Below are 144,179 nucleotides of genomic sequence, written 5' to 3'. Positions count from 1 at the left end.
TTTGCCATCCTGCATAGCCAATGGCACTTTACCAACCTGCGTAATTGGGTGCGCAGTATCATCACCTGTTTCAACATAACCTGGCTTATCCAAATTTCTGACATCATGAAACCACTCACCATGACTGGTCATGTGGTTAGAGGCACCTGAATCAACATACCAAACATCATTGCAAGCTGCAGCATCTCCTGACATGGAGTTAACCATATGCTGCATCACAAAAAGGTGCTCATTTCTGTCGTCACCATGCCCACTTGATGATGCATAGTTGCTTTGCTGCAACTTCCCACTTTTGATGTCATTCTGTTTTTTATAGCATGTATTCTCCTTGTGTCCAGGCTTTCCACAATAATAGCATTCTGTGCTGCTATTTACTTGCTGGTTCCTTTGCCATGAACCACGGCCTCTTTGGCTCCCCCTGCCTCTAGAACTACCACGTCCTCCTCCATAGGACTGGTTTTCCTGTTGTTGCTGTTGGTTCTGATTTCCTGCACGGCCACCAGAACGGCCTCTTCCTCTACCCCTGCCTCTACCTGTATTCGAGTAGAAAGCAGTCTCTTGAGAAGTTGAGGTGGCTGAACCACCATTCCTTTGCTCTTCACTCAGCAAGAGAGCAATAAGTTCCTGAAAATCAGGAAATGTTTCACGGACTCCAATGGATGTCCGAAATTGTGCATAATCTTTCCCAAGACCATTCAAGGTCACGGACACTAAGTCCTCATCATCAACAGGTGCTCCAATGGAGGCAAGAGAATCTGCAAGGCCTTTCACCTTCAAGGAATACTCATTTATATTCATATTTTTCCTTTGCACATTGTGCAACTCCTGCTTTAGCTGCATCTTTCGTGCTTTGGTATTTGTGCTATACAGCTTCACCAATGTATCCCATGCCTCCTTAGGCGTCTCTAGATCCTGTATATGCACAATCATAGAATCTGAAATGCTAACGGACAGCCACTACAGGCATTTTCTGGCTTTTTCATGCCATTCTTTAAAGGCCTTCAATTCAGCAGGAGTGGGAGCAGCACCCAAAACTGGTTCTGCAGTTTCACCACTGATGTAATCCCAAACTCCCTTTCCCATAAAGAAGTTTGTCATCCTAAACTTCCATGCTTGGAAGTTGTTCTTGTCAAGCTTCTCACTGACAATGGTAGACAGATTCTCAGATATTTTACAAATCACGAATTGCAACAGCAACCTGTAAACACAGCAAATGCCTCAGAAGGGCAAATAGCAAAACTTCTGCAAAGAGCCTCACAGGGGCAGATCTGCAACACTGACGAAAGTGGTATTTCACCACACAGTCACTTCCTCGTGACGATTTTGCATCAACAGGCAACAGGCATGAATCTGCAACTCCCAATATCTCTGCACATAGGCATACGATGCAATTTCTGTGGCACCTTTCCACCGACTAGCCGCGCGGTGGTCGCACAGCAAAAACAGGGCCTTTTTCTGAGTGCCTGCGAAGAACTTCCGCCTTCAAAACGGGCCCCGAAACCGCGAAGGGCCTCTCAAAACGGGCCCCGAAACCGCACCGCGAAGGGCCTCTCAATCTAAAGCAGTGCACTCCTGCACTTCTGGCTGTGCTACCTGCAGAGATTTGCTCCCAAACTCGAAATAGGAAAGCTACACTGGTCCTCTTACCAGGACACCACAAACTTGGCTAGCTTTCTTGAGCTCCTTACCACGAACAAGGCTCTGATACCATGTAAAGAATGAGGGAGAGAGATAGGAGACTCAAGTTCAGCTTTCTTCACAACACACAAAAAGAGAGAGGACACAAGATTGGAGGGTGAAGCCTTTCTTCACTTTTGCACACAACAACAATACAATAGAAGAGGGAAATACCCTATATGTCAAAACCTAGAATACGTGGTTCATATGTGAACCCAAACCAAAAACATACGTGGTAGTCTAACTACACCACGAGTATAACTAACATAGGCAGTGACATAAATGATAGTCATCCAGGAGATATGTCGGGGATAGAGCTTGATATCTCAACACAGAGCTCCCTTGTCTTCCGCTGAGACATTGAGTTTCTTGAGAGTGTGAGAGAGATTGTGAGATTGAGAGTTCTCTTGAGTGATTGTGAGATCCTTCCCTTCACTTCCGTTGAGAGAAATTTCCGTCCAGTTGAGAGGAATTTCCGTCCACCGAGTGAGAGAGAGCTTTGAGATTTTTCCGTGAGAGAAAGCGTAAGCCCTTGCTCCATCAAGGCACAAGCCCTCTCCGTGAGGCACCTTCCTCGTTTCTCTAGCCCTCAGCGTAGAGCTCTTCTCCACCTTCGATTTGATTTAGAAAGCTCGGGAATCCGACTCCTCGAGCTTGAGATAGAGTTTCTATGAGAGATTGCAAGGTTCAATTCAGCTCGAGATTTCTTGTGTATGCTGAGAGACTAAAGCTTCAACCTTCGAGTTCAGTAGACTCCTCCACAGAGAGTTGCTGCTGCATGAGTAGTCGCCTCCAGTCCAAAGGAGACTTATCTACAAAGGCGGCTTCTTACAGCCAAAGCAGTCCAAGGCGACACATCACAACAACAACCACGGAAGCGCCAGCCAACACCTTTCATCTTGTCGCCCTGCGCAGCTGATGCCAGAATCGCTCACGGACCTTCAATGGGCAATAGCTCCAATGACTCGACATACTTAGTCTTGCTCGCCATCAACAGCCTAGCTCTTGCTTCGATCGACTACTCCAACTAGTCCTTCAACGGCCGCTTCTAGCCTTCAAAGCAACTGTCACTAAGGCCTCACAGCCTTCGCGGACTGCGGCAGCCCAGCCTTTATCGCATGCTCCAACAAACTGTATCGTCCTCTTCGTCTTAATCGTTGCAACCGCCGCATTTACATCTTTCGGCACCACATCCCCCCGGTACATCAGATAGCAGGCCATGTACTTGCCGTGCCTCGGATCGCACATGGCCATCATCGACGACGGCTCGAACGCGCTGTTGGTTATCTCCGCCACAGACAGCTGCTCGTGATATGCCTTCTCCGCAAAGATCACAGGCGCATAAGACGATCAAGACGTCTGGCCCAACCTGCAGCTTCCCAACGACCTGCGGCTCCTACCATGACCCAAAGGCCATGAACACCAATGCCTTCAGCCAAAAGCTTCGTCCAACGCGGCTCCAAGCGATTGCCGACTGATCAACGACCTTTTGTGCCTTCTCTGCCTACACCCAGCAGTCCAACGAGCTGCCTAACGACCTGCGGACGGAATCCCGAAGATTCCGTCAGAATCTCCGAAAGATTCCGGTGGCTCTCCTTGCAACACGTGGCAGATAGGACCTAACCAGGCTAAGGTTCAGTCAACCCCTAGTTAGGTGGTTTGATCACAATTGTGCCACGTGGCAACGTCATCTTATCTACCACGTCAGCTGACACATCATCGACTACCACGTCATCACCAACTGCCATGTCATCATGCCACATCATCATGCCATGTCAGCACTGCCACATCATCTACCACGTCAGCACTGCCACATCACCTGCCATGTCATTAGGCCACGTCATCAGGCCACGTCATCAGTGACACATCATCAACCACGTCACTTGCCATGTCATCAGTGACACATCATCAGTGCCACATCACCTGTGCCACGTCAGCATTGCCACATCACCCTGCTGACATCATCTGTGCCACCTCAGCAGTCCAGTCAGCACTGACCCCTGCAGGCACATTCTCTTGCCAGGCACACTGTGCACACACTGCATGTGCACACTCCTGCCACCTCAGCACAAAGCTTCACTGGCACACCTCTTGCTAAGCACAGTGCCACATCATCACTGCATGTGACTCACAGTGACACATCATCATTGAGCACCATTTGCACTCCTTTTGCCCCTCCACCTAGATCAAGTCATATCTCTTGATCCAGGAAGAATTTGAGGGTGCTCCAAAAAGGAAAGTCGCTCGATTTTTTGTGCTCTACGCGCTCGTTACATCACGTGCACATTTCGGCACAAGTTACACTCACATTTAAGCCTCGCCGACAAAACCACTTCCTTCACGCACATTTGCCTCTACATCGACGCATCTGACCCAGCACTTAAAAAGAACAAAGGAAAAGGAATTATTTGCTGCTCTTTCATCGATCGACGGTTGGTTTAGATCTAGATCAGAGTAGACTAGATCGCCATAGAGGGGACGCTTTGAATTCCCCAAGTTGCCAATCTAAGCCATGCCCGAAATTCCCGACTAGTACCTACTCGGAGTCAGTCCATACGCTCACATCCGATTTCACATCATTACATTACCTGAAACCTTACGTTCATCAGTTCAGTGAGCAGACTTCAGAGTTCAGAGGCATTGCAGTAGCTTGGTTCAGTGGGCAGATAGCACTTGATTTCACACACACATGCCACCATTGTAAAGCCTATTTGGCTATCTCACGGCATCGTGCACATCATTTTTCAGCCTTGTAAAGCCTCTTGGCTATTCCCGGCATCATTGCCACAAGCCTTGTAACACAGGTCAGATCTTATTTACTGCAGTTCTATCTTCATCGACGGTACAGAGATTTCACTTGGCATCTTCAGTGTATTTGCAGTTGATTCATACAGAGTTTTTCAGGACACTTTTGAGTACATTGTTTGCACCATGTCGACTAGCAACCTCAATCTGGAGGCATCTGCTAAGTTAGACAACTCCAATTATGGTACATGGAAATACCAAATGGAGACCATTCTTGTGCTTCAGGACAAATGGGAGTATGTCGATGGATCCATACCTAGACCATTGGCCGATACAGCCACCAGTAGCTCTACTCCATCTGTTGTCACAACACCAGCAACGGGATCTACATCGGGATCTACATCTACACAAACAGTTTCCGCACCAGTAGCAGATCCTGCCATTGCCCGAGCTCAAGCAGAATGGGATAAGAAAGACAAGTATGCCTATCACTTGATCAAGCAGAATGTGCAAGATGTCATGCTAGGACAGCTCAACACAGTCAAGACATCAAAAGAAGCATGGGATATGTTCGCAGCTCTCTACGAGTCCAAGAACACATCCAGGATTCTCACCCTGAGAAACCAGATCAACCAGAGTTTCCGCAACAGCAGTGAAACCGGTCATGCTTATGTACTCCGCATCAAAGACTACAACAATCAACTTGCAGCAGCAGGAGAGACTATGAATCCCGCAGAAATGGTTCAAGTAATCCTGAATGGACTAGGGGAAGGATATGAGAATCTAGTCCAGAGTATTGCCATCCAACGGCAAATTCCAACACTGGAAGAACTTCAGTCAGTTCTACTTGGTGAAGAACTCAGGACTCAGGCCATTCAAGCACGTAAAGGTCATTCTAATGATCAGGCATTCACAACTTCAGACAGAAGCAGAGGCAAAGGCAGAAACAGAGGTAGATCATATCAGAAAAGTGGTCATCATCAACAAAATCAAAGTCAGAATCAGCATCAGCATCAGCATCATCCTCAGCAACATCAAAATCAGCAAAGAGGAAATCATTCCAACCGAGGAAGATTCCAAGGACTAGGGAATGCATCCACCAATGTGTCAAACATTCAATGCAACTATTGTCACAAGTTTGGACACTATGAAAGAGATTGCCGCAAGAAGCAGTATGACCAAGGCGGTCAATCCAACAATAATCGAGGGAATTCCCGAGGAAGAGGAAATCATCGTGGTGGACATTCTAGTCACAGTCATTTTGCAAATGAACATGGCAATATGTTTCTTGCAAGTGAGGAATTGCATCAGACTGATACAATGCACCTAGACACTGATTTCAATCCCAAAGAGGATTTCAGCTATCAAGTCGACCAAGTGGAACAGGATCCTTGGTACATCGACAGCGGTGCATCATCTCATATGACAAATCATCAGGAATGGTTCACAGAAATGAAGCCATTAGAAGGTCAAAAGAATGTCATCTACACAGCAGACAATACACCAAATCCGGTTCAAGAGACAGGTGTTATCCCTATGAACAATTTCACTGGTACAAAAGGATTAGTCAAAGATGTGCTCTATGTTCCGAAGCTCAGCAAGAACCTTTTGTCAGTAGGTCAAATGACGGAACACAACTACAAAGTCATCTTCGACGGTGATGAATGCACTATCAGAGACAAATCCAAAAGAGGTCAGGTAGTAGCAAAAGGTGTCAAGGAAGGACGCTTATACAGGATGCTAGCTACAGTACCAGATAAGCATGCCATGTCAGCTCAAATGCAACAGATGCCACTATCCGCAAAATGGCACAAGAGATATGGTCATGTCAACTTCAAGTACTTGTTAGATCTCCGGAATCAAAATATGGCAATTGGGATTCCGAAGCTACAGTTTCTTGGAAAAGTTTGTGAAGCATGCTGCTTCGGCAAACAAAAGCGAACCAACTTTGTCAGAAGTACCTCTCGTGCACGAGGTATTCTTGATTTGATTCATACAGATGTATGGGGTTATGCCCAGACCCACAGCATCAATGGTTCACTTTATTACTTGACCTTCATCGACGACTACAGTAGATATTGTTGGGTTTACTTTCTGAAAGAGAAATCTGAAGTGTTTGCCAGATTTCAAGAATTCAAAGCCATGGTAGAAAACCAGACAGGCAGAAAGATCAAGGTCATGAGATCAGACAGAGGAGGTGAATACATGTCTTCAGCATTCATGAACTTTTGTAAAAATCACGGCATTCGAAGACAATTCACATGTGCAGATACTCCTCAGCAAAATGCAAGAGCTGAAAGGAAGAATGGGACTTTAGCAGACAGTGCTAGAGCAATGCTTAGTGAAAAGCATCTTCCGAATCAGTATTGGGCAGAAGCAATAGCTACAGCTAACTATTTGCTTAATCGGCTTCCTTAATCGGCTTCCTACCGAACCGATACAAGGTATGACTCCTTATGAAGCATTCACTGGACACAAGCCATGCATTGGGCATCTCCGCATATTTGGTTGCATAGCATATGCTCACATACATGATGATCAACGTAGGAAATTGGATGCGAAGTCACGCAAATGCATCATGGTTGGCTACAGTGAAGAAAGCAAAGCATACAAATTGTATGATCCCATCAACCGCAAAGTCATTATCTCCAGAGATGTAATCTTCGATGAGGAATTAGAATGGAAAACCTCACCTACACAGGAGATAGAAGCATCGACTTCACAGTCATCTATAGAACAGGTTGATGAAGAAGAGCAAGAATTGCCAGCAACACCCCAAGCAGTGCCACAGCAGCTCAGACGGTCTACTAGGGAAAGCAAACCACCAGCCAGATTGACATATGCTCCGAAAGGCAAAGCAATTCAGGTGGAAACCACCAACTATGCTCTTATGACTACCATCATGGCTACAGAAGAGCCAGTGTACTTCGAAGACGCAGTAGATAAGCTAGAATGGCAAACTGCTATGAATGAGGAAATGGATGCTTTGTATAAAAATAACACTTGGGAATTATGCGAGCTTCCACCAGGAAAGAAGGCCATAGCCAACAAATGGGTATACAAAGTGAACTACAATCCAGATGGCAGTATTCAGAGATACAAAGCCAGATTAGTTGCAAAAGGATTTGCACAACAATATGGCCACGATTATGATGAGACTTATGCTCCAGTAGCAAAGATGGATTCCATACGGTTCTTGATATCACTAGCGACACTCAGTAAATGGAATGTGTATCAGCTTGATGTCAAGAATGCATTTCTCAATGGTTATCTAGACGAGGAAGTCTACATGCAACAACCAGCCGGTTATGTTGAACCAGGACAAGAGAACAAGGTTTGCCATCTCAAGAAAAGTCTCTACGGCTTAAAGCAAGCACCCAGAAGTTGGTACAGTAGAATTGACAAGTATTTTGCTGATCTAGGATACATGAAGTCCAATGCAGATCATACTCTCTACTACAAAGTTCAAGGGGAAGATATTACTATTGCACTTTTGTACGTAGATGATCTCATTGTGACAGGAAGCAAGGATAGCTTCATCAGAAAGCTAAAACAAGACTTATTTGCAGAGTTCGACATGAAAGATCTTGGACTTATGCACTATTGTCTTGGAATTGAGTTCTGGAGAGATTCAGATAGCACATTCATGAGTCAGCTCAAGTATGTTGACAGTCTCCTGAAGAAGTTTCATATGGCAGATTGCAAGATTGCAGCCACTCCCATGGAACAGAGTTTGAAACTTACTAAAGACTCAGAAAAGCCTACAGTCAATGACAGATACTACAAGCAACTCATTGGATCTCTTATATATCTAACAATCACACGGCCAGATATTTGTTATGCAGTAAGCTCACTAGCACAGTTTATGGCAAATCCAAAACAGTCTCAGTGGAATGCAGCCAAAAGAGTCTTGAGATACATCAGAGGTACAAGACAATTTGGGATAGAATACAGAGGAAGTCATCCACGGTTGCATGGATACTGTGACAGTGACTATGCTGGAGATCATGAGACCAGGAGATCGACACAGGGATATGCATTTTTCCTTGGTCAAGGTGCTATATCATGGTTGTCAAACAAACAGCCAACTGTTTCTTTGTCTTCAACTGAAGTAGAATATAGGGCACTCACTACCGGTGCATGTGAAGCTATATGGCTCAGAAGACTATTGTCAGAAACAGATTACTTTGATGAATCAAAGCCAACAACAATATACTGTGATAATCAATCGGCTCAAGCATTGGCCAAAAATCCAGTATATCACTCCAGAACAAAGCACATTGATGTCAGAGAGCACTTCATCAGAGAAAGAGTGTTACTTGTGACATCACACTGCAGCATTGTGATAGCAAAGAAAATGTTGCAGACATCTTTACCAAACCACTCAGTAAAGAGCTATTCGAGAAACACCGACTAGCTTTTGGTTTGATGCAGAGGAAGGACATTCCCATTAAAGGGGTGTGATGGAATGTAATGCTCAGTCCTTCTTCGATTCCCCAGAATCATCATCTTGAGGGAAGGCCTACTTCATGATGTTGATCTTGAGGGAAGGTGTTGAGAGTTCACGCTCAACATCATGTGATCATGTGTGCATAGCACCATCACGTGATCATATGTGCATAGCACTAACCTTATAGAGTGCTATAAAGAAAAGGGTTAGATCCCCTAACCCTAACCCTAAAAGGGTTTGTATATATTCTATTTTTTCAACTAATTCTAGTGTACAGTTAGTCATTTGTGGTGTGCTCTCTAGCTGTGCCCTCTCTCCTCATCTCCACTCTTCTCCTCTCCCCTCTTCATATTTTGTCAGCACTACGGTAGTATCTCCAAAATTTCTCCAACTTCAAGAAAGGGAGTCACCATTGTGGCTATAGAGTGGCATCTGCATCGGTTGTTGGGACTAGAGCATCGGGGGCGAGGCTGTATCCTCCTCTTGTGCGCTTTGGGTGTGCACGTCGTCAGTCATCGAAAGACTACGTGATGAATTGTGTGAGGGGGTGCACCTCTATGATGTTGTAGAGATGGAGGTGGGAGCCCTCAAGTTGGCGCTTCCAATGATGCATAAGCGCACTATCTGGCAGCTCTTGAAATGGCTGCAAGTCAGGGTGCCATTGGACATCTTCAGGGAGGGAAGCTGGAGGAGCTGGCAGAGCTTCGTCATTTGCAAGGGGCATGGGCTCCGGCTTTGTAGTGCCTGTTGGCATTGTCTCTTCGGCTGCTTGTACAAAATGGACTGCCTTGAGCAGCATGTTGAAGGCCTCGTCAAGAAGGTCGACCAGAGCTATAGAGGAGATGGACGGGGAGGTCTCGTGCTGTGCGATGGTGGTGTTAGAGGTCTTAGAAGAATACTCAGGCAGTGTTGTCCAAGGGAGGGGAGGTTTGGTGGCTTGTTGGGTGGGTTGGGCAGATCTAAAGGAGGTGGTGAAATTTTGGCAGGAGGGGCGGTAGAATTAAAGAGGGTGATGGCTTCTTGGCCTTCTTCCTCGGTTAATTCCTCGGAGTATGCTATGTGAATCGTTTCAAAATTGCTCTGTTGGAGGTGCAAATCTCTCATGGAAAAAGGGGATAAGAAGAAGGAGAAAGGGTTGAATTATCCCACATACAAAGGTGTGTGGAAGATGAAGGGACATAAATAGTCCAAGTTACCCCTCCTATCTTCAATTCCCCCAAGCTTGCCTTTTGTGGAGGTTGGAGGGCTGGCTAGGCAAGGGTGCCTTATGGCAGGGGTGGGGACCTGCCATACACACATGCCAGAGCCTCCGTAGTGGCCATGAAGGTTGTGCACTTCCGTGAGGTGCTAGCGGTCTTGGCGGGGGGGCACGCTAGGCACATGCTCTTGGATTCTAACATGGTATCAGAGCCCGGGTCTGATCCCCGGCCACCTCTCTCCATGATCGATTGGAGGGGGGTGTTGGAGGTGCAAATCTCTCATGGACAAAGGGGATAAGAAGAAGGAGAAAGGGTTGAATTATCCCACATACAAAGGTGTGTGGAAGATGAAGGGACATAAATAGTCCAAGTTACCCCTCCTATCTTCAATTCCCCCAAGCTTGCCTTTTGTGGAGGTTGGAGGGCTGGCTAGGCAAGGGTGCCTTATGGCAGGGGTGGGGACCTACCATACACACATGCCAGAGCCTCCGTAGTGGCCATGAAGGTTGTGCACTTCCGTGAGGTGCTAGCGGTCTTGGCGGGGGGCACGCTAGGCACATGCTCTTGGATTCTAACATGCTCACCAAGGACTCAAGTGACTCTTGGAGAGCTTGTAGCACCCCGTTGAAGAGGATTATTATGCCAAGGAGGTTGTAGGTGGTGGACTCGAATGCCACAAGGTGCCCTTGAGATTGGATTGCAGAGGCTCGGTCATAGGTATGTATCCAATTAATGTCTACTTGCAGACTTTTGGGTGTGCAAACCCACGGCGTGACTCGGGCTTTGCGATTGGCATCACTTCATCGTCCATAGGATAATTAAGGGACTACTTGATGATGCGGCACCAAGCTTGAAAATTGAGGAGGATGGGATGGGTGGCTAGAGTCTGGAGGTCAGAGGGGCGGGAGAGAGAGAGAGAAGTGGGTGGAGATTTAAGAAGTATGACATGGCTAGGATGGGGCGGCAATGGTTGGGGTTATGGCGGAGGATGGATTGGAGGGCATTAGGAGGAAGTGGAGCTGTGAGGTCTAAGTGGAAGATGAGGTTTTGTGTGTGGAGTGCGTCGAAGTGCATTTGTAGGGTTTGGCGAATTGTGTGTGGTGCAAGTGTGTATGTGGCGAACTGTGCGGAGACCTCCGTGTATATTCGAAACTCTTGTTGCTTCTGGTCTTCCAATCTTGACTCCTTTGATTGGTCGAGGGCGCGTTGTCATTCGTTCTCTGCTTGGAGGGACACCGTGAGTTCCCTTTCTTGTGCCAGGAGATCCTGTAGAGTTTGGATTTGTCGTTCCTGGTGCTCCTATGTTTTGGCGTACCTGCGCCTCTGCCTGTGCCTTTTGCTCGAGTGTTGTTCATAGGTCAATTGTTCACCTGATCCATTAGAGTTTGGACCAAGGATTCGCTTGTGGCGAGGTCATCTTTGAGCTTCATAAGGGCTAGCTCGAACTCTTCAACTTTGGCACGGTACTCCTCTGCTCTTTGTACGGCTTCTTGACCTATGGCTTGGGTTGCAACCATTATGGATTGGCTATCGTGTGCAGAGAGTTGTGCCTAAAGGAGACTAGCTGAGAGCTGTGAGGCTTGTTCCTGCCTCCTTTGCAAAATTGTGCATGCAACCTATGGAAGCTGTGCCATGGCGTCAAATAGGCGTTGTTCCATCAGGTCCGCACTTGATAATTGCTCGGTCGACATGTGGCTATAGCCACCTGGTGCCCTATATTGGGGCACGTTGCAAAATTATAGGGCCTTTGCTAGGCCTGCCCATGGAGAGGAAGAGGTGCTAGTGGCAAAGGATGTGGTCTCCTAGGGGGTTGTGGAGACCGAGACATAGGGCACAGTGGGAGAGGTTGGCATGGCTTTGGCTCCTGGATGGAGGCCAATGGTGATTGTTTTGTCACCTTGGAGGTCTTCGATGAGGATGGGCTCCTCCTTAACCCGTTTGCCCTTGTTTTGAGAATCCGCTGCTCGAGTCACAGTTGTTGGCTCATGAATTCTTGCATTTGGTGGTCCTCATATTGTGCGAGCAACTGACTCTGGTTTGGTTGTAGATGATTGGTCGGAGTAGCTCTGGGCGTCGTCGGTCGCTTGGGTTTGACCTCTGGGCTTGACCTCTGTCTCTTCAATCTTTTTCTGTGTTGGCTCTGTGGCAGATTTTTTTACCAACCCAAAGCCGACTGGTGGATGCTGCTGCAGCAAGTAGTAGAGAACCGGCATGTACAGCATGGGGTTGCCGATTACTTCCCCGTGCGTCTTGAGGCCGTCCCTCATCTGGGTGCAGAAATAGTCTGCCCAATTTGTAAGCTGGGGCTCCACCAAGCTCAGCAAGATATTGGGCACGATGGATTGATGGTGGTCCGTGTGCTTGACTTGCGTGAGCCATTGCATGACTCTTGCTAGTTTTTCTAGCTTGGGCTTGTGAATAGCGGCGAACTAGATTCGACCCTTGCTCTTCTGTCGGTCACAGTGGCAGACCTTGCTGAGGGCGTCCAACTTCTTCTTCGTGGAGTACTTCTCGTTGACGATCGAAAGGCCGAAGGCTGCATGTAATACATCCTGATTGTAGGTGGCATAGGAGACGCTCTACGACTCTGATCAGCCCAGCAACTCTGAGTGCATCCTACACCTCTGGCTCCTTTAGTGCCACCGGTAGCGACGGGGTACCGCATCAAATGTGGGATGCATGCGAAAGGAAGATGGAGCTTGTATGTATTTAAGGAGGTAATTTTCATTGAGCAGCTTTGGTCTACACCAAGTAGGCTGTGGCTCCAATTTCATGCTGATGTCTAGAGTGATTTGTACTTGGCGGATACTCATTGAATTTCCGGAGAGGTCCCATCCTCTTGTCTACATGTTTGGGTATTGCCTCCAAAAATCACGAATGGGATTACCGGGCATGGAAATCCTATCTGTATCTTGTTGGAACTCCCGTGTGGGTGTGCAAATTGGATTATCCAATTCTTGAAGCTCATTGATGGAATCATTAATGGTGTCTTCCATTGAAAACTCAGGGATATTGGAGGAACATGTGGTCTTGGGGGGAGAGGAAGAGGTTATGGGGGAAAAGCTTGGGAAAAGCTTGAGGTCAAAGCAAGTAGTGAATTTGAGAATATAGAAGTAGGGATGTTGGTGGAAAGTGGAGGGAGAGCATGGTAAATTGATTTAGCAATTTGATAATCCTCAAGGGATGGATTGTCAAGTGTTGGAAAAACATTAGGTGTAACTGGATGATAGGAGTTAGATTCTTGGATTAGGCGATAGTGTTGAGAGGCATGGGCAAAGAGGCATGGCAAGGAATAAGAGTTAGCATGGATTTTTGGAAAGGTATGGAGGATAGTACTGGAGTTAGGGAGGGATGGCTCTCTTGCAAAGTCACTATGTGGCATGGTATCCTCTTGAATTTCCACGCTCGAGTCCTTCTATTGTGGGAGCAAGACTGAACTGAGTTGCAGTATTCTTTAGCAGAGTTCCACATTGTCATTCTCTAGAATCTGTTTGGATATTGTTGCCCATCCATGTTATCCCACATTGAGAGTAGGTGGAAGGTCTAATTTCCATTCTAGCGATAATATCAATGTTTCAAAGTCCTCTATATCTTGTGTTGAGAGGGGTATAGATTCATCCTCTTGCTCTATTGCAAACCCAATTATTATGGCCAATAGATGGGCAATGTAGCTTTTCCCATTATGTGTAGTGGATACATAATTGGTTAGCAGCAAGGATATGTGTTGAGCCTAGTCTTGTAGTTTTGCTCTACCAATGAGTGTAAGAGTTTTTACTGACATATAGTTTTTTCTCACTCCTGTATGATTGAAAATGTCAACTAAAAACTTAGCTGCCTCTTTGCCTATGGGATCCAGAATCATATCATGGCGTATTCCCCCGCTTTGTGACTTTGTGTTAGGTGGGAATAAATGTTGAATTTTAGAGAATCTTGCATCCAAATGTTTCTTTGGGTATTCTTCTTGTGCCTTTGGAAATGAGAAAGCGTCCTGCATAATGGATCTACTGAGCTAGATCTGTAAGGGCTTTTCTTTATATGTTACTGTGCCATACTTATCTTTCTCCAACTCTCGGCTTTTATATGATGTTATGAAGTAACAAATGTATTATGTCATATAGCAGGTGTTGGTAAGAAGGATTTTAGCTTCTCAAAAAGTCTAATTAGTCCCTTTGACTGCAAGAAGTTGTAAGCATCGGGTGACATGGTGAACGTTGAGACTTGTGGCCATACAAGCTGTATTGTTCCATCTGTTGCTAGCTCTTTGTTGGTATGGTCATCAAGGTGTTCTCTGCACATGCATCCTGCATAGTCAATTGCTCTGTCTCAATTTCTCCTGCCTCTAGGATCCTTTGGTTCTGTGGCATTTGCATTTATTTGCTCATTAGTATCACTGTCCAGAACCACTAGCCGTGGTCGCTTTGGTGTTGACCTCTGGGTTGGTGATTCTGGACGTGTCCTTCAGGTTGGTGATTTGAGGAGGGCTATTGAGGTTGAGGCTTGTCTTGTTTGGTATGGTGTCGCTTTGTCGATGGCATTGTAGGCATTTGTCCCATCTTATTGGACTGTCTTCACCCTGGCATTGCACACATGAATCCAAGGAAGCATACCCCAATGCTGAAACTAAAAAGATGCGTTACTAAGCCTTGAAGCAATGGGTACAACAAGAACAAGAAAATTTTGAGGTAGACAAGATGGCAGCAGCAGAGGTCAGAGCACCATCAGCACCTAGCATTGACACAATGATTGATCCCAACAACTTCCAAGAGGTAATAGAGCAACATGCAAAACATCCCCAATTGGATGGCACCGCACTAGCAAGCTTGATAAGTTGCCCCGTCATCACAATGCCAATTGAGACCTTACTAAGAAATTGCCCTACAATGTTGGAGAGTTTCAAAGGATGGATTGAATCTTCACAATACTCCCCCCCACCTGAAAAAGAGAAAAAGGTAATTTTAGTAAAATTTGGTGCTAGGGATGACATAAAAAATATAACCATCCTACAGGAGAATAAAGCCTTTGGTCAATACCCGGCAATAGTGGATGGCAGAGTCGGAGTAAACATTATGGCAAGAGAGCTTTATGAAGAATGGGGCCTACCTCCAATGCAGAAGGCCACATTTAACATCCGCCTAGTTGATCACACGAAAATGAAGCCATTGGGTATCGTTGACAATGTGTCAACAAAAAATACTAGAGTAAGGTTCACGCTCCAGTTTACTATCTTGGATCTTCCCAAGGGGGCCACAACATACCAGATATTGTTGGGAAGATCATGGCTTTGGGAACCATCGGTACTCCATGATTGGGGCACCGATAGAATCACTATCCAAATTAGAGAAACCGCTGTTAAGATAAATCTAGAAACAGGGGAAATCAAACCCACTATTCCTAGAAATGTTGAAGACACTTCTTCCACTACAGCCATGCATCCCCTGTACCTACCAATGTACTAAAGCCCATAGAAGGAGATAAACAAAGTGACATCAATAATTGGATACAAATGTTGGCTACAATAGATAATTGTAAAACAACACATCTAATGTTACCAGATGTGGATGCCCAAATGATACAACTAGAAGCACCAATATGGGACGATGAATCAGAAGTAGTGGAAATGCCAGTCTTCATCATAGGAGTCGAATGGGATAGTGACCCTGAAGAGTCCATAATAGAAGGCTACGATATCGACATAGATTGGGATATGGAAACAGAAGCTGATAATGCAACTTTGGAGGGCCAAGTATTTGATAATGACTTGGCAATCCTACAGGCACTCATGGCCATAGAATACCCCAAGATCGACCCTCCAGCACTATCCAATAGCAACCGGTCCAGGAAAAAGGAGGGTGTACACCGCCAAAAGGCCAAAATAGGGCACTTCAACCAATTCGACAGAATGCAGACCAGAGTGGTAGAATTGTATTTAACTAAGCCCACAAAAGCACCTAAGTCCCCAAATTTTAAATGGGATCCTAAAGGGCTTGAAGGTGTTTGTATGGCCGAAGAAACACTCCTTGCGAGTGCGACTCCTATTGAAAATCCATCACTGGTCTCACAAAGAATAAAGCTTAGAAAGTTCAAGCCCAATGTGAGAATGAAGAGTGAAATGGTGGATAGTAACAAAAAAAAGAACTGGGGAACACAGGTGAACTGGACCAAATATCTTCCAGTGGAGCTAGCAGCCAAGCAAGCACCTCAAAGTGCCATGAAGGCCTAAGGGAAGTTCCCAATTACTTCAAAAACTACACTAGAGGAGAAGCAACAATAGCAATGCCTAGGCTAGTTAGGGAATCAGAGCTCAAAGCAACAAAGAATATTGAGGATACCCCAGTTTATGAAGGACCAGCAACCAAGACAAGGAAACTCAATCTTGCCTTAGACGGAGAAGAAGAAAAGCCTGTATACATCGGTGAACAGCTCACTCTAGAAGAAGAAAAAGAATTAAAGGCATTGCTGATGGAATATAGAGATTGCATGGCTTGGTCCTACAAAGAAATAAAAGAGATTACCCCTGAAGTTGTAGTACATACCATATCAATAATGGAAGGATCCAAACCAAAGGTATGTGGGCCTTATAGGACAAATACCAAGTATGGCACCCATGTCTATGAAGAACTAGAAAAATTACTGGATGGTGGTTTCATTTATGAGATCTAGCATACCGATTGCATGTCACCAATTGTGATTGTTCCTAAGAAAAACAAGAAGATCAGAATATGTGTGAATCTCAAGAACGTCAATGTAGCAACAATCAGAGATCATTATTCCCTACCATTGACTGAAATAGTTTTAGAAAGGGTAGTGGGATCTAAAGTGTAAAGCTTCTTGGATGGGTTCAACCGGTACAACCAAGTATAAATTGCACCTCAAGATCAAACAAAGATAGTGTTTGCCATAGAATGGGGCATTTTTGCATACAGAGTCATGCCATTTGGCTTATGCAATGCCCCATCTACTTTTCAAAGGGTAATGTACACCGCCTTCAAGGAATTTCTCAACAAGTTCCTACAAGTCTTCCTCGACGACTTGTGCATATACTCTGGAAAAAAGGATCGCTTGAAATGCCTTAAAGAAGTCCTTAAAAAATGCAGGGAGTATGGAATCTCTTTGAATCCTCTAAAATGCCAATTCTTGGTCACACATGGAGTAGTCTTGGGACACATAGTCTCTCAACATGGGATTGCAACTGACATGGATAAAATAAAGATCATCATGGAGCTTCCCCCCCCACTAAAGGCCAAGGAAATCCAAGTCTTCATGGGACATGCCGGATACCATAAAAGATTCATACTGAGGTATGCCATGATTGCAAGACCCCTATATAAGGTCCTACTAGCATATGTACACCTTCGTACATATAGGCAGTTTCAATCGATTTTAACCTAGGGCTCAGAGGTGATGACTGAGTCCTAGCTACCCTATGATTCCCTTAGCAAATTAAGCATATAGGAGGAACACCTACCTCACTAGACATGCATAGTGTACCCACATGTTTTGAGCACCACAAATAAATTGCACAAATAAAAGCCCCAAGAGATACTTGTTTTGAACCACACACACGGCACCCTCATCACAAAAAGAGTAAAATGCATTAGCCACTCATAAAAGAAACAGGAACTCTTGGCACATGGCACTATATTGGCACTGTCAAATTGGCTCCTTGGGTGGCACTTTCCATGGATGTTATAGGCATGGTCTCACTATGTTGTGGGATTGGCATGGCTTGTTTTGCCAGAGGGCTCTTTGCTTTTTGAGAAGAAAGGAGTTTTTGTTGTGCCGTTTCTTTCTGCTGTCTTGTAATGATCAAGACTGGCTGTGATGACACACTTTATGTTGCCACACTGTGACTTTCCACACTTATCATCCCCAGGGGTACATTAGGTTTTACTTTCATGGTTAATTGAGGCTTTGTTCTTAGCACGCAATCCATGCAAGCATGCCCAACTCCGCATTCCTTGCACATAGATTGGAATGTAATGGGGTTACCCTTTTGTGGGCATTTTGCTATGCAGTGATTTTCTCCACAACCAAAACACTTGATGGGTGTTTGATATGTGGTCGGTCTTACTTGATTAGCATACATTGAGATGAGTCCTTTGGCACCATACATGTAGTACATAGGGTATTTTATTTCATACTCATAATGAGGTTCTAGCTCTTCAGGTTGGAGTTGTTGCACCGGAACTACTAAAGCAAGATTGGGAGCCCATGGGTATTGCGGAGGATTGGGATTCCTCATTAGTTGAGGCACTTGTGTTCTCACCGGGAGTGGGTTGAGATGTGGTCGGTGCCGATTGTCTGTACACTGGGATTGGTGGCTATTGGTATTGTTGGGGCCGGGGTTATGCTACCCTCATATTATAGAAACACGTATTTACATCATGCCCTGCAACATTACAAATGGGACATGGGGCTGAGCCACTTCTGGTGGGTTTAGTCTGTTCCTTAAGATTGGGCATTCAGTGGCTGTATGGTTGGCCATACAATGTGGGCATCAAACATTTTCTCTCCGTGGGTATTGTGGTGGCTGAGAGACACGCAACTTTTACTCGATGGCCTGCATCATTTCATCTTTTACTTTTAGGGCCATGGCTTCCACTCTATCCTCTGTGATGCGATCTTTGTTTGGAAGTGCTTCCCTTCTTCGAAGATTTCTTATCACATTGACTTGATTTATAGACATCATTGTCGCTGTTAGAATCTGTCATGCTATCCTCAATGTCAATTGCAGCTTCATGAGCATCACTGAAATGTGCATAGCTACTGACTTTCTTCATGTCCTTTCAAATGGATTTTTTCAGGGACTATGCTATGAGGTACTTGTCGTCCGAACGAGGATCACACTTTGCTATTAATCTTTTCATTCTTTCTAAGTATGTTTTGACCTTTTCTTTCTTGTGCATATCTATATTGCCTAGTTGTAATGTGGGGTGATCTTGCAGCCTTTTTGTTTGGAATCTTCTTTTGAACTACTCAGATAGTAGTGCCCATGTGTCTCTTTCCTCTATGAGAAGGTCAAGGTACCATTTCGAAGCCTCACCTGTTAGGGCCATCGGAAACTAATCGGCTTTGGTTTCATTTGACTGGTCGCCTTCAGCACAACATGCTGCATTGAAGAGTTGAAGGAACCTGGCAGGGTCCCCTTGTCCAGTGTACTTTGGCATTTCTAATTTATCAAAGTGTAATCTACCATTGTTGTTGTGGTTGTGCTTGTGTTCTTCTCTAAGGTGATATGAAGGATTCAAATCGTCGCTACTTATTTCTTCTTCAATTATTAGGTCCTCCATGCTGCTTGTCGATGGTGAGAGGTTGAATTCTTGAAGAATATTGAGGGCCAAAGAAAGCTCACAAAAGTATGCAAGTGCTAGTCTTCATCCAGATCTGAGGTGCATATACAATGCTTAAGTGTATCCTTTAAGTGAGTGCCTTTGACTTTGAAATTCACATTTAATTTCGATCTTCATAGCCCAACAATGGCAAAAAGTATGCAATCGATGAGTCGAAATCTGTGCGTAATGGCGACTACCGAGATTGAAAACAATGGTAAAAAGACTTGAAAATTATTGTTTGAGATTGGATGTTACGTGAATGAATCTTGGCATCAACTGGGTGCGATTTGGTCTTCAAACGACCATGATACGGGCTCCCAAAGGAGTAAAATTTGTTAAGGGAGTTAGAGATGTCTTAGTGTAGTAGGGACTGTCGTGTTAAAAATGTGCTTAGGATTGTTCCATGTGAGAGGAAAAATATGCCGGTGCAGACAGATTGTCAATCGGGGGTCACAGTGGAATCTTATTAGTGAAATAGTATGAAAAAGGAGCCCACACGGGGGCACAATTTGATGAGTGTTATGGATGCCTAAATGGTGTGGGATTGGTTGAAAAAAGTTCCCGTAGCTTAATAGTTTTGTGTCTGAATTTGTGATTCAATCTAGGTCCAATTCCGATCCCAAATAAGCAAGTCATGGACCCTCGAAGTAAGGGGAATTTCGGGTCCCTTTGGTCTTTAGGTCCAAGTGTGAATGGACCTAGACCTTTGGCCTAACTAGGGTTGTGAGCTAACTTCTAGTTAGTCAGGACTCAATTACTGTAGCTGGTCATTAACCTAACCTAGTTAATCTAACTATCTAGTTGGTGTGACTATAGTTAGTCCAAATAACTATAGTTAGTTACTAAATTGATCCACAGTTATCTTTAATCTAACCTCAAGCTAACCTAATCTATGGTCAACTAACCTAACCTAGGTTCAACTAACCTAATCTATGGTCAACTAACCTAACTAAGGTTAGTTTTTTTAAAGGGTTAGTTTGCCTTTTTTTTTTTTGGAACTTAAGGGGGGGGCAGCAGCGAGGGTGGTGGCTGAGCTGGGGCGAGGAGTGGTGGCGATGTAGGAGGGGGGGGGGGAGGGTTGCGAAAGGTGAGGAGGAAAGGGGCTTTGATGGAGAGGCCTAAGAGTGGTAGAGATAGGCTAGGCTGGCGATTTCCGCGCCGCTTGGCTGGCACGCAGGCAACCAAGCCCCAAGGCCTCTAAGGGCCTTATAGTTACAGAGAAGGGGGGGGGGGAAGGGAAAGAAGAAAGAAAAAACAGGGTGGGAGGAAAAAGAGCGGGGGGGTTGGAAGTGGAGGGGGGGGGGAAGGGTGGTGGTGGTGGAGGGAGGGAGGAGATGGGGGGTGGAGGTGGAGGGGAGGGGGGGGTGGAGGGGGGGAGGAGATGGAGGGTGGAGGAGAAAAAGGGGAGATAGGGTGTAGAGAGAGATAGAGAGATGGTGGAGTGGAGGGTGATGGGTGTGTAGAGAGAGATAGAGAGATGGTGGAGGGGAAAAGGATGGTTACATTGAGTGGGGGAGATGGGGGATGGATGGAAAAAGTAGAGGTGATGGTGGGATGGGGAGGAAGATGATGGGAGGTGAAGATGGAGATGGAAGGGGGGGTGACGAAAAAAGTGGTGGTGGAGGAGGGTTTGACGAAAAAAGTGGTGGTGGTGGTGGTGGAAATGGTGGACGGAAGTTGGAGGACAAAAAATAGAGATAGACGGAAAATATGCAGAATTAACGGAATTTGGAGAAGGAAGTGGCTAGCAAAAGTGTGGGGAAAGAAGTGAGGAGGGTTGGTGTTGCTTTTATAGGATGTGGGGGATTAAGGGTTAATTTTGGGTGTCTAGTGTATTAATGTGATTTTGTTAAGTAAACATTATCCTTTTGCATCATTTGGAAGCATTTTTTCACTCCTTTGTCTTGAGGGATGTATCTTGAATGGTTTTTCAAAGGGGGTTCTTTTTCACACATGCAAGCACATGCTCCGCTTTCGCTTAAGGCGCTAACCTCCTCAACAGCGACACCAAATGTTGTCTCTGTTTCTCCCAAGTGCAGGTTTGGAGAGTGTTGGTCACCTACATTCGTGTCGTTGATGTTTGTAGCATAGGTCCTCGGGTCATGCTCTAGTGAGAGGTGTAGGCTAAAGCATGGAAAGCAGATCTCATGCATGCGTGAGTGAGAAAGAGCACTTGATTATAACGATTGATGAAGGCTCTCGCCTCCATGGGAGTTCAAGGGTTTAGAAGGGGATTTCAAGGTTCGAAAGGGGAAAAAGGTTGAGAGAGCTAACTAGGAGTTCCAGGGTTCAGAGGGGGTTACAGGGTTTAGGAGGAGTCCAAGGTTGATAAGAGGAGAGCTAGTATCCTTTGTGGACTCGAGGGAGAAGGGTGGAGGAGGAGAGAGGAGGAGGGAGGAGGAGGACGAGGGAGGAAGAAGGAGAAGAAGGAGGGAGGAAGGAGCAAGCGGGAGCTAAAGTGCCAAACAGACCTCCATAAAAACAAGTACATATGGTGCAAGTGTTGCCACTTAATGGTAGTGAAAAGTACACTGAGGTAGAGGTCTATCATGACGATAGTACCCACATGTGTTGTCTATCATTGGCAATATGGCAGCCCACATTTGGTCCTCATGATTTAATGAGGATGCATGGAAAAGCAAAGGGAAAAAGGGTAAGAGTGATGGTCGATGATAGTGCAACACATAATTTCTTGAACTACTCATTAGTTAAGAAATTAAAGTTTCTTAAGAGTCCAAGTGCCCATAAATCTCTGGTCTCTTTGGCAAAGAGGAGTGATAAAAAGGTTTGGGACACCATGATACATGGTGTAGAGGTGGATATTCAAGGCTATCAGGATGCCTTGGATTTCCAAATCATGCATCTCGATCAAACTGATGTTGTTCTTAATCGAGAGTGGTTGTATAGTCTTGTGCATAGCTTACAGCAAAGTTATCTTAAGGAATCATATGCTATATTTTATGCTTTGAAGAAGTGGAGGAACTATTTATATGGTGCCAAATTCAAGATCCATCTTTGATCAAGAGAGCATTAAGTGGATTTGCAATCAGCCATACCTTAAAGGTAGAAAAGATAGATGGACTGAATTAATGCAAGAGTTTGATATACAATTGACATATCGGAAGGGGAAGTTCAATGTGGTAGCAGACTCTCTTAGCCAAATGCCAATAACAAATGAATTGAGTGTTACTCAATTTCAGAATGATTCCCTAGAGTTCTTAAAAGGGAAATGTGAGCTTGATCCATACTTCTATGAAATATGGAAAGCAATTAGAAATAGGGATCCAACTAATTGAGAGGCTTTCACTGAGGAGTCACATGGAAATGGTGACACACCACAAGTTGGTATAAAGGACTCAAGTGGAAAAAATTTGGTATTGAGGATGGCTACCTACTCTACAAGGGTAGAGTATGTGTCTCGGATAATAATGACATTAGGCACCAAATTCTTTTTGAATGTCATGATAGTCCGAGTGCTAGACACCTGGGAATTTAGAAGACATATGTGCTTCTTTAAAAGCAATTCTTTTGGCCTAGAATAGGTAAGGACATCCAAGATTATGTATTGAAGTGCCAAAAATGCCAAGTCATTAAGGTTGAACACCTTAAGGTAGGAGGTCTCCTACACCCATTGGAGATTCCATCTAGCAAATGGGAAAGTATCTCCATGGATTTTATTATGGGACTACCTAGGACACAAAGGGGGCACAACTTTGTGTAGGTAATTGTTGATCGGTTGACCAAGATGGGTCATTTTATTCTTGTCAATGAAGATGTTAAAACTCCAGAATTAGCTAGGCTATTTGTGGAGCATATTAATAGATTGTATGGGCTACCTGCCGGTATTGTTAGTGAATGGGATAACAAATTTAATAGCCATTTTTGGAAGGTTGTGTTTATGAGTTTGAAAACTTCATTGAATATGAGCACCGTGGATCATCCATAGAGTGGTGGTCAAACTGAAAGGATCAATCAGATCATTGAAGATATGCTTCGAGCATAGTACATCCAGTTTTTCATGTTTATGCTAAAACAAAAATTAGGAGATGATGATAATCTCATTTGAAATGAAGTCCTAGTTGAACTCATTGAACCTACATCTTTACCACACAAACCAGAAAAAATTTTAGATAGACAAGAAAAAAGAACATGACATACACTATGGCAAGAATGTTTGGTTAAGTGGAGTGTTTTCGAGGATGTTAAGGGGAAGGGAATGTAATGTCAGCCCCATAATCTCGAAACCGTGTGGTGTGATTATGATTAGGCAAACGAGAGGGCTTGACGATGCTTTGCATACTATGAGACCTAGAGGGCTTGGGTCTAGGGTTATGCCTAGGCCTAGACATTAATGAAGAGGTGCAAATGGGGCTCTATGAGAGGGCTAGAATGCTAAGGTACCTTATGGGACACATGGCACCAAGGCATGAGGCCACTTGGCAAAGCATTGGGCTAAGGGGAGGCTTCTAGAGGAGAGTGCTCATCTAGGAAAGAGGAGAAGAGAGAAGGAACACGCAAGTTTATGTGGAGAAGCTCCAACGAAGCCATGTGGCTAGGTGGAAAACAGTTTCAGAGCCCTTTTGTTTAGAGGTCATCTCTCTCTCTCTCTCTCTCTCTCTCTCTCTCTTAAATAATACCGTGTGACCACGGTATAAGGTGGGAAGCTAGAGGGCTTGGTAGCACTTGCATTAATAGGGCCTAAAGGGCTTGGGTCTAGGGTCATGCCTAGGCCTAGGCATTTATGAGGTGGTGCATAAGGAGTCCTAGAGAGGGCTATAAAGAGAGGAGTCCCTTGTGGGACATGTGGCACCAAAGCTAGAGGCCAAGTGGCAAGTGCTAAGCAAGGGGGAGGATTCTGGAAGGACAGCTCCACATGGAAAGTGAATGAGGAAAGGAACTGAAGGTAGTTCATGAGAGGTATCAGAGGAGCTCAAGGAATCTGTGGTTGGGAGGTAATTGCGGAAGAAACCATCTATGTTTGAGGTCCCCTATCATTAGTATTAGAGCCACGTGAGTCTTCACTATCTTGGTTGTTAATTGGATTCAATTCCAAGGAAATGAAAGTTCTACTGTGACGGTCATGATGCCATAGTTGTGTAGTGGACATGAAATTAGAGCGATGTGTCAAAGCTTCCACTAGAGGATGATAGTCTGTGTCGATAGGATGAAGAACTTATCAAGCAATAAGTCACGGAGCAACTCATAACCTTACATGGATGTCAGTTTGCTGCCAAATTCCAGCACATTCGATAATCTAAAGGATCAAGAACTTCTAAATGGGTTGCCACAGTCACAGGCGCAATCCATGAAGTAGTTAGCAGGACTGCAAGGAAGTGGAGTAGAGGCACGTTTGACTTCAGAATATCTGCAATCATTGTGCTCTCAAAGCCATGGTCCTCTAGACGCTCAGGTTGACTCAAGAATTCTTGAGTCCCGACTCCGAACTTTGGAAAAGAACCGGTCGAGCAGAGGGTACGGCGATGCACAAGTGTTGCATAACTCCTTCCACGAGGATCTTTCCATCAATTCCATGCATAGCAAAAATCCTTCCAATGCCTAGCATTTTGACGGATTACTGAAACCTTGATTTAAGGGAAGAAATAGCAGCTTGATAGAGGCTTAAAGGCTTTCAACTCCCGTGCACATCGATTTATGTACACAGAGACAGAAAGGAGGCCTCCGCCATATCATCCCAAGGTTTAAAAACCTTTGGGAAAAAAGCCATTTCATCGCATACATTTCTACCCCTCTAAAATCTTAAGTCTAAAAGCCTTTTCTTTTTTCTTCCCCCCCACTTGCCTCTTTACTCTTCAAGGCACTCCAAGTCATTTTAGCCTCTCCAAATTTAAAGACAAGGATCGAAGATCAAGTGGAGAAGGTTGAGAGTGGGATTGGAGAATTATAACTTACGTGGTGCAATGAGAGCGGGTTCGAATTCAAAAGACATAATCAAAACTTTGAACAAATATCAGGGAAGTGGGCATCATATTTTTCTCTTTGACATAAAGCGCTTTGCCTTATAATTTCTAGAAAATACACATCTTGAAAATGACAACTCCAAAAAGGGATGATATGGTTAGAGAGGCCAAGGAAAGGGCTAGAAAAGGAAAAGCAATAGTTGGAGAGGAAACACATGAGGAGGTACAAATTGAAACTCAAGAGGATAATATGGAAATGGAGGACATAGACTACGATGATTATGGAATTTTGTATACAGAATTCACTAAACTTGAAACTAGAATGCAAAATATAGAAACACGGCTAAGAGTTATCAGTGATACATTGAAAACCCTAGCTGAAGGCATAACTAAGTTAGCCGATTCTCAATCGGTAACTATTACTGAAAAATCACCAATTCCTCCTAATCAAGTTAAGAGGTCCACCTCTCAACTTAGAGTAACCTCTAATATCCTTAAGTACCTGAAACTCCCAATTTTCAATGGGGAAGAAAAGGAGTGTAATAAAGATGCAATTAATATGTTCTTGCAAAAGTGGCAAGACTTCCATCGACTCAGGAACACTCCTCCTAAAAATCAAGTCATGGAAGCAAGTCTTTCCCTTGGAAATAAAGCCTATAAATGGTGGATGAGCCTCAAGGAAAATGATAGAATTCCTAGGTATTGGACTAAGTTTGAACAAGCCTTCCTAAAAGAGTTTTTACTAGAAAATGAATTAGAAAGAGCATGGGAGGCTTGGGATAATTGCACTATGGATAAAAACACTCTAGTCCAGTACATAGCGAATTATAGGGTGGCAGTCCTTAAGGTTAAGGGAATTGATGAATTCCAAATGTCAATCTTAAAGGTAGCCATGAGAGGGTCTTACCTTTATCAGGCAGTGTCTACTCTCTTACAAAATGACTAATATTGTTGAACAAAAAAATCTCCCTCACCATATAAATGTAGATTGCTAGAGAGAAACTCAAAAAATCCTAGTTGTTTAGCATAGGCATGCACAGTTGGCTTCCCCCAAAGCTTCTTAGTCGGGGTCTTCTTTACCTTGTACTTTGTCCTTCTTATAGTCTTCTTCAAGTGCTTAGCATTGGAAGAGCATTGAGAGCTTGGAATTTTGACAAGATATCAATGCCAAACTGAACTTCAAACTGAAAGAGCATTCCCTAAACTGTAGTTTAGCACCACTTCATACCTCAAGCATTAACTTAGCATTTACTTTAGCATCAAACTTTAAGAACTATAAGTTGCCAGAGGAAATCGCCATCTACGAGGAGTTGACGGGCGCTGCCAGGGACCTGCAAGAGGAATTCAAACAATCGCGGAGGACAGAGAGTGTTGATACGCACAGCAGAGACCATATCTCGGGGAATGCTTTGAGCTAGAGGTGTGCCCCAAGGGGAAGAAACTTTAGGTTAGAGGGTTTGGAAAATGGCACAATGGATGAAGAGAATGGAGCTTAGCAAAATCTAAAGATAAAGGAAGAGGGAGCTTCAAAAATGGAGGTGGTGGAGAAGATGATGAGGTGGCACTTTTAAAGTGGATTCACTAGAACCTATAAGCTCTGATACCAAATGAAGAGGTGAGTGGGATAGAAGAGGTGTATAATGACACAAAGGAAGAGCACAAGTGAAGGAAAAATCAAGTGTATTGGAATGAAGGGAGAACCTCCCTTATACACAGTGGAGAGGAAGGTGTCCTAGATCATAGGCATCTCCCCTACATCAGTGGCAATCAGCCCCTACATCATAGGAACTGGCTAAATCCAAGGAACCTCCCATGTGGGGGCCTTTGCACTTACATCATCACTTATGTCATGTTCTAGACACCTCATAGCACTAGGTGTGCTTCTACTACACACACACACACACACACACACATGCACACACACATGTGACTCCCCTAGATGAACACATGCACCTTAGAGCAAGCCCTTGATCACATTTATCCCAACATGTATTTCCTCTCCAGCTATAGCTTTTCCTTTTCTAGCCCTTTCCTCTCTCTCCCTAACCATTTCATCCTTTTTTGGACTTGACATTTTCAAATGTGGTCAAATGGTGCTTCCTCTCAATTTAAATTAGCCTGTGTATTTTACATTATTGCAATGTTTAAATCCCTCTGATCTAAACATGCTATGGAATTTCTTTAAATTCATCCATGGCAAGGGGAAACATGATGGATATGGCTCCCTTATTAAGTGAGATCTTTATTGACATCAATTAGCATGCCTTCAAGATAAGTTGCAAAATGCCCAGGTTGGAGAAAAATGACTTGTATCTAAGTGGTCCATAGTGGCATAGTTGACATACAGTAAATAGAGCCTCAATAATAGCTTAGAAGGTAGTGTGTTCCATGAGGTGAAGGTGGATGAAGTAAGAAGATAAATAGATATGACTGTGAACCATTGATGGGACACAAAGTTTGCATGTCATATGGGGATTTTTGGACAACCACCTTTGTCTCAAAACACAATGAGTTTCTTGCTTTTGCTATGCATGAATCATGGGAAATTATGAGGACATTGCAACTATGAAACAATGGAAGTTACACCAAATTTATCATCTACATGATGATTGCATCAAAGAGACAAATAGTGGAACATAGTTTGGGATTTGATGACCTCACCGATGTACTAGAAGAGTGGGATAACTTTGTAGTTCTCTCTACAGCTGAGGAGAACAAGGAAGATGACCCATAGTTTGTGTTAGAGTGTACGAAACCCAAACATAATATGAAGCAAACATTTTAGAATCATTGGGAACCAACCTATGAGAAGTGGGACACTTGTTGGAGGTACTTGGTACTAGAAGGCACCCAACAAAGGCCACAGATACAAACTCTTAGATAAAAAGCCACATACATTTTTCTACTCTCATCTAGCTAGGGCTATTAAGTTCCAAATGCCAGTAGTACCTGGAAGAAAGAAGGGTAAAAGGGTCTTCAAAATGGAAGTAGACACTCACGAGCACATCATGGGGTGTCTTGCAAGCATCGGTGACTAAGCTAGCCAGTTGTTAAATGCCTAAAAATAGATATGTTGGGTGCCATGTAACAAGCCCATAGGAAGCTGCAAAATAGTCATGGAAGCTACCTCATGCTCTTTTGTGAAAGTGCCAAACGCATTCAATGTCCTAGGCTATAAGTAAGAAGACGGTCTCCAATCCTCTTATCGAGTAGTTGTAGCACCCCTAGCTATAGAGGTAAAAACTACGGATAAGCATCTAAGATATCATATCAAAATATGCACATAGACACTCATGTGGAATGGAAATACATAGTGTAGACAAAGAACATAGAGATTGCAATTGGGATGCCCATCTATTTTGAAATCCACGATGAATGTATGAATGAACACGAGAGTCCAAAGACTAGTGTAAGAACACTTCAAGAGTCATTGGCAACAACTGACTACCAGACAGGTAGTTGTCACACCCGCACCACTTGGTATCCTTGCCTAACCCCTCACAATGGACTATGTGGATCCACAATGCTGGATCAACTCTTGATAGAAGTCAAATGCGTGAAAAGTGCATACAATCATTTTTGGCCAAGCCAAGGTAGAGAACCCATGCATGTAGATGTAATCTCTAAGAATTCCTCAATACAACAATACTTTCATAATAATTTCTCAATAGGAATCATCTGCTTTATTTCTTTGGGATTCTTATTGTTTGCAACAGTGAAATCACATAGCCTCTGTCACCTAGTTGGAACTAGGGCCACCCACCTCATTGGTGCTTGACCCCTTTGCTCTGCATGGCAAACATCATTGCTGGTGCTCCTCAACTTGTTGTTCATGTCAGCAAATTCATTGCTCCAAGCACCGAGTCATTTCCACGTCCATCAGCCAATTACATTGGGTGTGGCTAGTTGTAATCCACATATGCCAGTTTTGGCCACTATTCCCTCTCCATCCACTCTCAGATCATCACCCCCCAAGGTAGCTCAAGTTCGATGCGCTCTCATTGAGTGGATACATGCTAATATACTTGTGCAAACAGAGATGGGAAATCTGCCAATGGTGCAAAAGGAGTGTGGTTCTTAAGGTAGTTTCAGCTCAAAAATTAGTTTCTATCATGCCACCAAGGTGGGGGAGGTGGCAGACACAATGCCAAGAATGTGCATTATAAGCTCCAACCAAAAACACACTTGATGTAAATCCCACCACAGTTGCCAAATTTGATTAGTCTGGGTAGTGATCATGTCTTCAAAAGTGGGGGCAAGATCATTATACTTCACCTCCCTCTTCTCTCTATTAGCTACCATCCTGCCTTTGCCTTTATCTTTGTCTGCCGCACCTCATTCGTTTGCCACCTATTGCCGCAAACTAGGACCTTGGACCCCCTATTTTTGGAAGCGCTACTAACTGTCCTCCAGAGCCCCGCCACTCGCCACACTTCCCATATCACCCTCTTCATTTGGATCGCACTTTCTTGCATTGAGATGATGGTAATTTGCCAGAATAATGACATGGCACCAACTTTGAAATGTGGGTCCCCCACTCTTGATGCATTTCCGCCTAAAGGGTGCTCATGAGGTCATCCAACTACTCCATATTGAGTGTGTAGTCTCAACGATGACTCATATGGTGTGGGGATCTTGAAGGAATGCCATCAGAGCCTCCACTCCAAGCTACTCCTTGTGAGAGCAATGCAAGGCACGAGCCATCCGCAAGTGTCAATCAAGCGGCTCCTAGATTGTTGCAATGTGTTTCCATGAGAGAAAGATGAAAGGAGGAGAAGGGAGAAGAGAGGGAGGAGGGAAGGTGGGAGAATAGAGGAAGAGGGAGAGGGGAAGGGAAGAATGAAGGGGGATGGAGTGGCAAACACAAAGGCACTACAAGGGAAACAAGAGAATACCCAAAGACACTCTTGAAAGAGAACAAGGAGCTTGTATTACAAACTTGTGCATACAACAATGAAGACCAAAGTCAACCATTTGGCCTTTTATACAAATCACCTTTTAAAGGGAGGGCCAACCCTTTTTCCTTATACCACTCTCTCTTGTCTCTCTTTTGTTACAACCACTTGGGCCCATATGACGCCAAGGCATTCTCTCAACCTTCTCTCATCTTCAAATGGCTCTTGTGTTATCTATATATAGGATCCCAATGGCTCTTGTGTTATCCTTACCAACCTCTGTCTTAAGCCATTTGAGGCTAAAAACCCATAGGACTAGGTTGATGTTGAGCCATTTGTAGCTCAAACCCCATCGGGCCAGCTTGATGTTGGGCCATTTGCAACTCAAAATCCATATGGCCAAATTTGTCACTGTGCTCCATGGTTGTGGCTGTTAACATGCCCCCCCTTTGTGTTGTTGAGTTGCCCTTGGATCAACCACACTAGAGTAGATGGGTGGAGAGGAGTGTTTGGAGGACTGCATAGTGGTCCGGGGTGATCCATGTGAAGTATGAGAAAAACTTCCAAAAGTGGGTGGCATGCATGTTCTCAAAGGTGCAAATGTGATGGCCAAGGAGGTTGCAGACTCAAAGCCTAGAGGTGGAGGACCTGGAACTTAGAGGGGCCAATGTCGGGGTTGAAGACAATCTGGTTGTTGAGATTATGGAGCTTGTCATCATCAATGGGTCGATTGTGGGCAGGGAGATCACAGAGGAGCAAGAGGATGAGGCAATTGAAGTGGACCACTACAACCATCGCGGGGTCTAAAATAGAGCCATAGGTGTTATTGAATGACTAGAGGCAGAAGCAAAATCCCTCTTGAGTCATTTCCTTGGGAAAATTGTACTTTCAGAAGTTGTAAAGAATATTTGGATCCTTTTGTTGGAGCTTGCAGAAGTAAGCCCAAGTCCATTGTCGTTCCATGGGCATGTAAAGTGGATGGATCTGCCGCATGAAGTGTGCATTGCAGTAGTAGTGCCAAAATTGCTCCTTCTTCAGAAAGGGGATGCGCCAATGGGGTTGAAGGTTGGTGTCCACATCGGTGAGGGGAACGAGCATGTAGGGGGCTAGGTGGTAACCGCCATGTTTGCACTTTGGATTGGTTTACCACTAGTCATTGAAGGACTGGGTAATGAAGTGAGTGAGGGGACAAACTTCCATGATTTTGTAGAGATGGATGCGAGAGCCTTTGAGTTGAGCCTTCCAATAATGCATTAAGGCATTGTTTGGGAGGTCTTAGAAGGACTGTAGATTGGGTCGCCATTGGACATCTTAGGGTGGGGATGAGGGGGAGCTAGAGGGACATTATCATCATCATTTGGCATTGGTTCCTCCTTAGTAGTCCCTGCAGGCAACAGATCGATGGGCGTAGGTGCAAAATTTGCCAACTTCAGAAGCGTGTTGAGCGTCTCATCGGGAAGGTCGATAGGAGCATTGGAAGAAATAGACTGGGAGCTCTCGTGATGTGTAGAGCTTGTGTTGGAGGCATTAGAGGAGGAGTATTCTGAGAGGTTGGTGTGGGGGAGAGGGGGTAGGACAGGATTGTTGAGATATCGAGCTTCACTCGCGATATGCCAGGGTGACCGTTGTGTATTTATGTCACCGACTTGTTAGCTAGAGATGCGGTTGGTACACCGCCCATGAATAATAGCTGGATGACAGCTATCCTTATCTACACTAGTTCATGGCTCAGTTAGTATGCCACCTTAGTTAGTTGAGTTTGGTTTGAGACCCACATGTAGGGTTCTTCTATTTCTTTGTACTTGAGTTCTTCTGGCTTTCACAACTAAGAAGAGGAAAACTGTTTTCAGCCTCCACCTTTGTGTGTATTCCCCCATTGTGTATGTGAGAAAGCTGCAAGTGAGACTCCTTCCCTCTCTCCCACTATCTTCACATGATATCAGTGCCTTGTTCGTGGTAAGGAGCTCAAGAAAGCAAACCAAGTTCGCAGTGTCCTGGTAAGAGGACTAGTGTTGCTTTCCTTTTTCGAGTTTTGGAGCAAATCTCTACAGGTAGCATAGCCGGAAGTGCAAGAGTGCACTGTCTCAGATTGAGACGCCCTTCGTGGTGTGGCGAGAGGGCATTATATGCTGCGGGAAAAGGGCAAAGCCCTAGGTGACTTTATTTTTCTAATTCGAGGTCATTTTGGGGCTCGTTTTGGAGGCGGAAATACTCCGCAAGCACTTAGAAAAAGGCCCTGTTTTTGCTGTGCGACCACTGTTCTGCAGGTCGGTGAAAAGTTGCCGCAGAAATTGCATTGTATGCCTGTGCACAGAGACATTGGGAGTTGTAGATTCATGCTTGTTGCCTGTTGATGCAAAATCGTCACTAGGAAGTGACTGTGTAGTGAAATACCACTTTCGTCAGTTTTGTAGATCTGCCCGTGTGAGGCAAAAGCTATGTTTTTTGCAGTGACAGAATATTTTGCAGTGTTTTGTAATGGCATTTGATTCTCTTTCATAGATTGTCACTGAAAAGCTTGACAAGAACAACTTCCAGGCATGGAAGTTTAGAATGACGAATTTCTTGATGGGAAAAGGCTATTGGGAGTTCATTACAGGAAATGAAGAAGAACCTGTTCTTCCTAATGTTCCCAATCAACAAGAAATGCAGGCATTCAAAGGATGGCATGAGAGAGCCAGGAAAGTTATGTACTGGCTGTCTATCAGTATTTCGGACTCCATGATTGTGCATATTCAGGATGCAAGTATGCCAAAGGTAGCATGGGATACTTTGGCTGAAATGTACAGCACAAATACGTAGCCCAGGAAAATGCAGCTCAAGCAGGAGTTGCACAATGTGCAGAGAGAAAATATGAGCATCAATGACTACCACATAAAGGTGAAGAAAATTGCGGATGCACTTGCTTCCATTGGGTCGCCAGTGGATGATGACGATTTAGTTTCTATGACCTTGAATGGTCTAGGAAAGGATTATGCACAGTTCCGGACATCCATTGCCATCCATAAAAAATTTCCTGATTTTGAGGAGTTGATTGCTCTTCTAATTTCTGAAGAGCAGAGAAATGGTGGTGCATCTTCTTCAGGAGGAACCTCAAAAGAAGCTGTCTTCTACTCAAATGCTGGAAGGGGTAGAGGCAGAGGTAGAGGAGGCCGATCTGGAGGCCGTGGTAGAAATCAAAATATGCAGCAAACTCAAGAAAACCAGTCCTATGCAGGAGGATGTGGTAACTCTAGAGGCAGGGGGAGCCAAAGAGGTCGTGGTGGATGGCAGAGAGGCCAAAATGCAAACAACAATGTTGAATGCTACTACTGTGGTAAAATGGGGCATATGGCTAAAGACTGCTACAAAAAGCAGAATGACATTATGAATGGAAAATTGCAGCAAGGCAATTATGCATCCTCTAGTAGACAGGGTGATGACAGAAATGAGCATTTGTTTATGGTGCAGCATATGACAAATTCTGTGACAAGTGCAGAAGAAAGCAATGATGTGTGGTATGTTGACTCAGGTGCATCAAACCACATGACAGGTCATGCTGAATGGATGCAGGATGCAAGGAAAATGGAAAAACCAGGATTTGTGGAGACTGGTGATGATACTGCACATCCTATTGTGCAGATTGGCAAAATTCCTTTGTCTATGTAGGATGGGAAAAAGAAATACTTGTCTGATGTATTTCATGTCCCGAACATCACCAAGAACCTAGTTTCTATTGGTCAGATGGTTGAGCAGGGCTTGCAGGTCAGATTTAATCCTCATGGATGCTTTGTTGAGGATATGAAAAATAATGGTCGCTTGATAGCAAAAGGAAAGAAGAAGGGCAGGATGTTTACGTTGGACGCGGACATGACTGAATTGAGTGCAGCAATGTTTGCACATGGGACCGGTGTAGTTGCAGATATTGATTGCAGATATTGATATCTGGCACAAACGCATTGGTCATGTTAATATACAGCGACTTAAATCAATGCAAGCCCAAAATATTATTGCAGGATTGCCTAAATTCAAGGTTGCAGAAATGCACAAGGTTTGTGAAGCCTGTCAATTTGGGAAACAGGCAAGGAAACCTTTTCCTAGGCATGTTCAAGAGAGTAAAAAGCCATTGGAATTAATCCACTCTGATGTGTGGACTACTAAAGCTGCATCTATTGGTGGCTGTCACTATTTTGTCACATTTATTGATGACTTCAGCAGAAAACTTTGGGTGTATTTTATGAAAAAGAAAAGTGAAGTGTTTGGGCACTTCAAAGCTTTCAAAGCTATGGTTGAAAAAGAAACAGGCTTGCAAATAAAATGCCTAAGGTCAGATGGAGGGGGAGAGTACCTCTCAAATGAGTTTGCAAGGTTCTTGCAGGAGCATGGTATAAAGCAGCAATATTCATGCAGTCATACCCCACAGCAAAATGGAATTGCAGAAAGGAAAAACAGGCATATTGGAGAGGTATCTCGGGCTATGCTAAATGAAAAAAATCTACCAGATTATTATTGGGCTGAAGCAGTTGCTACAGTAGTTTATATAATGAACAGGACTCCCACTGCAACAATACATGGCATGACACCAGAGGAGATGTATACCGGTAGGAAACCAGATATTTCCCATTTGAAAATTTTTGGTTGCATTGCCTATGTCCATGTGCCAGATGAGTTGAGGTCCAAGTTGGATCCAAAAGCTGAGAAGTGCATCTTTATTGGTTATTCTCTACAGCAGAAAGGGTATAGATGCTATAACCCTTCTACTCGTAAGTTTACAATGAGCAAAGATGTTGTTTTTGATGAGATGAGCAGCTGGTATAAACCAGTAAATGTGATGATAGATGTAGACGCACAAAATGGTAATGCTGCACAGAATTCACAACAGCAATCACAAAATATTAGTGGACCTACAATGTCGTCTAGCAGTGGTTCACATACTTCGCCATGGACAGGCAGATTAATATCAGGAGAATCTCCTCAAAGCAATGCAGAGAGTGGTATGTAGGTATCACGAAAAGGAAAAGAGAAGGTAGATCAGCCCATGTTTGATGTGAATGCAGGTCACTCTTGTGTGGATGGTGAATCCAGTGGCTCAAAACAGAGCATTGATGATGAGTTGGGTATTCCTTCCGTTGTTACACTTGGAGTAAGGAAGACCAGGGATGTTTTGAGAGCACCTGGAAGTGAGCCTATTTTGCGCAAGTCTACTAGGGTTAGGTATCCTGTGGATAGGCTGAAATATGATGGATTTACAGCCATTCACTATGCCTATATGGTCAAAGTGATACAGGAACTAGAACCCACTTCTTTTGAGCAAGCCATGGGAAATGAAAAATGGGAGAAAGCCATGGATGAAGAAATGGATGCCTTGGATGCAAATGCTACATGGAAATTGGTGCCTTTGCCTAAAGACAAGAATGCAATTGGCTGTAAGTGGGTTTATAAGATCAACCACAATGCAGATGGTTCTGTGAATAGATATAAGGCAAGATTAGTTGTCAAGGGGTATGCACAGACATATGGCATTGATTATGAAGAAACTTTCAGCCCGGTTGCAAGGATGGCAACCGTAAGAGCAGCCATTGCTATGGCTGCATCAAAGGGATGGTCTTTACATCAGATGGATGTAAAGAATGCCTTCTTGCATGGTGATTTGCAAGAAGAGGTCTTTATGGAGCAGCTAGCAGGTTATGTTCATGCTATTCATCCTGAGTTTGTTTGCAGGTTGAAGAAAGCCTTGTATGGCTTGAAGCAAGCACCTAGAGCATGGTCTGACAAGATAGGACAGTATCTTGTCACTATTGGCTTTCAGATTTCCAAGGCAGATTTCTCACTCTATGTGAGAAAAACAGAGAAAGGGATTATGCTGCTTGTCATTTATGTTGATGATTTGATCATCACAGGTGATAGTGATGAAGATATTCTTCATGTGAAAATGCTATTGAGGCAAAAGTTTGAGATGAAGGATTTGGGAGAGCTGCATTATTTCTTGGGCATTGAGGTGATTAGATCACCAAGTGGGATACAGCTATTGCAGAGGCAGTATGGACTAGACATGTTGTCCAAATATGGGATGACAGGTTGTAAGCCTATTTCAGTTCCTTTGGAGCAAAATGTGAAGCTGAGCGCAGATGCAGGTGAGCTTCTGGAAGACCCTACTATGTACAGACGCATAGTAGGAAGTTTGATTTACATGACTATTACCAGGCCAGATTTGAGCTATGTTGTTGGGTTGGTAAGTCAGTTTATGCAGGCTCCAAGGAAACCGCATTTGGATGCGGCTAGACGCATACTCAGGTATGTGAAGTCCACATTGCAGTATGGACTATTTTATGAGGCTGGGTTCAAATATAGTTGCATGGATACACTGATGCTGATTGGGCTGGTAGTATTTCTGATAGACGATCTACCAGTGGATATGTGTTCTCTTTTGGGAGTGCTGCAGTCACTTGGAGCAGCAAGAAACAGCCTACAGTTGCCTTGTCGAGCACAGAGGCTGAGTACAGAGGTGCAGCAATGGCTGCATGTGAGGTAGCTTGGTTGCATAAGCTACTCTATGATATGCATAAGTCAGTTGTCATTTATTGTGACAACATGAGCAGCATACACTTGGCAAAGAACCCAGTCTTTCATGCTAGAACAAAGCACATTGAGGTGCATTATCACTATGTGTGGGAGAAGGTTTTACTAGGTCTTATTGATCTAGTTTATGTCAGCACAGAGGATCAGGTAGCTGACATATTCACGAAAGCATTGGGCGCAGAGAAGTTGCACAAGTTCAGAGACCTGCTTGGTGTGCAGGAATTGGGATTGAGCTCGAGGGGGAGTGTTGAGATATTGAGCTCCACTCGCAATATGCCAGGGTGACCGTTGTGTATTTATGTCACCGACTTGTTAGCTGGAGATGCGGTTGGTACACTGCCCACGAATAATAGCTGGATGACAGCTATCCTTATCTACACTAGTTCATGGCTCAGTTAGTATGCCACCTTAGCTAGTTGAGTTTGGTTTGAGACCCACATATAGGGTTCTTCTATTTCTTTGTACTTGAGTTCTTTTGGCTTTCACAACTAAGAAGAGGAAAACTGTTTTCAGCCTCCACCTTTGTGTGTATTCCCCCATTGTGTATGTGAGAAAGCTGCAAGTGAGACTCCTTCCCTCTCTCCCACTATCTTCACAGGGATTGGTGGGTTGCTGGGGGGTTGGGTGGGATCTATAGGAGGTGGCTGCAAACTTTTAGCGAGGGGGTGGTAGAGTTCAAGATAGCTATGGCTTCCCGTCCTTCCTCCTTGGTGATATCTTTGGGGTAGGCTACATGAATAGTTTCAAAATTGCTGTGACCAGGGACTCGAGGGAGTCCTGGAGAGCTTGTAGCACTCGGTTATACAAAATGATGATTCAAAGGGGATGTTAGGTGGTGGAGCTGTATGCAACTAGGTGCCCTTGTGTTTGGACAACAGAGGCCCGCCAGCCATAGGTCTGCATCCTTAGCTTGGAGGCTGTCAGGAGTGCAAACCCTTGGACTAAGTTCGTCGGGCTTTGCTAGTTGCATCACTTCATCGTCCTATGGATAGTTTGTGGACTCCATGATTACCCGACACCACGCTTGGAAGTTTCGTAGGATGGGGTGGGCATAAAGGGTCTAAAGATCATAAGGATGAAGGAGTGAGAGACTCTGGTGGGCTGAAGGTCAAGCGAGACATAAGACATGGTGAGGACGGGGTGGTAGTGGTCGATGGGATTGCGGTGGAGGATGGTTTGGAGTGCGTTGGGCAGAAGAGGGGTGGTGAGGTCTATGTGGAAGATTAGGTTCTATGTGCGAAGTGTATCGAAGTGCATTTAGAGTGTTTGGGCTATGCTATGTGGGGCAAGAGTGTAAGTGGCGAGTTTTTGGAGACCTCCCAGTACATTGAGAACTCTTGCTACTCTTTCTCTTCCAATGTCGATTCTTCTGGGTGGCCAGAGGTGTAAGTGGCGAGTTGTCTGGAGACCTCCAAGTACATTGAGAAATCATCTTGCTCTTTGTCTTCCAGTGTCAATTCTTCTGGGTGGCCAGAGGAGATGTGCAGGCTCTTGTTCTCTACTTGCATGTCCATTGTGAGGGTGCGCTCCTATGCTAGCAGATCCTGGAGGGTGTGGATCAGTCTGTCGGATCCCTCCTTGAGACTAGCATGCTATTCCTTGGCTTGGGTCCTTCGTTCTTCCATGCACAAAGGTTGGATTTTGTGTTATCCAACTGGTCCATGAAAGTTTGGATCAAGGATTCACTGGAAGAAAGCTCATCCTCGAGCTTGGTGAGGGAGACTTCCAGCTCTTTGTTGGCCTTGGACTGATATCCCTCTACTCTATCGAGGGTGATTTGTTTGGTAGCTTGTGTGGCAACCATAAGTGTGTGGCTGTCACGCGTGCTGAGTTGTGCTTGGAGGAGAGAGGATGATAGCTGGGAGGTGTGCACTTGCCTCATTTGCAAAATTGTTCGCGCCACCTCTGGGAGCTGGGCCATCGCATCCAACAACTAGAGCTCCATCTGATCGGCTTGTGAGGTGATCCACTGACATGATGCGCTCGGGGTCTAGTACTAGGGTGAGCTACAAAATTAGAGGGCTTCTGTAAGCTCGGCCCATGGGGACAAAGAGGATCTGATGATGAAGGAGGCGGTCTCATAGGGTTGGGTGGAAGCTGAGTTCATGACTTGGGGAGCAGAGGGGGTGGCTTGAGTGCCTTGGACTCCAAGGTGGAGGTCGATCTGTACAATATCATCCCCTAGGAAATCTTTGACATTGACGGGGTCTTGGCTGGTGGCCTTGCCCTTAGCGTGCGGAGCAGAGTGCTCAAGATGATGCTGCCTTCAGAGTAAATTCTCGCACCTGGCAGTCTTCATATTGGGCGCACAACTGGCTGTCAGCTGGACGGCTAGAGGTGGTGGGGCTTGACTCTATTCTTGGTCATTTGGTACGACCACCATCCCCTCTTCTTCTGCTAGAATAGGTCGTGTGGCTGCTTTGTTAGCCAGCCCATATCCAATTAGTAACGGCTATTGTTGAGCATGTGGTAGAGCACGAGCATATATAGCATGGGGTTGCCTAGGACCTCACCATGCATCTTGAGGTCTTCCCGCATCTGGGTATGAAAGTAGTCCCCCCAGTTGGTGACGTGTGGTGTTGCCAACCTAGCAAGGATGTTGGGCATGATTGATTGGTGGCGGTCTGTGTGTTTGACCTGGCTCAGCCATTAGAGCACGCATGCCAATTTCTCCAACTTTGGCTTTGTGATTTCGGAGAAGTAGATGTGGCCCTTGCTCTTCTTTCAGTCATAGTTTCCAATCCTGGCTGAGGGCTTTGTGCAATTTCTTCTTTTGGGAGTACTTTTCTGCAATGACGGGGAGGCCGAAGGCAGCACGTACCACATCCACATTGAGGTGGTAGAAGTGGGGGGTGGCTATTGCATTACAGAGGATGCTGATATTGGTGTTCAAGTGTAGGCCTGGAGGAATTCCCCAAGCAGCTTCATGTCGAGATGACAAGGAAGGCGGTCCACAACGGGCCCAAGGCCTGTCAGAGCTAGGGAGTCTTGTACCTCTGGTTCCTTGAGGGATTGGTATGTGGCCGCATTGTGGTAGTGGATGGTGTAATCATGCCCCTCGTAGGCATATATAGAGTGTATTGCATAGCCATTGAGTTCTTGCAACTAGGCTTCTTCGAGTGGCAAGTGCATTAGGGACCTCACAATCTTGTACTCCCCCTGTGTTTGCAGCTGGGGTACGCTTCCTAGATGTCTTTGAGGGGGTGGTTACAGCCACTATTGATGGTTCCTTGGAGGCCTATTGCATGGATATTTCTTCCTCTGTTTGCAGTTCCTCTTCTAGAATGTCAGAGGGCATTCGGACCTATCCTTGAGGGTGTACTTTAGGATTCAGAGGGGCTGGTGGGCAGTGGATATGGGGGGGGAGGCTAAGTTCTATCTCAAATTTGAAGAATTTGTTGTCAGGATCCATGGGGAACAAGGAGGGCAATTGTGTGAGAAGAGAGTGGGTGCAGGAGGATGAGGCTGAAGACATTCAAGGGTGGCTGGAATGCAAGCTGGAAGGGGATAGAGGGCTGAGGAAGATATGGCAGAATTTTGACAAAGTTTTGTTCTTTTTGCTAAGGCGATGACCGGGGGTTAGGGTGGCCTTTTATAGTTTTTGGTATCCATATGGTTGGGGGGATAGCATAAGGTGATTGGTCGTTGGGATAGGAGCTATGGCAATGATGGGTCGGTAGGATGGGAGCTATGGAGACAGGTCGGTGAGATGGAAGCTATGGCAACATATTGACAGGTTAGCAGAAAGGCAACGGTTGTGGGGATAGTAGAAAGGTGATGGCCGTGGGGATAGTAGAAAGGTGACGGCTGTGGGGATAGCAAAAAGGTGACAGTCGTGGGGATAGCAAAAGGTGATGTGGGGATAGCAGTTGTTAAAATTTTTGAGAGAGAGGGGGGGAAGAGCAGGAGAGAGGGGGGGGGGAAGGCAAAGAGGGAAAGAAGAAAAAAAGGAAAAAAGGAAAAAGAGGGGGCTATTGATGCTGAGGGTGTTATGCAAAGGGAAAAATGGGGTGAACAGACTAGGTGATGCATAGACTTGTGAGGTCAGCATACAAGGATGCAAAACTTGAAGAAAATGCATAAGAAATGTAATGGCCATATTCACCTAATGCTGACTGTGAATGTTAGGGGGTGCCTAGGATTACCAAGGACATGTGAGCTATTGGTGCACGTTGCTGATATGACTACCGTACAGACTCACCTAGACTTGGACTTGATGATTATGTGGAATGCAATGGAGATGAATGCCGAGCAGCAGCATATTGCATCATCAACCAAGTAGAGCATGTGTTGAGTTTGTGCATCATCCTGGTTGTCAGGGGTGTATCAGCATTGCATTGTTCACTTTGATGGACCTCCCTTGGCCTACGGCTCTCGGGTTCTTATGTGGCTATAACCATGGAGCAAAAACATATTGTTGTGGTATTGTGACCCTTGATGTGATAGGTGGGTGCTTGGGTAACACCACTGGTGCTCTATTGAGTAAAGTGTCCTTTGATGGCAAACGCATGGGCCTAGAGGAAGGTTCTTATGTACCTACCCCGATTTTAGGGGTTGGTTCTTGTGTTGCTTCCTCAATGACTTGGGCGACCTTCTCATTGAGGTGCACTATTTGTGGAATGATGATACTCCTTGGACTTGGGGGCTTGTTCATCGCACTGGTCTCGAGGGTAGGTTCTTGTGGGACTGCATCCAGAGTTGACACAGGTACTTGTCTTAACCTTTTGAACCCAAGCGAGTTGGGACCGCATATTCAGTGTCATCAAAAGATTCTAGACCCAAGCAGCTTGTTTGCCTTGGTAGTAGCCCTGGTCTTCCAAGAGCTTTGTCACAACTCAATGCTTGTGAGGCTGCTGCTATGCATGGAGTGCTGAAATTAGCCCTAGGCATCGAGCTCTTCTCTTGGATGGGATTGCCCGTGTTGGTGTAGGCCGCCATGAAGGGATCGAAGACCCTTCCCCTGCTTTGGTCTTCCAAGGCTGTTGACTTTTGTTGAAGTGGCATGCACAGAGAATGGCTTCATGTATCTGTTGTTCGCGGCATTTCTGGGGGGGCACGTTGGGTGTGGAGGTAAGGGTGGAAGAGTAGCTTGCGGCATGGCCTTGTTGTCACTGAGTTTAGAACTTCGTGTTGTCTTTGCCTAGACTTCCTTCTAAGGGTCGGTTAGAGCCAGGAGCACTGGAGGCTATTGGGGCCTTGGAATTGCCTTCGTTTAAAATTTCCTTGCCTTTGGAGGACTATGGGGGAGGTGGAATGAATGTCACAAAGCGAGATTTCCCCCATTCATGAGAGTTGTTGTTCTAGCCTTCCAGTCAATTTGGCAATTCATGGTGTAGCGCTAGGTCCTTCCCAAAATCATTTGTTCATTGGTCTCTGTGGGGAGAACATAAAAATGAATCTCTACTTCCTGACAAACAACCATTAGTTTAAAGTTGACATACCCCAATGTACTTAAGAGTTGACCCTTGATTATGCAAACTAAGGCCACAATAAGGGTTAGGGGTACCTACAGTGCTTCCCATACTTTGCAGGAGATGAAGTTATGGCTCGTCCACGAGTGCCTAGATGCATAAGCTTGACGAGCCCTGCAATTGGACATTCAACCTAGTTGGATCTATCGTTAGTTCATCAAGTCGGCGGTCCTGGATGTTCGAGTGTTGCCTTAAACACAACCATTTGCTTATGTTGTCTGATTTTGGCATTACGTGCCTTGGCTTCTTCGATAGCCTAGCATTTTATGCGGGCTACCTTGGCCTTGAGCTCCTTTTCCCTATGGATGGTTTGGAGGGTCTACAAGGTGAGGAGGGCATAGTATCTTTTCAATTTGCTCGTGTTCAGGTAGCCATCCATCTCCACTCCATCCATGGTATCTATTCGACATGTGCCTTGCAGAGTAATCTCCACTATGCGGTAGGGACCCATGCCCCCATATTTAAGTTTATGTTTGGTGTTGCGGATGCTATAGAGGAGTGCAAGATCTCCTTCCTTGAGGTCCTTGTCTTTGAGGTTATAGCGAACCATTTTTTATGCCATGCCTTCTCCACTCAGAGGCAATATGCTACACATAATATTGTTTCATCTAGCCATTCAAGATTGATTAAGTGCTCCATGAAGGCATTTTTTGTGAGCCTTTCCTTGATTGTGATGCGAAGGCTAGGCACTACATATTCCATTGGCATAGCTGCCTCCACCCCAAAGGCTACATTGAAGGGGGTGTAGTTCATGGCCACTTTATAAGACGTTCAGTAGGCCCATAATGTTGTAATGAGATTGTGCTCATAGTCAGTACAACTTGCTTTGATGGTGCAAGTTATAATCTTGTAGCATGTTTTGTTCAATCTCTCAGCCACAATAGACCGTTTGCCCTAGGGTAGTATGGCGTTGACTTCCTATGTATGATCATGAACTCACTAGTCAGGATCGCTATAGTTTCATTGAGGAAATGAGTTCCTCAATCATTAACCAATTCTAAGGGGCACCCAAACTGGCCAAAGTTGCTCAAAGAAATGTACCTCCTTGAGTACTTACTAGCACCATCATCCTTTCAAGTACATCCCACATTCGAAGCGGTACCCCCTCACTATAAATGACATTCCAATCGACATGATCTAGATAATGAAGATGCACCTTGCAAATGGCCCCTCATAAATAGATACTCCAAGGTCCAATGGACAAGCCAAGAAACACTAATCAGAGCTTTGAACAAACATGCATCAGAGATGCGAGGAAGTTATGAAAAAACACTCAAGGAAAGTAACAAATACAATGATGCTCTCGCAGTCATATTGGGGGTGGTGCTCACAATTGATGACCATTCACCCATGCTTAGTTTCAATCCAAATACACTAATAGATGCTCAAACAACCAGTTGCCTCTTTCAACGAGCTATATCTCTTGAGGGATGGTATGTTTGTCTATCTGAAAAATGATTGATACTAGCTTCCTACAAACTAAGTAGAGACACTATGAAGTTCGTGCACTACAAGGGAAGGATGGCTAAGAAGTTTGCAAAATACATCATCGACGATGGATCTACCACAATAAATGGGTTACCACAATCACATCACAGTGATGAACTGAGGACGAGTAATCAAATTGGTCTGGGGGAAGATAGCTTTACTTTTGGATTTTTCTGGGAGTTATATCCCATGGAAGTTGCTGGTGATTGTTACAGTAAAGGTAGGAGTCTAGCTACTACCCGAAGAGGGGGGCTTCCCATTAAGCATTCATATAGTAGTATTGCATCAGCTTTTAACCGTAGGAGATTTGCATGCACTGAGAGACAGAACACATTCTTCTCGTCTTCATCCATATGTTGTTAAATTACACGGCACAGCAGAATGGAAACTTAATAAAGAATAGAGAATACACAGCAAACTAGAGAGGAACAAACTTTTCCTTCGATACTGATGTAGTACAGATGATGGCTCCATCCAACCGTGTGCTCCCAAAGTGGAGCTTAGATGGCAATCTAGATAGATACTAGGTGAAGAGCTACTAGCTGGAAGATCTGTGATTTGAACTGATCTGATGCAATGGACTGGGAAGCTCGCCTCTTTATAGCTATGAGGGCAGTAGTTGGATCAATGTAGTCGGTGGAGTCGTCCATGGAATATTCAGGGAATATTCCCTATACCGTCGCCTCAGGGGCTCTCGCCCTCGAACGCCCACCAGGGGGGCTAGCTGGCCCCTAGGCCCTAGCAAGAATAAGGGGCTCCCACACAATCACCTTTCTACCATCAACAGTCTCATCGATAGACCTCATCTGACATGCAAGTCAGGATATCCATCCAATGTCCCAAGCTCACACATGGCTCCTCCTCATATGGGGACCTTACAACTTGAGCACCTTGGACCACTGGTGGTTACCAGGAGGGTGGGGCATTAAGCATATCTAACACCCCCCCTCAATGTCCACCTGTAGGTGAATTACCTTCTCGGCCCAATGCTGAGTCTCTGAAGATGACCTTGAAGCTGATCCTTCCTGAGTGCCTTGGTGAAGATATTTGTTCCATTTTGCTCTGTTGGACAGTAGACCAATTCCACTATCCTTGTCCTAATCGTGCACATAGTGATACTGAATCTCTATATGTTTTGTGTGCACATGAAACAGTGGATTTTTAGCAATGGCCATGCAACTTTGATTGTCGCACCTTAGCACAGTTGCCTAATCCTCCTGCACTCCCATGTGCCATAAGATCCTCCTCAGCCACACTGCTTCACATGCAGCAAACCATGCTGCCTCTTGTACTCAGCCTCTGTAGAAGACAATGCCACTGTTGGTTGTTTCTTACTGATCCAAGAGAAGATACCTGAACCTAAAGAGAAACATTATCCAAAAATTGATTTCCTGGAATCAAGATCTCCAGCCCCAATCTGATTCACAATGACCAGCCAAGGAAGTGCCTGTACCATAGGTGAGCCATAATCAAGAGTGCCCTTCACATACATGAGCACCCGCATCCCTGTGTTCTAATGATTCTCTCGAGGCTTATTGGAGAACCTGCTCAAAACGCCAACAGCAAAACTGATGTCTGGTCTAGTGTTGCACATATAGATGAGACTACCGACCAACTTCTTGTACCTCCCGATGTCTGCTGGTGGTGAGGCATCCTCCATAGACAACCTTGCATTTACCTCCATAGGTGTAGCTATCTCCTTGCACTCGAACATACCAAATGCCTTCAAGATCTCCCTTGCATTTTTTTGTTGAGAGATGAAGATCTTGCCTGGCTCTTGCTAGACTTCAATCCCCAAATAGTAGTGCATCAAGCCTGTCATCTCAAACTCAGTGCTCAACACCTTTCTTGTCTGCTAGATCATGTCTTCATAGTCACCTATAATAAGGAGATCATCCACATATAGAACAATAATAGCATATTTTCCACCTTTCCTATACACATACAAGTTAGCATATGAGGCACATCTTTTGAAGTTTAATTTATGAAAGAATTTGTCTATCCATTGGTACCATGCTCTTGGGGCCTATTTTAGCCCATATAGAGCCTTCTTCAGCTTACATACCTTGTTCTCAGAATGGGGGGCCTCAAACACAGGTTGCTGAGCCATGTACACCTCCTCCTTGAGGTCACCATTCAAGAATGCTGATTTAACATCCATTTGATAAATTGGCCACTTTTTATAAGTAGCCACCAATAGTACTGTGCAAATAGTGGTCATTCTAGCAGTCGAAGCAAAAGATTCCTGAAAATCAAACCCTTCAACCTGCAAAAATCCTTGTGCAACCAATCTGGCTTTGTACTTTTCCAAAGTCCCATCGGCCTTGTACTTTACCTTCCAAACCCACTTGGTGCCAATAACCTTTCTGTTAGGTGGTCGATCTACCAGCTCCCAAGTTTCATTCTTCATGATGCTGTCATATTCTACTTGCATAGCATTTTTCCAATCTCAGTCTGCAAGTGCTTCCTCCAAACTCGCAGGCTCCTTTACTTCTGTAGTAATCTCAGCCATCAAGGCCATATTGACTATGTGAGCAGAAGCCCTCCTTTGCTCCTCGATCCTCTGAGACTGCCTTGGTCCATCTGCATACTGCTCCACAGACATAGGCATCTGGTTATCGTGGTCGTAGAGCTGCTTTACCCATCACGACAATGGCTTTTCCAGTGGTGTAACAAGAAGTTGGTGACTTATACCTTCATCATTTGATATTTCCTCCTCCTTTATAGGTCTTGGGATAGGTCCATAGTGAATTACCTGTTCGCTTGATGATAAAGTGGAAGAGTTCGTCTCTGCCTCCACTGCATGTGGCTGCTCCCTGAACACCACATCGCGGCTCGCTATGATCTTCTTTGCCTCTTGGTCATACAACTTATAGGATTTCTTCTCATCACAATAGCCTAAGAAGATACATTTGGTGCTTTTTGGTTGTAGCTTGTTTCTCTCTTTATCTGGTACATGCGTATAGCATTCACACCTAAAGGTTTTGAAGTGGGAGACAGATGGTTTCTTGCCGCTATAAGCCTCATGTGGTGTTTTACCTTTGAGTGCCTTTGCATAGCTGTGATTAAGGATGTAAATTGTAGTATTGATAGCCTTAGCCCAAAAGTGGTTTGGTAGTCCCACACCTTTCAATATACACCTCCCCATCTCCATGGTGGTCTGCATTCGATGTTCAACAACCGAATTTTGCTGAGGCATATGTGGTGTCGTCGTTTGTCACTTGATCCCTTTGCTCTTGTAAAAATCTCCAAACTCTATAGAAACAAACTCACCACCACCATCCGATCTGATTTTCTTCACTTTTCTCCCTGTTTCATTTTCAACAAGCTGTATCCATTCTTTAAATTTACCAAAAGCTTGAGCCTTTTTGCGAAGAAGGTACACCCACATCTTCCTACTACAGTCATCAACAATCAATAAAAAATAGGAAGATCCCCCCAAGGCCTATGTAGGCATCTTACTGCACAAGTCAACATGCACCAACTCTAGAGGAGTGTTTGCTCTATTCTTGCTTTCTTGTGGGAATGCCTTTCTCTGTTCCTTGCCCATCATGCAAGCTTCACACGGTTCTTTGATTTTTGCGACTGCAGGTAAGTGAACAACCATACCTTGCTTCTGCATATCCTTCAGCACTGCAAATCTGATGTGGTTGAATCTTTCATGCCAAAGTCTGCTTGTGCCCACTCCAGTGGTGGCTGTAAGAGCACTTAGCTCATACATGTTGTTCCTCCTTACTCTTGTGCCAACAAGATTGCCTGCACTATCCAGAATTTTTGCTCCTGTCTTGTTGAACCTCACCTCATGGTCAAGGTCAGTTATGGAAGCCACTGATAGCAAATTTCTCTTAATTTGTGGAACATATGGTACATTAGATAGTTTCTTAACATCTCCATTTATAGAAATAAATGAAACCGTACCTGTACCCTCAACAAGGCATTTTGCGTTATTACCAACCGTCATGGTGATGGGTTCCTATAGAGGCTACATGGAACAATATAGACCCTTCTTACAAGTCATGTGACGGGAGGCACCACTATCCAACACCCATGAATCAGTGGTTGAAGCTTCTTGAATTGAGGAACACTCTTCCTCAATGGCCAAAAATAGATCCAACTCTGCTTCTGCTATGTTAGCTGTCTCTTTCCCTTTATCTGTCTTCTTCAAGGTACCATTCTTTTCATCTGCTTTCTTAACCCGACAATCTGTAATCATATGGCCCTTCTTCTTGCAGTAGAAGCATTCTCCCTGAAACTTCTTCTTGCCGCCCTTCTTCTTTTTGTCACCACTAGTGGAGGACTCACCTTTGGTGGAGGAACCACCTTTGCCTTTTGCAGTGGCAGAGAACACAGCATCCCCATTGCTGCCTCCATCTCGAGCTTTAAGCCTCAATTCCTACTCCATAAGTAAAGCATAGAACTCCTCAAATGACAATGGTTGGGGTCTCACCTGAGTGTTGAGCACTGTTACCAGTCCATAAACCTTAGTGGACATATCCGGAGACACTGCCGAGCTAGCTCTTCGCTAGTCTTTTGTATCCCAGCACCAGCCATCTGGTCATGTAGATTTTTGATTTGGGTTATGAACGCCTCCACTGTCTCTCCTTCATTAAACTTCTCAGCCGATTCTCCAGGTTCTAGATCCTTGTCTGATTCCGTGTCTCATACTAACTCTTCCATATGTTCCAGGCCACAGTTGCCTTAGATGTATGCTGAATCAAGGTCAAAACACTATCAGTAGTACTTGTAACCAGGGCACACAGAGCATCTACGTTCCTGCATTTCCAAGCTTGTAGAAGGTCAGCATTAGGAGGTATCATACTCCTCGAATTTGCTGGGTCGGGGGTTCCTTGTGGTTCTGGGTCAGTCTCCAGTACTGTCTCCAAAAGCTCATATGAATCCAAAATATCAGTAATTTTAAACTTCCATAGAGTGTAGTTCGTACCATCTAGCTTGCCTTCAGTGAAGGCTGGTGGGCGAATCCTCGACGCCTGGATTGTTGGTGCAGCAGCAATTGCTAAACTCGAGCTGCTTCCTGTTGAGCCGCTTCCTGTTGCCATCACTCCGTATGCTGTTGAAGCCCTCACCTCTCTTCTATTCTTTGATCCTTAGAACCACCTCGGCTCTGATACCATGTTAAATTACACGGCGCAGTGGAACAGAAACTGAATAAAGAATAGAGAGTACACAGCAAACTGGAGAGGAACAAACTTTTCCTTCAATACTGATGTAGTATAGATGATGGCTCCATCCACCCATGTGCTCCCACAGTGGAGCTTAGATGGCGATCTAGACAGATACTAGGTGAAGAGCTACTAGCTGGAAGATTTGATCTGCTCTGAACTAATCTAATGCAATGGACTGGGGAGGTCGCCTCTTTATAGCTATGAGGGCGATAGTCAGTTCAACATAGTCGGTGGAGTCGACCAGTCGACCTAGTCAGTGGAGCCGACCAGTCAACCTAGTCGGTGGAACTGACTAGTCGTCTATGGAATATTCCCTATACCATCGCCTCGGGGGCTCTCACCCCCGAACCCCCACCAGGGGGGCTGCTGGCCCCTAGGCCCCACCAAGAATAAGGGGCTCCCACACAATCACCTTTCTACCATCAACGGTCTCATTGATAGACCTCATCTGACATGCAAGTTAGGATCCATCTAGTGTCTCAGGCTCACACATGGCTTCTCCTCATATGGGGGCCTTACAACTTGAGCACCTTGGACCACTGGTGGTTACCAGGAGGGTGGGGCATTGAGCATATCTAACATATGCTGGCATAGATCGTGGAGAGTCTTGGTGTTTATTGGTATGGTCCAATCAAGACACTGCATGTAACATTTTGACTTGCAAGTGCTTCCAGAGTATGCATATTCTTCCTTCAAGGTGATCCTCTTGCTGGAGGATTGCAATAAGTTCTTGGTATAATGTAGTGATGCATTGTAGCAGAAGATCTTGTGGTGACCCTCTGCATCATCATTGGCTTGACCTAGTAGTTGAATTTCTAAATTGGAAATTATTGCCTTTTGATTTTGCCACTCCATGCACTTGTCTTTATACTTACCCAATGCGGAGGTGCATGCAAGCTTTAGACTATTGACTACTGAGTTGCTTTTGTATGCCCTGGAAATTGATCATTAAGCACACGGAGTTGGAGTATCTCTTGCTCTTGAGCATCCAATTCTACTTTGGTGTGCACAAGTATCTCTCTTAATGCCATGCATTCCTTCTCTAGTGCTTGAATTTGACGTTTACTCTCTTTGAGGCTATTCTGCAACTCATTGTTTGTGTCTAATGTGGCATGGAGCTGATTCTCTTTAAGTAGTAATCTTTCATTTAAGTCCACCAATTCCTTCTTGATATCATCACAAGTGGCTTGCATATGGGAGAGGGATAACTCGACCTTTTCCTTTTGGTTCAAGGCATCAGATAGCTATAGGTGTTTTTCTTGGAGAGAAACCGTGGCTTGTAGGACATTCTCTCTACTTTTTGCTAAAGCATTTTGTGCAAGGAGCTATTGCTGCATTTGTTCTGCCATGCTTTCCTTGAGCTTCATAATTTCAGTCTCGGCACTTTGTAACTTGGATTGGAGTGCTGGGAGCATCTATCTTTCCATTTCTCTTTCCTGCTCATCTGACGCCATGGTAGCAAATAATTGAGACCATTGTTGTAATTGTTGGCTATGATGTTGTATGATTTGGAATGTGCTATGTGTTGGAGATTCACTCTTCACATATAGATTTAACTTAGATAATTCAAAGATTGCGAATAGTTTATCTACACAGGAAATGACTCGGGATTTTATTCTAAATGCATCAACAAGACACTTGGGATTGTGCCACACCTGTACTTGGTTTATTGGCAGTACATAGAATCAAAAGACACACTACTATGAAGCATATAGCTTCGACTACTATAGGCGCAAATGCCTCAACAAAGAGAGTGAGATCAATGTCAATTTTGAAGCTTTATGGTGGAGAAGGAGGTCACCGCCATGACCACCACCAATGTATGAGGGCTGCCAAGAGTCGCCATGCAACATCTCCAAAACCTCCACCGAAGATCCTCCTATCAATATCCACCAAGAGTCCATCATGCATGGACCAATAGTAATCACGTGCTCTAGGTCTCTCATGAGGGCGTGTGTATCCAACATGCCCTCCCTCGACCAAAATGAGAGAAACATAAAAATAGGACATCATAGTCCAAGTAAAAAGGTCAGGCATTAAAGCCTTGCACAAAATTTTGGCGTGCATTGTAGCTCGACAGTGGCATGGAAGCCAATAACCACAACCACATACTATCACTCAAACAATAAACTCGAACTCAGAACACCCAATCTTGGTTAGGGAATTGTCTGAAACAAAACCTGCTATTTCATTCTGTCCCAGTAATTCTTCAACTGCACAAGTACTAGCCTTTCCTCGTTTGATCTCTTCATCTTTCTGTTTCTTATTATAGAACCTCTCTATATGCCTAGGCTTTCCACAGTAATAGCAAGTACGTTGATCTTTTCTTGAAAATCTCTTATCCTTTGCTGCATACATAGTATTGCCACCAGTGAATGTATTTTCTTCATGCTTTTCCTTTGCAATGAGAAGTCCTACACAGTCAATGAAATCTACCTCATCATCTAGGCGTAGGATGCATGCTATCTTGAAATATTTTGAAGGAAGACTTTTCAAAACAATTGCCTTCTAATCCTCATCTTCTATCTTTGACCCAAGCTCCTGAAGCCTACAACTCCATATGCCACATGCGCTCCGGATTTCTCTTGGTCAACTCCATGTCTCCTCACATTGACTGCGTATTAAGAGTGGACGAGCAGAGGTCATACCACAAGAGGGCCACATCTGCACTCTCTGTGATTTACAGTAGCTTGAGTCAAAGGAGCACTTTGCCATTAGATGCCCCATCTATTATGCTATATGAGGCCAATATCATTGCCTCTTCAACGACGGATTTGGCCCCCTCACATGGCTTCTTCACTATCCACATCAGTGGTGCCTTGCAGTTTTTTGCACAAGCTGACTTGACACCGGGACACATCACTCCGATCACAGCGGTGTGACCAGGCAGCAACACCAAATGTCAATGATAGAGCTATCACCAACTTCTTCCAGATTGCAGATCGAGCACCACAGTCTACCAGGCATCTGGACGAGTTGGAGAGCCAGAGCCTCGACAGACATGGCAACAAACTGACTTATACTTTCAAGTTCGGGACTTACCGTCTCTATTTACCCACTCCAATACCAATCCGATTGGGGACACCATAGCACTTATCCGACGGCAAGTCACCTCCCGACGACCTAAACAAAAGATCGATAGAGGATAGTCTTCCATTATTGGTTTTCTTTATCCTTGTCTGGCCCTGGATATTGAGAACTTAAGCTAACGATTTGATGACAGCTGATACATGGATGCATATGGATGTATATGTATATACTTAGATTTGAGCGATGTCAGCATGACCAATCACTCTTGACAAAGCCTTGCACTTCAAGAGGTCATTAATGCCATGTGGAGAAAACTTTTTGTGGATAACCACAAAGTGCCCTTTTGCTTGGCCTAGGTAATGTGCCAATGAGCGATCTCGACCGAAGCTACTACGAATAAGGCATTGCCGAGATGAGAATAGGTCGACCTCAAATGCCTCCTGCAACAGTCCAACATTACATTAGAATTCCATTAAAGAAAAAGTATACCAAGAGAGAAGAAATTCAAAGCTCATAGTTTCTTACCACTATGGAGTCATCATGCCCAATCCCTTCCTCTTTGTCAATGAGGATGGATCCAGAGGCCTCCTGCTGTCTAGAGTGAGATGTGGAGGCTTCTTCTGGAACATCAGGTAGGTCAGAGTAGATTGATGTCTCTGCATCTTTGATTTGGGCTAGTGTTAAAGCAAGAACCTCTTCTATTGAATCACTTGCTCCCAAAAACCCAAGTTCTTGCATAGTCGTGTCCACCTCGTATCCACATAGGATACCAAGAGATTCATCCTCCTAGAGACCAAACATAACCTCTATGTCATGGAGAAAGAGGTATTGTTCTCCATCGACAAGAAGGGGAGCAAGAAACCATATCATTGTTGCGGGGTCAATAGAGACATATACACATATACATCCACACACAAACACACACACACACACACCCCATATATACAAGTACACATATGCATGTGTACATATAAGCACAGGGTTCTCACACATACACACAAATGTGCATAAGCACGGACACACACACACACATGTACATGTATAATATATACACAACACACACATAGGTAGGAGGTGAACACATATGCATGTATACACATGCAAGCACACACTCACTCATAAATATATATACACACATGAAACTTTGTGCATAAAAACACACACTGTCATACATGTAGATAGATGCACACACATAAACACATATGCAAGCATGCACAGGTGCACGTTCGCACACACACATATATACGTGCATATGCACATACACATGCAAATGCACATACACACATACACATACGTATACACTACACACATACACATATGCATGCATGTATACAACACACATACACATGCGTATATAGGCACACAAAAATACACATGTTTGTTTTTCACACACACACACATGCATGCACAAATGGGCACACATAGACACACATAGATGAAGTACACCTATATATGTGAGTTTGCATGCAAAGAACTTCTAGTTCTCTCTCCCTAACCGTCTCTCTAAATATGTGTAGTATGTTGCAAACAACATCCTATATACTATATTATTGTATTAAACAATCTTTCAGTCTCGATATAATGCTACAACAGCATGTGGGTTCCTTAGTTACCTATTAACCACCAAGGATGGGTTTTTGCTAGGTGGCTACTTGGAGGAGAAGACTTTAGAAAATGCTGCCACATGCCATCCTTGGACTCTTGGACTATCACTAGCTTTTGGATTACTGCCCTTAACTTTTGGACTTTTATGGACTCATATAACTACCACAAGCCTTGGACTATCACCCTTGGACTCTTGGACTACCATGGATGGTTGGACTACCATCAACTCTTGGACGACCGTAGCATATTGCAGGTCCCCCACTAGTTCATCCCAAACATTATATACTAGACACTCTTTTTCATATGGCTAATTGAATTAGCATGCCTAAAACTATGGCATGGGGGTGTTCCATTAGCTCTTTCTTAAAACTATGACATAGTTACCAAGTGATCTATTTTTTCAGTCCAAACAATCTTTCCATTCCTTAGCATGCTATTTGAAGTAAACTCCTAATAATAATAATAAGCTATTGGACCAAAAACTCTTGTAGTTCGTCTTTTTGTTGATCACCAAGCAATACTGTATGTGGTTAACAAGCCCGGCATGACGAGACGCATCACAAGGTGGATGCTAATCCTTCTGGAGTTCGACTTCATAGTTGCAGTGTGTAAAGGGAAGACCCACGTCCTAGCCAACCACCTCTTAAGGATTCCCAATGGGGAAGCTCTAATAGGAGTTGAGGATGACTCCCAAATGCTCCCCTATTCCTCATTGACATAATTCCAGAATGGGCAGCCAAAATAGGCCCCTACTTGGCAAATGGGTTGCCTCTGGACAAATCCCTCAAGAGGGACAGAGCCTGCAAACTCATTAAGGACACAACACCATATCAGCTAATTGCAAGACAACTATATCGCATGGGCAAGGATGGCATCATGCGCAAGTGTGTGTGCGAACACAAATATATTGACTTGCTCAAAGAAGCCCATTCTGGGATAGCAAGCAATCACTGATGACCATACCTTTGGTGCCACACATTTGAACATTAGTATGTGCAATCATGCATGCTCTTTGTGTAGGGGTGTGCCAGCCAACTTGTAAAAGATGCCATCTCTCAATCCATGTCCAATAGTCTCTTCCTGCATGAACAAGAGCACAATCTTGTCATCAAAGAGTTGATCATCACACTCTATAAGTGGCAATAGGTTCATGGCAAGTTGCAACTTAATGAACATTGCAAATTGATTTGATTTTACTAGTTGAGAGCTGAAGTAGTCTATCATCAATTCCTTTGACTAAAAGAAGATGATTGTCTCCAAGACGAACATCTGGAGCTCCCTTACTAGATCAAGTGTCTTGAACCAATCACATTTACAACGCGTGTTGTAATGCACCTTAGTCCATTGTCCACATAGTCTCTCTCACACAAATTTCAAAAATCTGACACACTCCTCTCTTGCGCACACTTAGCAGGGACACACAATCCAAGAAAAATGAGGTAACCCACACAGGCAGACTGACACATAGTCAAGAAAGGTATGGAACTGATATATAATCAATAAATTTGAGAGTTGACACAAAACACATGATTCTCAACCTTCCACCTTCATGCTGAACCATAGACTTCGTGATACTCACATACCAAGCTAAACCATAGAGCTTTGATACCATGTTAAAAGTGACCACACAACTCACGTACTCAAAATGCACAATGCTGAGGAGGAGAGAAGACACCAGCTTGTTAACTATATAAAATTTGAACATGATACAATATATACATATCCTGAATGTGGGTTACCCTAAGTACATATAAACTATTCACACTTGTCACCTAGTACCCCTTCTAGGATTTCTAAACTCCTATCCATCTACCCATTGATAATGACCAACCTAATGGCCCATATTTTAAACAATCCCATGTAGATATAGACCTTGCTACTCCTACTTCTACTTCGATCAAGACAACTAGACATACGAAGGGAAAGATTCTCTTAGGACAGCAGTGAGGTATGTTCGTTAACTTATTTGCCAATGGATTGAGTTTGTCAAAAGTTAAAAGCAAGGTCAAAAAGTATTCTTCCATATACTTTTTTTAAATAAATTCCTTCGTAAGCCTTTCCATTGAGCAACATTTTATAAATGCACTTGAGCTTTGTGAGGATGATTTCCTTTGGTTGGACATTTACAAAGAGCTCGAAAGAAATCTTTTATAACCCCAAAGGGAATTTTTATAATTTTTGTCTTCTTTACATAAATGCCGCCAAGTCCTATGTTTGAGTATTTTCACTCATTGACTCCAAATGGTAACACATGATTTGTATTGATTTAGGATGCGTCAAAGGCTATAGCTTGAAAACACTGAAAGGTTGAGTCACACTTTAAAATCCATTAATGAGGTTCCAAACATATGGATCACCTTTAATCCCACTTTTTTTAAGAACTGAATTTTAGGAACATTTTATTACCTAAATATTATCTAAATGTGAGGAATATATGGATATATCACCATCTTGACCCTCCCTCCACCAATTGGGACCAGCACATAGCCACAAGTTTTAGCCGCTTGGTCTAAACTCTCTTGGCAAAATTGTTAGGGAGATCTTGCACCTCCATTTCTACTCTTTTCAAGTAGTCTCTGTAAATTTTGCATGGGTTCTCTTGGTTTTGTAAAAAAACTTCCCTGAATGATGCTTGAAGCATGCCTGCTTCCATGGCTGCCTTGTCATGGCGTCATGCTTCTGCTTGTTACAAATCTTTCATTGCACTCGATGTTTCAGAGCGCTCTCTATTTCTTGGCACTCGATTAGGCTCTCATCGGATCACCCTGCCCACTTTTCTTCAGGTTATTAATCTTCTTACTCTTTTCCCGCCTTGCGTTTCAGCAGCTTAGCCTATCATGGTCGTGCATTTACGTGATGCAGGGTGGCTTGGTGAATGGATTGGCTCCAATCACGTCTTCTGCTGCGCAACAGCTCTCTACAGTTACACCTGACAAGGCGCGTGGTGGCCTTCCCCGTTTCTTTGTTGATGAACTTCCTCGTTCTGAGGTACTGATAAATCTTCAGATTGGGTAACACATAGACGTGGATTAATATGGCAAACGCTTGCTAAACAGAACAGGCTACAGGGCCAGTGCATATACGTACGGTCTATTATAGTGGAAGTAGCGCAAACTCAAATGCATTTGCGCATGAACTTTGAATGTGGACATACCTTAGTCCGATTCTCCGTGGCTCCTAGCTGCTTTCTTCAATTTTCTTACGATTCCACATAAAAGCCTGGCCTATAGGACGATCAGTTGAGTAAATGGCTGCATGATAGGGCAGCTCTGCTGAACTTGGCTAACATGCAGTAGTCTTGATCCCTTTTTCAGTGCAGAAGCGTACATCTGAGAGAGAGAGAGAGAGAGAGAGAGAGAGAGAGAGAGAGAGAGACGTGCTCGGGAGGCCTCGTGGGCCTATGGGACAAAGTACATAAAGCAAAAAGTAACTCATACAAGCCTCAAAAGGCTGAAGCAAAGGGCGCGCTAGGGCCCTTGTTGAGAACTATACTAGGCTAAAGAGCTCAAAGAGCTCGAACCATAGTCACAAGAAACGTTTCGTCTGTTTCGCCGTTTCGCTGTTTCGACAGGTTTTGTTTCGTTTCGTTTCGTGTTGTCAGACGAAACGGATAGGTTTCGAATTGATACTTAATATATACCCTTATAGGTACAAAAAGATATGTTATATTTAAGTTAGAGTGAACAAAGAGAAATATAAAGTCAAGATACTAAAAGGAAATTCAAAACATAAACACCTTGGATTCTAGAAAAAACGGGGCAAAAACGTTTCTTTTGATTTGGGCAAAACAAAGGTTTCGTTGAGAGCGTTTCGTCCTATTTCGAAACGTTTCGTCTGTTTCGCGTTTCGAAGTTTCGAAGAGGACGAAACGGGTTTTCATGTGACTATGGCTCGAACAAAACTCAAAATAGAAAGTCAAGCTCAAAGCTGACACTGAGAAACTGAAACCCGGCATTGTAGTGTGGCTCTCCAATAGGCTACGGGGAGAATATCTCGGATCTGTGTATGTCGAGCTGTCTTGTGCTGTGGCATGGAAGTGGTCGCCTCAATCTCTGGATCCGATGGGCTATATTGAGAGTGATGCCTTGTCTAGTGGCGGTCCCTTTTGAAGAGAGCGGAGATAGGCTTGACCTCTATCGTGTGTGCTCTGGTCCCTCTCCGTATCAGGTGTGGTCTGTGTGCCTCTCTCTTGGGAGCATCGTGTCGGCTCTCTTTGTGGATCCATGCTGCCCTCATATCAACTAGCTCCTCCTCCTCCACACTGCTGTGCCCTGGAACTGAGTCAAATGCATAGTAGTCTGTGACATGCCTTTGTGCTTGGTTTGCCTCAGTAGCCTATGGCACGGCCCCCTCCTGCTACTCTCTAATCTGTTGTAGTAGTGTCTCTCTGTGCTGTTGTATCTCTATCAGATAGAGTCCAATGCAAACATGGTCATGGAAGTGCATCAACCGTGAGAGTGGGCCAAAGCCGTGTCGCTCTTGAAAGAGACACTGGTATCGTCTCTGGATCTCATAGTAGGCTGGACAGGTGCATAGAAATTTGAAAATGCTCCTTTGTCTCGACCTCATCCAACTTGCATAGCCTGCAAAGCCGTTGCTCCTTGGATATCCCTATCGCAATCCCTACCTCAATCCTCAACTGGTGTGACGAGATCCGTATCTGCTCAATGGCAATCCTTAGTGCATGTGAGACTTCTCTGTCCTCGAGGTCCTGGGGTCTGATGATGAGTCCATCCTTTGATACTCTCAAAGAGTGGTCGCGGTAGAATTGGATCTTGGTGGGGAACTCCTAGTCTTCCTCCCCCCAAAGTTCAAAGACATATGGAGCTGCAGTAGATCTAATCATATGGTACGATTAATCTCATCTCGTGGGCTTGACTCTATTGGTGCATCCATGTTGTACTGAAAGGAAGGAAGTCGGTCCATTTGGATACCGTGTCTGGCAAACCAAGTGGATATGCGTGCATATCATACTGTATCAACCCCACTCTGTGCTAGTTGCTTGGATGACTTTTGTGCCAGCCTCGGTAGTCTCAATGGGATAGGGCCCAAACTCTGTTGAAGGAATGTCGTTGTCTGAAAGATGGCATCAATATGGAGGGGTGTCATGGCAAGCTCTGCCTGTACTATTAGATGAGGAACTGAGGGCATACTCTATATCATCCTAGACCCGAGAGGGAGAGAGAGGCAATGGCAACAGCATATATAGTAGGGGAATACACTAAAACAGGAGTAGAATGCTCCAGAAGAGATGCCTAACGATGGAGAGGGCAGGGCTATATATAGCCTGCCAAATAGATTGACCCAGGGCCAGCAAACTGGTCGACCCTAGGGTGAGTCAACCGATTTGCAGATGGTTTTGACTCGAGCATGGTCAGGGCCAAAAGTGGCTTGGCTAGCCAGCCCTAGAGGCTGAACCAAACAACCCCCCAAGAGTCTTGGAAAAGGCCTCTGTGCACACTCTGTCCTATCCTGAAAAGGGCGGGCACACCCACAAAAATAAGCCCTCACTCACTATGAGATGCACATAAGTCCAATACCCTCCCTGCAGCTCAAAGTGGGCATTCAATAACTCCACTCATCCGGTCCACGCTGGACTTCACAAAATATGATGGTAAGTGTGACCACTCAGCTATTTTGTAATTTGTTTACCAATTTGTCACTCACTTTTCATTAGTACGCATTAAGGACGAACAAGACAAAGTCCACCTAGCCGCCCCTCATCTGATTGGTGAGGCGGTTATGTGGTGGCAACATTGGGCTAGTAGTTATAATATATATTGACCCAACCACGCTTTACTATGAGATCTGAGGGCATTTCTACTGCCTCTTTAGAGATAGCTTTGGGGTTTTGTCTCGATTCCTCTCCTATCCAGACTAGAGATGCTTTGCGGCCTCATTCATGAGGCAGTTAGGCACCATGAGAGGCAACTTCGATCATAGAGACGAGCAGACTCTTCCTTGGCAGATCTATCTCAGAGCTCTATCACGGAGTTCTTCTTGCCAGATTACACGGACCCCCACGATACGAGGCCTCGACATGATCGTGACCCAGAGCCAGTGACTCGATAGCTCAGACAGAGGGTTGCCACACAGATTACCCTTGGGGATATCCCCTCTCATTTAGAGTCGGAGCTCGGTCGACAAGGGTTACTGTAGCCCTTGTTAGGTGCAAAGCTATGACCAGGAGACGTCAGCAGCCGACAGCAATCTATTGCCGATTTCATGCCTCCATTGCTCTTACCCACCATGATGTTGGCGATGATGATGATGATGAGGAGGAGGAGATTGATATGTAGTCCACCACTGACATGACTATGTTGTACTTAGTACTATCATTTTGCATTTTTTGCACTCTGCATTGGTGCGGATGCTCGTTTAGTAGCTCCACACTCATAGCTCGTTTGTACCAGGATTTTCACAGTCTCATAGACCCATCGGTCTTCCAAAGACTTTAATAAACTTTCTCTCTTTCTTTCTTTCTTTCTTTAGGTCCCAGTTCACAAGTGCTTCACCTAAACCTGAAGTACCACTTGGAGTAATCGTGAGCTTCCCTTGGGAGATAAGAACAGATTCAGCTTCTATTTGGAGGTGTAGTTCAGCTTCTATTTGGAGTACTCCCAGGCGCAGGTTAGCCTTGGAGTTGTGACCAGACGGAGGTGTAATCTCTTACCTCAGTTTGTTTGTAGGTGGCAGTTCAGTCTACTCTGTTGTGCATGTGCTTTTTAGTAAGGAATTTGATTTTGCATCATTGTAGGAAGTGGTACATAAGTGTAAGTGGTTCCTTAGTTTTTTATGTTTTAAATAATCTATTCATTTTGTCATTCTTTCTTTTACTCATATGAGAGAGAGAGAGAGAGAGAGAGAGAGAGATTCCCCCCCCCCTCCGCCCCCTGTCTTTGTCTCTTTTGTTTCTTAGTCACCTTCTTCCTTTCTTCTTCCTTTCTTATTATCTTTCCCTTTTGCTTAATTGAGTATTTTAGTAAGCATTGGGTTTGCCCAAAAACCCAATATAGCAGCTGCTTATGCTTGGGCACTGATAACGATGTAGCGTTGCTTTGCTTGCTAGATATGTCTTTTTTTTGTTTTTCTTCTTCGTCGTTATTTTTTGTTAACTCATTTTTCTTCTCTTTCGTTTTCCCTTGTATTTTCATTGTAGAATTTTGGACTTTAGAACAACAAAAGTCTGAATTTGTACGATTGGATATGTTCTAGTCTTAAAAAGGTATTTATATACCGATTCCTCCTCTAGGAGAAGGGAGCTTAGGTCATCAAAGTCCAATTGACGTGTTCTGACCTGGCACCTCAATGATTGGGCAAACAATGTTGTAATCGAGAGGGAGCTTGGTAAGAATGAGCGACGCCAACTGACTGGTAGTCAAAGCAGCACCCATAGCCAGTTTCTGATCATGGTGAATCTTGGTCTACATCAGAAAAGGCTGCATAGAACTCCACTCCCGTTGGAAAATCGATTGTACAATTGTCCCTGCAAGATGAACCACGCATGGTCGAGGCCCTGGCATAGAGGCCCTCTGTGTAGACCAAACCTCAGATGCACTCTCCAGTGTTTGAATAGCTGGAGAAACCTCCTTGGTGATGGTCCTGACCAATTCCTGATCCTCCAATCCTTGAGCTCCTCCTGAAACTTGTCCTCCCAGTCAGCGAGCTCTTAGGACGTTAAGGTCTTCGTTCATAGCCCTGCACAAGCTGCCACAAGCCTTTATGGACAAACCATATTTTCATGTTGAGCCTCTAGTGGGCATAATTCGTGCCGTCAAGCTTGTCCTCCTTGCTTGTACACGGGGGACCCATGGTGCTATTCAGAACCTTGTACTCCTGATGATGATCTTGGCAGAAAGAATAAACAGCTCACCTTGATCTATACGATCTTGGACAAGTCACAGGTGATGCTTTCATCCATGCGCAATGCAGGTAAGGTGGGTGGGAAGTGCACTGAAACAATACTCCGCATGCCACCTTGCTGTCGATCCTTTTCCTGTCCATGCGGTGAACCTCTGCCATGGAACCTGAAACAATGCTCCACGTGCCACCTTGTTGCCCACCTCTTTTCCTGTCCATGCCGTGAACCTCTGCCGCTCCTGCTGGCTGTCCTGGCCTTGAATGGACTGCCCTGAACCACACATGCAAGATGCTATGGGCAGACAGCCCGAAGTTGCTGCCTAGAACCTTGGACGGACTGCCCTGAACCACACATGCAAGATGCTATGGGCAGACAGCCCCTTTGCCTAGGAGAACTGCTGCAAATCGCCTTCAAAGGCTGCTCAAAACCTGCCTCGTAAGCCTTGGATGGCTGTCCCAAACAGATACGTATTGAACAGGCCACCTGGAGGAGGTAGCCGACCTTGTGAATTGAACACGGGAGGAGCAGACTGCGCACAATAGCCACCGCCAAAAGATGCCTCAGCTCGCATGTAGGCAGCGGCTCCGGAGGACATAGCAGCAGCGATCTGCCCCCCTTAACGTCTCAAAACCTTCACAAATTGCGCCTGTCTTCTACCCTCCCTTGGTCCCTAGCTGACCTAGACATTTGATATCATGTGAAAGTGGTGTGTAGTGCGGAAGCATACATATGAGAGAGAGAGAGAGAGAGAGAGAGAGAGAGAGAGAGAGAGAGAGAGTCTATTAATGTCCACGGGAGACCAACAGGTCTATGGGACAGCAAAAAAACCATCTAGTACATCTGCTTTAGGGAGGGCACATGGCAGCTCCTAGGGAGTGCAAAAGCACCCCCAATTATTTAGAGTGCCTACATAATAGTTTGAAAGAGTAATCAGCCATACATTAGTTTAAGATTGAGTGTCTTTTGGTTTGGATATAAACTCTTTGATTAGTGCTATGCCTTCATGGTAAACTGCCCATTTTCCATCCTTCCTAGCAGCCTTGACTTTAGCTAATTCCGTTGCCTTATTCTTCAATGGAGCTCGTGTAAGTTCCTTAGCTATCCACACCTTAGTCCCTTTCAACTTGTAAGATTGTTGAAGGAGCTTGATCCGTAAATCTCACGACTTAAGTGTAAGGATATCATGTCCTTTGGAGTGTTGGATATTAGTTGCTCCGTCGTCGTCATCATTATCATCATCATCATCATCATCATCATCATCATGAAGCCTCCATTCAGTATTAGGCATACCGCATGGCTGCTTTGACATGTGTATATACAGTTGCCATTACCTTCGTCGTTGTAGCCCTTCGTACTATGCCTGCTCTCCGTCGCTGTAGCCCTCCGTCGCCTGCCTTGTCCCTAGCCGTAGCCCTCCGTCACCTGCCCTGCCTGTAGCCGTAGCCCTTAGCCGGTAGACCATCTGTCGCCTCAGCCCGCTCAGCCTATTGCTCGTCTCCTACCTTGGCTGCCCTTCGGTAGCTTTAGTTGCAACTAGCCAACATTGCCGCCAGCAGCATAACCGCCGACAGCAGCATAACCGCCACCAGCAGCAGCAGCAGCGCCGTCGCCAGTAGCAGTTCCGCCACTCCCTCGTCGGTCACCTGTTCTCTACCCCCCCCTCATTGCTCACCTCGCAACAAGTTCCTAGGATCTCTAACCTCGAGTTGGGCTAAACCCCCAGCGGAACTCGGGGGATAGGTTCAGCTAGGGGGTTCTTGAGAAATAGCCAATATGGAATGGCCTACCCTCTCTTCCAAATCTCCCTCAACTCCATCAACCTCAACTATCAGGACTCAGTACTCTATATTTGCAACCATATGCACGTAATTACCAATAAGAAGGGTGAGGGGAATACACCAGAAGAGTAAAATGCCCAACAATGGAGAGGGTAGGGATATGTATACTTGCCAAATAGACCGACTCAAGGCCAACAAACTCTCCGTTTGGGCTCTGATACCATGTTAGGAATAACCACAACAAAGGATATACGCAACGGAAGATATATAGAATAGCCTAGGAACTCACACAGTAGTGTTAGGGGTGGAATGCAAAAATCTTCTTTGCTTAGTTTGCTCAACATACATGTGCAAGCCAGTAAATAGACTGTGCTTATAGGAAAGATATAGAATGAGTAGTAGATATATTTCCGTCCAATGGACACAAATACAAAACAAGTCCAAAGTTCCACCAGAGCGTGGTCCTCTATCTTAACCAAAATATGTTGTTCTCCTACCTCGGTGGCACTCCTAGATGACTTAGCTTGCGTGCTCCTGTAGCTTAATTTGGCTTTGCCATCGTGCCTCCAAACACAACTCCAAGCTATTCCTCTTGGACAGCCCGGCCCCAAGGTCATTCAACTGACCAGCCTGGTCAGGTGACCCGACCTACAAGTCGGTTTGACTCGACTAGGGTTAGGGACAAAACTGGCTTGGCCAGCCAGCTCTAGAGGCTGAACCAAACAGGCTCCCCAAGAGCCTTGGAAAAGGCCTCTGTCCACACTCTATCCATCGTGAAAAGGGCAGGCACACCCACAAATAAGCCCACTCAATCACTATGAGATGCACATTAACTCCAATATTTGCATGGCAACAGATATAATTTAAGAAACTGTAGGATGCATTTTATGATAGCATATGTAGTTCACTCATGGTTTATGAAGGTCCACATTTTAAACAGATCGACATAGCTTTTTCCCATTCTAGGAATACCGGTGACACATCAGCAATAGGTCGGCAGTTTGTAGGCCTAGTAGGGTCAATCTGTGGTATCTTGTAGGCCATAGATTGGCTTGGTCATTATCCAGCCCTATTCCTATATAAACATGCATTCCCTAGATTAGTAGCAGCCTCAATTGCATCTCTGACACAAGCATCCACAACTTGTGGCATGGTGGCAACAGGCTGCAGCACCAACAAATACCGTTCACCAGCCTCAGAAGACAATTTAGGTCAAAAAACATAGAGTTGACTTTTTTGTCAAAAAGATAGGACGCTGACTTTAGACCGAGCTGCAGTTGTGCTGACCAGTGTTGGTCAATCTGCTTTAAAAGCCTGTATAAGGCAGCCCCCTTGGCCTCGTTCTTCATCCCACCTTCAGTCCAGCTCAGCCAGGAATAGGGCAAGACAGGAGCAGCTGGTTGGCTTCCTTCCAACAATCCTCTCCATGTCATCTTCAGGACTCAGTTCAGTCCGGATAGCAGCAGTTAGCAGTCAGTTCAGCAGTGAGGGTTTAGTCCCTCCATACAATACGTCCATTCCTCTTTTGTAGTGAGGGTTCATGCCTTCTATACAGTGCTTTAGTCCTTTCAGTTATTTACAGTTGTATTTAGCCCTTTGGGCATGACAATATTTCACTTTCACACTTTATCTACAGTTCCAGTTGTGTTTTGAGTGAATTATTTCATCAATTCAGGTAGTAGTGAGCAAGAGAGAGAGTAGACTTTTTCCCTATTACATCTCCAATGATATTATCAAAGAATGTTACTTATTGGAAGATTATTTTCATCGTATAGATAGCCAAGGATTTCTATCAAGGTGAAAATAGAGGCACCCTTGAGAACAATCTTGCATGTCATCTATCGGAAACCAATTCTTGATGATTATCTTTTGTAAAGCTTTTAATCAATAGACTATCTCTAAGAACCATTATTCTTGACCGAAAGTACTATTGGTGAGTAGAATGGTTAACAACTTGGTCTTCTTAACCCATGTTCCATATTTCATGGACCTATCTTTGAATGCCTTTGTACTGAGTTTTACTCACTCGATAAGTTGCCTGGTTAGGAGCTTAACTGCTGAATATGAGATTCGTTTTGAGGTCTTTGGGTCTCTTAGAAGGGAGAGAGTTTATTAACTCATTCATCCTACCCTTAGTTCTCTGTTTCTTTTTCCAAATATAGATTACGTATGTTTGAACTGAATTACGAATTACTATAGAAACTTAAACGTGACTTACCAAGGCTATCATATCGCTAGAATCCCCATCTTGATGATGATGCTTTTATCATGTTGCTTGACAGTGAGTGTATGCACCATATAATTTAAAGTCGGCTGGGTTTGACAATGCTAAGGATAACCCAAGAGATCATTGATCCCATATGAAGTTGATGTGATCCACATTGGCTTGAAGATAAACTCAGAGCTTGCCAACAACTAGTGATATCTACACATGGGGCTCGGAAAGCATTGCTAGCATGTGTGCCTTGATCCAGAGCAAGGGGAATCCCTAGGATCGATGCCATCTCTAGAGAGAGGATCTAATATCAAACAAAAACGGCTGTTTTGTTTGCTATCCGACCCCAACAATCCATCAATGCGCGCCTCGAGTGTTCTTTTCTAGATCCAAAGTGGTCTGGACTCTTTGAGCAAGACAATTCTTAGACAGATGTGTAGCGCACAGCTTTGTTTGTAATAATGTTTTAACAAAATAGATTTTTGACATAGGATGTTATGACAAGAGAAATCACTAATCCGTGATTAGTAGACATTAAAACATTGTTATATATTATACGCCAATGGTGTAACATGTATATGTATTTATGATGGACATCGACCGATTTGTTATGGCGGTGGATCATCTCAATAGATAGGACTAGTCGAGCTAGAGCCATTGCTTCAGACAGCATTGAATTTGGACATGTGATACTTATTCTATTAATAAAAATGTACACACACGTGTTTAGGTTCTAGGGGCAATAGGAAGGGAAGGGTGCATTAAGGTGCATTGAATGGTAGATGCATGGGTCAGAGGCTAAGGGTAGGTGTGGGAAGATGGAACTTGAGTGATCTCAAGGGACATTAATGAAAGGGTATCACCCTTTCATTGTGAATTTCACGTAGCATTCTTCATTCACCTTGCATTCATCCGCTATCTCTCTCCCACTTTGCATGTAGGTCGAAAATAGAAACAAGTACTCTCACGAGGGCGCTCTTCCCCATTGGAGGGCCAATCAGAATTCAAATTCTACATGCATTGCACACATTTGCATTCTAGAGAAGGCTGGTTCTTCACATTTGGTATCAAAGCTTCAACGATCCACTATGGGGATGGAAAGAGGAGGAGGAGGAGCGAGCACGAGACAAGGTGTAACGGTGCGGGACAGCAAAGGAGCCGCATGAGAAGGCGGCGTACGAAAGGGACCACACAGAAGGCACAGTGAGGGAGTGACGTGAAGAGGCACGGGCGAGGAGAACCAGGCGGAAGGCAGCATGAAGCCTCGTGCGAAAGAGCAAACAGAGCGTTGCAGATCTCTGCGTGAATCAGCGCTGCACGGGAGGATGGCGGCAATGTGACCAGGACGACAAGAAAAGAGGACTGAAATCCCGGGAAAAAAGCAGGCCTGCAGCAAGGAAAGTTGGAACGGTGGAATTCGGAACCCCTTAGGCGAGGGGTTTCTTTGATTTTTATGTGGATGGGGAACGGGGTGTCCTAACGGGGTGACTCCCCCCCCCCCCGCCCGTGCGAATAGACCCTTAAAACCCTTAAACCGTGGGAAAAAGAGGACCCCCCCCCAGTTTTTCCCAACGGAACGTCGGATTTGGAACAAGATTTTAAGGGGGTGATCCACCCATCAAGTACCCTCTGTAATGGTATCTAGAGCTCCAATCCACTCAAAATAATCAGCCCAAACAGAGCGCACCAGTTTACAGCAGAAATACAAGAAGAAAAGGTTAAAAGAGAAGGAAGAAGAGGTCATTTCAAGTGTTTTCTCGACACAAATCAAGCGGGAGTCGGATAAGTACCACCAACTATACAACACTTGACTTTTGCTGTAAAATAAACCCCTTTTCTGAAATTACAGCAAGTCATTTTCTCTCTTGTATTACTATACTAAAAGGAAAGAATGGAAGGAGAAGGGATATTTAATAATGAACTTGTCCTTTTTCCTCCACTACCAGAAGGAGATAGGGAGAGAACACCATCACCTCCTCTTGAAGAGGATAATGTAGATGAGAGTTACACACTTATTGAGTATGATAACCCACATATAGAATTAACTTCATCTCTCCAAGAATCTCTTGATAGGGAGATTTCCTTCAGAAATGAAGGGAGAAATGAGTCCATCCAAGAGCAAGGCGCTGAGTTTACGCCCTTAACTCAAAATCCCATACATATGGATTATAATCCCAAGTGCAAGAGGGAGGGAGGAGTCTCCCGTTGATAAGCTGGTTTCTCAGCTTAGCCATATGATTGAACAGTCAATTATGACAAAATTTGGGACTAAGAGAGTGCTGAATCTTGGGAATGAAGACTTAGGTACCCCCTCGAAGAGAGCCAAATTTCAACATCGAGAGAGAATAGAATTCCCAAAGTATGATGGAGCAAGAGAGGCAGATAAAATCCTCAATTGGATTCGCCATTTTGAGCTATATTTTGCCCATCAAGATAAGACCGATCACGAGAAACTTGCTCTTGCCACACTACATCTACAGAAGGATGCTTTGATGTGGTGGTCCTTAATACAAACGGGAAAAGAGCCTATTCTTCAATGGTCCAAATTTGTAGAGCAGCTTAAGGCCTCTTTCATGCCTCCGAGACATGAAGAAGAATCGACCTTCCATTGGGAAAGGTTCAGGCAATTCGATAATGAGAGTAACGCTGAATTTATAGCTAGGTTCTAGAAACTCTCCTTAGAAAGAAAGAAAGAAAATTTATTAAAGTCTTCAGAAGATTGATGGGTCTATGAGTGTAAAAATCCTGATACAACAAGCTGTGGTAGTGAAGTTACTGAATGAGCATCCATACCAATGCAAAATGCAAAAATGCAGAATGGCAGTACTAAGTCCTAAGTACAACATAGTCATGTCGATGGTCGACTATATATCAATCTCAGCATCATCATCATCATCGGCAACAGCAAGATATCAGGATGGATGAGGTAGTGGAGGCATGAAGTTGGTAATAGAGTGTCGTCGGCCGCTCAGAGGTGTGGTCCTGGCACGTCTCCTTGTCGTAGCTCTGTGTCTGACCAAGGCTACTGTGACCCCCGTTGATTGGGCTCCGACTCTAAACAAGGAGGGGATGTCTCCAAGTGTGATCTGTGTGTCGACCCTCTGTCTGAGCTGTCAGGTCACGGTCATGTCGAGGCCTTGTCTCGTGGGGGTCCATGTGATCTAGTTGAAAGAACTCCGTGATAGAGCTCTGAGAGGGATCAACCGAGGAAGAAGTATTTAGCAGCCCTAACCCGGAAAGTGAGGTATGAGGTTGAAATGTTCAACCCAACCATCTTGAAAGACCTCACTAAATTGGCTGAGATTGTTGAGAGGAAATTGAATCCTCGTAAACCCTTCAACAAAGGAAAGGACAAAGCTATTGTACAAAATGTTGATACCATTTTCTTCCATGACTGACAATGAAAAGAAAAAGCTAATTAAGGAGGGTAAATGTTTCGGATGTAAGAAACATAAGGCATAAATGTCCTACTCTATTAGCCAAAATTGCCAAAACAAATTCTGTAAAAGGAAAAGGCAAAGCATCCAAGCAAGAGGGTGAGGCTTCTACCTCCTCATCTCAGGACTCTATGGTGAACATAGAACCAAGAGTAAATGCTATCCATTCAGCCAACACTGGTGTATGGATGTGTAAACTGAATAGAGAGTAGACATATTCATTGTGGAGTATAGACGGAGAAAAATCCATGTAGAGCGTCTGATAGGATGAATAGGGCTGAAATAGAAGAGTTGGAAAAAGAGATTGAAGGTCTATAGTTTCTATAGACTAAGTAGTTCTCCATCGCAAAATCATCTATAGCCAAAGTCTACCTAGTTCAATAACACATTTGGGTGAGAGAATCGTTTTAATACTGACCGTTTTGTGAGAATATGTTTCAGCTTATTGAGCAGGTTACTATAAAGAGATTTCAGCAGCTTGGTATTCAGAAGATAATTCTGAGTATGAAGAGATATTGAAGAAGCAACTGCAGTGGTACTTCTGCATTTTGAATATTCAGCATAAAGAGGAATCAGAACTTGAAGATGGGATTTAAGTTTTGATTCAGAAGAGATCGTATACTGTCAAGAGAAGAATATTTGCAGATTATGAAGAGGAGATGCAAATGCAGAAGTAAAAGAGAAGTGTACGCAAGAGAAAGAGACAAGAGAGGATCATAAGAGGACTTCTGCCCATTCAAGCAAGAGGGAGTGTCATGATGAGAAATCACTAATCCATGATTAGTAGACATTAAAACATTATTATATCTTATACGCCAATGGTGTAACATGTATATGTATTTATGATGGACACCGACTAATTTGTTATGGCGGTGGATCATCTCAGTAGATAAGACTAGTCGAGCTGGAGCCACTGCTTCAGACGGCATCGAATTTGGACATGTGATACTTATTCTATTAATAAAAATGTGCACACATGTGTCTAGGTCCTAGGGGCAATAGGAAGGGAAGGGTGCATTAGGTGTAAATGGGAAGATGGAACTTGAGTGATCTCAAGGGACATTAATGAAAGGGTATCACCCTTTCATTGTGAATCTCACGTAGCATTCTTCATTCACCTTGCATTCATCCGCCATCTCTCTCCCACCTTGCATGTAGGTCGAAAATAGAAAAAAGTACTCTCACGAGGGCACTCTTTCCCATTGGAGGGCCAATCAGCATTCAAATTCTGCATGCATTGCACACATTTGCATTCTAGAGAAGGCTGGTTCTTCACATAGGAATCAATACAAAATGTGTAGATTTTTCCAAATTTGAGTTTGCAATCCAAACTCAGTGCTGAAAAGCACCAAACATTGCCAACTTGCCCGATTGATGTGAACTTGTAATAACTTTTAGATCTGTAACGATTTGGATAGCTAGTCAACAATTTTCCTTCCATGTCTCCTCCTTTGCATAGCCCACATGCATACATCAGTATTCAAGGTCAAGGTTCCTAATTGCGAGATCACTCAGTATGGTGATGCATGAGAGGTGGAGAGATGCACAGAGGATAGCAGGTGGTAAAGCGTCAATACAAAAGGACAAAAATAAGCTCTAGAAGCAAATTGCAGTTACATGTAGGAAAGACAGGTGGGTGATCAAATCGTAGATTGTAGCAAGGACACAGCTCTGGAAAAGTGTGACGATTTCAGCCTAGGAAAAAGATCTGCCAGTAGCGATTTATGTCGAGGGGGATGGAGGATGATGCTAGGCACATGTGGGAGTAGATAGATCAAGAATCCGAGCTGGGACAGAGTGAGATTGAGGAAGAAGAAAGGGTATGTACTCAGGTCTGGCCTAAGGTTTTGAATTATAGAAGTATAGGTCAATTCTTAAACTTGAAACAAACTTCCTACTTACTACAGCAGATCACGGGAGTAGCGCCACAGAATATCCTCCCAGCCAAATCCTTGCTAGAGCGTGAGAGCTCACAGAGAAATCGAAAATCCAAAATCACATGAAGGTCCATTCTCTTTCTCTCACTAACTCCAACAAGCCCCATCTCCCTAGATGGATCTAGATGCCACATGTCATCATCATAGGGCCTTTCCTAATGCATCTTTTCACCCCTCTCTTGGGATACTTTAATTTCCTTTGCCCCTAGGCACATTGTTGCATTAGGCCCTTAGCCTTGGATCCACCTAGTCTGGTGCTATCAGCCCTCACCTAGGACCTTGACATTAATTCCCTCCCGATCATTTACATGAAGCGCAAACAAATATATTATAAACGTAGATCCTTAAGGAAAATGTCGACTAATTTTTCCGAGGTCATGCCACCTCAGCTAGAGCGTAACATTCCTTCCCTCTTCAGACATCAGCGTCCTCGATGATAAAGTCTGGGAACACTCTCTGCAACTGGTATACGGATTCCCAGGTAGCTTCTGATAGAGGCTGACCAAGCCATGCAATCAACACCGTGGGTATCTTCCGATTTCGCACTTGCATTGTTCCTCGGTCCAGGATTCTTGTTGCATTATCCTCTATCTCCTGAAACAAAACCACACCTTTGATTAGTGAGTCATCTGTATGTAAAAATTTCTTTAAGCGCGAAACATGAAAAACCGGATGCACCTTGCAACCCTGTGGCAATTCTAATTTATAGGCCACCTTAAGCTTCTTGCTTTCAAAGGCTATTGGCCTTCTCTCTTGAAGAAGAACTGCTCCTACCGCAATGCCACTTACATCGGTTTCCAGGAACAACGGTTTCTGGGGATCAACTATTTTTAACACCGGTCCTGTGACCACAGCTTGTTTTATGGTGTTAAAACTTTCTTGTTGATTCCGTCCCCATATAAAAGGTACTTTATTTGAGGTCAGATCAGTCAATGGCGATACTATTTTGGAATATCCTTTGATATGACTTCTATAAAATTGGACAAATCCCAAGAATGATCACAAAGCGGTCAGACTCTGAGGGATTGGCCAAGTCAGTATCGCAGCCACTTTCTTTGGATCCATTTCTTACCCCTTTGGAGTAATTATGAATCCTAAATATACATAGTATAGTTTTCTTTTTATTTACATAAAGACTGGCTTTCCTCAATGTACTGAACACTATTCTTAAGTGTTCACGATGCTCAGTAATACTTTTGCAGAACACTAGAGTATCGTCAATAAAATGTACTACAAACTTTCCGATATATGGACGTAGTAAATCGTTCATAAGCATGACGAATGTAGCTGGAGCATTGGTAAGTCCGAAGGGCATTACCAAAAACTCATAATGACCAAACCTGCTTCTGAAAGCGGTTTTATGCACATCCTCGGCTCTAATCCGGATTTGATGGTAGCCACCACTTAAGATCTATCTTGTTGAAAATCACGGCTCCATGTGGTGCATCTAGCAAATCATCAATCCGAGCCATCGGATACCTGTGCTTAACAGTGATATTATTCAATGCTCTGTAATCTATACAGAGGCGAAACGTATCATCCTTTTTCTTCTTTAATATCACTGGCGAAGCAAAAGGTGAGAAACTTGGTTGAATCTGCGCCAACTTGAGGTATTCTTCTAGTTGCCTTCGCACCTCCGCTTCTTCGATAAAACTCATTCGATAGGGAGGTCTATTTACAGGTTCTGTCATTGAAAATGCAACATCGTTAAGGCTATGGGCACTTTGCTGAACAGGGTTCTTTGGGGTGATAATATGTATATCACTTGACTAAGTACAGAGTTGTTTGGGTGATAATATGTGTATCACTTGACTAAGTATAGGCAAGTATACTATGTCTTTGTCATATAAAGTTGCATGGATGAATTTAAAAATGAGAAGAACGACATTCATGTTGCTTTCTCAGTCCAAGCACAACTTTATCTGAGCTCAACAGAAACAAAGCATGGTTTAGTTGTATGTGACTGCTAAGGAAAGAATTGATGCATGTAGTATGATCTGCTTTTCTCCAGTCATGGTTCTGTTTTCTCAATCAACTTTGCTGGATTTATTTGGATAGCTTCTCAGTAGTGGTACTAGTGGGAACATTGGAATCGTCTAGCTATGTCAGGCATTTAGCTCTAATACACTTCTTTTAGCAAAATTGCAAAAAACTGCATTGGTATTGGGAAGTGCAAGCTGATTTACTCAAGCACGGTTTTTGTTTGAAAATTCTACTTCCAGTTTGTCTTTCTTGTTCCATCAGATATTTTGAATGGGAAGACGTTTTTGTTTCTTAATTAGTATTCGAATGCATGAGATTATATTACAGGAGCTACTAATCTTTCTTTAGGGGTTGTATTATTGTCCCCATGCTGTCCTAAAAACCATTTTGAATGGACCTCAAAAGAGCATTCCTAATGGCTGTTATTTCTTCTTACTCTAATAGTAGGGGTTGATGGTGTCAGTTGAAGGGGATGAATTCTGGCACATGTCCAAGGCCCTACGACTTGGCATAGATGACAGGTACAATAAGAAGCTATCATGCTATTCTTGAAAGAAATGGTTGTGGAGCTTCTTCTTTCAACCTATGAAATAATATTGTCGGACATCTCACTGAATGATCTGTGAATTTTTCTAAGGGTGGAGCTGTTTGATGGGAGGGGAGGTATAGTTGAGGGGCTTGTGGTGAGAGTGGGACGCAGCAAAATAGACATTGCTGCTGTTGAGGACAGTCGTCATCTCTCTCCAACTGGTCCATATTGGCATGTTGCTGCTGCTTTTGGTAGGTAATAAAGCTTAAATACTCTGTAAGGATGAGATATGGTGCAAATTATGCAAGTCTATAAAATTATTCAATTCGTCTCAGAATGTTGAAATCTACATTTGATAAAGATACATGCACATTCTACAACGGTCAAAAGGGCACTTTTATATTATGTTTTTTGTTGACTGAAATCTAACAATCAAGACATTGATAAGCAATTGGAATTCCCATGGGTACTGATTGTGTTCTATTTCTAGGAAATTTATATCTTTTACTCATGAGTTTAAGTCAGGGCACTGACTGATCTCTTTAGGCACATAGTTGCTCTTTTAAAATTTAGTTAGGTGAGGTGGGCATTTATTTGTCCCTCATCTTCCAAACATTTAGAACTTTGTATGAAAATATCAAAAGTCATCTTTTCGTCAACTTGAATGGATGCCAAGTGGAAGTTTTGCACTTTTTCTTGATACATTTAGAGGTCAATATTTATGCTAAATGAAAAACCACCCCACACCATGAATACTATAAGAATCCCTCACATTGACTCAAGATATCTCACAACTTAATATGAATTGATTGCTTCTGAATATTATAGGTTCTTATGAACTTGACACCTCTTGTTGAGGTATCTTCTCTTGGTAAACGAAGGTTGAGTGCATTAGTTGCATACACAGTGTGTGTGAGAGTTTGTAAATCCTAGATAAGTTGCAATGATGGCTTCACAACAACATGCCCAATCATCCCATGAGGGAATGGCAGCGTCTGATCAGGTACGGCAGGCAGAGTGTATGCAGACAAATAAAGAGAATGCCTACAGAGAGCTGATTACTCAGTTGGTAGAGACAAGAAGCAATCCTTTGTTTCGCAAGATGGTACAATCTCTCTTTGAGGAAGAGCCAGAGGAGCCTCCCTGTGGAGCAAATCAGGAAGTGGTGGGCAAAAAGCGATTCTTGAGTCCTACTCCTCTTTCCACAGATGATGTATTGGGAAAGAGTAAGAAGTATTGCGATAAGGACAGCAAAAAGAGGAAAAGAGAAGGTTCTCTTTCCAAGAAGAAAAAGGCTAAGCATCTAGTTTATCTAGTTCGTCTTCTTCTTCTAGCTCTACCTCTTTATTATCAACATCATCTTCTTCTTCTAGATCCTCAAAGCCAAAGCATAAGAAGAAGAACAAGAAGTAGTCTGGCAAGAAAGCAGAGACTAGAGAGTTTAAAGATGGTGGTAGTGAGACTCACCACATACCACATACAATGGCTAGTATGGTCAAGCCGATAAGGCAATTCAAATTATAAGGCAATTTGATGTTGCCTTTAGTCTGGAAAATTTCAGCGAGTCTTCCAAACTTTGTATGGTTGGTTTGCATTTGACTAGTACAGCCAGTGCATGGTGGATAGCTCAAATTGCTACCTATACAGCTCCCAAGAAATGGAAGGGCTTCAAGAAAGCCTTTTATAAAGAGTTCATTCCCAAGCAGTTTCGTGACCATGTCCTCCTTGGTTGGGAAAGTATGCATATGGATGCACAAGATACATTTGAGTCTTGCAATCAGAAATTTTGGGACTCATATTTGCAAGTCACCTTTCAAAAAAGTCTCAAACAAGACTCAACTAAGAAAATATCGGGCAGGACCATAGTTGCTAGCCAAAACGGAAACGGAAGAAACGAAAACGGGAAAAGTCGAGGAAATGGAGCTTTCGGCCCTCATCAAAACAAAAACGGAAGAAACGGCAATATGGTACAATTTATGTATAAAAATTTATTTTTTATACATAATACAATTATCAATAGAGTGCAAACTATTCATAATACAATTATCTATACTTGAAGCATCATGCATGCTTCTATGATATTAAATTCCTATGATGATTTATCTATCTAGTATCATCTATTATCCATGAATGACGCTTCAACAATCAACATGTGTCATGAACTAAGTTCTAAGTTCTAACTTCTAACAAGTTTGAAGCTACAGCAATCTGAAGTTTGAGAGGGAGGATGGAGAGGTGAGAGGGACGATGGAGAGGTGAGAAAGGATGGAGGTAGAAGGAGGATGGGGAGGTGAAAGAGGATGGACAGGTAGAAGGAGTCAGAGAGGATGAGAGGTAGAAGGAGGATGGAGAGGTAAGAGAGGGGAGGTAGTGGGGGGATGGAGAGCAGCGGCTACCAGCCTGCAGGATGGAGGGATGGAGAGGAGAGTAGGCTACGGGTGCCAGGGCCCACGAATCAAAGATGGAGAGGCTGGAGAGTAGCAACATTAGAGGCGGCGGAAACGACGACAGGAGGCGACGAATCGGCGAAAAATAAGTCATAAACAGTTTAATCAAAAGAGGGTCACACAACCAAACCCACACGCCATAAATAGTTTCAATCAAAAGAAGGCATAAACAGTTTAATCAAAAGAGAGCCACACAACCAAACCCACATGCCAAAAAAAACAAAAAAAAACAGGGATTACGAAACAGCGTTTCTGAAAGAAACGCTGTTGCCGTTTCCAAGCTAGAAACGGCCGTTTCTAGTAACTATGGGCAGGACTCACTCCAAAGATACAAGCCCAAGTGAACACTACGGATATCAAAGATATTTCAGATCTTATGCATTCAGCCAATGTGGCTAGTCTTGTGTATATGTAGGGTCCTACTACTGTGCCTTCACTACAGGTAGGAATACTGGGGGATAAAAAGCCAGCGACCTCCAAGTCCGAGACAAGAGAGTTTCCCAAGGCTCAGAAGAGGGTATTTCAGCCTTAGAAGTCAAGGGGAAACAAAGTACAAAAGCTCTATAAGGGAAGATCACAATTTACCCCTGAACAGATTGAAACTTTCAGAAAAGAGGGTAAATGCTTCAGATGCGGCAAAGAGGGGCATGTGGCTGCCCAGTGTCCAGAAAAGCCTTCGACTCCGAAGGGAAAAGAGACAGAGAAGCCACGGGGACCGCACAAACCAATGGGGGAGGAATTCATGATGTACTAGGTCATGTTTCAAACCCAGAGGAACGAGAATTGCTGCTATTATGGGTTAAGATTAGAGACTCTAGCAAGGGCTGATTTTATTTGATCCCGGGGCTACAGATAACTTTATATCAGAGGATTCAGCCCTAAGGCTAGGAATAAAGACGGAGGAGTTGGGCAGAGCTTTGGATGCTGAGTAAATGTTCTGTGGGAACCCTGTGCCAATCACTCCCTTGATAGGGAAGCTCCGTCTTCATGTACAGAGTTATGTGGATCAGGAAGACTTCTTCATCTCTCCACTGAAACATCACGATGTGGTTTTGGTTATGCCTTGGTTCCATTGCAAGGCAGTGAAGTTGACTCTTCTTGAGAGAGTGTTAGAGTTTGTACATAGGGGCAAAGTACAGCGTGTGGTTGCTAGGAATAGAGGGGAAACTATTCCCATTGTATCCAATAGTTTAATTGGAAAAGAAATAAAGTTTGCAGTTTCAGCTTACATGGTTTTTGTAAAAGAGAGAGATGTTGAAATGCATGCTGAAATAAGTGAGGGAGATCAAAATAAATTTCAGTTTCTTGAAATTTTAAAGATTTCTTTTCTGATGCTTTGCCAGGGGAGTTAACCCGTTAGAGACCCGAAGATCATGGCATAGAACTCATTTTTGGTAGTGAGCCACCAAATAGGTCCCCATACAGAGTTGAAATTATGGCCCAGGTGCAGGACTTGCTGTCCAAGGGGCTGATTCAGCTTAGTTCTTCTCCTTTTTGCTCCCCTGTACTGCTCGTACAGGAGAACGATGGTTCATTCCGTATGTGCGTCGATTACCGCGCATTGAAGAAAATTACCATCAAGAACAGATTCCCTATTCTGCGCATTGATGATGTGCTGGATCAGTTAAATGGGGCTTCAGTTTTCAGCAAGATAGACTTCAAGAGTGGTTATCAACAAGTGAGGATATAGCCTCAGGATGTGCATAAGACAATGTTCCGCACTACTTTGGGTTATATGAGTATCTGGTGATGCCTTTTGGATTGACTAATGCCCCAGCTACTTTCAATAGGATGATGGATCGTATCGTCCGACCTTACAGACAGTTCACGGGTACCTTTTTCGATGACATTATGGTCTTTTTCTAAGTACGAAGAAGAGCACAAGGAACATCTTGCTATAGTTTAGGGCCGCAAAATGACCAGCTCTATGCAAACAGCAAGAAGAGCGAATTCTTCCTGGGAGAGATCCATTACTTGGGGCATATAATATCCAAAGATGGGATACGGATGGATCTGGCAAAGATCCAAGCCAATCAGGAATGGCCAGAGTTGAAGACTGTGCATGAAGTCCGTAGATTCCTAGGCCTGTGTTCTTACTACAGAATATTTATCAGGCATTTTGTGGACAAAGACGCTCCACTTCACAACCTTACCAAGAAAAATTCAGCTTTCAGATGGGGAATCCCACAGAAGAAAGCATTCACCACACTCAAAGAGAAGTTGATGACGGAGCCAATTTTGATAGTTTCAGATTTGTATCAGCCATTTGATGTGGATTGTGATGCTTGTGGGGAATGTGTTGGGGCTGCATTGCATCAGAATGGTCATGTAGTGTCCTACGAGAGCAGGAGACTTCGGGATGTAGAGAGATATCTGGGAATCTATGAGAAAGAGTTGGTAGCTGTAATTCATGCCATCCATACATGGAAGCATTATCTTTTGGGTGCAGACTTTATAGTTAAAACAGATCACCAAAGTCTGAGATATTTCTTGACTTAGACAAAGCTCACTGAGAAGCATATGAAATGGGCAAATATGCTGTCAATGTATCATTTTCAGATTGTCCATACTCCGGGAGTTCGGAACAAAGTGGTAGATGCCTTGTCTTGAAGGCCCCAGGTGAACAATGTACCTATTGCTTATCATCGGGATCTGGAAGACATGAGGGAGCTATATGTTAATGATGTAGATTTTGGTGAGATTTTACAGAAAGTGCAAGAGGGGCAGTCTACCAGTGACTATTCCGTGAAAGATGGGAAAGATGACTGCCTATGCATCACCTAGGAGATGAGGAAAAGATTTTGGAGGAATGCCATGCACATCCCTATTGTGGGCATAGAGGAATTACAGCAACAACTCAAGCGCTAGAGAGGTATTTCTTTTGGCCAGGGATGTGGAAAGATATACACCAGTTTGTCACAGAATACCTTACTTGTTAGAAGGTTAAATATGATAGACGGAAGGCACCTGGCCTACTTCCCGTGCCTTAGGCACCGTGGGAAAGTATGGCGATGGACTTCATTTTTGATTTGCCAAGATCAAAGTCAAGGAATGATGGGATTTGGACTATCATTGATGGATTCAACAAGCAAGCTCATTTCATTCCGGTTCGCAAAACTATTAAGGGAGATCATATGACTAATCTTATCATGGCATAGATCTTTAAGCACCATGGTATGACTAAGTCCATTGTCAGTGATCGAGATCCCAAAATGACCAGTCTATTCTGGAGAGCTTCATTTGATAATATGGGGATGAATCTGAAATTTTCTTCTTCATTCCATTCCCAGACAGTTGGTCAAAGTGACAGTTGGTCAAAGTGAGGTAGCAAATTCTACAGCATTGGATATGTTGAAATGCTATGTGGTTGACCAAGGTTCAGACTGGGAAAAGTACCTACCATTGGTGGAGTTTGCTTACAATAATACAAAGCATTGACCATTAATGGGTGCCATGGTTGTGCGCTCTAGTTAATGGTTGCAAGTACTAAGAATGATTGAAGAACTTAGCAATATGGAGCTAGGCGAGCGCTTTGCAGATCACTCACGTGACCAAGTGCTTCGAAGACTCCAGAGTTGCCCCTAGTGGCATGTAATTAGGAAAGTAGAATTTGACATTTGGCATGTTGCCAAATGAATGAGCTTTGAGCTCTTTGTAAAAACTATTCACGTTTTGAATTTTGTAAGAACAGCTCGATGCTGAACTCTGTACTTAGATTATCTCTTCATAAATAAAGACCTTGGGGGGGTCCAGCCCAACAACTTGTCCTGGGCCCTAGTGCTGTGAGAGAGAGAGAGAGAGAGAGAGAGAGGGTTTTTGCAGTAAATGAAGCTTGCAGAAATTGAAGATTGCATCAGTAAATGAAGCTTGCAATAAATCGTCACAGTTTATCTGCTAGACTTTCAACTGATAGGGGCTGTTATCAGCCCACACTCTCCCCCACATGTCCTCTTTGGCTGTGACCCTTGGGGGGACCCGTAGCTAGTGCTAGAAAGTTGGTGTAACCAGATCCTTGGCAACGCTTGCTGCCTTAGAACCACCAAATTGGGATGAGGATGAATATGATGCCCTGTCTTGGTCCTTAGATTTGTTTTTGGACTGACAATCCTTGGCGAAATACCCTCTCCTTCCGCAAGCATAGCACCGTGGCCTCAATTTCTTCTGCTGGTCGGCTGGGTATGCCTCACTGCCATCGGAAATCTTCTTCAATTTCCAGTGGGGACAATTCGTGCCGTTGAGTGTGTCCTCCGTACTCGTGCAAGGGGGTCCCATAGAACTATTCCAACCATGCACACCTCTGCTTGAGCCTGACGAGCAGCCCTTGGGCGAAGAAAAAATGAAGTATCCTGTGGCGCGGTCACCCATGCTGCTCTTTGATCTGTCGCAATAGTGTCTCCCTATGTCATTGCATCTCAATCATATAGAGCCCAATGCAGACCTGGTCATGGAAGTGGATCAATCGTGAGAGTGGCCCGAATCTGTGCCCCTCCTGAAAGAGGCAGTGGTATCGTCCCCGGATCTCATTGTAGGCTGGGCAGATACATAGAAAATGGTCCTTTGTCTTGACCTCCTTAACGTGCATAATCAGCAGACCCGCTGCTCTCTGGGTATACCTGTAGCTCTCCCTGACTCGATCCTTAGGTGATGGGAGGGACCCATATTTGTCCAATGGCAATTGTTAGTGCATGTGAGACTCCTCTGTCCTCAAGGTACTGGGGTTTGATGATGAGTCCATCCTCCTATGCTCTTACGATGAGTCCATCTGTGGTCGAAATAGAACTGAATCTTGGTGGGGAACTTCCCCTCCCTCCCCAAAAAGTCTGAGATGTATGGAGTTGGAGAAGATCTAGTCGTATGATACGGGGGATTGACTCGGGCATTGCATCCATGCTGTAATGAAAGGGGGGAAGCCGGTTCATCTGAATACCGTGATTGGCAAACCATGTGGATATTTGTGCATACCATATTGTATCAACCTCACTCTCTGCTAGCCATCTAGATGACTCTAGTGCCAACCTCGACAATCTCAAGTGGGGTAGGTCCACAAACTTTGTGGAGGAATGCCACTGTTTGAAAAATTGCATCAACTTGGAGAGGTGTCATGGCAAACTCTGCCTAGAGTATTTGATGAGGGACTGAGGGCTTACTTCGAATCAGCCTAGACCCCATATCACTTGTAGCCGCTCAAATCTCCTCCACTTTGTCGTCGAGAGATTGCTCCCCCAAAAAGGTGTTGCATACACACCAGTCGACCTCACTAGGATGTCGAGAAGCTAGCCCTCTGTCGGTGGGTCGTGAAAGTGAGCCTGGAAGCATTGTCTCTGTAGTCGGGCCATAGCACCCCCCACTCGTGTGAGTCTAAGTAAGTGAAGCTATGTTGGTGAAGCACTGCACGTGAGATGTTGAAGATCATAACCTTGGTCTTCCGAAGGTTAATTGTCAAGTCTCTCTCTCTCTCTCTCTCTCTCTCTCTCTCTCTCTCTCTCTCACCTCTAGGGCCTCTAGATGTCTCTGCAATCCCTCTGTTGAAGATGATATGAGGACTGTGTCATCTGTGTATAGTAGTATTTGTATCATTAGGTCAGCCAATAGGGATCCCTCGCCTCCTAGGTGATCTATAAAATATGTGATCTCATCAATGTAGAGCCCAAAGAGAGTTGGTGAAAGGGGGCATTCGTGCCTCACCCCGATCATGTTCTCAACCCAATCTGATAGCCCTCCTGGGGCACAAATTTTCCCTCTGATGGACTCGTAAGGCTTAACACCCCCAAAATCATAATCTTTGGAATCCGCACCTCCTGTAACCTTTTGATCAGGTGGGATCGTGGGACATTGTCTAAGGCCTTCTGAAAGTCTTTAAAACAAGCGTATACTTTCTGGCGCCCTTAAGGTGAAGATGTGGTCTGGGGTGAAATGCTGTCTTTGAAATCTTCCCTGCCCTAGAGCCCGCTTTCCATGAGCCTCTGTGTGGCCACTGATTTCCCTCTCTAGTACCGATCCATAAATCTTGGCCAAAGTGTGGCCAATCATAAGAGTGCGGTAGTTCCCAGTGTCCTGGCATCTCGTGCTTTGTGTATCAAAACAATGGTGGTAGTGCTCCAAGCAGGTGGGAAGCTGTGGCAAACCGCATGGTTGAACATTTGTGCTAGAATTGGAGCCAAGACCTCCTACCCATGTGCAAAGTGCTCAGTTTGTAGTCCTTCATGATCGTGTGCTCTCTATTTATGGACCTGACAGAGTGCAGCACGTACATTCTGTGCAGTGAATAAATGACAAGTAGTGGGTTGGGCCTAGATGACATATCAGGTGGTGCCTGCATCGGGATGTCATAGAGAGAGCATGCGTATGTGAGCCAAACATCTAGATCTGTGGGAATAGGCATCTTCCACTCTGATAGAAGCCCTTGCCAATGGTAGGATCTCCCTCTTGAAATGATCTAGTCAACTCATCTATCCTGTGTGTGAGGAAATCTCGCCTCTCGATGTGTGAATCATTGTGACTCGTGAGATCCAATGTGCCTCAGCTGATGTCATGTGGCCTAAGGCTTGCTCGCATGTGAGGTGAGCTCTCATCTCTCTGTAGTCGTTGAACCAAGGGTTTTGAGGCATCTTCCCAGCTCTGACACGTGCTGATTGAGTCGTGGGAAAAGATCTGGTGGTAGTGCCTTGTACCACTAAGACAAGGGTGTCCAAGGCGTGGGCGAGGTCTACATCATCTCCAAGTAGAGCCGGGAGCTCTCGGGCTAGGTGGCTCACATAGACTGGGGATCAAGGGCACGGTCAAGGTGGATTTGGACACAAGTGGGCATGGAAGGGGTCCTCCATGTGACTAGCATAGTGGCATAGATATAAAAGGCTAGGTATGAGTGGTTAGCATCGAGTGGGGGAGGAGGCGCAACAAAGTCGTATATTGTGAGGCAAAGGCAAAGGGACCGAGCAGGTAGTCCATGGGAAACAAGTGAGCCCAGCCATCTCTGGAGACTGTTAAATACGATCAAATCATGGACTGCATAGATTTCGCCCATACCCTATCACATGTGGTGCATCTGCTGAATGCCTCACTATCCCGAGCTCTATTGCATCTAGCTCCACTACTATAAGGGAATCAGATGCAAAGTCAAGCAAGCCCACTTATATATCCTCTATGTGTGCATTGAAGTTCCCAAGGAGGAGGATATCTCCCTACGTAGAGGACTCCGTGATGTCAATCGTCTTATATGGGCTGTGTCCCTCTGTGGTGGTGATCTTACGTGCTTAAGATGTTGTAACTTGGGGGAAATAGCACACCGTAATAAAGATTGGTCATGCATCTTGTAGCTGGATTCATATCCACATATGTCATGCATTCTCCTCTCTCTGTACCACAGACATAAGTGGTCTCAGGTGTGATTTGAAAAGGTGTACTCTATCCTAACCTCTCTTTGGGGGGGCACACCCACGAGCAAGGCCCTCTCTCACTAGAGTGACATCAGAAGATGTCGACCTCCAACCTTTTTTCCCCAGGAGAAACCCGTCCTCAACTGCTAAAGCCTCAGGCTGACTCTCACAGGTACCATCCACAAATCTCTCCTTTCGATGAAGCACCATCGGGACCAGTTCCGCCAAGGTCAACGCATTCATCCTTCCACTGGTTATCAAGGACGAATAGAAGGTGCCGTACCGAGAGGATGACTGGGACAGTAGAGTTATGGCCATGTCCTTGGAAGATATCTGCTTCCCCGCCTGGAGGATTTCCTGCTGAAGTTCTTGTAACTTGTTGATGTGCTCCCGCATCGATGAAGACTGCTTGGGATCCAACAGCCTCATCTGGACTTCCAAGGAAACCCTCTTCATGGGAGAGGTTCGATTGTGCATGGACGCCAATTGCTCCCAGAGACTCTTGGCCTACTGTCCTGTGCTTCACGTGATTAATCACCCGTGGAGTACAATTAAGAAAGATGAATGACCTTACCCTTGCATTGACACGGTCCCCGAGTTGAGATAGGGTCTCGACCTCCTTCTGCTCCAAGATCCCAAGGTTGGATGCAAGGGGATCAGGCCTGTCAACTGTAACGGACTCCATCATTTACCTCCAAACTCCGTAATCAAGGCCATCCAATTGACCGTTCGATCGCCATCTCAGATAGGGTCGCCATGTTGGAGTGAAGAGGCAATGAAACTGAGAAGAGAGTGTGGATGGATAGAAGGAGAGAGGGGGATGGACGGAAAGAAGGGGAGAAGAGGGCTGGATGTGGTGATGAAGAGGCTATGAGCCTACAAGACCTTCACACCTTGCTGTCCCGCCCTTGAGAAAACCTCCCTTCGAATCTGAAAACACCCTTCAAAGTCTGCGTACCACACCTGGGGTCTCTAGCCCACCTTGGCTCTGATACCATGTGAGAAGTGCAACGGAACTGAATGGAAGTAAAGAGAGAGAGAGCCAACTTCACACGCCAAACAGAAAAGGCGAGAGAGATATGAGAGAATTGCAAGTGATCTCACGAAAAACCCCCAAGCAGTGGGGAAAACCTCTGCAATAGATAGGGCTGAACTGCTCCAACAAGAGATGCACAAGCCTGCTCAAGAGGCACCACACTGAGATGACAAGAACAAATGACGAGGAGCCTAGATATAGCCCCAGCCCCCCCTAGTCAGGGAGCTGACTGGCCTTTATGTGGGCCGACCCACAGCCCTAGTGGCTAACCCCTCCTGCTCTTTATAAGGGGCTGCTAGGGGCTGATCCCCTGCCCTGGCCAGCCACTAGGGCTCTGCTGGCCGATCTGGCCTCCAGCATAAAGGGGCTGCTGCACAGCCCTCTAAAGGGGCTGGAGCCCCTGCCTCCTGGCCTGACTGGGCTGCTCTAGGGGTCCGACCCCCTCCTACGCTACAAAGGGGCTGTACAAGAGCCACGTAGGGGCTGACCCCCTGCCTATGAACCCGACCAGCAGCCCTAGGTCGCTGACCAGCATGTCGGCCCACCTCTGCCCATAAAAGAGCCCATAGGACTGGGGCTGCAGGGTGGCCACACAAGCCCTCCAGGTGGGCAGATCTACACCCTACCCTACGCTACCCTCATGGGGCACGGGCACACCCACAACAAGGCCCAGAGAAGGGAACATAATTGAGTTCCTATGTATGGACAACTATATCTTCATTAAATATCCCTAAAATGGTCCTTGGGAAGGAAGATTGTTTGGTGTATTCTTGAGTATTCAAAATTTCTTTCATGAATCCTTTGTATGGTTATAAGTTGTGATAATTATAGCAACTTCAGCTCCCTCAGTAACCATTCAGTCTGCTTCTTGTTGTTCTGTTATGTTGGATTCTTTTTCCCTTTTGGGGGGACTTGCTTTTGCAGGGTCATTGAAAGGTGATCGCGGGGACTGGCTCATTGAAAAATGCACGGTGAGTCTTTGCCGTAGAACCATGTTATTTTGAGGTTTAGTAGGGCAAATTTTGAATATTGTTGGAGTGTTTGAAAACTTTTTTGTGGCTCTGAATTTTCTGTGTGAATAGATTCTAGTCTTATAAAGTATACTTTGTTTTTCGCCTGCATCTGAAGAGAAATGGTGTGTATGATGATGCATTCTTTTCTTTTCTATTTATATGCGCAGGAATTGGGTGCAACGAGTGTCATTCCAATTCTGACAATGAGATCTCCTGTTGTTAGCAAAGGTCGAAACGATCGTTGGAGTCGCATGGTTGTGGCTGCTACCAAACAATGTACTTCTACAAAACATGAAAGGCAACTTAGAAGGAACAAACAAATCTGAATAACAAGTGGTTCTATTCAATATTAATACTTAGATGTGTCATATGTATGAGAACTTGATGTATTGTCTATTCCTTTTCAGGTCAGCGACTACATTTTATGGATTTGAAAACTCCAAGGCATTTGGATTCTCTTCTTTCTGAAGTAAAATTTATTAAGCCCAGCTTCCCCACACACTGTCAAAATTTGCAGTTTCAAGTATGCTATATGTTCTCTTTCATCGAACTGGGCCACACTTAGACAGAAGACCATGTTTTCATGCAGATTGCTACGTTTCAGGTGGTGCTTATGGCAGATGCAGATGCAAGTCCTCTTGCTAAAGCACTTCCTAGTATGAAAAGCGACTGGCATGGTCTGCTCCTAATAGGACCTGAAGGAGGTTTGCATGATCTTTTGTACCCTGTACACTCATCTTGAATAGATTAACATATATTGAACCAATTTAGGAGTTCTTGTATATATCAATGCACAGCTGTTATAACTTGATGCAGAAAACGCCAATGATCTCTGGATCTTAAACTGTGTATGTGCTAATTTCAAAGCGGCAGCAGGTGTGGTTTCCATTGATAATTTTAAAGCATTGAGTAGACTCTCTGTTTAACTTTTATGGAAATGGACAGCCTCTGAAAATGAATACTTCCTGTTTATTGAACTTGGACATGGCTACAGACTTGTAGGCATTATTTTTGCGCTCCTCTGAAGTCACACAAAAAATTTAACAACAGAGTTTAAGTCTAATGGAATCAATGTGTATGATCATCATAGCTATCAAGGGTGAGTCTCGTATTGGAAGCTCATGGATATCTTAGTGTATGAACTTTCTATGTTTTCTTATTAGGGGATGTCTAGGACATGTAGCTTCCATAGTCAAAGACTTTCTAGGATTTTTGGCATGGACTGCAACCTCGAATGTGGCCGGCACAATCCTATACTCAACAGTTGTTATCTCAACATCCTCTCCCTATGCAAAGACATAGGTGCCTTAACCAGCCCATACATTGGCCCCCAAGAACAGATTTTTTATCTACAGCAAGAAGTATGGGAACTAAGGTTACAGATGGAAGCTTTGGTAGCTCGAATCGAGGACATCAAAGGGCATGGGAAGCAAGCTTTAATTGCTGAGGTAATGCAGACCTGCAAGGACTCTCAGACTTTATCACACTCAAAACAGCCACCCTAGCATTGAATGGCCAGAAGAAGATGAAGACGGAACAGATTCTACGGCCAATATTTGCCACTCTGGAGGGCATGCCGTGATTACAACTCTGCATATGGGATATATGAATCAAGCTTCTTCATCAATCCTACAAGCTGAAAGGGACCAAGATATGGATAGCTGAAGAACCCAGATGAGCTCCGTTGAACCAAAAGGAAATGGAATTGGCCAAGGTCAAGGCTGGTAGGAAGGATGGAAAATGGGTACTCTTAAACTGATGTATGGCTGTTTATTGTTTTATTTTCTAGACTACAATATAGGTACCTTATAGTCGCTTTATGTACTCCTTGGGAGCTGCCTTGTGTCCTCCTTGAACAAATGTATTAGCTGGTTTTTGCTGTTCCCTAGACTGGTTCTGCAGACATTAATAGACTTTATTTCTTTGTTTCTTTGTGTGTCCTAGGTAATCCCACAATAAAATGCATATACTTTCTGATGGAATCATGAAAGGATGTAAGGCATTTAGCTTTACTGACTTGTTATTTTGCATGCTTTGTTACATAACCTTGGATGTCCTTATCCATTTCCAGGCCAAGAAAACTGCCTTTTCAATATTGCACAAGTCTCTTGCATTCCTGGATGTCTATCCTTGGACTATCATGACATTCGTAAAGAATTTAGCACCCAATTATAACATTATTTGGGACAGATAAATGCACACTTATAGGTATTGTTATTAGAGTGACAACAAAGGAAAGTAGTGCAGATTCAAATTAGTGGAAGCATTACAAAAAGTACTGGTGAGTGATCTAAAAGAGTTGAAGGCTCCCATCATCCAAAGCCTTACTCAACATCCACGGATAAATCATATGTTTGCTCTATTAATGCATTGGGTGCTAGACACCCACTATTTCATGCCAACAGCGTGCTACCAGTTAATGACCCGTCACCAGCATGGTAGCTTCTTGAGCTCGCATGTAATTTTATATCCCAAAGGTATTTTTTGATTAGTTTTAGTGCCATTTATTACTAGCAGCATGTCATTAACTACAGGCCCATTGAAGATGTTCATCACAAGCATCTCCTCCTCCCCATCGCCTACCTCAAAACTCTCCTCACCAAAAACCCACATCAACACATGGTTAGCAAAATTTAGAAACAGGTAGAGTACTTTGAGTGTTTATTCTGCCAGTATTTTGAGATAATGAAGCATGAAGTCAGTTTCATGCTTATGTCGGGAGCACATCTCGTTCTGGCCACTTTGAAAGGTGGTGCCGACATCGATACTAGATACATGGGGATGCCTAAGGAAGAGGTGCTAGAGATGGCAATTGAAGATTTACAAGATATGATTAAAAAGGAGGGCCACATGCACGTTGCCAAACCCACCTCCAAGACCTTGAAGGACAAACCATCCCCCAAGATCCCAAGAGAACTGTACTCTGTTTTGAGAAGTACTTCTGTAATAGGCAATAAACCCGGTAGGGATGAGCCTTTGATAAACCCGGTAGTAATGAGCCTTTGAAAGTAACCCCTCTATTTTTTCCTTTATCGTAGATTTTCTTTCTATAAAAATGTTTAGCTCTCTTCCTTTTGGCCTTGCTACTAGGTCTATGGAGAGTTGGGGTGGTATTTTGCTAATGAGGGCGGATGTCATGAAGTATATGGCCATGTTACTTGTGTAGTTGAACATGTGGTTAGTGCTCTTAAGTATATGGTTAATGATGTTCTTAATAGTCTTTGTCTTCATTTGTTCTCACATTGAGAAAGGGTATGTTATATTACAAATAAAGAGAAATGAGATACAGATCCCTGGGTATGCAGGCAGCTGCATGCAATTCCAAACCCATGGGACCTCGGTTGAGAGATAGTTTGAGGTATCTGATAGGGAAACTTAATGCTGTAGCAGATTCCCCTAGCCAAATGCCAATGGTTCCTGAATTGAGCTTCACTTAATTCCAAAATGAAGACCTAGAACCCTAACAGGAAAAAGTGAGCCTGATGCTCCATATTCCAAAGTATGATGCTCCATAATCCAAAGTATGGAAAGCAATTAAGGAGAGGGATCCGCTTAACCAAAAGGAAAGTCATACGCATACGGTGACACATCAAAGATTGGCAAAGGTTGCACTTAAATGAAGAACTATTGTATAGAAGATGATTATCTACTCTATAAGGGTAGAGTTCATACATTAACTCACTCCTTCAAGCTTTTTTGATTGCTTACAAATTTATTTGATACTTTCTTGGGTTTCAATCTTGGTACCATATAAATAATGCTTCTACTTTTTCAAAGCATAGACTATGGCATATAACTCCTCTTATACTCAGTAATTTTTTTGTGCGGGGTCTACCTTTAACTCTCAAAGGCAACTAGTTGACCGATTTATAAAGGAACTACACCTACCAAAAAGCTTCTAGCATTTGTTTCAACTGTGAATGGCTCATTGGGATCCGCTACTATCAATACTAGAGCTATAGCTATAGTCATTCTAAAATTTTCAAAACTTTTTGTTTGGGCTTCTTCTCAAATGAGGTCTTTCTCTTCTCCTCAAGTTGATCCATCATCAAAACAGATCATTTAGCAGAGTTCTTAATGAATCGACAATAGAATCCAATAAATCTAGGAATGTTTATTAGATGTGGCCATTCTAATATGGCTTTGACTTCATTAGGATCCATATGAACTCCAGCTTGGGCTGTAATATGTACCAAATACTTTACTTCGTTTGCAAAGAATTCACACTTGGATTCCTTTTAAACAAAGTGTTCTCTTAGCAATTGGAACACTTGTCTTAAGTGTTGAAGATGCTGCCTTTTAGTTTAACTATGAATTAGGATATCATCTATAAATATGGCTGTAAATTTCTGTCTCAAGATAGTCATGAAGTAGCTAGAGCATTAGTCAAACCGAATGGCATTACTTTGAACTCTTAACGTTCATACCAAGTCCTAAAGGTTGTCTTTGCCCTAATACGCACTTGAGGATATGCCAACCTTAAGTTGAGGCATCTTTGCAGACTTGAATTTCCACCTTGATAACATGATCACATGATCATGGTGCTTGAAGCTTTTTTGCTCTTGCCTGTAGCTAAAGATACCATGTACTTGTATGCATGTGGGTCCTTTGGAACTTTAACTTCATAATTGATGAATAGTTCAAGAAATTATGAAAGAGAACCAACACATTTGGATACAGTCCTTGTGATAAACCTCCACCTCTCTATATTTTCCAATGCCCAAACACATGTACCGTATGCAGCTGCTTCTGTGGAGATCTATTAGAAGTACTAGTCTCTTCTTTTGATAGGAGAATTTCAAGTGGGATAGTCCTAAAAATGTGTCTAAAACATAGTTTCTATTGTTGTGCTTTCTTTAAACTTGTCATTTTAGGAATGGGTCTCCTCCTTTTAATTTCTTAGGCGGTGCTTGAGAAATCTCTTTTTGAATGCTCCCTTATATCTTCTCCTTCTGCAAGGATTTCCTCTCTACCGCATCTTTAATCACCGGTATGAATGCGGTGATTAGATAACGGATATATGGCGGATCAAGGGGAGTGGGATGACGTATGGTGTTGTGGGCTAGGGGAGTAACATGCCTCTGGTCGATGTGTGGAGAAAGAGGAAAGTAGGGGGTTGCAAGGGGAGGGCATGGGAAGAGATCCTAAACAGAGGACTGTGGAAGAAGTGGGTACCAAATGGGTAAGTGTGTCCACAATTTCGAGGGTTGGAGCTGTCCACCTTCGCTTAGTGTCATGGACTTGCTCGCAGCGTACGGCATGAAAGTGTGACAATGAGTGGAGTGTTAGGAAATGGAGTCAAGTTGAGTGAGTTTTATTCTTGTTTTAGTCTAGTGTGGCCTATGGATGCCACGCGTCATATTGGGAGATACCCCATATGCACTTTGGTATTCTAGTGTCTAGTGCCTTGATTATATGAGGCTGTACTTGTGTTGTGTGTCACATCATAGGAGTCAACATCAAGCTTTCTCAATGTAAGTCTTTCATTGATTTAGTACTTCCATTTCTCTTTCAATTGTTTCCATTTCCATTTCCATTATTTGCATTCTTTGCCTTTCCTCATCCTCTTTCTACCCTACCTCCTCTCCCTACTCCTCTATGCTCCAACATATGGTATCAGAGCCAGCTCTCCTCTCTTCCTTCCTCCTTGCTTCTCCAAGGGAATGAGGTTGAGGGAGGCCAAAGGAAGCTACTCTCCCTCTTTCCTTATGGAGAGTCTACCTTAGCCTCTTCATTCCCCTCTCCTCCTCGTCATACTTGGCCGCCACTCTGTTTCGCCCTCTCCTCCTTCACCGTGACCTCGCCTCCTTCTTCCCCCTCATGAACGCTCTTCACTTGGATGCGCAAGCCTCTTCCTCACTCTGGCTGTAAGTTTCGCTTCAATGGCTGCTGGGGCCGTCTGTGGGAATGAGCTGCATTGGAGCTAATCCGTGGTCGCTGCGTGGAACTGATTCGTGGTTGCTGCTGTGGAGCTGATTCGTGGCTGCTGTGTGGAGAAGCCGCATTGGAAGCTCACTCGTGATTGCTGGTGTGGAGACTTGGCCACGTTCGTGGAGCCGTAAGCATTGTTTTTCCAGCCTGTTTGTGGCACTCCTGATATGCAGAAGCTCGGACTACTGTACTTCATGGGGCTGGTCATCATTTTTGCTGCTGTTGTGACTGTTCGAGTCCATCTACTTGCTGAGTTGGGGACAGAAATTCAGAGATTTCCATCAAGCATTAAGATCTGCAATATTTCGCTTCTTTCCTGCTTCACCTTTGCTGAAATGGAGTCTTCTAAGTCTGCTATTATTATTGAGAAATTTTTTGGCAAGAACTTTCCCACATGGCAAACCAACCTGAGGCTTCTTCTTATGAAGGAATGTGTGTGAAATGCTGTTAGTGGAAAAGACAAAAAGCGTTTAACAGATGGGAAGAAAATTCTACAATGGGAAAATCTCAATGACAAAGCTCTTGCTCTTATTGGTTTGGGTTTGTCTGGTGAAGTTATTCATCACTTAGATTTTAATTACACTGCACGAGAATTGTGGGAAAAGCTAGAATGCCTGTTTGGTAACAAAATTATCAACTCCAAAGTATTTTTTAGACATGAATTCTTTAAGCTTCAAATGAAGCATGAAGACTCTCTTAATGCACATTTGAATCATATGGAATGGCTCATCACCCACCTTGCTACGTTGAAGGCCCCTATTGAGGAAGAAGATCAGGTTGCTGTCCTCCTTTCCAGCATCGAGGATATTCCTAAATATCATGACATCATTCCAGTACTTCTTGTGGCATGGGACATGAAATTTGATGAGATGGTTGCAATGCTCATTGATCATGACAGAAGACATAAGGATGACCATGAGGAGCATGCATTATATTCTAAGGGTAAAAACAAATTCAAGCCTCTCAAGTGTACGTATTGTAAGAAGCTGGCCATACGGAGGATTGTTGTTTTGAGAAGCTTGCCTAGTAACAATCTAAGGACTATGCTAACTTGATTGCAGCTGCCGCTAGTGAAGAAGAAGAAAAAGAAGACCTCCTGACACCAATTCATATTCTCACTGCTGAAATGCAACATCTCTCTCTCCCTCAAGAGGTAGATGAGGGTGATGAGTTTGTTTTCTAAATCTGTCCATTCATGGGTACTTTGCCCTGGGTAGTTTCCCAAAAATGATTGTAATAGTCTGATGAGTGTTAGTCTTGTTGAGTCAATAAAGGTTCTCAGCCTTGGATACTCCTCCTAAAATGATGTATTGCTTTGTGTGGCTCCATGTCACTAATTAGTCCCATTTTGGACCGAGGAGGGGGATGTATTGTGGGAGCCTCATTGTATTGGTCTTTGATGGGTCTTTTTATCACTAATTAGTCCCATTTTGGACCGAGGAGGGGGATGTATTGTGGGAGCCTCATTGTATTGGCCTGGCCGAGTTCCAGGATGTTGGTGTAGCTCCGAGATCTATGAGCTGGTCATGTGGCCATGCTAAGACATAAGCCTCTGAGTCATGTTGAGTCTCAAGCCATGAGAGTGCTTGGATCAACCTTTGTACATGCTTAGACTTTAGCCTCTGAGTTACATGGGGTGCACAGATTAGTAGATTCTGTCATTACTATGTTTTGTTCTTGATTCCATTCCAATAGTCCCTCACCTTTCCTCCGTGGGGGGGTGTTAGGAAGTGGAGTCAAGTTGAGTGAGTTTTATGTGTTTTAGTCTAGTGTGTCCTATGGATGTCACATGTCATATTGGGAGATATCCCATATGCACTTCGGTATTCTAGTGTCTAGTGTATAGATTATATGAGGATGGACTTGTGTTGTGTGTCACATCATAAGAGTCGACATCAAGCTTTCTCAATGTAAGTCTTTCATTGATTTAGTACTTCCATTTCTCTTTCAGTTGTTTCCATTTCCATTTCCATTATTTGCATTCTTTGCCTTTCCTCATCCTCTTCCTACCCCACCGCCTCTCCCTACTCCTCTATGCTCCAATACAGAGAAGAGGTATGATATGAGGAAGTGATGGAAGATTTTACCCTAATTAATCCTTTGTGATTTAACTTTGTATAAACGGATGCTCAAGTATGCGTGGGTGTGTGGATTTCTCTGTGTAAGAGCATATGTTTATACTATGCTCTACACCCACCGTTGGGCGTAGATGACGTCGGTGGGATGCCATAGTAGCTAGTTCCTGCTATGTGTGATAGATTGTATGGTTTTCAATCTTATGAGTGAGTATCATGAGAATGAAATTGCACTATGTGTTGTGTTTTTTGAGGGTGAGTTTGGGCATGTTAGAGGTGACATCTCCGGCATCACTGAGTGAGGGCCTTGGTTGTGGTCTGCCCGCCTATGTGAGGGAGAGAGAGGGCCTTGCTTGTGGGTTTGTCTGCCTAGGAGAGGTAGAGGGGGATAACCACGATGGCTGTGTACACCAATGTGCACATGAGCTGTACGGAGCAGGAGCGGGGGCTTACGGAGCCCGTACCTGCTCGCCATTTGTCCGCCACTGTTGCAGGATCTTCCAGGGAGCTATGGGGTCATATGCACATGCCCTGGGCTTGCTATAGGTGCCACTAGGCCGCCATCACTGCGCCTAGGTGTTGCCTTGGATGGCAGGGTACGCATGCCCCTAATCAGGGCCTTATGACCCGACCACCTGGTCTATTGGACCTGACCCACAGTCGGCCCCCTGGTCGGCCACTTTCCCCTCCTCTAGTCGGTTCGTTGGGGCAGGGGGTCACCCTATATATAGGGCCCCCTTCCTCACAGTTTTTCATCTCAGTGTTCAGAAGTTCTCTCACCTGGAGTTGAGGTTTTCCACCCAGCAGTAGAGGGGTTTTCTTATGAGATCCTTATGCAAGTCTCTCTTGGTTTTCTCTGTTTTCAGTTCTGTCTTGTGAGTTGTTCGCTTTCTTCTCTCCACTGTTGTTCAGTACCGCTGCACTTCTCTCATGGTATCAGAGCCAAAGGTTGGCTAAGAAGACCGGACTTGGACCAGCAAGCTACGGAGCCTATGGGAGCTGTTTGAAGTGGAGGGTATTAAGGTATAGGCTGTCTTTTGGAGTATAGAGTAGGACATCTACTTTGAAGGGTATTGGAGTGGTGGATTGTGTGAAGGCCAGATCAATGGAGGTTGGACGAAGAAGTCTCTTCAAGCCTCTCTGCTTTGTCTTCCATCTTCCCTTCCCTCTTTCTTCCTTCATACCCCTTTCTCCTACTCTCCTGCCCAACCTTCTCCATTCTCTCCATTCTCTCTACTTCTCCATTCTCTCCATGTCTCTCCCAATGGCTTCTCCATTCTTGCCACTTCTCTCCCAATGGCTTCTCTGACGGAATTGGTAGAAAACAAGGTGAAGATTCCAGTGTGCCCATGTTCCTTGTAGATCGTCAACTGGATGGGAACAATTATGGCGTTTGGTGTGTCACAATGGAGTCGGTATTGCAATCCTACGACTTGGCAGACTTCATTCTGGTGCGTCATGGGTGTCAAACGGTCAGATCCCCTTGATGAGAGCTTAGTTGGTGGACCAGAAGGCGGCTGAGAATTTGGCTGTGATCTGGTATAGAGTCAATGCAAGGGTATGTTCTTTCATTTTTTTAAATTGTACTTCTCAGATTATAAATCATGTTATTTGGGAGCACCTGGCCTCCTTGCATATCAGGACTTCCCCTATGAAGAGGGTCTCTCTTGAAGTTCAGACTTGGATATTGGATCCTGCGAAAGTCTTCATGGATGCGGGAACATATCAATAACTTTCAGGAACTTCAACATGAGATTCTTCAAGCGAGGAAGGAAAAGATATGGTGATTACCCTGCTCTCTCATCTCACTTCTTAGTACTTTGCCTTCTATTCTTCACTAACACTAGTGGTAGGATGAGCACTTTGACTTGGGAAGAATTGATGCCTATGGTACTGGATCAAGAGGAGTGGTTTCAGAGTTCCTCCCATGGTGGTGGCTCTGATGCTCTAGCAGCTCCGCAGTGAGGAAAGAATCAAGGTCGCCGATTTCCTGATACGAGGATAGAAGCAGAGAAGATTCAAGAAAGCACTCAAGGCGGAGCGCTCATGCAATCACTGTGGCCAGAAAAGCCATTACTGGAGGAAGTGCCCTCTTTGGTCTAATAACAAGGGTACTAGTTTTTCCTCTGTTGTTATAACTCCTGCCTTTGTTCACATAGAAATTATGGATGCTCTGGCTTTCTCTGTTGCAGAGGGGGTTGTCTTCAAGCCAAAGATTCCAGGACCTGGATCGTTGAAAGTGGGGCATCTCATAATATGAGTCCTTCTCCAGTGGGGTTTCAAGACTTTGTGATCTTAGGCGGAGTTGTCTGTATCGGCGATAGTTCCGTCATCAAAGTACGTGGTGAAGGCAATCTTGACTTAATTCCCAATGGCAAAGGAGGGATGCACTCTTCCAGGGTATTGTTTGTTCCCTCTCTTGGCTTCAATTTGCTGTCTGTTTATGAAACTTGCTGTCTAGGTACCACAGTTCTGTTTGATGAACACTTTGTGGAGGTCCGGGATAAAGCCACCCGGACAGGTTGTTCAGATTGGTACGATGCGTCATGGCATTTACACTTTGTCTGCACTTTCCTCGATCACGTCTTCTATTCAAGGCGACTTGTGGCATTTTTGTTTTGGTCACTTGGACAAAGCATGATCACTTAGTTTTTCCAGTCAAACAACACCGATTAGCAGCAACTAGGCAGACGTCGGTTGCAAGGACCTGAGCCACAGAGACACACCAAACTCGCTAGAAGACTGAATCGCACTAGGGGAGAGCTTGCCTCCATGCTCATCAGACCGGAGACGTGACCTATAGGAGTGACATTGGCACTAGTTAGTCGTAGGCCTATAGCCAGAAGACCACAATGGGCCACACGTTGACAATCGCCAGTGCTCTCCATCACGGGCTTTATGCTACCACAACAGCCTCACACATCGCCGACCCCGTCTTAGGCTTGACATCTCCGCTAGTTTCTAGATGATCATCACCCTTTGGTCTTCCGAAACTTTTAATAAACTTTCTTTCTTCCTTTCTTTTTCTCTTTCTCTATCTCAGTTCATGATCTGATTATATACAATGGTTTTCTTAGATGGCGGTTCTCAGGATGACTCAATTGCTTCCCACATGGAGGAGGGCAAGCACAGTGGATTATTGGTTGGCCCATCCTTTGTGTCACATGCATATGATCTCATTGCCCCTCCCCCGTCACTAGGTGCTAAGCAGTCCTATTTGACTTTCAGCGCATAGGACAGGATCCACCGGCCCCCACTTAGGTCCATGTGCACTTCGATCATGCCCTTAATGCAGTATACAAAATCCACCTGTCCGCGAGTTACCAGCACCTTGGAGATAATGCAGACCTCGCCCATGCCTCAGACATTTTGGTATCAGGGGTTCAAGATGCTGTGGTTAGGTCTTTTCCCACGACACGATCTACACCACGCTCTATGGTTGGGAAGCTGCCCCAAAACCCATGGTTCGATGATGAGTGTCGAGAGATGAGATCCCACCTCATACGTGAGCAAGCTTTGTGGCATCTCATGAGGACCGAGGCACATCGGATATCATGTCAATCGACTCATTGGAAGAGACGAGCTTTCCTCACATAGGATGGATGAGATGGACTTTGCATGGGGGCTCCTCTATGACCCATCCCTATCACTGACCGAGGCGTCTGGCACACATACGCGACCTCGCTCTACGACGTCTAGATAGGGGCACCATCGGATTTGTCTTGAGACCCACCACATCCACTTTGGTCACTATACAAAATTGGTAGGTTGCACTACTCCGGCTCCACAACCGGAAGATTTGGACCACGAGGGATTGACAATGGAGTCTTTGCACATGGAAAGGAGGTCTTGGGCTCGACCTTAGCACATATGTTTAACCATGCGGTATGCCATGGCTTCTTGCCTCCTTGGAGCACCACCACTATTGTACCGAATACACAAAGCAGGGGACCCCATATCGCACAGTCATGATAGGCCACACACTGGCCAAGATCTATGAATCAATGCTAGAGAGAGAGATCATCTCATACATAGAGGCAAATGGACAGGGGCACTGGGACAGGCTAGTTTTCGACGGCAACATTCCACCCTTGACCACATCTTCGCCCATCGGGCAATCATCAAGGAGGCGAGATCGAGATCCAAAAAGTCTATGCCTTCTTTGGAGACTTTTGGAACGGATTTGACAACAGTTCCACGAGCGGGCATGATTCGGAGACTTGAGGAGATGCAGATGCCAGGAGTCACGATCTGGGGGATAACGAGCCTATTTGAGTCAGTCGAACGGAGAGTACGTGCTCGTGGAGGTCTGTCGCACTGAATTGAGAGCACGATTGGAGTGAAGGGTGCCCTCTATCTCTGGTACTCTTTAGGCTATACATTGATGAGATCACGAGTTTCATTGATCACCTTTGGGAGGGGAGGGATCCTTGCTGGCGGATCTGATGTACTATACGCAGACGACATAGTCCTCATCTCTTCTTCTATAGGAGGCTTACAATGACACCTAGAGACCCTAGAGCAGTAAGAGAGACCTGATGGTCAATCTCGGCAAGACCAAGGTTATGATCTTCAACAATTCACGAGCAATGCTTCATCGACACAAATTTACATACCGAGGAGAGTCAGTGGAAATTGTATAGTCATACACCTATCTTGGGGCAATCTTTGTAGGAACGGTCTTCATAATGACACATGTAGGTAGGCCGCGACTCACACGAGGGCAGGGAGCTCTTGCTCGCCTAGAGAGACAATGCTTCTAGGCACTCTTCCAAGACCTCCCAACGAAGGGATGGATTTTTGATAAACTGGTGAGACCAACAACCATGTATGCAACATTCTTTTGGGGGTGCCCTCCCGACTGAGATTTGAGAGACTATAGGTGGCTATGGGAACCAGGATGATCTGGAATAAGCCCTCGGTCCCTCATCAAATCATACGGGCAAAGTTCTCTATGACATAACTGTGAATGGATGCCATCTTTTAGACAGTGACATACCTACATAGGGTATGGGCCTTGCCTAGCTGGAGGCTACCGAGATTGGCATTAGAGTCATACATACGATTGGCTAAGAGAGGGGTCAGCACAGCCTTGTATACACATATTTCCAAATGGTTTCACAGTAAGGGTATTCAAATGGATCGCCTCTCCCCCTTGCAGTATAGCTTAGATGCCTCAAGCATCCAGATCCCATGAGATGATATCAACCGTATCATTCGGTTGGATGTCACCAAGCTGTAAATACTCCAAAGTCAAAGTTTTAGTTAACCATTTATTGAGTATAATTAATGAGTTCTTCATTTATTTAATTATGTTCAAAGACTTATAATTATTTGGTCAAAGTATTGACTTCGGTCAAAAATACTTAACCTCAGTTAAGTAAGCCTAACCTTGGTTAGGAAGATTTGGCTTCGGCCAAGATGGTTAACCAAAGAACCTAAGCGTTGACTTTGGTCAACAAGACTTGGCTTACGCCAAGAGGGCTAACTCCGGTTAACCAAGATGTGTCAACCTTGGTTGGAGAGACTTGGCCATAATTAAGGTGCTTCGACTGATGGTCAAGCCCCTTCATTACGACCACGAGGGTTGGCCTTGGTCGAATAAAGAATTTGTTCTATGTTATGTGCACATGTTTGCTTGGTGGGGACGCCCACGGTGACCAGGATTAGTCCACAGATTATTATTTGCATTCAAAGGCTGACAATGCATTAATGGGTGCCATGGTTGTGCGCTTTAGGTAATGGTTGCAGGTACTAAGAGGGATTGAAGATCCAAGCAATATGGAGCTAGGCGAGCGCTTAGATCATCACGTGACCAAGTGTTTCGAAGACTCCAGAGTTGCCCTTAGGTGGCATGTAATTAGGAAAGTAGATTAAAATTTGACAAGTGGCATGTTGCCAAATGAATGAGCCTTGAGCTCAACGAGACTTGGCTTATGCCAAGAGGGTTAACTTCGTTAACCAAGGCGTGCCAACTTCGGTTGGAGAGACTTGGCCATAATTAAGGTGCTTTGATTGATGGTCAAGCCCCTTAATTATGATCAAGATGGTTGACCTCGGTCGACCAAGAATTGTGTTCTATGTTTCTTTCACATGTTTGCTTGGTGGGGATGCCCACAGTGACTAGGATTAGTCTACAGATTATTATTTGCATGCAAAGCGTTGACCATTAATGGGTGCCATGGTTGTGCACTTTAGTTAATGGTTGCAAGTACTAAGAATGATTGAAGAACCAAGCAATATGGAGCAAGGTGAGCGCTTCAGAGATCACTCGCGTGACCAAGTAATTAGGAAAGTAGATTAGAATTTGATACTTGGCATGTTGCCAAATGAATGAGCCTTGAGCTCTTTGTAAAAACTATTCACGTTTTGAATTTTGGAAGAACAGCTCTAGGCTGAACTCTTTGTACTCAGAAATTCTCAAGTAACTGTTGTCCTGGGCCCTAGTGTGTTTGCAGAGAGAGTGAGAGAATGAGAGAGAATTTCTTTTGAGATAGTTTCATTGGTATCAGAGTGGAGGCTCATGGCCGTCTTAGGCTATGACGATCCAGCAAGAGAGCAAAAGGAATCGCCGTTGATTCACCAAGGGATAACCGTCGTAGTGTAAATGCTATGTGAGAAGCCTTCATTGCTGTGAGTGCAGGAGGATTTATATAATATGCCGACGGCCGGTGATTTGGAAGGAGCGCTGCTTGTTAGGTGCCACAGAAGGGAATTGACATGGAATTCTGTGGAAAGAGTCTGGGGAAATCGTGGTCATTGCGTAGAGCCACGAATAGAAGCTTGGGGAAGAATTCACGATGAGATTCGAGTGGTTGTCAGGCGAAGGTTTCTGACGGGGATTTCGCCTATGGTTGCCGTGAGTGTTGTGGAGGCTTGGAGAAGGTAGGCAAAGCACGTGAGGCAGCGTGAAGTGATTATTCTGCACAGATATGCCTTCACGTGTATTGACACCTTCACGTGGGTGCATCATGTTGCCAGATTGGAGAAGTTATCATGTGGACGCAGATTTGTTGGCAAGCGCTGGTTTTCAGGCTTCTCAACGGCAATGGAAGAGGCTTTTGTGACCGCGTGTGGTTGAGATCCAGCGCTTGACAGGAAAATTCTCCAAGACACATGGCGACGTGATACGGAACAGTTCTGGTGATCATCCTCTGCAGATGCCCTTGGGTATCATTTGACGTGGCAGCATATGCGGGTGACGCGTGGCCTTGACATGTGGCAGTTGGGATGATGTGGCGACCTGACACGTGGCATAGGCATGCAGCTGATGTGGCAGCCAGCACACATGTTGAGGTGGCAGACCTGCAGTTAACCCATGCTGGGTTGGGTAATCTGACCATAGTTGGTTAACTCTGGCTAAGGATACAGTTATAGTGGTTAGTCTAACCAGTCAGTTGCAGCTAACCAGACCAGAGTGGTTCAGTTAACCAGAACTTAGTTTGGTTTAGTCACATATCAACTGGCCTGTTCACCTAACCAGACCAGAGAAAGCCAGTCTGGTTAGTGTAAGCAGACAATTACCTATCCAGTTACTTTAATTTAAAAAACAAGTTGCAGAGACAGTTTTGCCCACCAGTTTCCACCTATTTGCCAGTTATTTTCCTGTCAGAAAATCAGCAGAAAACATCAGAAAAATCAGAGATTTGCAAAAGAAAAAGAAATGCATGCCTGTGTGCACAGAGAAGGGGAAACTTGCATTTTGAGTGCTTTTTGCAGCAGCCAGAAAGGGGTAACACAGAAATTGATGCTTCTTGAGTTGACAGCCAGTTTGTGGCAAGAGTTGGGGCTAAGTTGTGAGTGCATTACACCTGTTGTTGAGGTATTTTTCTCAGGCTGATAGCATTGGTTGCATATACTCTGTGAAAGAGTTGGCAAAATCTCAGATAAGTTGCAGTGATGGTTTCGCAACAGCAGAATGCCATACCCTCCCATGAGGAGAGTGCCAGGAATGATCAAGCTATGCAAGAGCAGAGTCAAAAGATTGAGGCAAGTTATAGACATTTACTGGCACACATCATGGAAGCCAAAAGGGATCCACTGTTTTGGAGGCTCGTAAATCCTCATGCAGAGGAGCAGCAGCAGAGAGTTTCTTTTGGGGCAACCCAGAGGGTGATAGCCAGAAAGAGATCCCTGGATGCAGTTCCTGTTCTTCCTGTAGATGATGTTTCTAGGAAGAGCAAGAAACCTCGAAAAGAGGACAGCAAAAAGAGGAAAGCAGGTAGTGAGTCAGGGAGTTTGCCTTCCAAGAAGAAGAAGGCTAAGCATCATCATAGTTCTTCAAGTTCCTCTTCTTCTTCTACCTCTACCTTTTCATCATCATCATCGTCTTCTTCTTTTGGATCATCGAAGCCAAAGCATAAGAAGAAGAAGAAGTCTTCTGGCAAGAGAGCAAAGACCAAGGAGTTTAAAGAAGGTGGGAAATTTGTTAGGTTTGCAACTTTTAATGGCCAGTATGACCAGACAGAAAAAGCCATGCAGTTTATCAGACAGTTTGATGCAGCGTTTGGCACGCAGAGATTTTCAGAATCTTTGAAGCTGCGCATGGTTAGTTTACACTTGACAACAATGGCTAGTGCATGGTGGAGCACCCAGACTACAACTAGCACTGCTTCAAGAAAGTGGAAGGGCTTCAAGAAAGCCTTCTACAAGCAGTTTATGCCCAAGCGGTTCAAAGACCATGTTCTTATTGCATAGGGCACTTGCAGGAAGGGCTTCAAGAAAGCCTTCTACAAGCAGTTTATGCCCAAGTGGTTCAAAGACCATGTTCTTATTGCATAGGGCACTTGCATATGGATGCAGGTGATATGGTGGAGACCTACAACCAGATATTTTGGGATGCATTTTTGAATCACTCCCTGCAAAAAAGTCTCGAAGAAGACCCAGGTAAGAAAATACAGATCTGGTCTGCATCCAAAGATACAGGCTGTGGTTAGTACCCAGCAACTTAAGGGCATATAGGATATCATGCACGCAGCCACTGTGGCGAGTTTAATGAATATCCAGGATCTCACCACAGTGCCTTCTCTTTATGCCGGGACAGACAAGAAAAAGACAGCCACACCTCAGGTAGAGAAAAAGGAGTTTCCGAGGGCTTAGAAGAGGGGATTTCAGCCTTTGAAGCCGAGGGGAAACCAAGTACAAAAGCCCTATAAGGGAAGACCATAGCTTACCCATGAACAGATTGAAATTTTCAGAAAAGAGGGTAGATGCTTCAGCTGCGGCAAAGTGGGGCATGTGGCTGCCCAGTGCCCAAAAAAGCCTTCAACTCCGAAGGGAAAAGAGGCAGAGAAGCCACGGGCACCGTAGAAACCAATGGCAGGAGGAGCTCCTGATGTACTAGTTCGTGTGTCAAATGTTGGAGATATTATAGTCAAAGAGTGTGTTGGTGTGAAGTGTTGGTGTGTAGTACTAGGTGATCTAGTACTAGTCTATGTGTGTGAGTCTTGTGTGAGTGCCATGTGTCATCATGGGACTTATCCCATATGCTCTAGGTGCTAGTGTGTGAGTGAGTAGCCTATATAAGGCTTGTACTTCACTTGTCTTGTCACACTTGATGAATGAATGAAAGCCTTCTTCATGTCTTCATTTGAGCATTATTTCCTTAGACCCTAACTCTCTCTCTCTCTCTCTTTCTCTCCACCATGTTTCTAACATGGTATCAGAGCCACCTTCCATAGCTGCCACGTCACTCTTGCCCTAATCCTAATTCTGCTTCAGTCCTTCCTTTTGCAGCGGCCTCAGCCCGCTGTTGCGCTTTGGTACACCTCCACACCTGCTGCAGCATCTTGGTGTACTCTGGAGCTATTCTGTTGAGCTGCTTTACTAATTTCAAGACATATCATTATTGCTCTCAGATTCGGGTCCATATTTGGAGCATCTCTAGGCATTTATATTTGTTCTTTTGCACACAAGCAGATTGCTGGTCCTTTAGCTTAGCTTGCTGCTTGCCTTCACGAAGTTCTCTTCAATCATGACTTCTTTGTCTTCAAGTTCTTTTTTCGTGGAGAAGTTTAAGGGGGAAGGTTTTCCCACGTGGCAAACCAAGATGCAATTGTTGCTTTGCATGAAGGAGTTTGGGATGTTGTTGAGGATGACCAAGGTGAGTTACTTGATCAACACCACCAAAAGATTTGGAAGCAGCAGAATGCTAAGGCCATTGCCCTCATTGGTCTTTGCTTAGCTGACTCTCTCATCCATCATGTGGATTTCAAGTCAAGAGCTAAGCAGATTTGGAGTTGCCTCAAGACCTTCTTTGGTAATAAAATCACTAACTCTAAAGTCTTTTTGAAGCTCAAATTTTATGATATGAAAATGGAAGAGAGTGATGAGTTGAGTGATCATCTAGCCCGGTTTCAATCTCTTGTTCAACAACTCTCAAGTTTGAAGAGTGTCCCTGATGATGAAGATAAGATGGCCGTCCTTATGAAGAGTATGCATGGCATTTCTTGCTTTGAGCACACTCTTGAGATCTTCTTCTTGCCACCACTACGTTTGATGATATGGTGGCCCTCCTCATTGAGAAGGGTTGTCGCGATAAGGAAGTTGCTCTTGTCTCTCCTATTGAACATGCATTTGCTTCCACAAGCAAATGGAACCAACAAGAACATTATTTGCAGGTTTTGCAAGAGGAATTGCTTCAAGAAGAAAGCACAGGAATAAGAGAAGCATCATGCCAATCTTTTGTCTGAAGACGAAGCTGAACCTGAAGAGCCCCCGAAGGAGATACATGCAGCTACAATAGAGGTTCATGGCCTCTCTCTTGACGACGACGATCCATTTGACTAGGGTTGGGCTTTCTAGGCCCCTATGCTATGTGTCTGTGTTGAGTTAAATAAAGGTTCTCAGCCTGGAGTTGTCCCTCTAAATTAAATGTATTTGGAGTCAATAAGAGGTACTCTACCCTGGGTTGTCCCCCCAAAATGAATGTATTGTCTTTTACTTTGGTTGATGGTATTGACCACCCAGTTCAGAGTAAGGAGGGATGACGAGTGATGGTTTGCCCTTGCCGGTCGCAAGCTAACTGAGAAGTCACTATCACACGGGAGGTGTTGGATAGTTGGACTTGCTCTTTGCGGTATTGCGGTGGAGAGGGGATCAGTCTACTCTCGCATGTTGGGTATTACACTCTTTGCTCTGAAGGGGGGTGTTGGAGATATCACAGTCAAAGAGTGTGTTGGTGTGAAGTGTTGGTGTGTAGTATCTGGTGATCTAGTACTAGTCTATGTGTGTGTCTTGTATGAGTGCCACGTGTCATCATGGGACTTATCCCATATGCTCTAGGTGCTAGTGTGTCAGTGAGTGGCCTATATAAGGCTTGTACTTCACTTGTCTTGTCACACTTGATGAATGAATGAAAGCCTTCTTCATGTCTTCATTTGAGCGTTATTTCCTCAGACCCTAACACACTCTCTCTCTCTCTCTCTCTCTCTCTCTCTCTCTCTCTCTCTCCCCCTCTCACCCATCCTGATGTCCTGCTGCTGACGATGATGATGATGGTGGTTATGATGATGCCGATGATGATGCTAAGATTGATATATATAGTAGAGATATGACTATGTCATACTTAGGACTTAGTACTGCCATTTTGCATTTTTTTGCATTCTGCATTGGTGTGGATGCTTGTTTAGTAGCTCCATTACCACAGATCATTGTATTAGGTTTTTTACAGTCTCATAGACCCAACGGTCTTCCGAAGGCTTTAATAAACTTTCTTTCTTTCTTTCTTTCTCTCTCTCTCTCTCTCTCTCTCCCTTCACCATGTTTCTAACATCAAACCCAGAGGAACGAGGGTTGCTGCTATCTTGGGGCAAGATCAGAGATCAGCAAGCGTTGATTTTGTTTGATCCTGGGTCTACACATGAATTTATATAAGAGGATTTAGCCTTGAGGCTTGGAATAAAGATGGAGGAGTTGGATAGGGCTTTGGATGCTGACCGGATGTTCTGTGGGAACCCTGTGCTAGTCACTCCTTTCATAGGGAAGCTCCATCTTCATGTACAAAGTTATGTTGACCAGGAAGACTTCTTCATCTCCCCACTGAAACATCACGACGTGGTTTTGGGTATGCCTTGGTTCCATCATAAGGCAGTGAAGTTAACTCTTTCTGAGAGAGTGTTGGAATTTGCACATAGGGGTAAAACACAGCGTGTGGTTGCCAGGAATAGAGGGGAGACTATCCCCATTGTATCAAATATTTCGGTTGGAAAAGCAATAAAGTCTGCAGTTTCAGCGTACATGGTTTTTATAAAAGAAAAAGATGTTGACATGTATGCTGAAATGAGTGAGGTAGATCAAATTAAATTTCAGTTTCTTAAAAACTTTAAAGATTGTTTTTTTGACCTTTGCCAAGGGAGTTACCTTCTGAGTGACCTGAAGATCATGGCATAGAACTCATTGAGCCAAAAATAGGCCCCCATACAGAGTTAGTGCAACTCCGTGAGAAGAAATTATGGCCCAAGTGCATGACTTGTTGTCCAAGGGGTTGATTCAGCCCAGTTCCTCTCCATTTTGCTCCCCTGTACTGCTTTTATAGAACAAAGATGGTTCGTTCCGTATGTGCGTAGATTATCGCGCACTGAACAAAATGACCATCGAGAACGGGTTCCCAATTTTACGCATCGATGATGTGCTGAATCAGTTAAATGGAGCTTCAGTTTTCAGTAGGGTAGACTTAAAGAGTGGTTATCACCAAGTGAGGATACAGCCTTAGGATGTGCACAAGATAGCGTTTTGCACTACTTTTGGTTTGTATGAGTATTTGGTGATGCCTTTTGGATTGACTAATGCCCCAGCTACTTTCAATAGAATGATGGATCGTATCTTCCGACCCTATAGATAGTTCAGAGGAACCTTCTTCGATGACATTATTTTCTTCCCCTAGTCCGAAGAAGAGCACAATGAACATCTTGCTACAGTTTCCAAGGGCTGCGAAATCACCAGCTCTATTCAAACAGCAAGAAGAGTGAATTCTTTCTGCAAGAGATCCATTACTTGGGGCATATAATATCCAAAGATGGGATACGGATGGACCTGGCAAAGATCCAAGCCATTGAGGAATGGCCAGAGTTGAAGATTGTGCTTGGAGTTCGTAGTTTCCTAGGCCTGTGTTCTTACTACAGAAAATTTATTAGGCATTTTGTGGACATAGCCGCTCCACTCCATGATCTTACTTCGAAAAATGCAGCTTTCAGATGGGGTATTCCACAGAAAAAAGCATTCACCACACTCAAAGAGAAGCTGACCACGAAGCCAATTTTGATAGTTCCAGATTTGTATCAGCCATTTGATGTGGATTATGATGCCTGTGGGGAATGTGTTGGGGCTGCATTGCATCAGAATGGTCATGTAGTGGCCTATGAGAGCAAGAGACTCTGGGATGCTGAAAGATATTTGGAAATGTATGAGAAGAGTTGTTGGTTGTAATTCATGCCATCCATACGTGGAAGCATTATCTTTTGGGTGCAGACTTTACAATTAAGATATATCACCAAAGTCTGAGATATAGACAAAGCTCTCCGAGAAGCACATGAAATGGGCAAATATAATGTCAATGTATTATTTTCAGATTGTCCGTACTCCGGGAGCTCAGAACAGAGTGGTAGATGCCTTGTCTTGAAGACCCCAGGCGAACAATGTGACTATTGCTTATCATAGGGATCTGGAAGACATGAGTACATGCATGTTCTACATGCGAGTTCTACATGCAACTCCTACATGCAACATGCGACTTTAACATGCAACTCCGACATGCAACTTGCAACTCCTACATGCAAATTCTATATGCAAGTTCTACATGTAGAGAGAGAATGTCTTACAATTCCTACACAAAAAGCCTCTTGGGCACTGGTTCTAAATTACCTTGTGTCCTTGGTTTGTTGACCTGTCTAGGGGGAGCTGAGACTTCATAGGGATCAACTGCAATGTGGGCTTGTAGATGATGAGCTTATGAACCAGGTTCCAGAGCACACAAATAACAAGTCAATCTCCCACACAATCTGACTAGAACACACACACATCAGAACACACAGACTCTTTGGAAGAGGGAAAAGAATGCTTTGACTTGCTGTAGCTCCGTGTCAACCAGGAGTTGTTCATACACACAGTCGTTCTTTGTACGACAGATCAACCACACATGATGTATCTACAACACCTCCTTCCAGCAGCTTGTATATGATAAACAGCTTGTACTTATGCTTCTCGTACGGAATCCCCATGCACAAAGAACCCCCAAGAATGCTAATCCATCGAGTCATCCCCTCCACCTTTAGATTCATGTAACCTCAACGATCAAAGTCCCTATTATGATTTCCGTTCAGTCACTATTGCATCTGCACACAAGCTGTGCGTCATACTCAGAATTGTAAGCAGCCACATCAGGAGTGCTTCTAGCAGCGACAACTCCCAATCTGTCTTCTGTTCCAGCTAAGCTCCCCCACGCAGTCTGTACACTTGTGCGTGATTAAAGGTAACAAACCCACAGCCCAAAAGAATAAGCAACTCACACTTCATGTCGAGCAGCCCATTAGTTCTCCGCTCAGCTAATCGTCAGCCCTGTGCTATTTCTTTCCAGATCATCACATCCCTTTGACAGCCCGTACACAGCCAAATCGCTCTCTCAGATCGTCACAGCCCTCTACACCCTGGTGCACTACTCTTGTACAACGATTTGGAGCCTGTGAACCATCCGTTCATCGATCAGCAGATTCTCCCCTCTCCTTCTCCGCTCTCTCCCCCCCAACTCGATCTCTCCCGCTCATCAACGTTTTCCAGCACTCTCCAGCCGCCATCCCACGTATCAGCCCACTCGTCAGCCAGAGCATCCCCAATCCTTGATCACGTAGCCACCTTGCATGCATACATTCCCTTCCAGATTTTCCAGCCACGTCATCACATAGAATTTACCACTCTTCCATTAAAAAAATGCAAATATCCCCCCAAGGCACATTAAATGCACATTTTGGGCCTTTAGTCACACAATTCCCACACACATTAGCATGCACATTAAAGCTTGCATGCACCCCCGTACACACACATGAAAAGCCCCTTGACATGGACACGAGAATCAAATTCCTGTAACATGCAAGTGCACATTGACTCAGGAAAATAAAATAAAAAACCCCTTCATGACTTGATTTACATGACCCCAAAAACATTTTCACTTGGCCACACATTGGATACCCTTGTTCTGGAGATCTGGTACAACCACATTGCATTTCATCAGTTCCCATGAAGTCCCTGCAAAACATACTTTATTGTCTCAAAACACTATACATCAATCCATCATGCTTGTGAAAGAAAAAAATCCACAAATGCCAAAAGCCCACACCTACCCTAGATGTGTACAACTATGTGCCTACCCACAGCTATATACAGTGCTCAAAAACTTGATACAAGTTTTGTCCTATCATTTTGCCCATCCCCTAGTCTGCAGACATTCATGTCTTGCAGTAGGTCCACAGCTGCCCACACTCATGATCCTATGAAAGTATTTCTTTAGTATGAAGCCATTGACTCTATTCTTATGCTGCTGACCATCCAAATCCTCAAGTTGATATGAGTCATTTTTGAATTTCTTCGTTGATTCTCCTCTTGAATTTAAGCATAATGTTCCACCGCCTTTTGTCTGTCTAGTTTGAATCCTCGTTCATCTTCATTAACATCTGTAATGCAGGAATTTCTACTTCCAAGGGTAGTAGAGCTTCTTTCTCGTAAACAAGATGAAATGGTGAAAACTTGGTGCCTTCTTTTACTGCAACTTTGTAAGCCCATAAAGCCCAGTGCAAAGCAAGGTCCCACTCCTTCTCATGTGTTCTCATGATCTTTCCCATGATATTAGTACACACATCATTAAATTTTTCATTCATCCCATTACATTGAGGATAATAGGGACTTGCATATCTGTTTTTAATCTTCAGCTTACCACATAATAAATCCATCAGTTCACTCCTGAAACTTGGACCTCTATTAGAAAGCAACTCCAGTAGCACACCAAATCTACAACAGATATCCTCATACACAAATTTACATACAGATTTCGCATTGACAGCCCGTACTGCTCGTGCTTCAGCCCATCTCGTCAAATAATCCTTAGTTGTCAGCGCATAACAATTTCCCCTCGCTGTCATGGGTAGAGAACCGATGGCATCTATTCCCCATTTCTCAAAAATATTATAAGCAAGCATGATATTTCTGAGTTTTGGATGTAAGATCCTCTTACTTATTTTCTGACACTGTAGGCATGACTTGCACCAATGTCTTATCTCTCTCTGGAGGGATGGCCACACATACCCTTCTGTAAGTATTTTCCTCGGCATGATTTTGAAAGCAAAATGTCCTCCACATACTTCCTCATGATTAGCTTGTAGAATATGAAAAAATTCCTCATGCCAGGGAATTCTTCTGAGCACGAGATCAGCCCCTTTCATGTAAAGAACATCATCTATCAGACAATAAGAAGTACAGCTTTTAATAAATCTGTATTTTCTTTGTTTTGGAACTTCTTCAGGCACTTTACCAGTTAACAGGAAGCACCAGAAGTGGATGAGCTAGAGGAGGTTCTTCAGCCATAAGAAATGGTGTATCGTATTGTACGCAAATTCCCTCAGGGCAAGGAATTTTACAGATATCCTTGTAAAATTCACGAATTACTCGGCATTGGATGGATTAAGACATGTTGTCTAATCATCCACAGCTTTTGGATATTTACAAGGAAGCTTTTTAGTTGAGGTCAACTAAATAGAAGCCGAGGGGATGTCACCAAGCTGTAAATACTCCAAAGTCAAAGTTTTAGTTGACCATTTATTGATCATAATTAATGAGCTCTTCATTTATTTAATTATGCTCAAAGAGTTACATATATTTTGCCAAAGTATTGACTTCGGTCAAAGCTACTTAACCTCGGTTAAATAAGCCTAAACCCGGTTAGGAAGATTTGGCTGTGGCCAAGATGGTTAACCACGGTTAACCAAAGAACCAAAGTGCTGACTGTGGTTAGAGAGTGTTGACTTCGGTCAACAAGACTTGGCTTATGCCAAGAGGGTTTACTTCGGTTAACCAAGATGTGCGAACCTCGGTTGGAGGGACTTGCCCATAATTAAGGCACTTCAACTGATGGTGAAGTCCCTTAATTATGACCAAGAGGGTTGGCCTCGGTCCACTAAAGAATTTGTTCTATGTTATGTGCACATGTTTGCTTAGTGGGGACGCCCACTGTGACTAGGATTAGTCCACATATTATTATTTGCATTCAAAGCGTTGACCATTAATGGGTGCCATGGTTGTGTGCTTTAGGTAATGGTTGCAGGTACAAAGAGGGATTGAAGATCCAAGCAATATGGAGCTAGGCGAGTGCTTAGGAGATCAGTCGCATGACCAAGTGTTTCGAAGACTCTGGAGTTGCCCTTAGGTGGCATGTAACTAGGAAAGTAGATTAAATTTGATAAGTGGCATGTTGCCAAATGAATGAGCCTTGAGCTCTTTGTATCTCTTAGGTCTTCTTGGGCTTGCTGTGTCATCCGTTTTGATAGTTGCGGAGTGAGGATTACCATCTGGGGAATGCTCTCCAGAATGTGCCATGTCCTAAGTACAGTGGATTGGTACTGCTGTGATCACATATGGTCGTGGCCATGAGTTCAAAGAGAAACCATGCGCACTAGAAGCCTATGATGTAACCCGAGTGGGGGAAGAATTGTCTTCATGAATGCATCTGACCGCCACGCAAGACTTGCTGATTGGCGTCAATAGGGTGGCCCCCTTTCCCAATGTTTGGAGTGGAGGTTGGAGTCTTATCGGAGGATGAGGTTCGTAACCCCCCTTAAAGTGAAGAAGTTCACGTCAAGCAGGCAACAAGGCGACAATCACCTCACTACTACTGGATTTCACGGCTTATGTGCTGCAGACGATCATCTTCGAGAATTAGCCTTTGTATTTGACGCTCCCATTAGACTCTCCACTAGCCACCCATCTATGCATGGGGAACACGGGATGTCGCTCAAGAATTGTGACGTGTGCTCTGCTTAATTTGCAAATGGAGAATGATCGACCCTATTAGTTCCTTGCTGGCCTAGAATTGTTGTTTCCTATGAAGGAAACAGGACGTGCACTCCGATACCAATGTAAACTATCAGGGTGAGAGCAAATTTGTTTGCTGAGAAATGAAGAAAACGAATTCAAGCAATCACAAAGTACATAGCACAAGGGCCCAGAACAACATAGCTGGACCTCCTCGAAGGTAATTCTATTGCTTGAGAAATCTGAGTACAAAGGAGAAATCTGTCTGCTCTGCCTTCCATCACGAAAGCCATGTACAACGTACAAGCGAGAGGGAAGCAGTGTGCCAATCGGCAGTTGCTAATGCCAACAATCCTTCTAACTAGAATTAAGTTAAATACCATAAGGGGCAAGTTTTGGGGCCTTCTAGGCTTGTGGTCACACGTTGGACCACAAGCTGGAGTGAACTCTCTCTTGGAAGATGGGACAGCTCCTTAATTCTAGGATAATCTCCAAACTTGCAACAAATAAATGAAAACACACAACCATGGCACCCATTAGTTGTTAGCCTTTTGAATGCACAATCAAATACTTAGACTAATCCTAGTCTATGCGTTCATCGATGCCATGCAAACCAATATGCAACCAAACATACTCTTGTTAATGGGGGTAGTCCTTTTGACCATAGTTAGGTCTCTTTGACCAAGGTCAGCTCTATGGTTCTCTGGTTGATATAGTCAACCCTCCTTGACCGAAGTCAAGTCTTTTGGCCATGGCGAAGTCTCTTTGATCGTTAGTCAATGCTTTGACCTAATCCCAATAAAAATCATTGAAACTTTGACCGTGGTCAAACATAAAAAGAAATGCTCATTTATTACTTGGAATATATAGTCTGTATCTGAACAGTGGTGTGCCAAGGGCATGACAGGCTGTATGCCCACTTTCCTGGCCCATTGCATCATGAAGGAGACGCCTATTTGTACTTGTTAGCACATTGCTGAAATGTCCAGTAAGTGGCATGCGTGAGTTGCTCCTCATGCCCGAACCGAATTACTCCAAACCCTATCCCTTGAGGACCCATCCATGCCTCAATACGGTATATCTGATTTCATCATGCAATCAAACAGAGATAGGTTCCACTTCTCCTGAAAGCCCCAGAAGGGACGAGTGTGGGAATCAACCATACCAATGGAACCCCCTTTGTGGGGCTGCAAGATCATCACCGTCATCTCTAAATCATGGGGATATGCGTCTTGGATCTCTAAATAGTTCCATGGTCCAAGCGCCAAAACTCCCTTGGCAAAGGTTGCCGAAGGCAAGGCCTTGGTCCTGGAAGCTACAAGAACATGCTGTTGGACTTAGGCTTCTTTGAGGAAGCGGAGTCCTGTTCGGGGGAGGAAGAGGGCTGCGACTGAGAATAGGAAGTCATAGCAGGGGGGGGGGGAAACCAGCCACGCCCTTGCCCAAGGGCTTGGGCACTGGGTCAAGAGAAGCGGGGTGGGAAGAGGCGGTGGTGGTAGGAACTGCTGTAGAGGGATGAGGCGAGGAGGGGGGGGAGTGAGGGTGACTACAGCAGGGATGGAAGGACGAGGGAGGGGGGAGAAGAAGAGGAAGGAGGGGGGCTGTGGTGGTGGTGGTGGGAAATTCTGAGGAGGAGGGGGGCAGGCGGCTGGAGCAGCGGCCTTTGGAGTGGTGGGTCTTGCTGAGCAAACGAGTTTGAAAAGGGGCAGTAAAACATTGCGTGAGCAAAAGAAAAATTGGGGGAAAATTGCAAATATAAAGGTTTTTGACCTTGACATTGGCATTTTTGCAGCCTCTATGTAGTATGAGTGTTTCAGTTTGAAGTTAGAACATTAAATTTGTGAGATTAATATATGACCATTTTGGATCCACGTTTGATTGATTGGCAATGTTTTACTCAAACTTTTTATATGTTTGAAAACACTAAACGTTCTATTGATTGGCAATGTTGCACTCAAATTTTTTATATGTTTGAAAACACTAAACGTTTGATGGCTTTTAACATTTTAAACAATTATACAAGATGATGTACAGTTACAAATGCAGGTTCTTAGAACAGGATCAACCCTGTATTGATGTTGGATGCTGAATTTCATTTCTCCCTAGATAGTATTGTTAGATTTCTTTTATGTAACAAAAACCCAAGGGATTGGTGCCAAGGAGGGAGATTGGACCATATTTGTTGCCTTACTGTCTTCAGCAATAGAAAAAGCAGTCATCACCAGTCGTGGTCAATACCTCTTCCCTTGTATCCAAAAGTGATCTGCATAATGATTCATGAAAGCCCTTGCTGTGCTAAGAATCATGTGGCCACAGTTAGGATTTTGATTAATTGTCAATGCTATAACTTTCGTATCATTTAGGAACTTGGTGATGCCTTTGTCAATATCTCAGCATTCTCCATTTTTTTTGTCATTAAGAAATCATATCTTTTGGGTAAGAAGTTCCACTTGTGTTCTGTTTATATGGATTTGCAGATTTTACGGATGAGGAAAAGCGAGCACTGACTAGTGTTGGTGCTAAGTCTGTTGGCCTTGGACCTCGACGGCTACGGGTAGAAACAGCAGCTATTGCAATGCTATCTGCTGCCATGATCTTGAGTGATGGACAATGTTTGGATTCTTAATGATTCTCAGTTTTGTGAGGATCAGAAGAAAGAGTTATAGGTATTTCCGAGCGGTCTTGAACCTTGCCGACTATGCATATAAACAGCAGCCATTAGGTGCCAATGTCTATAATAATACTTGATTTGTGAAGATCAGGTGAAAGAGTTAGAAGCTCTTACGAGCTAAGGTTTGTAAACTTTGAGAAATGCATGTGAATTGAAATCAAGAAAGGTGCATTTTGTGGAAGTAATATTTCCCCTTCAACCGTTACCAAATGCTTTGCAAGAAGGCGGTCATTGCAAAGAAATCTGTGGTTACAATTTCAATATGAGTCATGGCTGTTCAAAATGCGTCCATTCTAATTTTTATAGTTCTGTCCTTATAGTACTCCAGAAGAATCAAGTTAGATGCCTAGCCATCAGTTGCGTTTGCTTACCGAAAGGAAGTTCCGACTTGCATAGGTCATCATCTAGTCTTCCTGCTCATCGACGCTCTTTGATCCAATATCACTCGAACTCCCCTGCTTCGGGGCTTACATGGTAGCTCCCTCAACTCCCTCAATGGTTTATATTGTACTTTTCCCAGAAGACAAGCAAGAGGTGTAGGACCTAGTTGTGGTGGGTTGGATTGTTGGGCTCACACTTGCGAGGAGTGGAATCAGGTCCGTGTTTGGATTCAGGTGAGCTTGCGTTAGAGGGAGGAGGTTACCATATATGGGAGGGAAGTCTTTCTTCTGCAGCACTACCCAGGCTCTAGTAGTGCAGGGCCCTATTTTCCTCCTTCCTCACTTGGTGTATGTCATCCCTTGGTACCATGGGTTCACAGTTAACGACATGGACTTGATGCACTACATGCCACGCTTCCCAATGACGGTCTGCTTCCCAAGACTCTCAAAGGAGTACTAATCTATCCTTCTTTTGGGGGATGTTTCAGCACGGTATCCCCATTGACCTTAGTAGTAGCAGTGGTAGCTGATGATGGGGTCTCGGGTCTTACATGTTGAGTTCTAGAGACTCTACTGAAGGAGATCTTCCTTGAGACACTAGATAGGGGAGAACACCGACAGAGGGTGGAGGTTTCTGGTCAGTGTCTTCATTGCAGATAGATGTGCCACTTGGCGTGGGCTTGTCCTAGGGGTGTAGGCAGGGAAACCCCTCCCCTTGAGTCTTAATAGCGGGAGTTTCGTGAGGATAGAGCTCAGCGCCCATCCAGGTAGCAGCAGGACTCCACCTGCCTGCTTTCCCTGAGAAGGAAAACTGATGCCTTACCAACCTCCACCTGGTGTCGAAGTCAGGCTCACCTTCTGCGGTTCTTCGCGGCCTTGCTTCCTTCTTTCCACCTTGGTCCAAGCCCGCTCGAAAGGCTCCACCCAGGGGGTCTGGGACTCCCCCAAGATGTCCCCAGACTCCACCTTTGACCTCTCTACAAACCCACCAAAGTAATCAAGCGGCCAGGACTTGGGAGAGCCCATCTTGCATAATCCCCCCCCCCTTCCCCAGATCTCCCTCCGCCTTGCGCTATATTTTCGCCTCCTTCGGCCCCCCTTGCTGTAGTCCCCGGTTCTCTGCTTGCCTTGACTCTCTACCCCCCTCCTTCCCCCCTTTGCTAAGGGCTCTCCGCGTCCTCCTGCCCTCCTCCGTGGGAGTCCTAGACCCTCTCATTGCCTAGGCCAGCAGGCACAGGCTCAGCTTCAGTCTTAGTCCTTCCCTCTTTCCGTACAAGATGCACCCTCCTTGGAGTTGACGGTGGCCGATGATTCGTTTTCCCAGCTTCTAGGTCCAATGCCTCGTTTAGGATAACCCTCTCCGAGCGATTTATGGAGGCTTGGACCTTGGAACTACCCCCTTGCCTTGGAGATTACGATCTTGATCCGTCAGCCCCGCAAAGGGTGTCCCATTGGAGCATGTGGTTTCCCTTCTTGTTCTTTCTCGGGTTCCAACTTCGCTTCCAATGCGAGAGAATTGGACCCTCATGCTCTTTGATGTTATGATGAGGGACCATATGTTCCGCATTGAGTGACTGGGACCCAAGGGAGGGAGTTATGGATCTCTAGACTCCCACGGCAATGCAGCTATCTTTCAATTGGGTTTCTCGACAGAGAGATGAGGACTGGGTCTTGTAGTAGCGGTGATAAGCTTTGGCCGGAGGTCCATAGCTCAGGTAGGTTTCACACTAGATATTACATCAATGCACTAGCCAGCTTGGTACAGAGGTCTTCTTCCTCATGCAGCGGGCTCTGAAGATAGGCATTGAGCTTGTCATGCCTTTGGTGCACTGTTGTACGGACAATGACTACTTTCCTTTCAAACACCTATCAAATTCACAGAAATCCACAGTCATCGTATAGGCTCCCACTCATAGGAGAGCCTTGTTCTCCCCCCCTCCCCCCCACCTCCCCATGAGTTGGACCATGGTGAGTTGGAACGTGCATGGACTCATGATCATGTGCGGCAATTTTCACAACAGGTGATACTTCATCAAGATTTGTAGGGCTCTGGTGGGATGGACAATGGTTCAATTTTGATCTAGGAGAGCATTTGTTTTCAGTAGTAGATATTAGTCGCACTGTCGCTGTCTCTTGCTAGGGAGAGACCTAAGGTGTGGTCTCACACAGTAGATAGGAGCAGAGGGGTTTGCATTTTAGTTTCCTAGGCACTCATCCCTAAGGTATTTTAACAAGGGTGAGCTTATCCTCGTATGGATTGGTTTATGAATGGAGGACTCTAGGATTGGGATCTTGAACATGTATGCTTTGGCTTGTAGACAATATCACCCTTCCTTTTGGAGGTGGCTTATTGAGAGGCCCCTTGATGTTGACTCATTTGAGGAGACCTCAATAACCTAGAGTTTGAGGAGGATAAGTAGTCGCAGCGCTTCATTCTTAGTGATACGTGCGGTGGCTGAGAGCAGCACATGGGAGTAGTTCATCGTCGCAATCAACACTCATGATTGGTGGAGGGAGGTAGAATTCTTTGAGTCTTCGCTTCTCCTTTTGTCAACGGTGGCACGATGGGCTACTAGAGCAGCTTGACAGATTCTAGGTTGGGGATTGGGTGATGCACAGAGAGGAGCCACAGGTATTTTGGCAAGGACTCACAGCTGTGCTTCATTTAGAACAGGCTCTTGCGGTAGACTCCCATAGAAAGAGGTACGCATCTTCAATGCTTAGCTTTAGGAGGAGGCAAACATGCAGCTCTAGCGATTGTGCGATGGGAGCGGTTAGATGAACTCCCTCCCTCTGCAGAAGTGCCTATGGGAGGATGGATTGACACCGTCCTTCATAAGGAGCTTCTAGGAGTTCATTCACACCATCCTTAGCTTTTTAGAAAATTTTCAACTCTGGCACTCTCACAATTCTTACTTGTGCAGGTTGATTTGTTTGATTTTGAAGGGGGGGAACATGTTTGATTTCTGTTAGTGGAGACTGATGACTTTGTTGGACACTGCCTACAAGATCTTAGCCAAGGCCTTGAGCTTGCAGTTGTGGCCCCATCTCGTTGGTATCATTAGGCATGTTTTTTCAGGAATGCAACATTCTGGACTACATCTTCGCTTTCTGGGAGGCCACTGATTGGGCATGGGAGGAGTCTGAGGTTGCGGGAGGAGTTTTGAGCGACCACCACTCATATGGCATCTGAAGGTTTTGGACTCGCAATGGGATAGAGGACACACATTGGATGGGCTCAGTGGGATTGTGGCCCAGTCATCTCTTTCGGGGCTTGGGGCCACCTTTTTGTAGAGGCAGAGGCAAAGGCAAGAGCTTTGGGCACACTCTCATTTGAGGGGGCCAGGCACCCAGATGGTGGAGATCGAGGTTGTGATTCGAGAGGCATGGTGGGAGGGAGTGTATAAGTGTCCCTTGATTGGTATGGGCAATTTTCTAGGATTGGTGCGCCCCTTAGGATTTAGTTTGTGTTGCAACAGTTCCTCGGATCCTATCGATGTAGATTGTCGAGATGGGGGCCCTAGAGGCCGTCTTTAGCCCGAGACGTGGGGCATTGTGGAGTTGACGAGACACTAGACTCACTGAAGTGACCAAGGTCGTGGGCCGCTTGGGGAAGTACTGGACCATTGACCCAATTTTAATCTTGGTAGGGTAGGAGTGGGTGTTAGAGATGTAGTGGGACTCGAGTTCGTTGCTTTGGCCCTTACGAGTAGGGCACTCGAACAGGGTGGAGGTGCCCTTCTCGTAGGCGATACACATTGGTAGATGGCTAGAGTAGACAGCTTGGACCCTCTTGCGAGAGTGTCATTGGGTAGAGTTGCTGGGTCCTAGGAGCTTATGTCCCATTTTTGGCCACATCTCTGGACTAGTCGTAGGCCATGGAAGATCTCGTATTTCTTATGAATGGTGGTGAATGGAGGTTTACCCATGGGCCCTTCGCTGGAGTACTGGCAGGTATTACTATTGCACTAACAATTATGGAGACCATTCCGCATGGTATGTGGGGTTGCCCAGCAACGCATAGGATCTGGATGGGTGTGCTTAGATTTTTGCCCGCACGCGGAGGATGCAATGAGAGTTCACTTCGGGGATGGTTGCATGGCTGACGGAGGTGGTCCTCCATCATCAATCCAACCTACAGGGTTTAGGGCCAACAAGGTCTTGAGAATATAGGCACATGATGCGTCCTTCTTGCCCTTGCCCTTTGCCTTGGCCGGAGGATAGTGTTTGGGAGATGTCGTGCAGCATCACTACTTGGAACATATGGGTTTCCTACTGCAGCTTGGTGATGGGAGGTCGTCAGATTACCTTAACGGCCATCCTCGTCACCATTTGGCAGGATGCCATTTACACCCTGCGGGTCATCTAGGAGTGTAGGACTTCAGGATCTCTAATGACTGTCGAAAGACAAGCACATTTCCGCAAGGTTGGGCCTGCAGGTATCTTTTATGCCATCATAGGTATTTGTTGGATGTATAGACCTCCATCTTGATTGTTAGCCACTATTCCATAGATTACCTAGGTAGTGAGATGGGTTCTTTGGAAACATGCTAGTTTGTTTGATAGCCAATTCTTCTCTTTTCCCCATGACTATTTGCGTTTCGGATTGTTGATTTGTATGGTTGTTTTTTCAAGCATTAATAGAAGTTGGTCAAGTGAGATTCTTCACTACTTTGGTTTTAATGTGCTTCTCTTTCCATGTTGCAAGGAAAACCTTTCTCTAGAAAGGCTTCACTCTACAATAGAGCAGAATTGCAGAAAATTTTTGTTTGAGAAATATGGAAGATGGTGTTTTTAATGTAGAACCCACTTTCTTGGCTATCCTTATTGAACTAAGCTTGAAAATGGAGTTCTTTGCTTGGTAACTCGGGATGTTGCTTTGTGTAACATCAACAAAGGAGTCATACCTTTGTTTATGGGATATAGCTTGACAAGTTTTGGCGCAATTGTTGATCCCGCTAAGGGTTATGGGCTCATGATTACAATTAAGTTTTCTATTTCATATGAAAGTCAAGGAATCAATATTTTATTCTCCTCAAAATGCCTTTAAATAGTCCACACTACCTGTTTGCTCTTTCATATATGGCCTATCTTGTCATCATTTCTTTTATGGTTGAAATCTCCACCAAGTCTCATTGTTTGCCACATCAACTTCTTAATGGTTGAAATCTCCACCATAGCAAGGTCTCTAATGGTTTGCCACATTATTATAATTGTAATAATGGCTCTTCTCACATAATATAAATAGCCATCCCATTATTGATGACTCAAGCCTCCTAAAACGCACCCCCCCCCCCCCCCCCCCTTGCACTCACACCCTCCTCCCCTCTCCCTTCTCAAAACAAAGCTCACCTTCTTTCTCCTTGGTTTTTCAATATGCCATGGTTAAGAGTCTTTGTAAAGGTAGGTGTTATGATCAAATTGAAAGCCCCATTACCTTCATGCATAAGAGAAGAATCATCTTGACCTTTGTTTCCCCATGACTTGTTGCACCAAGTTTTGGATTTATTTTTGGAGGTAATGTAGGTTTGATTTGTAGTTGTACTTCAAAAGTAAAACATCCATTCGAATTGGCAAGAATCATTGGAGTTGTCCTTTTATTTTCAAAGCTCCATAATCCATTAGATTTAGGTGGTACACGATGGTTGGTATCTTGGGGGGTTGGGAAGTCCATGAAGGAGATAATTTGTTCATGGGCTAGCAATAATTCTCATTTGATGGCTCTTCTTGTGTACTAACAAAACTATTTATTGCATCTAGCTATGACATCAATGCCTCTTTCATGGGCACATGGCCTTTGTCCCAATATTGGGATGTCCCTAATATTGTGTTCTCCCTAGTGTTTTAAGGGAACTTTTTTGGTTCTAGTTGAGAATCGGTAGCTTACACCCATTCTCATAACGGATTATAATGCTTTTGTCAATTGCAAACATTGTAATAGATCAATGAAGAATGGGTAGGCCAAGGGAGCCGTATTCACTAACCCTTCCATTTGGTTCTCATTATGTGCTTTCTGTAGATATAATTTTGGTAAGGTAAAAGCCAACATCAAGAATGTATTATACTTTCTTTTTTGTCCTAAACATGTAGAATAAGTTATGTCATTGAGCCAACATCAAGAATGTATTATAGCTCTTATAGGTCCTAAACATGTAGAATAAGTTATGTCGTTGATGTTCGTATTGTACTAAATCACCTTAAGGAAATGGATTTAGGTATATCAAATTTGTTTCAATAAGTCCAACAATCAAACTAAATACCATCAATAGATCTAAGGCTTGCAATAGGAACAAGATCACCAATCTCATAGCTAGAGATATTGTCAGTGATTTACCAACATGTTCAAGTTAAATGCAAGGTCAGTAGTTAGGCATTGCAACAACCATTGCATCAACAAGCATCAAAAGCCACTAAATTGGGTAAAGTCTCATTTGAAATCAACCACATGCAACCAATGGAATATTCAATGATAAAAGGGCATGCAATTGCTATGAGGAGGCTTGCATTTTTGCAAAACTATAGGAAGGCATGCCACTTATTGTGATGAGTGTGGTAGTAGACATTGTTAGACTCATTGCATTGGATTTGTATTGCGTTATCAATCCAACATCTACTTATTTCCACCATTTCCTGGTGAATTGAAAGGTTAAAAGATGCCCAAATGCACTTGAAAGAATCTCTTGGCATCTACAAGAACTCAAGGAGGTATAATGGAATCTCTAGGCCCTATATCTAGTCATGCTTATTTTAGCTCTTTGGTTCGCTCTGATGAGGTAATTAATGGATTGACAACATGAGTACCAATAACTAGAAAGCAATTGATTTGATTGATCTGATTCTTGGTTGGTATGTTGAAAGTTGCAATACCTAGGAAGCAAGATTTGGGATGGATTTGTCTACTTTATTGCTTTTACTTCTTCTTCTTTTGCAAATCTTGGGGTTATGAGGTGTTGAAGCTCTATTGGACAAGCTTATCAACTAGCCCATCGTGGAAAGTCTGCAAATCCAAGATAATGTCCTTCAACAGCAAAGTTTTGCTATGTTTTTGATATAGCATTGAGATGAGATCTAGAACTTAGTCCTAACCAAGGGCTCAAACTTGTAGAGAATTGAATATTGATTGTATGAATGAGGTGTAATTTTTTTGTGAGCTTTTTGTCACGAGCTTTTGTTCAATTTTCATGAATTTTGTGAGCTTTTCATTCACGAGAGAGAGAGAGAGAGAGAGAGAGAGAGAGAGAGAGAGAGAGAGGTAACATGGAGTGAGGTTGGTTGGAAGTTGGGGTTGTGGCTAGGAGGAGAGAGGGGGCGGTGGGGGGAGATAAAGCTAAGGGGGGGGGGGGGGATGGGTGCATGGGTAAGGTGGAGATGAAAGAAAGGGGGAGGGACGGGGGTGCATGGGTAAGGTGGCATGGAGAAGGGGGAGGGCAGTTGGAATGTATATCCAAGATCATAGTGGAGAATGGAAAGGGAGAACATAGAGGGTACATGCAAAGAGGAGTGTAAGGAGGAGGGAGAGGATGAGGAATATGAAAGTTATGTTCATTTTCCAAATGTGAAGGGGAAGGGAGAGAATGTACGAGATATGTTCATTTTTAAAGTGTATAATTTGACAATTTTGACCTCATATATTCCTCATCGAATTTCGGTCATTTTGAGTACCAACGTGGCTATATTTTGGCAAAAATTAAAAACATGGTGTTTTTTCTTGAATTCAAGTTTGCCTTGTTTTGCGCCTATTTTGAGTCTGCACTGGACTCAAAATAGGCCAAAACAGGCCGATATAGAATTCATGAAAAAAACACCATTTTTTAAATTTTTGTCGGAATATGGCCATGTTAGTACTCAAAATGACCCAAATTCAATGAGGAATCCAAATATGAGGTCAAAATTGTCAAATTATACACCTTGAAAATGAACATATCTCCAATAGTTCCTCCCTTCTACTTTGAATATGAAAACTTCCACATTTTTTGTCTCAATATCCACTCTTTCACCTCTCCCACATGCTATGAAAATGAGCATATCCTCTATCCCCCCCGCTTCTAACCTCCCCATCTTTTTTATAGAACTAACATATATGGATTTTAAAAAAAAGTTCGTGAAAACAAAGGAAATGGTAAAAAAGCTCACATTAAAAAGCTTGCCAAAATATTTCCCCAGTATATTACCACCATAGCAATTGTATATTTTTGAAGCATGCCTCTTGTGTCTTTTTGAACATGTCTCAGTCCTAACCAAGGGCTCACACCTATAGACAAATGAATATTGATTGTATATTGCCACTATGGCACTTATAATATTTGAAACATGACACTCTTTGTATCCATGATGAGTAATTTGTCGAATTTTAAATTTTCATTTCTTTGTGGGATTGTATTATTTGTAAATTTAAGATTTTACTCTTGTTGGAATCATAACAATGCAATGCTATATTTAAATTGATAATGAAAGTGTTTCCATGCTTAAAAGTTTAATCAAGTGTTTAGGCGACCATGCCAATAATGTTACGCCGCAATTTAATGTGTGTGACCTGGTGTCTCCACCATCATTAATGTTTTGTCGCATGGTATTTTGTTACAAGTATTACTTTTGCACGGTCCTAATGCAGTAAAGTGTCATATTTATTTCAGGTCCTAAAATGAGTGTAAAGAAAGACATTGCACACATGATGAAGACCCCCTAGGACCATGCCAAACCCACTTGTGGGTTTTGTGCCACAAGAGCCATATTTAGATGACCATCTAAATTAAGCAAAGGCATAAGCGATTCTCAGTGAGCAGAGAGGGCTACTTGGAAAGGAGACTCTTGGCCAGTTCACGATGGGGCCCATAGATGATGCGACCATGACAGGGGAGCCACTTAGCCTTCACGGCATGGTTAGGCTACGCCCATTTGAGTTCATAAGAAACACATTGTTTCTTCAATCCAAAACTACACACAAGTGAAGCTTGTGGACCTAAGCACAAAACCTTGGCTCACATTCTACTCCAACGCTTCATAGAGGTAGAAGGAAACATGGCTAACAATCATCAAATTCCTATACATTTTGTCTAGCAGGTGTATGTTCTCGACATATTGCATCGATGTGTCAATTGGATGGATAAACACCATCTGTCAGGAACAGGAAAGGGGCAACCAACTGAGCAAAAGAGGGCAAGATATGAGAACAGAGAGCTAGTGTTGTAGAGTCCTCATGTGCTAACTTCACGGGCACATAGTGATTTGATTGACCTAGCCATAGCCAACATACCTCTTTGTCATAAGGCATCATTGCAAAAGACTTGTAGACTCTAATTATAGCCTAAGACAAAGAGATTGAGACCCTATGAGTGGACATTTAAAGATTGCAAGCTGAGCCCACCGGATACAAAGCAGTGTTCAGAGATATAGACACGAACATGGCATTTAACTTGTTCAATGATGCACAGTTGGTTAATTTAAATAGTCAAGATGCATCACCTAGCACTCAAGGAACTATAGATAGCTAAGATGAAATGCCAAGAGTTCTAAGGGTCTTTTTTTTAGACTTTTAGATCTCGTGTGAATTGTGATTTTTGTTCTTGTTTACGTGTTTAGTTTGTGTGAGTTCTATGAGTCTCTTTATAGATTCTAAGATCTCTTGTTTGGATAGATCTTGTAATTTGATAGAGTTCTTAGATAGGCTATGGAAATAGTGTTTTTTGTAGTTTGATAAAGTTCTTAGGATATCATTTTTTGGGTTCCTAAGCTCCGTATGTGTTGATGTTTTTGAATTTATCTTTTTATATTTATAAATCTATTTTCTCAAGTTAGTATTTAAATTTTGTGATATTTAATAAGTTTTTTTGGTCAATATTCTTGAATGAATGTGTTGCATCTTTATAAGAATTAGAGTTCTTGCACTTACTTTTGAATGATTATTTTTTATTCTATCAATAGGATGTGAATGAAGGTTTCACAATGTACATTATTACACTTACGTCTCAGGGACACATTTACCCTTTGAATTGGATGTGAATGAATGCATAACTATTTGAAATCTACACTCTTAATTAGATTTCTTCCAATTACTTTTGAAAGAATATATATGTGCACTTTCAATTTTATGTGAATGAACTCTTAAGTATTAACATTCTTACACTTATTCTATTCTTTCAATAGTATGTGAATGAATGTTTTACAACTTGCATTGTTGTATTTGTAAAGGTTACATTCTTACACTTACTCTTTAGGGAATGCATTTATTCTTCTAGATTGGATGTGAATGAATGCGTCACTATTTGCACTCTTAATTAGAGTTCTTGCACTTGCTATTGAAAGAATAAATACTATATTCGTTCAATTTATGTGGATGAACTTTTAATAAGTAATAACATTCTTATACTTACTTTTGAATGAATATTTTCTATTCTTTCAACAGTATGTGAATGAATAGATAAAATTTAAGTAATAACATTCTTACACTACTTTTGAATGAATATTCTCTATTCTTTCAATAATATGCAAATGGATATATTTTATAGTCTTTGAATAGACTTTGAGTGAATATATTTTATAATCTTTCAATAGTGCATTAGTAGTAGATAACACATCTAATTATGGGATTGTAGGTGAGATGATCATGGCAAAATATCCCACATTGACATGGGTGCCATGTTATGCTCATACTCTCAAATTTGTTGTTGAAAGATATTGGGCAATTGTAATTTGCATAGCAAGTGCTATAAGATGCTAACATGTTGGTTAATTTCATAAAGAGCCATCAATACTTGCATGTTGTGTTTAGAGAGCACTCAATGAAGCAACTATAGCAATTTTGTCAGACTAGATTTGCCACATCTTTTCTTGTGCATACAAGATTGTCGGAAGTGTGTCAGGCATTAGGGGAGATTTGGGGTCTCAAAAGGGCCTCCAATTGGTGTTTCCTAATTTCAAGGGATTAGAGAGCAATTCGAGGTGTGCCAATGAGAGTGCTCTGCAATGCCGTGTTGAAGTTAACAAAATAATTTAAGGGTGTGGAGACCTCTAACCTAGAGTTTGGACCCATGATCTTCATTCCCAATCCTTAATCTAGTCTCCAGTCCAAGGTATACATTCAAATTTGAGGTAGAGCACTCCCAGCCATTAGATCAAGGGGTAGATCTAAGGGATACCATCAAAGGATATAAGGATCAAGTATCCACCCTTGATCAATAAAAAGATCTAATGGACGAGATGAGAGAAAAATGTGCTTCAAGATCAATCTCCACCCTCCATTATGCACCTCCATCTCAACCATTGATCTTGGGCTTGAATCAAGGGCCCATATTGAAAGGAACCTTTCCCCTCTTAATGAGGCCTCCCCAAAGTTGAATTTCACCTTTTGGAGCCCACCAAAGTGCATCCACCATCCAACAAAGGCACTCTAGACCTTTGATCTATCCACCATCCACCTCCACCAAGGTTTCCCAATTTCAAAATAAAGGTACCCATGTTAGTTGAGTCAATGCTATGGGGCCCTTAGCCCATGGGTTACCATAATAGGTTCATTTCTAATTAATTTAATCCATTTCTTAATTTATTCCTTATGAGGCCATTTTGAGACCCCAAATCTCCCCTAATGCTTTACTTGATACTATTGCAGATTGATGATGGGCAAATTGGCTAGAGAAAAAGACAAACTACACATTGCCTGGCAACAAATGTGCACACCTTGTATGATCAAGTGCATTGAATGTTGAAAGAATAAAAGAACATTTGTGCTGGTGCTAAGGATGGCTAATACAAATTGTTTTGCTATGGGTATAGTGTATTGGAAAATGTGAAGTCATTCAATTGGTGAAAGAATACATGCAGTTTCCATCCAAGGAGAAGCAACATGTCATACAGTTGGTCAACAAGAGATGGAATCAAATGCACATCCCTTTGCATGGAGCTACATTTGCACTACATCCACAAGATTAGATGCATGCCCAATCCCAAAATATAGTGTCCAATGCATGTGAAGGGGTGTATTTGAGGATTTTGGTGCATGCGAGGTGATGGGTATGAGAATATGCTCACTCAATTTTGATGCATGTGAGGGATGATAAGAGAATATGTTATCTAAAGAGTGCATATGCTCATATCCATCTTGACTCTATACATATCTTGCATTACCGTGTATACGTATATGTAAGTGATTGAAGAGTATGATGTTTACACCAAATTTTGGTGCATGGAGGGGATGGATATGAGAATATGTTGAGTGTAAATAGTGCACATGCTCAAGAATCCATCTTGTCTCTATATATCTTGTACTGTAGTAGATGCAAATGTTCTCCACTTCTTTTTTAATGCAGTTTTATGTAATTTGTTATTTTATGTCATTGTCATGCTATTTTATAGCTCAACAGTTATCAAATTTGCAAGTATTCTCCACTCATTTTTCAATGCAGATTTATGCTACTTTATAATTTTATAATGGCATTATCATGCTATTTTATAGGAGTTGGGGACTTTTATTGTATGATTAAGAGACATAAAATTAGTAGTGATGCTTTGTGTCTAAGACCTTTTTCTCTTCAAACATGATCTATACCAACTCTTACAAGCTACCCTTGTAGACCTTTGATTTGTGGACTGATGGAAATTTAGGTGTATTCTCGAATTCTTTTCTCCTCCACTCCTTTAAGTTTCCTTCTTCTCCACTCTTTCTCCTCCACTCTTGTTGCACCTACAACTGATGTGTCACTTTAGTTCTCAAACCACTCATATCATCTTTAAAACCTGCAAGTATAGCCATAGTGTGGGTTTTACACTTTTTAAGATCCTTGCTTAAAAGTCACCTATCAATTTATCAAAAAGACCTAGCAAGTCAAGTTGGATCCTGGCCATTCCAACCAGGATGTCCATGCTACCAGAGAACTACTGCTTCTAATAGTAACTAACTTGTTAGGACATATTGCAGATAAGAAAAGAACTTGGTAAGAGGACATGAGATCCAAGAAGCTCTCATGGCACTGGCTAGCGATAGCTAGAGTTTAGTCCTTCTTGCATACACAGCCACATAAGGCATATACTTGAAAGTGCTAAATAAACAAAAGAATGATATTACTCAAATGACCTCTACACTCAAAGATCAAAATCTTCTTAGTCAAAATGCAAAAGATGAGCTAAAAAGGATGGATGCAACCATCCAACTGGCGAAAGACAATTTAGTCAGGGCACCAGTACAGGATGAGACAGTATGAGGACCAGAAAAAAAAGCATGTGGGATTTCAAGAAGGGGATTGGATGACTTTAGCTTAGTTAATTTGGTAGCTCATTTGATAGGGGACCTTAACAACTTACAAAACAGGTATCCCATGACCTTGTTCATTAAGACAGAAAATGCCCTAGCAAAATTATTAACCCTCTCAGCTTGACCATTAGTTTGGGGATGGTGAGTTGTCCTAGGAAATAGAATGCTTTCCAAAGAACATGCTTCTCAAGCTGCTTGCAAGTCACTCAAATAGCATCGATTCACCTAATAGGCTGTATGTCAACCTCATCCTGAGTTTGTGGAGTGGTTTGTGGCAACAAACCCTAATAATAGCTTCCAATAAAGGGGCACTCCTTGGAACCCCATAAGCTGTGAGATTGGGTGCTCTAATCCCATTCTCCTAGTACCCAATCCAGTTCAAAGAATTCAATTAGTGTCCTTTGCTTGTGCAACAATTAAAGTATGATCCTTCATTCCTCAAACCTACTCCCTGGAATAAGGTCCTTCCATATAGTCCATGACCTTTGATATTGCAAATTCCTATCCTGCTTGAACTTTGGTCTTGAAAACATGGGATAAAGATTAAACTCGTGTTTTCCTTAAGCTACCAATTGGTCAGACCTCCTATAGATGCATTTGTATAGCCTCCTATTTGTCTTCTAGGTCATTGAGGCTGAGCCACTATTGCAACGGTAGGCTTGGGTGCAATTTTACTCCAATTTTATTTCCTAGTCCCCATATATTTTTATTAAGCCACGTCTAAATCATATATACCTTTGTATGGCTAGAATAAATTTAGAATTTTGTTATTCTAGAGTCCAAAAACATGGGTAAATCAAACTTGACTTTTAAAAAGCAAGTAGTGAGCTGAAATGATTAAAATTGGTGAGAAGTAAAAGAGTAAAAAAGAAGATAGAGAACTAGGAGGGAATCGTGTGAGAAGTTTAAAGCAGTGGACAGGATGTGGTAAGAAGTAAAGGAGTGGAGAGGAGGATAAAGAACACTAGAGAGGACAAAAAGTGGTGAAAAATAAAGGAGTGGGGAGGAAGAAAACATAGGAGAGTGTATGATAAAGGAGTGAAGAGGAAGAAAACATAGAGGAGTGTATGATCCTGATAAGCACTAATTTAAGATAACTTATGGAAAAGGCTAAATCTATACTGAGGCATGAGGGTTATGGAAAGAATGCAAGAATGAGTTAAATCCATGCATGGGAGTGTATGCGGGTGTAATTATGACCTAATTATGATAAAGTTGAGAGAATAATTCATGGCCATGCATGGATAAATTAATGTTCCTTGGTGAAGGGTAAAAGGTTTCACAAATTGTGAATGTTCTTTGGAGTACCCTTCATGTGGTTGCACGAATGGTATATTCATGGTGGTCTTTTTATTGGATTTTTTGGCACGTAGCAATATAGATTTTAGAAATAATGTATAAAAATCTATAATAACCATGGTTGTAGTTTGAGATTATATGTGGGTGTACTCTCATAAAGTCAAATTGAAAATATGTGTCCTTGTGCACATTATTGTGGATCATATATGGGGGCTCTTCATATAAGGTTTATACAATTATTGATTAAAGAACTACTACAATGGGTTGCACAAATAATATATTTTATTGGTATTCTTATTAGAATTTCTTATTTTAGCATTTTATTTTAGTGAGATTTCAGTTTAGCATGTAGTTATATGGGTTCAAATAATAAGGCACTTATGTATGTGCAATTATGAGATTGTATGTAGATGTATTTCTCATATGGTTGAGATTATGATTCTTAAAGTTCCATATGGTTGAGATTATGTTTTTTATTTCTCATATCTATGGATTTTAAAGCATTCTTACTTTCTTCCTATAACCGATTTTGTTACACAGCAAACATTCAAACAAACCCAATAAGAACACTTATAGGAATTTACCATTCATACGCATCAAAATCAAAACATGATCTTAATCTCTGTCCATGAATGTTCAATTTGTGTAAAGGAGGGCACAAGGCATTATTAATTCCACTGTAAAGGGAGGAAAAAAAGAAATTACATTACATAACAATGGTTATGACTTACAAAAGAAATCACATAAAACTTGCGATAGTCTTAAAGATATGTAGAAAGAACATCTATAAAACACCAACAAATCAATGATAGGTTAAACCAAAGGAAACAAAAAACAAGAAAAAGATTAATCAAAGAAATAAAAGGAAGAAATGAGCACTTGTGTTATAGTGCTAAGCATGAATATGGGTCATCCACTGCTCTCAATCTTTGAAGGGATTGACCATAGAATGTTTATATTTTTATATTCCATTGAAACCTTTAATAACTCTAACGAATTCACATAAGGATGAACGGATATTGGAATGCCATAATAGCTTTAACACATTGATTAACTATGTGTGGAGGTAGCACTTGAGATATCCATCTACTATGATGATAGCTACCTATTTGGTAACACACCTTAATAGGATATATTTTACTACACCCAAGTCCCTCATGTTTGGTGTGGGGTGTTAGCTTGATTTGGTTTAAACTAAAGTATTTCCTTGCTTACATAAATAATGTTTCAAGGCTAGACAGAAAAATGAGGCCATTCATTGAGTAAATTGAAGTATTTCCTTGCTTACATAAATAATGTTTCAAGGCTAGACAAAAAAATGAGGCCATTTATGAGTAGGCTTATCAAAAATTTGAAATTATGCCCCCATAGAGTACAAAATTTAATGCATTAATGTGCTAAGAGGTGCACCTAAGAATATGTAATCATACAATGTGGGATGAATGTAAGTGGTTTTTTAATTCACAAAATCATAATTTATTTTTATAAAGCGAAATGGATGTAGAATCCATATGTAAGGGGTTCAAATATTCCTCCTTTGAAACACATTGTATTTAGGTTTTTATAGTAGTGCACTATCTGGGATCAATGTATCTATTGAGTTTTTTTGGTTGGTACTTGTAAGCAACTAAAATATTATTATGTATGTCATTATTACAAATTATTGTGATACATTTCGTTAGTACAACATTTAAAGGTCAATATCAACTATTGTCTACAAAGCCAATCTGCACAAGCATGCATGCTGTCTTGTCAAATTTTACAATAAATTATGGAATGAAGAGCTTCCAATATCTGTTCACATAAAGGTATATTTCCCTCTCCCTCAAGGCATGCACCGAAATGCCATGGCTATATGACCTTTTGTATTTATTGTTGCCTTTACATTCCCTTCAAAAAGTTTAGAAATATCTACCATCATGATCATTCACAATTTCCATGGATGTGTACCTGGAAGTCTATGTGCATCTTATGTGAATTGAGCTCGAACCGAGCCACCAAGAGATAGGCTTGGTGTGAACATGATAGTTATGTGAACAAACATTGCAAACTCTAATGTGGTCCCAAACATGATTGGCTATTCCCCATAGACATTTTGCATGTTGCCTTTCCAACCCATCTAAAAAGTTTAGAAATATCTAGCATGAGCAATGAGCATTGACAATTTCCATCGATGTGTACCTTGGACTCTAGTGCATATTATCTCAAGAGAGCCACCAAGAGAGAGGCCTCTTGGGAACATTATAGTTAGCTAAGGCTTGTACATCTTTGGCTTTTAAAAGAAAACATTTAAAGGCTTGAGAATCTCACTCTTAACACAAAGCGTGCAAACTATGTACAATGAAATGTTTTCAAGTCTTGGGGGATAAATTTATTTTTGCTAATTTGATCTTTGGTCAATGAAAGGCTTGAGAATCTCACAAAACCTGCCAACTATGTACAATGAAACTGCAAATTTGTTACGAGTGTGGATAAATTTGTTTTTGCAAATTTGAAAATGCAAACTAAGAAACCTGTAGTTTTCTGCATCAAAACAGTTTTCTGTATCAAAACACACTCCTTTGAGACCTCACGACTTGTGAATGACCTTTCTAGATTCCACAAAGGCCTTCCCACGGATACCAGAGGCGAAGATGGTGTTTAGATAATCCGAGTATGTAGCCGACTGATACTTGCAAGCATCGTTCTCTTTAAGAAACTCAATTACAGGGCCAACGACAGCTTGCAAAGATGGCCCAAAACCTGTGGCAATGGACACCCTCGATCGTTCGGCGTTCACCAAAGCTCGATGCTCCACGCTCTTATATCGTCCGTTCGTCAAGATCTGCCCATCAAACAATTGTTGGAAAGAAAATCAGCCAATATGCTAGAAAGAAAGCAGCCAACATGACGAATATTGAGCTCCAATTCTGCTCGAGATGATGGCGATATTGAGCAGCCCGGCGCACCTCAAGCTGATCTCCCACATTGATAATCAAAGCGTCCTTGCTCGGAGCGACGTCAATCCATTCCCCCTCGTGTCGTATCTGTAGACCAGGCACGTCTTCCGGTAGCAAAACTGTCAACCCAGCGGCGTCCGAATGTGCTGCAAAGCCCAGAGCCAGGTCGGGATTCGGACAAGGCGCGTAATAATTTGCGACTACAATTTGAGTCGAGTTGGGATCATGGAAGGCCTGGGATATGAAATCGTGGTCGAGTCCCAGGCTTTCCGATATGGCGGACAGGAGACGCGAACCCAGCGATCTCAGCTCTGTACAGTATCTTGAGACCACCTCCCTGAGCGAAAAAGATCCCGTCAGCAAGCGGTGCTATCATACTCATCGTGTCAATCCTACAAAAGAAACTGCTAAAACCTGTAATTCTCCGGTTTAACAGGCCAATCGCTGATGCACTCTCCTAGTGGATTCGGATGTCTCAAAAATTCTCTCCAAGAGAGTACGTCGTCTACGGCAGGATTGAAGCTCGTTCCATATGTCACGCATGTCCTGCTCGCGTCAAGCCCAGAGCCACACTTTCGTTTTTCTTCAACTGGCAGCATAAAAAACTGACGAACGACGTCGAGAACCTCTTTCGCGAGTTCCGAAGAGACCCCATGGTTCACTACCTGTCACGTCAGAACCATGAGCCTGATCGCTCTCTTATATAAATATAATAAGAGCGCAAAGCTTCAATTCGGTTCTCAACAACCGAAAATTCACCTGGAAGAATCCCCATTCCCGACAAGCGTTACCGATTTGTTGCACGACGGTAGGCCGGTTGGATCCCTGGAGGCCTGCCAAGTCTATGATGGGCAACTGAGGCTGGTTCTTGCCTTCGCATTGCCGTGAAGCGGGGCGCAAGGATTCAGGCCAGATGTATTCTTGTGGGATGGAGGTGATGTGCTCAGAGATGGGATTGACAGGAGGAAGAGGGGACGTAGAAGCAACAGATCTGACGGGATGAGGGAAGCAAGCGGCAGCTGAAGCCATAGCCATCGCCATGGAGAAGTGTCGACAATTGATAACTGCAGTTGCGTTGATCGTACTCTAACATCCAAACTTACAAAGAGCTAAGATCTAAAGAGGAAAGGTGAAAGGTCACATCTTACAACTAGGGGTGGGTAGGCATGCATAGGAGGAATTGTCTAGTTAGGCAAGTAGCATTGTGGCCTCTCATGAAGCCACGTGTTATTATTTTACATTTATTTTTGAAATTTTCTCTTTGTTTTCTAAAGGACAAGAAAATCTCCCACCTTCAATGTAACTGTTAGTTCCTTCTTTTCCTCATCGTGATCATCGTTCAAGAAGAGTGTGTTCGTTCCTTCTTTTCCTCATCGTGATCATGAAGGACATTTTAGTGCTTGTGAGCAATTCTCTACCGCTCAAAGATTCAGTCAATTTCTCTAACCGGGGCATTGGTCCCGACATGAGGGATTGAGTGGACAGATTGTATGATCGAGTGAGTCTGCTCCAACAAAGCGCTGAGAGAGCTGTTGGGAGCGGTGGGTACGTGACCGCCCACCTTATTGCGACCTTCAAAGTAAGCACTTGTTCTGAGCTTGCGCATTTAATGCCATGCATCTCAGGGAGAACATAATATATGGAAATAATGGTCTCGGAGGCGAAGGCAATTGTCCCACTGCTAAAACGGGTTCCTGTTGATTATTGCTTCTAGGGTCTTCAAAGAGACCACAGCTCATTAGAAATATTGTGAGGCTTGCCATGGAAGTTAGTGAAGTGCTCATTGAATTAGAATTGGACGGTTTGCAAAAGTTCAATTCGCCCAAGACAAAAGGGGAAGACAGTCCAATCTTGTAGGGAGGAGAAAATAGACCTTTGATAGATGAATCTAGGAAAATAGAAGTATTTTAACAATTGAAGCGCAAGAGTATTGTAGACGTTGCTTCCGTACCAACATATGCCATGAAAATTCCAGCAAGTGAGGTAGTCTCCTCGTACCAAACATGTGTGTTTGCTTGACCGGCTTGAGTCTAGAGATAGCCAGCAAATTACAAAAGTACCTGCTATCTAGGCTGTGAAGGCATTTTGCAAGAGATTTTTGAGTATGTTCTCCTACCTCCTAGTGGGAACTTCAAAACACTTCAGCCTGTGTTGATCTACTAGACTTTCTGTAGCCTTCGTAGTGGTTCCCTGCAAACACACCTTCCCCGCAATCACACCTTCCTGCTGCTCCAATGGACTACTAAATGTAAGGTAGTTTCAGGTTGAGGGCTGAATAAAGACCCTGGCTTGGGACATTTTCAGACTACTACATTGGACACTGAGGATGAGGATTCTCAAAATAGACAAACAATACTCGATATTGAATTCTATGCTTACATCAGTAGAAATAAATAGTATTGTACTTTATTTATTGGAAACTGCCTTACCAAATTTATTAGATCTAGAAAGTTAAGATTTGAAGTATTTAGGCCTCAGAAAATTGGGGTGCTTCATGGCAGGTGTACGGCCTGCAACAGATCCCCATGAAAAGCGCGATGACTCAGCAGGATGTACGAGGCTGTACGACACTGAAGAAGGGTCTAGCAGAAGCGCAATATGGCAGTGGTTACTAGCAGCTTGGTCAAACAGTTGTAGGGCTAATTCCAGCCAGCCTACCATGCCTAGAAATGGCAGGGCAAAAGGGGGCTAGAACTTGCATATATAGGAGGGCATCAGGCCTTGAAGTGAGGGCCAAAGCCCTAGTTTTGTGGGCCAGTGGCCCTGGTTAAGTGAGCCCTTTTAGGGCAGTTTTATAGCAGCTTGGTCGGCCTGTTTGGGTCGACCAGATTCAGGCTGTTGGTCGGTTTTTTGGGGCAGGCCTTGTGCCCTATAAAAGGAGGTCCTCCAGCCCTCATTCAACATCCAACTATCTAGCAAGTTCGGGAGCACACAGGAGCAGCCAGAAGCCACTCCCTTGGGCCTCACACAAGGGGTAAAGGAGAGTGGAAGGTATGCTGCAGACTAAGTTTCCTAGAGGGTACTCGGCTATCTTCTAGGGCAACAAGGTGTTGTGATCATCATATTCTCTGGAGTAGCCCTCTGACAGTAGACAAGAGTAGCAAGAAGGCAAGTCTTGGGCCTATCCACAAGAGGGGAAGGTGACCCTGAAGGAGTTGCTGACTAAGCTTGAGTGGCAGCCCACCTAGTTTGGTTTCTAGACAGCAAGGTGGAGAGGAACGTTCTAGACAGAAAGTCTATAGAAGCTCGAGGTGGAGCACGTGGGTGGCTTGAGTCTAGAGATAGCCAGCAAATAATAGAAGTACCTTGTGGTAAGATCAAAGGACCACACCATTGGTAGGACTCTGAATCTATCTCTATTGTGTCCATAATTTTGGACGGAAATATATTATTTTGGTCGTTTCTCTATCTGGCTGGTTCATTGTCTATTAATGAGTCTGCAGATATATTTTATGCACATAAGCTAAGAAGTTTGTGATTCCACATCCCACACGCACACTGTGTGAGCTCGTGGGCATTACTATCAATCTTCTACTGTGCGTACTCTCTGTTGGGTCATTTCTAACAAAATTAGGATTAGCATGGAATGGCAATGTCGTATATGTTCATGGTGATTGGTGTAGGTATGAGAGGACTAAAGGTCTTGTATCAAAAGCATTTTGGCTACAACATAGCCATTATGAAGGGTTGTATAAGGGCAATATGTGGCTAGTAGTTTTGACTAGACCCGGCTATCGGCGGCCTGTAATGAGATGCACACTATTCTAGAAGCTGTGTGAGGTTCATAGTATTCGAAAGGCAATGTGAAGATTCACAGTGTTCAAGAGGCACCGTGATGATTAGTACAATTGTTCATATTTGTATGTCTGCTACATTGTTTGGCTCAAGTTCCCCGTCCTTTGAGTTATAATCACTATCACTTTCTTGGGTGAAGAGATCCGGTGATAGAACGTTCAGTGGCCAGTCTTGTCTGCACCTTTTAGCAAGCTCAACTTCCTTTGCTAACAGCAGTCCTCCATCGGTTTCAGTCTGCACAGTGGGAGAGCTCCAATCTGTGCATTGAGTGTTCTTGATCTCTTCAAGCTTATGTAGCTTCAAGTAGTCAAGCAACTCTTGTGCGCCAACTTGCTCCTAAAGGTACTTGCTCTTGAAAACCTTGTAGAGGTAGCTTGATGATTCAGAGTTTTCGATTGGCATTAGCCTGACGTTCTTGTAGCTCGTTCTTTTTACTTCGATGGCCGTGCTATTGATGCTCGTAATTTGAGTTGCTACGCATGGGTGATTGCCAACAACCTCAAAGTTTTTTGTAATACAAAATTGAACCATTAAATTTTCAAAAATACAAAATACTATGTACGAAATACAAAATCATACATTTCTAAAAACAAAGTACCATGTGCAAAATGCAAAGTGCTATGTTCTATATCCCAAACTCAAATTGCTACATACTATATGCAAAATGCTATGTGCAAAATGCAAATTCATATGAACCCAAGGAAGGGCACGTTCCTTGGTCTTATAATTTTTGGAGAGGAAATGTGCCGACTCTCCCCCCACACGAATGTGTGGTTAAGTGTATTTGTTTATGTGTTGGATACAAAGTGCTATTTGCTAAATGCAAAAATGCTAGTTGATCAATGCTAAGTGGTAATTCTAAATGCAAAATGATATGTACGAAATTTAGAGTGCTATATCTCAAACTCAAATTGCTACCAAACATATGCAAAGTGATAAATGAAAACTGCTATATTTCAAATTCAAATAGCTACAAATATATGCAAAAAAAAAAAAGCTAAACACAAACTCCTATGTGCAAAAAGAAAGATCTATTTACCATGTTCTATATTCAAAATGCTATATGCTACATTCAAATTCCTATATGCTATATTCAAATTGGTATCAACATAAACTAGAGACATTATAAATTTTGAGTGAAAAATATAAAGTGTTAACAACCTTGATATTTTCTTTGCATATTATTCGAATTGGTGAATTTCAAGTCATTTTTAATGCTCTCATCCACAACGAGAAAATAAAGTAGGTGCTTCTACTTCAACATATAATTTACTTTATAAAAATGAAAAGATCTCTTATTGAAAGGAGAGAACGTGCTTCCTGCATTAGCATAGAAAACAAGAAAAGACGCTTACAACCAAGTTTCTCCTCATGGCTATTCATCAATAAATTTCTAAAAGAATGGAACCAAATCACTTCTCAATATATTTCAAAGATGCAATATTGTGTATATTGTGGTAGAATAGAATTTAACACAGGTTCTTTTACAAAGTTAAAATGTTCTTTTACAAAGTTAAAATCAGTAATATCACTACTAGAATCAAGTATAACACCATATGACTTATCCAATACGTTCATAAGTTTGCATGTAGAAAATGGCCTAGGACATAGATAAAAAATGGCTTGTAAAGCATGCATAGATAGTCCATTCAAAAAGTTGTACTCGGTTCCCTATGATCCAAACTATTTACAGAATGTATTAGGTGCAGACATATATTAAATGCAAATGCTTTCTATAATCGATATATGCCTAAACGTTTCTAAAGGTATTACATCTTTAGCAATAAGTATACTACAAAGGAGATCGATGTTGGATAATCCACTAATATGTTGGAATTGCCAACAAAGATTCAGTAGTAACTCAATAAACTTACTATCAACAACAAAACACGTTCTAGCATTTAACTCTAGAACAAACCCCATATTTAAAAAATACTTAACAATGTATGAACGACCGCATCCAAAACTTTAAAAGCAAAGTGGATACACTCGAAGAGAAATACATAAGAGAAATCAACACAACGGACTCGAAATATGGCTACAATAACCTCAGTGGAAATCCAACATCTACAAAAAAATTTTACTTTCTAAAAAATAGAGACATAATCTAGTATATTTAGGTAGAAGCACATTTTCAATACATGTAAAGGACTTCCGATTTCAAACTATAGTTAAATCATACTCTTGAAGGACTCTGAATTCATAACATATATTACTCAATTTTTTTCATTTTCAAAGCATAACTACTTTTTTTCAATACACATAAAATCATTCATGTATGAACTGTTATTAAAAAGTACTTAGTAAAACGTCATGTTTATAGTGATATATAACTCCATTTATAACAATTCCAATAATAACCACTTCTAGGTATATTAGATAAATTTTCATCTATTGTTACTCTTATAATAATATTATAGTGTATTTCAAAAAATACTACTATAATAAAATCTAAGTTCTAAATTCACTTTAACAATCAAGTCAAGATGGAAAAATTATTTAACAATTTTTACGAAATAGCACTAAATTCATTTATATATATTCTAGCTCAATATAGCTACCTGCCTGAAACTAGTTTGGCCAACGTCCTTCTTTGTTGCAGTATGCATTAATGACGACAAAAGTGAGTATGCATTAATGACGACAAAGTGAAATAGCTTATGGTAAATACGTCCTGAGAATAGTAATTGGAGTATAGTAAATACTTCGTGAGAATTAGAATTTGAGTGAATAGCTCCTTCAGCAATCTATATCTATATATCTATATCTTTTTAAACCTATCAAGGAGAGCTTTGGGAGAGGACAATTGGGAAAATATCAACCATTGGATTAGATTTGGTAAATATCGAGCATTGGATGCTTTTTCTTAAAACGTGGAAGTTTACATGCAAAGAACAGTTACATTCCATTTGTGTCCATTCCCCATGGACTGCTTCTCTCCATCCACACTCTTCATCTTCTCCATCCCATCGTTGATGAAAAGAGTGCTTTCATGGCATTGATTATGTTGCGTGAGTTTCTGAACTTGCAGATGCATGCTTTGATCATTTTAATTATGTTGCATGAGTTTCTGAAATTGAACATGCAGTGCACTTTGATCGCTCTCACTGAGTCACCATCCTCGAAGCACATGCCTTCAATGAGGGATAACTTTTGCTGAGCATGGAGTTAATTTTGTTAGCAAATGGTTTGGGACATATGGTTTGGTCATGAGAACTATTTTGTCATGGAAGGCAATTGATTTTGTGTTTTTGAGAGTTTGCAGATTTTTGCTGAAACAGTCGGGGAGTCACGGTTAGATTTTCGATGAAACAGTTGGGAGTCATGGTGGTCAGATTTCCACTGAAACAGTCGAGGAGTCACGATCAAATGAAATTTTAGAGTTAGGAAAGCTTTCAGAGTCAAAGTAGGATGTCTTCAAAGGAGTAAGCATCAAGATCTAGCAATAGCTGAATTTTGTTCAGAGTCACACTCAAAGAAAACTTTTGAGTTAAAGTAGTATCACTTCAAGGCCGTTAAGTGTATATTACTTTATTTGATCTATGAATGAATTTAGTGATAAATTGAGATCAACTTATTAGTTTCGTGAGGTTAGATTATGATAGTGTATAGATGAGAAATCAACTGGGTAGAATCATGATACTTTTTTGAATGAGTTATTGCTATATGCACTGCTGTGTTAACAAATGAATGAAACTTCTGGTTGGTTAGTTCTACGTATTTTGTGCAAATGGATAGAATTGTTTCGGAGTTCACCATGGTAGGAAACTTGGTAGAAGGTTATCGTCTTTATATGCAAGGTACTCATGCTATCATTGTCTTTGGTAGTGAACGACTCAACATATTCTAAAAGCATGGAGCAAATGTCCAGCCTAGCATGTGGCGGACACAACATATAGAGGAGCTCAAACCTTTGCATTGCTCTTGTGGATTGGAAAGCAGAGGTGCCCTCTAGAGTGAGGAAAATGTTAGCTTAAGGGGGTTCGTAACATTCGGGACTAGCTCTGTTTTGCACTACTTTAGTAGCCGATAATAATTTTCTAATGTGCATTACAGGTCAGATCCATAGCAATAGGAGGACTTTACGACGATAATCTGACTAAAATGTTTAGTGGCATGGATGTTCCAGATATCGAATTTAGTCTTGGAAGTGAACATGTCTTTGCCATTCTAATGGATAAGGCATAAAAATTAGGCTAGGGTACGATCTGCTCGCCAAAAGTGGATGTGCTTGTTGTTGCCTTGGGCAATCAAATGAAGCTAGCGGTTCACTTCATAAATGAGTTGTTGAAAACAAACATTCGAGCAAAGTCATCTATACCCAGCAAAAAGATTGGGCAAGCAAAAGACTCTTCTATGGCCAATGGTATATTGTGCATGATCATAGCAGGTGAGTTTGACCTTGAGAAAGAATGTGTTCGTTTACCAAATTTGATGTTCGCAGAGCGGGAGGATATAGAAATATTAGGATTTACTGACACCTTGTAGAAAAGGATTGTGCTGTAAAACGAAAACTAACTGTAGAATAACATCACTCATCACAAAAAAAGCCACAGGCAAAGACCCAAACACGATTGAAATTTGAGGGCACCGTGGGGGACGATTTTGCTGTGAATTTTGAAATGGCAACCTGGCCTTTAGAAGCACCTTGGTTGATTTCTAAACATAATTTTGCAAGAATCAATTGGCTTCTTCATTTGTTGTAATGGTTATTCCATTTTCATTAGCATGTCTACCAAAGATTCCTCGTGTGGAGCACGGGTTTGCCACTAGTCTATATTAATGAGGCTATTCAGTTAGGACCATGGAATGAATGTGAGCCATTAGATCTAAATCGATGAATGGAAGTCCTTAGATTAAAATTAGTTAGTTGAAATTCTTGAACCGATGTCTCGCCCCTGATCTTCTTGTGGCGATGACAATTTCTCTCCTTGCCTGAGAGATCCTACACACACCTAGGCTTGATGCATATATCTCTCTCTACGTGTCCATGTCTCTTCCCTCATGTTCATCACCAGGCCTTCCGACGAGGCGATTTGATAGAGATAATTTTGGTTTGGAAGTAGGGGATTCATTCATCCTCAAGCAGAGATTTGGCTATGGCTACCGGCAAACATTGAAGAAGATAGATGGAGGAGATTGCCTCTCATGTGTGCTAAGAACGTGATCAAGCCATGACAGGGTTGGGATTGTTTCCGAAGAGCTAGTAGAGTCCATGCCAACCCAAAACTCTCTGATGATCCTCTTGTGCTGTCAAAGCCGGAATTCAAGACCATTGACACGTAAATGACCAAGCAACACTGTGGATCCTTCTGTGAAAATAGCGGACATCGAGCTTGCATCAAGCGATAATGAGGAATCTTATGCGAATACATCGGAAATCCCTATCCAAAGAGTATAGCCCATCGAAACGGACAACCTCTTGGCGCAAATAACGAAAACCATTGAAAAGGTACCGTTCATGACCGAGACTGAACGAGAACTGGATGATGACAAACCAAACGATCAAATTGGAATTCTGATAGACGATGAATGTGAATCAGAATGAACTCAAGCGTTCTAGATTTAGTGCCAGGGACGTCTGTTCCTTCCACCTTAGACCTTCAAACTAAGCTAGCTGCTGCTGCTGCCAGGTCCGAGGAAGCAACATTAGTTGATATCATTTTTGCGTTGCGCTTCCTGTGCTCATGGGTACACCCATGTTGCTTTCTGAATGCTCAAAATTGATTCTGCATTATCGTGTGTTGCTAATTTTCCTTTTTGGCCCTCAAAATAATGAAAAGGCATATGAAGGTTTCAAAACCTGCCATCTTTGCTGCATGTTTCAATACCTTTGAATTCATGCCTACTTAATGCACCTAAGATGTCGCCTCTATTTCTCATAAATTGTCGAACATAGTGTGGTAAAATGATGGCCCGAAGAGCAATGGAGGGGTCAATTTGATATTGGATCGTTACTTTGGATGACTCTATGTGCATCTTGAAGGACGCATTCCAAGAAGTGGTGCCAATGATTGGATTCAATATCAAACTGAAATTACAGGATATTGATGCTATTCCTTACAGAGCACGATTGACATGATTTAAGAGTAAAGCTTATTTAATGAAGCCACAATACATGGACTTAGGGTCAACGTTAGCTTGAGTGTAGCCAATCCTGGAACTATTTTTGGGGCCATTTTGGGGCCGCGACACGATACGCTTTTGGGTGAATATTTGAATTTTGTGCAGACCCACACTCTCATCAGAAATTTTCTCGACGTCATGAACGCGCATTGGCATAACAATGAGATGCAATCTATTTGTTCAGAACACCGCATAGCTCTACACATGGTATCTCCGCACTGCTTTGCACAGTGCAGTCTCTGGCCTACACCGCCTGATCACTTATTATCGTGCAACCTTTTGCTGCAGCTTTACCACGTGTCACTGGGCACGCACCCATGCAGATCATTAAAATTGAAGGTTGGCTTGGAGAGACCACCGCACTGGTTCTTGCCATAATAATTAGATGCAATCTATCATTCTGAACACCGTCCCAGCGTAGTCTCTAGTGTGTGACCACCTATCATCATGCAACCTTTTGCCGCTTCTTTGCCCACAGCCCATGCAAATCATAGGTTGGCTTAGACAGACCGTGACTGCGTTGGTTTTTGGCATAATAATGAGACGCAATCTATCATTCAGAGCATTGCCTTAGCGCAGTCTCTAGCATGACCACCTATCATCGCCCAGAATTCAAGGTTGTCTTAGAGAGACCACCGCGCTGGTTCTTAGAGTTATAGCTCCATTACCTATTTTTACGTATTACGGGAGGAGATCTATGAAAGCCACTGCGTTGGTTCTTGGAGTTATATATTTGTGTACCAAGGAAAATGTATTCTGTTGTGCAACCAAGCAAAATGCAATCGACGATATGGCCCTTGAGGGGTCCCCGTTAGGGGCAAGGGCCATATCTATGTGCATTATACAATATCCAAGATGCCACTGGACAGAAATGGCATGTCGATACGGCCCTTGCCCCTAAAGGGGACCCCTCAAGGGCCATATCGTCAATTGCATTTTTTAAAAGTTTAATTGTATTTTTCTAGATGTATCTCCATGCAACCACAATGATGGGGTCGTTGGAGATATTTTAGCGCTATTTTGGTAATAAACCAAGAAAATTATAGTCCTTCTTTCTTGGTATTTTAGTCCTTGTTGGAGTAAATATAAATGATGGCAAAAGTACAATTTATTGAGTGAAAATTGAGCAAAAGAGATTACAATGTACATTTACGTCCAATAACAGGTTATATAAAAATTATCAACTTATATCGAGCAAAAATTGAATAGAGGATCTTACATTTATAAAAACTCGACAATTGCTGAGAGCCTTAAACAAAAGATTATAGGTAGCGGCCATAACCATTCAAATACAAATATAAAATTTAACAACAATGCATACTAAGAGTCTCAAATTGAACAAAAAGAGATTACATAAATGCCTTAGAGACCAAAACATTACATCTAGTGAGACAAAAGATTGTTGAGCTTGCCCAAAAGATTACATCTAGCCATTGTTGAAAGCCTCATTTGAGTAAGAGGGAATTTGTACAACTCAGTTTTTCGCGAGTCTAGCTTATTGCATTAAAAAGTTTTAGGGAGCTAAAGGAGGATATGATGGAGAAGCTAAAGACCATGCACATTGCCAGGACTCAGATTATGGCCCCCCTAGCAAGTCGAGAGTACTCTGCTATGAAAATATTGAGGGCTTTGTCGACATCTAGGGGAAACCCATACAACACAGCCATAAAGAGGCTCTCTATGAGCATGTTATCCAAGGTGATAACATTCATATGTGTGGGGAGTCGCCTATGGGAACGAAGGGTCTCCACTAGTGCGAGCATTTCTACTCCATGTGAGTGCAACATAATCACCTTATATGAGAAGGCATATATTATTGGGATCATAGAGCATCGAGGGGGGGACCAACTAGGCATGCTGAAGATGAGTGGGTGAGTAGAAGATGAGCAGGGGGGAGCAGATGCAGTGAGACGAGAGTTGGAGGAGGGAGCATGGAGCAAAGTAGAGCAGGGGTGGAAAAGAGATAGAGGAGGGGTGTGGAGCCAAGTAGTAGAGCATAGGTGGATCAGAGCAACGTAGTAAAATGCCAAATGCCACAGATCTTATATATTTTATAAAGTTCGAGCCACCGTGGTGGCTAGAGCCCAGGGTTCCATCCATATTAATTGCAGGCCACCGCAGTGGAATCCCCCAAATGGGTTGGTAATCATGAAGAAGATACCATGTGGTGCCACTCCGGTGGCTAGTAATTAACTTAGCCACGACAAATGTGGCTGATGAGAGCCACCACCACTAGGTAGTAATTCTCATTACCATGTCTAATCACTCATTACCATGCACTCTAGTTCTCTATTGAGCATGCAAGCCTGATGATTTGTAATTTTTACTGCACTCATAGTGATCATGCATGCTAAAGTGTAGTGGTGGGTGAGCGGTGGCACGGTGGAATCGTAGCCACAACAAATGTGACTAATGATAGCCACCACCATCGGGTAGTAATTCCCACAAAAGTAAATCATAAAGCCTAATCACCTCTAATCTCTCATTACCATAATGTACTACACTCATAGTAATCATGCATGCAAGCTCGGTGGTGGTAACTGGA

The 144,179-nt window shown here is 43.4% G+C and overlaps 2 protein-coding genes across 3 annotated transcripts; one reads left to right on the top strand and one right to left on the bottom strand.

The window, feature by feature from the left end:
- Positions 1 to 56,098: 56,098 nt before the first annotated feature.
- Positions 56,099 to 114,039, top strand: LOC147895351 (methyltransferase). Of its 2 annotated transcripts, none has more exons than XM_087383778.1 (9): positions 56,099 to 56,334; positions 56,465 to 56,539; positions 73,210 to 73,283; positions 73,400 to 73,542; positions 85,075 to 85,121; positions 85,331 to 85,439; positions 85,571 to 85,632; positions 85,753 to 85,867; positions 113,659 to 114,039. In XM_087383778.1, exons 1-9 carry the CDS (start codon positions 56,191 to 56,193, stop codon positions 113,805 to 113,807), a joined length of 918 nt encoding a protein of 305 aa, XP_087239904.1. In that variant the 5' UTR covers positions 56,099 to 56,190; the 3' UTR covers positions 113,808 to 114,039. The 2 variants fall into 2 exon arrangements, with proteins under 2 accessions (XP_087239904.1, XP_087239903.1); XM_087383777.1 differs by having other exon boundaries at positions 56,414 to 56,539.
- A 17,077-nt stretch (positions 114,040 to 131,116) lies between these two features.
- LOC147895350 (fe(II)/2-oxoglutarate-dependent dioxygenase 4-like) lies at positions 131,117 to 132,801 on the bottom strand. The gene is made up of 4 exons (XM_087383613.1): positions 132,473 to 132,801; positions 132,128 to 132,378; positions 131,723 to 132,050; positions 131,117 to 131,598 (listed from the first exon to the last, which is right to left on the bottom strand). Exons 1-4 carry the CDS (start codon positions 132,752 to 132,754, stop codon positions 131,344 to 131,346), a joined length of 1,116 nt encoding a protein of 371 aa, XP_087239739.1. The 5' UTR covers positions 132,755 to 132,801; the 3' UTR covers positions 131,117 to 131,343.
- Positions 132,802 to 144,179: the final 11,378 nt, after the last annotated feature.

The sequence above is a fragment of the Dipteris shenzhenensis genome, chromosome 13 (genome assembly GCF_047967505.1).
Source record: "Dipteris shenzhenensis isolate YYH24624 ecotype China chromosome 13, Dip_SZ_1.0, whole genome shotgun sequence".
NCBI classification, from domain to species: domain Eukaryota; kingdom Viridiplantae; phylum Streptophyta; class Polypodiopsida; order Gleicheniales; family Dipteridaceae; genus Dipteris; species Dipteris shenzhenensis.
Note: the sequence above shows the minus strand (reverse complement) of the source record. Positions and strands in the feature narration are given on the sequence as shown.

What these genes read in the sequence shown, in the direction of transcription:
- LOC147895350 (XM_087383613.1), bottom strand. Translation starts at nt 132,754, where the DNA reads ATGGCGATGGCTATGGCTTCAGCTGCCGCTTGCTTCCCTCATCCCGTC. An exon ending in GGGAATGGGGATTCTTCCAG is followed by an intron (nt 132,379 to 132,472) that starts GTGAATTTTCGG and finishes CTGACGTGACAG; the next exon opens with GTAGTGAACCATGGGGTCTC. An exon ending in ATGTGGGAGATCAGCTTGAG is followed by an intron (nt 131,599 to 131,722) that starts GTGCGCCGGGCT and finishes TTTGATGGGCAG; the next exon opens with ATCTTGACGAACGGACGATA.
- LOC147895351 (XM_087383777.1), top strand. Translation starts at nt 56,191, where the DNA reads ATGCCTGCTTCCATGGCTGCCTTGTCATGGCGTCATGCTTCTGCTTGT. An exon ending in GCATGTTGCTGCTGCTTTTG is followed by an intron (nt 73,543 to 85,074) that starts GTAGGTAATAAA and finishes TTGCTTTTGCAG; the next exon opens with GGTCATTGAAAGGTGATCGC. An exon ending in CCTAATAGGACCTGAAGGAG is followed by an intron (nt 85,868 to 113,658) that starts GTTTGCATGATC and finishes ATGGATTTGCAG; the next exon opens with ATTTTACGGATGAGGAAAAG.